This window comes from Oryzias latipes, chromosome 9 (assembly GCF_002234675.1).
Source record: "Oryzias latipes chromosome 9, ASM223467v1".
Taxonomy (NCBI): Eukaryota; Metazoa; Chordata; class Actinopteri; order Beloniformes; family Adrianichthyidae; genus Oryzias; species Oryzias latipes.
The window spans coordinates 26,101,335-26,245,513 of record NC_019867.2 but is presented as its reverse complement, the minus strand read 5'-3'; the positions used below and the strand labels follow the sequence as shown (position 1 = coordinate 26,245,513).

Sequence of the window (144,179 nt, the reverse complement as noted above, 5' to 3'; positions counted from 1 at the left end):
GGAATAACGACTGCCACCTAAACAGCAATATAAGCTGAAATGATTGCACTAAATCCAACTCTCATTTGTTTGGGTAAATGTTAACACCCCAGTGGGTTGACATTTGGCTCAGGCCCAGCAACCACAACGATGGAAGGATATCGGAAGAAAAACAGCCCACAGAATAAGAAACCAAATAAAGTAGATCATTGTAGCATTAGATAAAGAGACCTACAATAGAAAAATCTGTCAAGTTTTGTATTGATGCTGATTTCGCTGCAAGCTAAACATTGATCAGTTTTGAGTGTTATGCAGCTCTTTTGGAGACTAAATGTCTTGTTAATGCAGCTTAGTGGGTTTTAAACATCTTTCTACGGAATGGCTCAAGGAACTTTGCTGTTCCATCACAGGGATGTGCTTTTAATCAGCCACTTGGCACTAGTATGAGACAGCTGCCCGTCTGCAGGGGCCTTTGCACTTGCTCAGAGCAGGCCTCAGGGTTTAGCAGATCCACAGTGACCTTCCCACTTCTTCAGCTGAATCCTCATAGAAATGCAATTTAAGTCAAAGGGTTTGAAAAATGTACAATTATGTTTAGAACATATAATATACACATTTATAAAATATATAATACACATATTGCTTGCATGCATAGTTACATAAGAGTCAGAAGTACAAAACTATGTTTTGCATTTGTTTGTTTTGGTTCAGTACCTTTGTCAGACATTTGTACAGTACTTAAAAGTCTACTGTTAAATTGTTGGCATTCATCCATTATTTAGTGCTGCAGTTTAGATTGTGATAATTAAAAATGAGCCCAGATGTAACTCTCCCTTTAAGCAGATGAAAGCATCATTTCTGCTCCATTCCCAGAATGTATCAAACACAGTGACTCATGAGCTTTGTGTTTGTTCTGGACTCTTTTCCTTGTGTGTGTCTGTTTTTGCATCGGCTGTGACAAATCGTGGAATAACGAGCAAATACATTGATTAGTGGAAAAAATACAAAAGCAGCTATTCTAAAGGACAGAGTATAGACCTGTTTGCAAATCTAGAAATTCTGCTTTTGAACACTCCCTAACTCTTTCTAGTTACTTTTGCAAATGTTTATAAATGTGGTTTATGATTTTTTTTCCTCTTTGTGTACAGATAATGTGCTCCCGTTAGGAGCTCAAGACTCTGCTCTGCTGTTGCTTTTTTTTTACTTGCCCATGCTTTTATCAGTGTTCTTCTTTTACTATTGCATTTATTTTATATTTTACTATCCTACTTTTACATTGTTTTTGCTTTTTACTGGTTTTTATTACTTGTAGATTTTATTGTATGGCACTTTGTTTGACTTCAGTCATTTTAAATAAACTATACCTACAGATGTAGTGGAATACATCTATTCCTTGAGCTCAAATCTTCCAAGTTGTTGTTAAATTATACATTTGTCCACTAGATGGCACAACTGCTCTGAAAACAAGAGAATTACAGGAATATAACCTTTTGAGCATAATAATTATTTGTAAACCATTTAAAACATAGATAAAGGTAAACACAGAAAAAGTTCACATAAAAAATGTTTTATTAAAATGGTTATTAGAAATTATAAAATAAAAATGATTTTGAAAGAGGTACATTTCTGAGGACTTTTGCAATTTTGTTTAATTTTTACTCATTTATAGGAGATGTTTCAGGTAGGTGTTTTTCTAAAGTGGATTTAAGTACTTACCAGTATTTAGATAGATAGATAGATAGATAGATAGATAGATAGATAGATAGATAGATAGATAGATAGATAGATAGATAGATAGATAGATAGATAGATAGATAGATAGATAGATAGATAGATAGATAGATAGATAGATAGATAGATAGATAGATAGATAGATAGATAGATAGATAGATAGATAGATAGATAGATAGATAGATAGATAGATAGATGACTTTATTAATCCTACAATGGGGAAATTTCATTTATCTGTGGCAGCAACACGACATTCAGAAATAATCTATATAATATAACATCAATAAAGGACATCACAAATTACATTTATATTAGATAATTAAAAATATTACTAAAATTATTATGAAAAATTATTATCCAAAATGAAAATATCAAAAATATGGCAAAAGGAGCACAAATATTTGTGATTCTGATTGGTGCTCAGGACTTTTCTTCTGAAACCTGGTTATTATTCCTTAAAATCAAAAAAGAAACCTCAAGACATGTTAGGAGAATAGATTTTTGACAAACTATTGTTATCGGTTAGTAGATGCATAGGAGGCTGCTCTCATTTAAGTAAGGGCTTCATAAAAAAACCTCTTATTTTTTAAATCTTCCTTAGTCATTTTATTAAAGCTCAATGTTGTGTCACTTTGCATAATATTATTTGGGTTTTCATGTACAGTAGTTGTACATAGAGTAGAACAAAAAAACGGTATTTGCAAGTCACTGATTATTCATGTGTAATGTTTATTGTACTTCAGCTGTAAGGGACAGAGTTTTAAAAAATAATCAATGAAATCATTATCAATGAAATTTATATATATATATATTTATAAAGTGATAATGATTAAAAAAAAAAAAAAACGCCCTTCTCACCCTCCGCGGGTGGTTTCTCATCCAAGCTCGGGTCCTCTACCAGAGGCCTGGGAGCTTGAGGGTCCTGCGCAGTATCTTAGCTGTTCCTAGCACTGCGCTTTTCTGGACTGAGAGGTCTGAGGTCTTTCCAGGTATCTGTTGTAGCCACTCCTCCAGCTTGGGGGTTACTGCCCCGAGTGCTCCAATTACCACAGGCACCACTGTCACCTTCACTTTCCAGGCTTTCTCCAGTTCTTCTCTGAGTCCCTGGTATTTCTCCAGTTTCTCATGTTCCTTCTTCCTGATGTTTCCATCGCTTGGCACTGCCACATCCACCACAACGGCTTTCCTCTGTTCTTTATCCACCACTACAATGTCTGGTTGGTTTGCCATTACCATCCGATCAGTCTGGATCTGGAAGTCCCACAGGATCTTTGCCCTCTCATTCTCTACCACCTTCGGAGGTGTTTCCCATTTTGACCTTGGGGTTTCCAGTTCATATTGTGCACACATGTTCCTGTATATTATTCCAGCCACTTGATTGTGGCGCTCCATGTATGCTTTACCTGCCAGCATCTTACATCCTGCAGTTATGTGCTGGATTGTTTCAGGGGCCTCTTTGCACAGCCTACACCTTGGGTCTTGTCTGGTGTGGTAGATCTGAGCCTCTATCGCTCTGGTGCTCAGGGCTTGTTCCTGAGCTGCCAGGATGAGCGCTTCAGTACTGTCCTGTAGGCCAGCCCTTTCTAGCCATTGGTAGGACTTCTTGATATCAGCCACTTCAGTTATGGTCCGGTGGTACATCCCATGCAGGGGTTTGTCCTCCCATGAGGATCTGTCCTCCAGCACTGTGTCCTCTGCTCTCCATTGCCTGAGACATTCACTGAGCACACTGTCATTTGGGGCCTTGAGCTTGATGTACTCATGCATCTTGGATGTTTCATCCTGGATAGTGGCTTCTACACTCACTAGTCCTCGGCCTCCATCCTTGCGGCTAGCATACAGTCTCAGTGTGCTGGATTTGGGATGGAACCCTCCATGCATGGTGGGGAGCTTTCGTGTTTTAACATCCGTGGTCTGTATCTCTTCCTTTGGCCATCTTATTATTCCTGCAGGGTATCTGATAACTGGCAGTGCGTAGCTGTTTATTGCCCGGGTCTTATTTTTGCCATTGAGCTGGCTTCTCAGGACTTGCCTTACTCGTTGGAGGTATTTAGCTGTTGCAGCTTTCCTTGTTGCCTGCTCCAGGTTGCCATTTGCCTGGGGAATTCCAAGGTACTTTTAACTGTCCTCGATGTCTGTTATTGTTCCATCTGGGAGTGAGACCCCTCCTGTGTGGAGTACCTTGCCTCTCTTTGTCACCATCCGGCTGCATTTCTCGAGCCCGAATGACATCCCAATGACAGTACTGTAGATCCTGGTGGTGTGGATCAGGGAGTCAATGTGACGCTCGCTCTTAGCATATAGCTTGATGTCATCCATGTAGAGGAGGTGACTGATGTTGGCCCCATTTCTGAGTCGGTATCCATAGCCAGTCTTGTTGATTATTTGGCTGAGGGGGTTCAGACCTATGCAGAACAGCAGTGGGGACAGAGCATCACCTTGGTATATCCCACATTTGATGGACACTTGTGCAAGTGGCTTCCCATTGGCTTCAAGGGTGGTTTTCCACAGCTTCATCGAGTTTCCTATGAAGGCTCTTAGAGTCCTGTTGATGTTGTACAGCTCCAAGCATTCAGTGATCCATGTGTGTGGCATTGAGTCATAGGCCTTCTTGTAATCAATCCAGGCTGTGCACAGGTTGGTGTGTCGTGACTTGCAGTCTTGGGCGACTGTTCTGTCGACCAGGAGTTGGTGTTTGGCTCCTCTGGAGTCTCTACCAATGCCCTTCTGTGTGTTACTCATGAATTGATCCATGTGCCTGTTTATCTTGGTTGCAATGATGCCTGACATGAGCTTTCATGTTGTGGACAGACAGGTTATTGGCCGGTAGTTGGATGGGATTGCACCCTTTGAGGGATCCTTCTGGATCAGGATCGTTCGCCCTTCCGTTAGCCATTCGCGGTGAGTCCCATCCCTAAGCAGCTGGTTCATTTGTGCTGCCAGGCGCTCGTGGAGTGCGGTAAGCTTCTTTAGCCAGTAGGCATGTATCATGTCAGGGCCCGGTGCTGTCCAGTTCTTCATACCTGAGACTCTTACTTGGATGTCAGCCACTGTGATGGTTACTGGATTCTGTTCAGGGAGGTTGCTATGTTCTTTTCTCAGAGAGACCAGCCACTGGGCATTGCTGTTATGTGCTGTCTCTTTTTCCCACATACGTTTCCAGTACTGTTCAGTTTCCAGCCTTGGTGGGTCTGCTCGGCTGTTTTGACCCTGCCACTGAGCGTACACTTTTGCAGGTTGAGTTGCGAAGAGCCTGTTTATTCGTCTGGCTTCATTGTCTCTTGTGTACCTCTTTAGGCGGCTGCTCAAGGCTAGGAGCCTTTGTTTGGCAGTTTCCAGTGCTACAGGTATGGACATCTGGCTGTATCTCTTAGGTACTTGCTTTCTCATTGTACCTCTTTGAGCCTCTGTCAGCTTACTCACATCCTTCCGAGTTGCCTTGATTTTGGCCTCTAACCGTTGCTTCCATGGTGGGTACTGTTTTCTTCCATGGTTGCTCTTATAGCCAAGCATCTCAAGGATCACTGCTGCTGAAGTGTAAACCAGTTCATTGGTTTCTGTGATGGTTGGGGTAGGAATTGCCCTCAATGCTTCATTCACAGTTTCCAGTAGACTTTCAGGTACGTCACTTAACCGTTGTAGCTGGTGTCGGGGTTGCCTAGTGTTCATTGTAGACATGATCTTGTCTTTCAGGTCAGTTGCTGCCTCGCTCAGTGTAATTGTGGTTGTTGTGATAGGAGTTGCCGTTTATGGATGTTAGAGCACTGGGCTACCAGTTGTTTGGCAGTTAGCCCTGATTGTGGGTTTCGAAGCATCCATTCATTCCACATTCTCTGCATGTAACCCCTCTGGGTGGGATTACTTGAGTAGTAGCATTCTAACAGAACCTTGTTCTCACATCTAGTCCATTTCCGTCTTGTTCCAGTAGCCCACTTTCCATCAGGGTGCTCTGGTTCCTCAGCACCTGACGCAGACCTTGTTTGGCCGGGCGACGTCTGAGCCGGCATGACATATGGTTCATTGTCTCTCATGTTGTGAGGTAGGCAGTAGCGTTAAGGGTCTTGCCCAAGGACCCTCACTGGGTGATGTTAATTGCCCGTCATTGTTATGGTAATTGCCCCATTTCCATTGTCATGGTAATTGCCCCATTTTTCATTGCCATTAATTGTTCATTCCGCCCTGGGAATCGAACCCGGGATTCCTGCATGACAGTCCTGCACCTTACCAACCGAGCTACCCAGCCGTGTATATATAAATATATATATATATATATATATATATATATATATATATATATATATATATATATATATATATATTTTTATATATATTATTAGTGCTTATGTTAGTGCATAAAATAATCATTTGGTCATTAACAAAAGTTTACCTCAATGCTTTGTAATGTAAACCTGGTTTCACTGACAGAGATCAAATTTTTCCTCTAAGTTTTTAATCAGGTTTGGACACACTGTAGTTCACAGGTGTCAAAGGCATATGTTAGAAATGTTTTCCAACCAACCTGCCTTTGTAGCCTCTTATTGGCAAAACACGCCTGATCCAGGTAATCATTAACAGGTAGGGGGTAATAGAAATAGTCAATTGCCCCAAGTCTCACTATTCATCTCACCATCCTTTCCTTGATGTGGACCAGTTGTCCCCTCATCTTTGGAGCAAAGCAGCCCAAAGCATGATGTTTCCACTCCCATGCTTCACAATGGGTATGTTACAGCTCAGCATTCTTCCACTTGATATGGCAAGCGGCATTTATTCCAAAGAGTTCATTTTGGTCTAATCTGACCATGCACCATTCTTCCCGTTCTCTTCTGGATCATCCAGATGGATTCTGACAATCTTTAGACAGACCTGGACATGTGAAGCGAGGGGACCTTTGAAGTACTGTGTGATCCTAATCCATAACGTCATCTTGTGTTTCTATAGTAACCTTTTGTAACCCTTGTGTTATGCTAGACACTTTGACATTGGGAGTTGGGTCATCTAGACCCACTAGACAGTGCTCTGAACCTTTTTTCTTCAATGATTTGTGATCTTCACTGGTGTCCATGGATTACATGGAATCCTCTTCACCTTTATCCACCTTTGTCATGTTAGGGAGAACACGTCAATGTAAGGGTGGGGTCATAGGTGAGCACAAGGGTTAATATGATCCCAGCTCTCTCCAGGTCATTGACTAGTCCCCTCCTAAAATTCTGGGCTGTTACCTCACTGTTCTCAAAATCATTTGATACCCACTAGGTGAAACTTGCATGGAGCTCCAGGTGGAGGGAGAGTGATCTTGCGTTTTCATGTTTTCAAATAATTGCTTCAGCAGTTGGTCTCTTCTAGTCAAGCTACTTGTTTGTTGTAGATTGGTTCATCCCAGTCTTGTTCAGATCTACAATCGTGTCCCTGGTGTCCTTTGACAGCTCCTTGGTCTTGGTCATGGCGGAGAAGTTGAATCTGACTGTTTGGGTGGAGGATAGATCGTCTAAAATAATTAACAGATGTGTGATGAAACAGAATTCTTGCTTGTTTGCAGGAGCTAAATACTTTTTACTGCACCATTATACAAATAAATTATGTAAAAATCATACAAAAACTGTTTATTATTTATTTTTGTATATTTTAACATTCTATCTCTCACAGTCAAAGCATACATATGATGGACATAGACCTTTCTCATTTTTTTTAACCGGGACAACTTGCAGAAACTGTGACTAATAAAGCTTTTGTTTCCCCACTGTGTGTGTATCTTTTTCCTTGTGCCTTTGTCGCTGTAATTCACTGAAAACATTTTCCAAATGAGGCTTTTGGGCCAAATTGTCAGACCAATATGTAACACCAGAGGGAGCTCTCCACATTGGATTTGTAATTGTTTTTCTAGACACTTCCTTGTCCCTGAATCTGTCTGCATCCTAATACCAATCAGTTTCAGTGGTATCAAACTTTCCCTGAACACCTCACTGACGTCACTTACTATTGTTGTACGGTGGATAACTGCAAAGAAAAAAAAACAGGCACAGACGGATCCAGAAATGTAACCTTTCCTCTCTGTTTTCTGACACCGAAATACATTTAGGTTTAGCAAAAATGAACTAAGACAAACTCATCTAGTGAGAAAACACAGCAGGGAAAATGACTGAAGATGTGACTGGGGCGTCAGTGCCGTGGTCTGTGCACAGATCATTTACAGTGAAAACAAATATTACTGAGGCTGGATACAAGAGCTTGGACTAAAGAAACAGTGGGATCAGGTTAGAACCAGTTTTCATTTCCACGTGAATGCAGGCAGTAATCTCATCCATCTTGTCTCAGCGCTCACTAACTGCAGGCAGCCAAAGGAACACAAAGAAGGTAAACTCCGGCTTTACCTTGCATGCGTCAGTCACTCGTAAACTCACTGTGTTTTGCTCCACGCTCTGGCGAGCGGGCTCTCAGCTGATTATCACACCTGTGACATCTTCAGCACATAGAGAGGTCAGCGACCCGAGAGCAATATGCTCCAAAAGAAACGTCCTTACATCTAAAGCTGTGTCAGCAAAGGTATTTTGATGAGTCATAGCAATCTCCGGTGGTGTGTTTTGTGTTTTCTGAACAAGTCCATGTTTCTTCTCTGGTTTGTAACCATGTGGAAAACAACAAACTCAGAAATGACTCTACCTTATGTCATTTTTAGGTATTTTCAGTAGCTTGGCACAGAAAGAAGACCTCCGCCCGCTCAGTGCAGGCTGCCCCTGTGTGCGGTGCAGCGTTTCTTTGTTGGCTGGCTGACAGCTGATGCCACAAAGCTTTACTGCAGGTGACCAGCTGCCTGGGAAACACAGTCATGTGATCTTCCCAGCTCCCTTAGATTTGACCAACAGTGTTAATCTGGACAGCTTTAAGACCAGTTTCAGTCCAGCACATTCATGCATACGGGCAGACATAGTTGGGAGGAGTTTGATGCAAGTTTATATTTATGAAAAACACAAGCTGTATGGTCGTCAAATTGACACTATAGCTTACGAGATACACACAGTTTTCTGAATTGATTTAGCTGTAAATGACTATCAAATACAAAATTATTTATTTTTGGCTGGAAGCTGTTAACCCTTTAGGCCTCATGTCTGTCCATATTGGTCCAGACAGCTAGTGAAGAGATAGTGGCACAAAATTCTAAGTAAATTGACAAACCAGCAATTCATTTTAAAGAGAAATATAAAGCAAATGGTTTTAAAGATAACTGTGAAAAGTGTAATTCCTTTGCTTTTGTCTACAATTAGTCACAACTTATTTGTAAAATGTGTCACATTGCAATTTCATTTTTACTTTTTCATTTGTGCAAACAGAACAGAATAAGCTGTTGACTTTCTCTTGAATTTTACAATTTTTTTTTTATTATTTTATTTTATTTTTTTAACACTGGTGCTTTCGTTCCAGTGTTTACATTCTTTTGACTACCGTAACTCTTCACCGTTTAAGTAAATCCAGCGGATTCTGAAGCGGAGAAAATTAACCTTATACTTACACTTTATAATAGCAAAGTGTTTAGGCGATTAATGTAAGCCAGCTGAGTCTGTCGTGGAGAAAAGTGGCTGTGCACCGTTATGGAACACTTTATGTTAGTGATATTTTGCACAGCCGAAATAAAAATAAAAAGCTGCTTTTCTCCACGTCAGAATCAGCTGATTCATGTTTACGAGAGTTACGATATGTCAAAGAGTGTGTGTTATTTAGGTGCTGCTGGCAACATCTCTGGTGTTAAAGGGATAAAATAGCTAAAGCTTAACACGTTTGACATCTTTTCAGAGGAATTTTCAAAAAGCAACACCGAAAAGAAGTTAAATTTCCATCATCTCCAGTGCCTCATTTTGGTGAATGAAGGCTAAAGTCAGGCGCCTGTTTTGAATGTGGATGACCTTTGCCCCCCTGAAGCAGCCAAGAAACCGTCACACTGCGGTGATCGCACTTGTTTTAGTCAGACATATTTTGAAAAAAGCAGTCAATGTTTACCTGCTTCTTCACCGCCTTCAGCTGGATCGAACAGGTCTAAAACCTGCAAAGTTTATTGGACGTGAACCTACAGGAGATGGTCAAAACACCAACGTTTATCAATGATTAGGTATAATTTATGAATGACTAGCAGCGGATTATTTAAAGCCACTGAGGCCCTGAACCAGAACAGTTAGATAACTTTATCTTCCAGCCAGGCATACTCCAAACACCTGGCTTTACAGTTTTGCTAAAAAACCCTTCATCATCCCTGCACTGAGCCGACATGGGAACCAATTATTAGGAAGCATCCTCATGGAGTCACTGCACAACTTCTTACTTCTTACTTTTTTTTTCCAAAGTGAAATTGATGGTAGACCACGATAGATGCAGTTTCTGCAGACACCTAAGACTAGAAGAAGGGGCAAAAACACTGTTAAACTTTTGGAAGGGTTAAAGTCATTCACTTCAAAGGGGGTAAACCAGTTTGAATGCTTTTAACTTTTTCTAGTCATAATGGAACCAACACTTGGAATCTTGCTTCCTTTTTGGATTGGTCTAAAGTAATGCAAGCTCTGTGAATCTGACATAAATGTTCATGATGTAACCTATAAGATGAACAGTTAACATCCACCAATTGTTGAATATTTGTTTTGTAAAGTACCAAAAATATTATTGCTGCTTTGTCATTTTTTTAAGTATTTTTTTGTCCTAACTGAGAACAAAATCCATCCGTCTTCCAAAGTCACTTCATTCCTTTTGGGGTCACAAGGCTGCTGGAGCCAACCAACCCACTGTTGGGCAAAAGTGTGATATGCCCCGAAAAGATCGCTAGTCTGTTGCAGGGCCACACAGGCACCCATATTCACATTCACACCCAATTCAGCAATGAAGCATGTTTTTATTTTTGGACTGTGGGAGGTATCCAGAATTCTCTGAAAAGGCCCCTAAGGAAAATATGCAAACTCCATACAGAAAGGTCCCAGCCAGGATCTCAACCGGGGTCTTCTCACTGTGAGGAAAGCTCTAACCACTGCGCCACCGTGCTACACGCATGCCAAATCATAAAAGGCAACAGTTGGAGAAGGACTATGGCATCCGGAACCACTGACCATGAAAGGCATCCAAAAACGTCTAATTCCTAAACCTTAGAGGATCCAGACCCTTTTACATTTATTTTAATTCTTAGGCCACTGCTAGTTACTTACAAACTAATAAATATAAGATTAACAGAATTTGTCAGACCTTAAAGGCCTTAAACAAAGATTACTGAGAGAGCAGACTCCATCAAAAAGGGTATAAGCCAAATATAGCACAGCAGACTTGTTAAATCCCTCTCAAACACATAAAGGTCTGTAAGTCATACATAACACTTGAACAAAGAGTAATTATCCACTGGCCAAACAATTGAACGTTTTGACAATTTGATGAACTGACCGCAGCACCTGTTTAATGCATTTTCAGGTGTTTAAGAGTGTGGACGTGAGCGGAGCTCACATCAAGCGTGTTAGTGGCAGATGAACTACATATCCGTTCACTGGGAAGCGCAAAGCCTGACGTTTGCCCGCTTTGATACAGATTCACGACAGAGCAATCAAGCCTTATCTGTTTCCTTTTTCTCCATCAAGTTCCTGTAGCCGCCAACAGATGTTGCGTACATTTGTGTATTTAGAGATGTGAACTATTGTTGTTGTCATTCTCTCATGGTGAAAACAAACATTTTTCTAGGCACAATTTTATGTCCCCATTACCTATTTCATGCAAAAAGATCGCCTCATCCTAGACAACAAGAGTGTTTATTTGGTAAAAGTGTGAGACACTTGGAGCACTCATCATAAACTGATCAGGTGTGCGGTTAAATGAGCAGAAGCTAATTATTGAGTGCTTCTGTCATGGTTTCATGGTGCAGCCGTGTCCTTAATCAGCCTCATCCTCTTCACCTGGACTGAGCTGCGTTTAATCCACACCTCAACGTGTACTACCCTGACAGTCAGTCATTGTCTGTCATCACATCACAGGACAACATTTAGCTCATGATCTTGCATGTTTCAGACCCAAAACCTGCTGCAGCCAAGCAAAAGCGTCAGGATTTTAAGTCATCTTATTTAACTTCTTCCTGAGTTTGCTCTTATCTTGGTTCCACATCCATGGAACCCAACAGATAAAGCAATAAAACTCAGCATGGAGGGTATGGTGCCCCCCACACACTCTGAAAAGGTGAGTTTGTGTGGCCCCATGAAGTTGTGACCAGCTGACTATATATCCTTTTTTCCCTAGTGAGATGTTGCAATAGTTAAAAAGTCCATAGCTGGTGTATTACATATTGTTTTAAATGAGGCCTGCACAGTCTAAACTTTGACTTGTTTGATTTTTTATCTCTTTTTTTAAATCTGCAAACAAATTAAAAAATCTGAGTTTTTCATGTCCGTGCTGTTACGGCCCTGGGCTCCATGGGTGAGTTTCTGAGGTCTTTTCCCCTTTTACTCCTCCTCCTGCACAGGTGAGGGCACTTGGAAATCAACGGAGATGAAAGATCTGCAGCTCTGGAGAGGGACTCTTTCTCCTGGGCTTCCTGCCAGGTCCAGATTCGTTGCTGCAGCGCTGTGGTTTTTCCGCTCTGCAGCATTTGGTCGTCTGTTTGGGCTTCAGTTTGTTCTGCTTCAATTGCAAACATACATGTAAATTCCCAGACACTCATGCAACAGCATAGCTTCATGCTTTCTATTTTGGTTGTTGAATATTCCCATATATATTAAAACTACTAAAGTACTAAAACTGGCTTCCCCTCCCCTCTTATTTGTTACAATGCAGAGCCGAGCGTAAAAATGCCAGGTCATCATCTTCCTCAGATTAATGTAGTTCACGGTCTAAGTATTCAGAACTGACCTAAAGCATAAAACCCCTATTTCTTAAATTTTTTGCTTTTTTTTTTCATTCTGGGATGACATTTTGAGGAAGATCTAAATTGTACTAAGCAACAATAGAGCAGGACATTCTGTTAAACCATAGCAAGATAAAGAAGTAAGATGAGTGATAAACAGAGGATGCAGCTCAGCTGACTGTAATAACAAGCAGTAAGTAAAATTTCAAATGTTTTTTGATTAAAAGGATTGATGCATTTGTTCTTACTTTTCGTGATTAAAACACTTTACAGGACTTTGTCAAATTGAACTGGCATTGATTCTGCAGGTTGCATGTGAGTGTGTGTGGCCCTGCAACAGACTGGCAACCTGTTCAGGGTGTATTCCACCTTTGCCCAACAGTAGCTCCAGCAGCCCCATAACATCTAAAGGGAATCAGAGGTTTCTGAAGATGATGGATGCATGGATGCATGCATGGATGGATGGATGGATGGATGAATGGATGGAGGTGGCTTTGGTCAGGTTCATAGTAATGTAGTCTTTTAAGATGTTTTCCAACAATTGTTTATTTGGATGAAAAGCCACTGATTTGACATCTTTTAGATTTCAGATTAAAGAACTTGAACTGTTTGAAAACCAAGTTGACATGCAACTTTTTTCTGACATTTGAGATGAATCTATAGAAGAATAAACTGTATTTTTCTTCCTGATTACTTTGTGGGACATCCTAAAGTTTTTATTTCTTTTGTGTATATTAAAATACTTTCTTACTGTAAGACTGGATTGTTTATAAACAGCATTCATCCTCATGAAACACTATGATTTTTGTATTTTGGTCAGCTGCACAAATTCAAACACATGTTAAAGGCACACGTTTCGGGCTTCATTTTTTAATGCATTATTCCCAACATGCACTGTTATGATCTTCAGTTTAAGTAAATGCAGACCTATATGTTGGAATGTGATAATTTAAACAAGAAGAATTCAGTGAAAGAAAAATGAAAACACTTTTTAATAAATTGAATCCTTGAGTTAATAACTGTCTGCCTGCTGTGAGTGGAGTTGCTGTAGAAAAGCTGCATTCCATTATCAGTCATTTACAGTCAAAAGTTCAAAAACTGTCTTTTATGGTCGCTTTGCTGCACTCACTGCTGTTACGTTTCCATTCTCTCACATTAACTGAGTACTTTGATCTGCAGTTTCTTGTAAGTGCAGTAAGAGCACTCAAGGATTCTTCAGAAAACCGCCACACTTCACCAAAAAAAGAAAGAAGTGTCCCTGCACTGCAACATCATCTGTTTGTTTCATTATTCTTTACTTTATTTGTACTTCCCATCTACAGCTGGAAACCTAGTTAAAATGTTTCCCTACCTTTTCCCAGTATTTGCTCAAGTTATGAGGTTGGTATTGTTCTTCTCTCTCAACTCAGATAAGGTGATGCTACTGGAATATCAGATGTTTGTGACAAGATGTAGATGATTTACACAATATCTTACAACTAAAACAGCCAATGTTCTCTATCTAAGGTTGATAATAAACACCAACCAGTGCTATGATATAACATGTCCCTTAAACTCTGGCCAAAGGGGAATCCCGTCAACAAGTACATGTTTATATGCTGATACAGGATTTTTTTAGTCCAGCAAAGTGCAAACATCAGTGCATAAACAATACCATGCAAACTAATGTAAAATCCCCAAAACGGGCAGTCAAATGCACAGATAAAACAACGATATGGTATATAAATAGAAGGTAAGGACTGCTATTGTTTCTAGGCCCGCACTTCCTCTTTTGGTGGACAGCAGATTTTCTGCACCTGTAGGGCAAGGGGCGGGAAAAAGAGGGTGGAGGTGTTGGAGGGCGAGCAGAGGGGATGGCAGACTGGACAGGACAAAGGGAGTGCGATGTAGAACAATGGTAAGTCCTTGTGGTGGAACTGAAACGAGACAGCGTGTCTGCAGAGCCGCCGGCCACCCAGCCCTATAAGGAGCCTCCAGCGCCATACAGGAAGGGGCTTTCTCCAACAGCCTAAATCACACACAGAGATAATTACACAATATACAATCACACAGCGATACAGAGTAACAATAGAGGCCCCCATCCTGATCAAGGCCTGGACATGACTCTGCTGTAACTCCAGGGAGTCATCTCAAAGAAGCTCAAAGAATAGACAGTCCTGTGGAGGGAGACAGTTACAGAGACAGAGGTTAAAAAAGGTCAGAACATTTCAAGGAAGGGTCAATCCCTCTGTTCGCTCGATGTCTGCTTACACAGCATCAATTTCACAGGAAGCATGGCTTGAAACCAGATAAGGGCGGTTAATGTCATGTATCTCATGTTCCAATGTTAACCACAGCAAAACCAAGTTTTGAACTAGAACAACCCCTTTTGTTAAAATGTTAAATTGTGTTCTTTCCTTCAGTTTATGTGGGGATTTTTTCCTTTAAAAGATATTTTTAATGAATTTGTTAACTTTGAAAGAGTCTCTTAAATTACAGGTATTTTTCTGTAAACTATGTGGATATCCGGGTCCATTCTTAGATATAAAACTCAACTTCTGTTATACTGGGGCATTTTCTCATTGTATGTCAGGGGATTACCATCACCCAGGTAAAGTATAGGGATGCCAAAGTTCTCGATTTCAAATTGAATTTTATGTTACACCATTGAACTGAATCATGGGGAAAGTGTCTCGTTGCATCCCTACTGCATACCATTATGTTTCCATTGAAGCTGTCAAACATTCATGTTGCACTGAACTTGAGAAGAATCTATCATTTCTTTTATTACATTACACTAGGCTTAGTCCAAGTCAACTGAAGGGTTTTGCTTTACTGTTACTTCCTTATTAGAAAATAAAAGAAGATTCTTCGGAATCTTTTGTTTTTGTGTTGTTTTGTAACCCATAAATCATAAATGGGATTGAACAAAACCATGCTCCAAAAACTCGAGATTTAAACGGAACAGTGGAAAGCATGAATTGCTGCATCGCTAGTAAAGCATCATTAATTTTAAACGCACTGCTGATTGTTTGCTTAAATGCAATGCTCCAAATGCAATTGTGTTGACACTCAAATCACTATGCTACAGTGAAAGTAGCTATTTATGTTCTAAGCAAAGCAGTCATTGTCATTAACATGTCAAATGATGTCGTCTCATATCCAAAACAACTGTACAATTTCAATTCAATTCAATTCAATTTTATTTGTATAGCCCAAAATCACAACAACAGTCGTCTCGATGGGCTTCGAAGTAAAACATGAACTCAAAAGGATCACGAATACAAAGAGTTCAATAGAAAAATACTAAAATGAACTAACAAACTGACTAAGCTATACTGGCATCCCTGCCCTTAGACCCCCCTTCGCGGTAAGGAAAAACTCCCAAAAAAACCGGATTCCGGAAAAAACGAAGAAACCTCAGGGGTGCCCACATGAAGGAGGGATCCTCCCCCAGGACGGACAGGCGATTTACCAGAAATCTTAGAGAAGAATTAACTTATCTAAATCTACAACTACATATATAAAAGTCCAGCAGACGAGCTTCATCCAGCCGTGGTTGTGGGGACAGTCAAAGGCGCGAGTCGAGCCGGAGACAGGATCCACAGCCAGGTGTAGGAGCAGGAGCAGAGGCGAGGTACTCAGTCAGGTACAGAGCAGAGACGAGCCAGAGATGAGCCAGAGGCAGGATCCACAGCCAGGTGTAGGAGCAGGAGCAAAGGCGAGGTAAACGGTCAGGAACTGGAGCACGGATGAGCCAACTGGAGTCTGGAAGCACTCCCACTCCCCAGGAGGGGAGAGGAAAAGAGGGACAATACATGAATCGCACTGCACCAGACAGAGGCATGGAGAACTAAATGATAAATTATGATCAAGAATAGAGGAGAGGAAGGGTAGAAGTAAAAACAGGAAAGAGGACAGAACCCCAGAACTAAATGATAAATTATGATCAAGGATAGAGGAGAGGAAGGGTAGAAGTAAAAACAGGAAAGAGGACAGAACCCCAGTGCACCATAGTTACCCCAGCTTCAACTTCTAGCAGCCTTTTAAAAGAAATAGTTATTATTAAGTTTAATTTAAACAAATTAACATTAAGTTAAATAATCTCTGAATACTAACTAGTCTGACAATAAGCCTGTCCAAAGAGGAATGTTTTAAGTCTAGCTTTGAATGTAGAAACTGAGTCGGCCTCTCTTACATGAGCTGGGAGTTTATTCCATAAGACAGGGGCTTGGTGGCTAAACGCTCTACCTCCAACCGTACTTTTACTAATTCTAGGAACCACAAGCAGTCCCGCATTTTGCGAGCGAAGTGTTCTCATTGGATGGTAAGGGACTATGAGGTCCTTAATATAGGACGGGGCCATTCCATGTAAGGCCTTATAGGTTAACAGGAGGATCTTGAACTTGATTCTGGAATCAACTGGGAGCCAATGGAGCGAAAATAACACAGGAGTGATGTGATCTCTTCTGCTAGTTCCAGCTAACAATCTAGCTGCTGCGTTCTGAACAAGCTGGAGACTTCTTAAGGAGCTCTTAGGACACGCTGCTAACAAGGAGTTACAGTAATCCAGCCTCGACGTAACAAATGCATGGATGAGTTTTTCAGCATCACTCTTAGAAAGTATATTTCTGATCTTAGCAATATTCCGCAGGTGAAAAAAGGCAGTTCTGCACGCCTGAGATATGTGAGCCTTAAATGATAAATCCTGGTCAAGTAAAACCCCAAGGTTTCTAACTGTGGAATTGGGGGCTATACTTATGCCATCCAGGGAGACTATCTGAGCAGACAGAGCATCTCTGAGGTTTTTAGGACCAAGTATAATGACCTCAGTTTTTTCTGGGTTCAAGAGGAGGTAATTAATTGTCATCCAGGTCTTGATGTCTCTGATGCAGGCGTTCAGTTTCTCTATCTGATCATTCTGGTCAGGCTTCATGGATAAATACAACTGCGTATCGTCGGCATAACAATGAAAATTAATGCTGTGTTTCCTGATTATGTTTCCTAGGGGTAGCATATAAAGCGTAAACAGGATCGGTCCCAAGACTGAGCCCTGTGGGACTCCATAGTTGACTCGAGTGCACTGAGAGGAATGGCCATTTACATTAACGAACTGATACCTATCAGACAGATAGGATTTAAACCACTGGAGAGCAGATCCTCTGATCCCTATGTCCTGCTCTAGTCTATGGAGTAAAATGCTGTGGTCGATAGTGTCAAAGGCTGCACTGAGGTCCAATAGGACAAGAATAGAAAGTAGACCCTTTTCTGAGGCCAATAACAAGTCATTAGAGACTCTAACTAGTGCAGTTTCCGTACTGTGGTGAGGTCTAAACCCCGACTGAAAGTCTTCAAAGTGGCTGTTGTCCTGTAGGTGGCAGTAAAGCTGCTTAACTACAACAAGACAATTTTTACCATAAGGCGGACTGAAATCAGACTGTTTAGGGATAATAGGGCAATAAACAAACTGTACTATAGCATAATCTATAAGCACAGACTGGAAGCTATAGGTAACCCTTGTGCTATCCTAGGCACTTTAACGTTGGGAGTTGGGTCATCTAGACCCACTAGACAGTGCTCTGAACCTTTTTTCTTCAATGATTTGTGATCTTCACTGGTGTCCATGGATAAAAAGACATCTTTCCACCTTTATCCACCTTTGTCATGGTAGGGAGAACCCGTCAATGTAAGGGTGGGGTCATCTAAGATAGCACAAGGGTTTTAACAAAAAGTGTGCTGACGTTTATGGTTGAAAAATTCAACAGTCTGAAAAGTTGTAACCCCTTTAGACTCCTTTACGAAAGAGAATGTCTTTATTCACAAAGTCAAATCTGAATAGACGAAAAGATAAATCATAGACAGATTTAGACAAGTACTTAGTACATAATGACCATTGAAAAACGAACCGTGACCAAAGCAAGTCCAGAAATACATGTGAGGTCCCCAGGATCCCTGTTTGGTCAGTAACAACACAGTGCAGTGACACATGCTCATCTGAGGTTATTTGAAGACCTGCTGACATCCAGATGATGTTTTTTTTTATCGTGACATTGGATAAAAAAAAATCTTTTTATGAGAACAAAAAGAACCACTAAAAATCACAGATCCGTGGACTACTTTGGTCCAACTTTTATTGTGACACATTTTTGGCATTAATCTGTTAAATTAGTCGATTCAAAAGTCAAATAAAAGTCAAATATAATGTAGGAATTTGGAGAATGTGAATGAAACTAAACTGACATCAAGGGAACAAAGGAAAATGAAGGAATGACAATTTTCCAGGGGAAAGAATTTAACCTGGCAACACGTCACATGGAAACTTTTCTTTAATTGAGAACAACAACATGTCTGCCTTCAATGGTCATAGTTTCTGCGGTCACCCATGTCATCCATCCTGTGTTTGTCAAATCAACAAGCTGCTTCAGTGACAGGAAAAGTGGCTGTCACTAGTCCGGCTGTAGCCCCGTGGCACGATGTAGACTTGGATGTTTGGTTTGGGATGTGGATGAAGCGTCACGGTGTCTGCACCGTGCCATTCATGAGGCAGAGGTCACATTTGACGCACACCACTGATGCAATGTGTGCAGTGCTGCTAATGTGAGTCCACAATAAACAAAATACACGCACACTGCAGTTGTTGTGGAGAAAAACAGTGAAAAAAGTCCATGATTTGTAAGTTAAGAATGTGTTTGTCTCAATTGTTTTTCATGGCTAGCTGCTTGGCATGGGATCGCCACACGCGCGGCCTGACTAGGAAGAGGAATGAGTCACACGAGCTGGTACTTCAAGGAAAACTCTTTCCTTTCCTGCATTCTTCTTTGCTCTCATTTGACTGTCTTCGTTGATGGATCTTGCATCACTTTGACCTTTTGACTTTTGCCTATCATCACCAGCCAATCCACCAGCTGCTTGGCATTGTTGGCAAACAGTACAGAAAAGCGGACAGAACTCTACTTGAAAACAGGAAGTGTCTGCAGACTCAGCTTTGTCTAACTGAGTAAGGAGCATGAACCTCGAATATGAAAAATACATGAGTTTTTGACAGGACTGGTTGAACTAACACATAGCGCATTCATTTGAAAAAAGAATTAAATGAAATACATTTTGGCCATTTTTTTTGTAACAGAAATGTTTACTTTCTAGTAGAAAATTCTAGTAAAGTAATGCCACAATTCCTAGACAACCTCCTGCATACATTGCTGAAGGTCTTTAAACCAAAAACTTTTAGAAATTTCAGAAACCCTGATAAAACCAGAGGAGACCATGCCATTCAAGCTGTCACTCCTTGTCTTTGGAACGCCCTCCCTTTGTCATTAAGACAGATTGACTCCATTGAGTGTTTTAAAAAAGGTCAAGATGTTTTTTTTATTCAAAAGAGCTTTATTTGTCTTTCATTGTGTTATACTTTGTTTTTACTTTGTTTGTCTGTGAAATGTCTATGATGTGTGGTTGTAATTTTATATGTTTGTGAAGTACTTTGTCATTTTTATCTGAGAAAGGTGAAATAGAAATAAACATTTACTTACTTCCTTTTACTTTACTTACTTACGTTTTTTGCTAAAAAAAAAAAAAGTTTAAAGAACAGATTATTCGGTAGATATTGCTAATGTGTAGATAGTAATATGTCGTCTTGTTCCAAAACCACTTTTTAGAAAATGTCTGACTCTTTTACAAAAGAAAATCCCCAACTTACTTTCTATTTAAACTCATCTATTTTATATTGAAATATTCATGCGGTGATGTAACAATCTTCACCTGCATTATAAAGAAAACAGTTAAGTATATTTAAAATAATTTTCCTGTGCATACAACACTGGATCTGTTGTATTTAATGCTAAACGGTTCTATAATTTTTCTACCCAAATGTGGTCAAATTTCAAACTTTCATAAAGATTTTTTTCATGTCAAATACAGTTTGATCCTTTAATTCTGTTTCAAGGATCCCACACTAAACACTGCGATGACTGTCTATAAACATTTTTATGAAAAGTTAAACAAACAGAAATACTGTAAGCGTGTTTCCAACGAAATTCCAGTAAGCCCTGAGCAGCAGAGGGATTGTTTAAAAAACTTCCAAAAATACCAGATGTAAATTCAAATTGGATTGGGGCCGGTAAAATAGGAGACAGTCTTTGGCAGAGACCTAATCCTGGATGCTTTGCTCAGAGGACATCAGAAAGGCTGAATGATAAATACACGTTAAATATAGTCAAGAGTCATTTTGTTCAAGTCATAAAGAAATATGAATAAGAATTTACATCCACTTTGATTTCCTAGGTTTAAAATATGAGGACATAAACTATCATGTGGTGCTTCAGATGGTTTAGAGCTAAATACTGCAACACAAATGATTTAATATTCCACAATATTTACAAGTAAAACAAAGCCAATAAACAAGGCAATGGTAATAAACACAGTGCATTTTAATGCACGGTTAAATCTGCAGTTACATTTAGCATTACAACACAGTTTCTTCATGTTGCAAAACTGTTTTGCAGGATGTACTTACTATACTTACCTGGACAAGTCAACACATCCACAGTAAACAGCTGCTGTTATCTTGTTTTTATTTTTATGCTTCATGCTCATGTAAATCTATTCAACTTTGCCGTTTACAAAAATCCCTGCAGATTTTATAAAAGGGAAATAGTTTAGGCAGATAGAGAAATACCTGAAAAGGAAACTTTTAGACATGGAGAAATGCTGGGGGAGCACAAAATCATTGATTTTAGATATACGCTTTTAATAAGTAAAATAAAATATTGTGTGAAGATATTTATCATTGTGATTAAAATGCCTGGTAACATTCTAAATGATCCTTTTTGGGGCCTAAATAAATAGAATATGTTTGGGTTTGAAGGGTTTTTTTGACAGAGTTTGGAACATTGGTAACCTTTTTGGCCTTTTTATTCAATGTGCAGCTGAACTCTGCCTTAACTTCCTTTAGTCAAGGTGTTTTTTCAAGCAAATGGTTTCTCTTTTGGCCTTTAAAGACCCACTGAGAAAAATCATGTCTTTGGTGCTTTAACATGTACTTGTGGCATTTTTTGATGACAGAGGACATTTATGTAAAGAAATGTTTGCCTAAAATTGCATTTCTGTGTATTTCTTTATTGAAATTGTGGTGAATCAGGAGTAAATGAAGAAAATATGGCTGGAAAAAGCTTGTAGGTGTGACCTAGAACCTATAATGGGAGGTTACATGCTCCATTTTGATGCACCCACTTGAAGACAAATAGATAGAAACGGTTTTGTTTTCCTTTTCTGGAATCTGACACAAAACTGTACGCCTGGATAGCTCCAATATTTGCTCGCCATTTTTGTTGGGTTGGGTTTGTGAGGTGCAGTAAGCTAGCGGAAGAGTGTGTAAACAGATTGATAATGGATGTTAATCAGCAGAAGAAGGAATACCAACCTTGGTCATTCGACAGATTGTGGACCCTTTTTTTATTTTATGTTACAGCATTACCTTATAATAATAAAAAAAAAAAAAAATCAATTAAATTGATTTATTTCTAATTATATTACTTCACTTTCCCCAAAAAATTGATTCATAATTTTTCCTAATGAAACATAATTTGCACATATTTTTAACTTTTGATACTTGATCAATTTTTGCTATGAAGATTTTTGAAACAGTGCTTTGTCTATTTTACTGATATAGTATTATTTTTATTATTATTTTAAGTAACATAATCTGCATATATTTTACATAACTGATCTGCATTTGCTATGTTGATTTCTAAAATAGTTATTTTTCAAGCTATATTTAATTTTTATGTTTAATTATCCTAAGTTTGATACGTCATTGTATGAATACATAACTCATGATTGTAATGTTTTTGTGTATTATTCTTATTTGATTGCTTGAAATAAACCATTTCAAATCAAATTTTTAAAAAATGACGGGAAGTGGGGGTGGGCTTACTCTACACCAACAGTCCCCACAACTGAGAGGTGAATTTCTGTTGACCCTCTGCCACTTCTGCTACACAGGTTTTTTGATTTAGGCTAAAAATGGCATAATTCTAATTATTAGCCCACTGGGAACACTTTGATAATAGATCAAAAGAGAATTGGAGAGGGACTTTGAATATTGTGTTGTGCACAACTCATTGACTTTAAAGGGTGTAGCTCTTGTTGCACCCATCATCTCTGGATTTGGTTTGAACCCAGGGCGTCATTTTTTCATGGTTTATCTTTTTTTTCACTTCAATCTTAGTTATCCAAAACTTTTTCAACTTATTTTGTTTTCGCTTTGCCTTTTGAAAATAACCTCTAAATCAAGTACAAATTCTTAAATTTTGTATTGATTCATTTATTACAAACAAGCGTATATTCTAACTGCAGTGTTCAGATTTTGTGATGCATGCCTGGGGTTCAATAATCAGTGCATGCTCTGGTTGTGAATTAAATGTGTTGACATTTTCTCACCTGTTGTGAATGAGATTACTCAGTTGCCATTAAGTACTTTGGTTTTAATATGTATTTCCATTTTAGAAAACAGGATTGCCTCAACTTGCTTTGGCTGCTCCTAAACGTCCTAATTTCTAGAGGCGTGTAGCTTGTTTTTCAAATGCCACTTCTGTGTTTTAGCCTAACATTCTCTCGTACGTTGTTGGAAAGTATTATTATTCTTGTAAAGGTCACATTTACTTGTTACCGAAATCATCTCTGTGTGTGTTCTGCGTTCCGTTTTGATCTGCTATGGCTCCAGTTTACTACAGTTGCATCAGATTACTATGCAGCTTACATCAAGAGTTGATGACTTACTTCTCGGTCAGATCTGCTTACTGAGTGCTGACTAATCCTAAACTTGTGCGTGGCTTATTTCAGTTCCTTCTCACAGACGGTTAAAACCAGTCTGCTCTGGATCTTAGTCAACTGGCATTCCCTGCCTGTAATAACCAATCTATCTTTTTACATTCACTTTAGTCTCTTACTTTTAAATCCTGTCTGTTCCAAGACATCCACCATTGTGCAGCCTGAGGGGACTAACCACATGTTGACTTGAGTGGTTAAACAATAAAAAAAACAGAAGTTATAGGTTGTTTTTGCTCATCGGAATGGATATTTTGGCTATTTGTTCCTCACATTTTGGTTTTTATTCATCCTTTTTTTCAGATAATTGAATAGAGGAGATCACATTTTATCAAAATGTTTTTACAAAAATAAATAACAGAAGTTACACACTTATCCTGTCTTAGATTCGTCTAATTTTCAAGTCATATTTGTAACATACTGTAAGTTTTCTCTGCCTCTGCTCTGCCTTTTCATTGGGACTTCTGTCATCTGTTGGTCGTCTGCCACAGTGTCTGATGACATCAAAGCATTCGCCACTTCCAAGGCTAATTGAAAGGCAGGAAGAAGGTGGGACAGTACAGACTTGTGTTCAGTGCTCCACACGGCTGCCAAAAAGACAAAGATGACCTGGACTACTGCCATGAATATTTACATTTCTTTTCCCAAACAAATGGACAGCCCTGGAGACAAAAAGAAAACCTATAAAAGGGGTGACTGGCGAGATGAACACAAGCCGAACATACAGGGCAGCTGCATGATAAAGGGTCAAACCAGACGGACCTCACAGCCTGATAAACTGGAAACTTAGACCACAGAAAATGAAGATTATTCAAGATTAGAATCAAGTTTTGTATAAAGAAAAGTCTCCCTTTAGTTTTCATGCAATACTTCAGATAACAGAAATCACTTCTAACTAAAATCAACTTCAAGTTGATATTTCTGAGAACTACACATGGTTCTTTGTGTTTTCACACATGAAACTGTACTGACCTGATCTTCTAAAGCTCACATGGTAATACTAGATACCTCACTTATTGTAGCTGACTATTAAAGTGGCACATTGTTGACTTTCTAGGAAATAACCGGAAAAATGCAGTTTTACAAAGAACGTCGGGCTCACACTGTAAAAAGACAAAACAAATAGCTGTCAGCTTAAAAGCAGTTGCCTTAATCTGAGGAGATGGCAGACACTTTAACAGCTATTTTAAAATCAGTTATAAATGCAGCAGTTGTACAAATTTAAAAGTACTTGAAGTCCCCTTCTGATAAAAATCAAGTTTTTTGAGTTTTTGAAAAGTACATGTGGCATTTTTCTTATGATCAGAAAAAATGCAATTGTAGTAAAAAATCTTCTCGTTTTTGCATTTTGGAGTATTTCTCCTTTGAAATCGCTGGCCGTCTCTGCCGCGCAAATCACGTTTTCATGTGAACGCACTTTAACCCTAACCCATAATCATAAACTTAAACCTTTTTCTGGGTCCGTGCACCAAGAAAAAAATTCAGCATTGGTCGCACGTATTCTGGAAATTACATGCAAATAGTCATTTTCTCTATGGCATTTCATTTTATTTGCTGTGCAAGTGAACTCAACAATTTGCATCCTGTAACAATCTTAAATTATAACGTAACTGAAAGCATTTTTCCTGGGTTGATCAAAGTATTTCTTGTGTAGTTTTATTGTAGGGCAGGCTCTGGTAAACACATTTTTTTTGTCATTCTCCACATTTTTCACAAAGTGTTGATTTAAAACACCACTGGGAACGTTTTTCTAAAAGAAACAATTTGTCTTTTTGGAACTTTAACTCCAATATAATTTTTCAGATGGGGTGAAATAACGGGGGGCAGGGGGGGGGGGGGTGGTGAAGAGCTTGACACAAGGGGAGGGGGGATGACACCGACTGACAGTCTCTATTCTCAAATGTTTATCTTTAGCAATAAAAAAAATGTGAAAAGTGACTTTTTTTTTTGTTCCAAATTGACACTTTTTGAACAATGTGCGGAATGACGAAACAAATGTCTGTATCAGATCCTGCTGTTTAATAAAATGACACATGGAAAAGAACTTTGATCAGACTATGAAAAATACTTTGAATTCTTGAATTACATTACAATTTAGGCTACATTGCAGCAGCAGGCAGCACTGGCTATGGCTCAGAACTGATTTAATGCTAGCCCATGCAGATTGTTGAATTCACTTGCACAGAAAGTGACTATTTGAAAGTAATTTTGAAATACATGTGACCAGTACTGAAATTTTTTTCTTGGCCACACGGACCCAGAGGAAGGGGTAAGTTTAAGATTACGGGTTAGGGTTAAGCTGCATTCACACTGAACATGATTTGCACGCATTAGAGGCAGCCAGTCTTCATGTTAGGTCAATGGAACAGATGCTATTTGATGTCAGTCCAGGCTATTATTGGGCGAAGGTGGGTAAACCCTGGACGGTTATCGCAGACCAGATAGAATGGGAGCAATCCTGATCAATATGCCGGCTCTCGGGCTGGGAGGTGAGCTGGCGGCCCGATAGAAACCTGCTGCGGGATGGGGAGCCATCCTGCTCGGGGCTCCTGAACATTATGATATTTTTCCTATTTTCATCGAGGCAATCATAAAAAGGTTCCCTGATTTTATTCTTGTTTTTATTTTTTATCACCAAGCCTTCAAACTCAGTCATAGAGAGAAAAAAATGCGGAGAACACATTTGGAATTTTAATTTTAATTTTAAAGAAGTGAGGCCAACAACAACAACAAAAATCCATGTGTGGAATGCAGCAATGTGCTATCTTCTTTTCTCTTCTCCTGAGCTGATGTGCACGCTGGAAAGGGCAGATCAGGCAGCTTGCACATGCACTCCTGGGTCGTTGTGACATCACAACAGCTCATTACACTTACAGAGCGTCTTTGCAGTAGTTTGATTGACAGCGATTTAAAAGGAAAAATACTCAGAAAAGCAAATATGAAATCAATTTTTAATACATTTGTACTATTTCATAATAAAAAGGCCACACGCACATGTTAAAACTTAAAAAAATGTGATTTTTAAATATAGTAATAGCACCTCAGCTAAAAGAACTTAATATTAGTAACAACAATAAGACTGTTTGAATTTTTAATCCTTTCATTTGTATTGGCTTACTCAACTAAATGTTGTAGCTCTGCCGCTGTCTCTTGGTAAGCCGCTTCATTAAATTTGTGACAATTCCTTCAAACTACTGATTCAAATGGCTTTCATTAAAATGGTTGTGTTTTATTTTAATAACAGAGAATATGCACTTTATGACTTCTATATATGAAAGCTGTTTTCGTTGCTCAGCAGAAGGAAAACAAAGAGACGTTGGGCGTGTACGCAAAGAGAGTAATTTGTCTCTTGTACGCAAACACCAGCACTCCCCTTACCACACTCACCTGGGGAGTTGCACACCTTGAGGCAGTTGATGCCAGTGCTTTCTGTGTTGCACAGCATAGGCTGATGATGTCATGCAAAGCAACCCTGTAAACTGGTTTGAGCCGGCAGAGGGACTATCAAAGCGAGGAGATTAGGCAACAATCCAACTGCGTGTGTGTGGGTATCTGCACTTTAGTCTGCTTGTACGCGTTACCACAAGAAAAATACCTCAACTATATTTCCAACAGGGTGGTAATCTAGCATTAGGCTGAATATAATGAAGGGGTTGCTTGTACTTTGATGAAGGTGAAGAATCAAACAGTAAGAAAGTAAAGCCTCCACATGTCTAAGCCCTGTAATGCTACTTAAACAGGCTCTTATCAGCAGGGCAGGGATGATTATTAAATGCTTTAACACCAACACACCACAGAAAGACACCCCACACCCTGCCCTCCCAGGCCGGGCTAGAGCCAAACTGGTTCATACCGGTCTCTGGTGAGCCATACTGTTGACGGGGAAGCCCAATGATGATTAACCACATCCTCTCCCGTGAGTCACTCGATTCCTCATGAAAGTGCTCGCCTTGTTTAGGTCACAATGAAGTAAAGACCTGGAAAATATGGGTCTTCCTGATAATTATTTTATAGGAATAGTCTTTGTGTGCATGACTCAACTAAACATAGACTGTTCAACAGCTCAAAATGACAAAAGCACTGGATTGTGTTTCCATGGCAACTATGTTAGGATGGGAAATCCCTGTGTTATAAATCTCGCAGCTGGACAGCTGATCATTTATAAGCTATGACATAAAAAACGTGGACAAAGGGTTTAACTTCAGACCTTATGCTGTAAGTTATAGTCATCCTCACATCTTAACTTCATTATTGCATATAAGTCCTTTTATGATCAACTAAATCACAGCTGACTGTTGAAACAACGGCGCGTGCAAAGAAAAAGACAGGAGGTCAACTGTAGTACACAAGGTAATAATTTATTAAAAATAACAAAATAAATCATAGGAACGTTTGCACCAGTGCAACACTTTGAAGACAGTAGCGGCCCCTGGCGAGCCTTCTGTTCATACAAGGTGTGTTTGCAGGACAGACATTAACATAGGCAAGTACTTCGGCACCGTAAAGTCTCGTGTTGCAGATGCACAGCAGCATCAGACAGCAGAAATGCGCACCTGCGCGCGCACGGCGCTGCTTCACAGTCACGCATCCATCGGAATGCATTGGTCAGTTCAAGTCCATGGGATTCCCTTCATGTTCCCAGACACTTCAGCCTCCTCTCGGCTCCCTCTGCCTCCGTCTGCGAGGCCGTAGCAGCGGCTTGTTGCCTCCCTGGGCGGCCGGCTGCGCGCTCTCCTCCTCGGAGTCTGCATGACGCCACTTCGCCATGGCGACAGGTGAGTCGCACCTGCGGCGGTGACCCAGTCACATACTAGGTAATGTTTTCACATTCGGCTCACATGTAGTGAGCCGACAGACACACAGGCGGTGATGCATTGCAGTCAGCGCAGTTTAAGCAGCTGCCGGACCATGCCCGCTATCTGGAGGAACTTGTCCTTCTTCCTCTGCTTCAGAGCCATCAGAGCGCGAGCCGTCTCCTCCGGGTCCTGCGTGTAGGAGAAGATGCTCCTCACTCGCTCCTCCGCCTTCATGTCGCCGGTTTTCTGGAAGAGTCTCATCAGCGCGTCCTGGTTGACATTCTCGAAAATGTTGGCCACGGCCTTTTTGCGGTGCGCCGTGTCGAACTTGTTGCCGTGGACAGACGGGCTAACCCGGCGGCTCTCAGATGACAAGTAGGAAGACATCTCGATTCTTTCTTTGAGTTCGCGGGGCGTCCACGCTTTCCCTCCAACTTGGCGGGGATGAGATGCCCAGTGCGTACAGCTTGGCTTGTGAGGCAAATGCGCTGTACGCAGTGGAGCCTGCGGGTATTTATAGAGGCTGTGTGGGTTGAGCTCTGCCTGCATGCCGTGACATCAGCTGTTAGACGCACCGCCCCTCCGGCGCACGCTGTTGGGAAGAACGGTCATTTACGCACAGCTCCAAATCCTGAAACTTCTGGACAAAATGTTTCGGATCAGGGATCTTCTTTCAGTCAACATCTCACCTTTCCAGCATTTTGGAGCTAGAACAAAGTCGGTTTCATTAACTAACTATGCTTTAAGACGAGTATAGCATCCAAGTTCTAGTCTCAGGTTCCAAATGAAATAAAACTTAAACAAAGAAAATGTTTAAAAAAAGTCCAAATTTGAATACATTTTTAATGCTAAATAGCTAATATATGTTGTTACAACATGATTTAAATGTTGATAAAATAATATGTTTTAATAAATATGCATGACACATCACTAAAATAATTGCATTTTGTTTATCTTGTTATAAACCTTTTACAAAAAATTCCCTTCTTTACATGCCAAAAAGTACATATAAAATAACTGTAAAAATATCTAACATAGACTTTTAAAAACCCACTCTAATTTTTAAAAAAGTGGTGTTTTTACATGTTAGTGGCATTTTTTATTTGTATTTTTGGATGATGGAAGTCAAGAAAATTAAGCTTAAAATTGCATTAATGAGAATTTCTTTGTTCAAATCACTGGGAATCAGGAGCAGCCGAAAAATGCTGTTGGAATTGTGATGTGTACTCTACAAGGTCAAGCTTCCCTGCTCTGCTCCATTCTGATGTATCTGCTTGTAGCCAAATAGATCCGTGCACGTCTTTGTTTTCCTTGTCTGACTTGGAATCTGGCTCTAAACTGGACGGCTGGATATAGCTCCAATATTGCTCGTCATTTTTGGGAGAGTAGTGTTGGGTTGGGAATGTGAGCAGGAAAACGTGTAAACAGATGGACGATGGGAAGGGGGGACGGGTTACTCCGTGCCAACAGTCCCATTTACAGCTCAGAGGTGAATTATGATGAACTCCTGTTGCTCCTCAGAAACTATGAAATTGACAAGGATTTTTTTACTTTTGCTAAAAACAGAATATTCCTATTTAAAAGACCACTGAGAACACTGAAAATAGATGAATAGATCATTAATGTGGGACTTTAAATGTAATATAACTTTAATAAGTGACCGGGATAGGCTCCGGCAACCCCGTGACCCCGAAAGGGACAAAACAGAAGAAAATGAGTGAATAACTTTAACAAAGAAAAAAATGTAATAGCACACATTCAATACATTTTCAATGCAGAAAAGCTAATGTATTTTGTTCCAACAGCATTTTTATGTAATTAGAATAAATTATTTGCGTGAAACGACACTAAGATCATTGCATTTTGTCATCTTGTTCAAAACCTTTTACCAAAATGTAGACTTTCCATTAAGGAGTCATTTCTGAGGGAAATACCGGATATGTAGTTCGTGACACCTCAACTCCATCGCATCAGCTGTGTTTTGCTCCCTTTTGCCAGCAGAACGATGGGTGGAACTTTTCCAAACATCATCGAAGCAAATAAAATGTTCTCCGACAGGGAGGTGCATTCACTGTTTGGGGGCTAAGTTCCTGCTGCAGCATTCTGCGCTGTCAAAGAAACTGTACATGAAATAGTCCAAAGTCCTGGGCAAACAATTGCTCTCTTCACAGTGTTACTTTAAAAGGGCCACTCTGTGGCTTTTGCCATTCCCAAAACGGCAACAGAAGATTAGATCTCCCACTTCCAGTTAGCAGGGAGCTAAAAATATTTGGCTTATATTTTGGACTTTGAAAGCTCCTTGAGTTTTGTTTACAACCCAAAGTGACCCGCAGAGCATTGCAGCTGGCTGACCTGCGCTGATAAGGCGGCCCCCCCACCCCACTGCAGACACTCCTTATAAACAACAGAATGTCTTAGCCTGGCTGGTGCAGATCAAATGCCTTCTCTTCACCTAAAAGTGTGACATCTTCAAGTGCCACCGGTAGGGTTTTTTGAGTATTTTTTGTTTCTGTAGAAGACCTTCTATGGAAACAAAAGACAGCGGCTTCCTCTTTTCTGCAGAATGAACTCTTCGTGTGGTATGCCCGGCATCTGGCCATGACTTTTGTTTGCTGAGTCGAACAATAAAGTGGGTCTAAAGGAAACAATGCCAAAAGCCCTCAATGACAGTTTTGTTTGACAGATTCGCCTGAACAATGTGTCGCCGCAGGATACTTGTCTTTTTCTCCGGCTGGTAGAGTTGTTTTTTTGTTTTTTTTCCCAACTGGAGACGGAAATTGTTTCCGTGCCTCTGTCGTAACAAAAAAAATAGAACACAAAAAAAAAGGAAAGAAAAAACATTTGCATGGCATACTTATGAGAGAAATATTATCTTCACAGCTTTAAAGATAAGCCTTGAAGAGGCTCCTTTTTACTGAACTTAGAGGTCTGTTTCGCTTTTCCCAATGGATAGTTTTCCGTCAGTTATTTAAATATTTTTGAACTCAGATAAGATGCTTCATGCTAGGATTTGCAGCACATCAGAAGTCGAAGTCGTCTCATTTAGGAATCGGGGTCATGATCCTGCCTTATCTTTCCAAGTGTTTCCCTCCCTGTTATCTTTGCTTAGAGTGAGACTGTACTGAAGGCAATAAACTGTCAGAGGACTGTACAGACCCATTGAACCGCTCTGAGAATTATTTGTCAACCTGGCATGAGATCTGTTAAGCAACTAGAAAGTCCAGGACGTTGTCTTTGATTAACTGCTTCTTCTTCTTATTATTATTATTCCACATTTGATTAGCCATTCTATTTTTGTCATCTTTGAAGTTCTTCGAGCTGACTTATTGTGTTTTGACAGTTTGGGACACCACAACAACAATTACACAACACAGTAAGGAGCTGACATGAATAAATTTTTTGTTTTGTTTTGCTTTTTAATTTTGGGCCTGACAATAAGTACTTCAAAGTGCTTTCCGCTCAAATATGATATTACCATGTGAAGCTGACATGCATTCCTGAACACGCATTTAGCCCATGGTGTTTACATTGGGAATGTAGGAGAAGCTTCTTCTTCTTTTTTTATTCCTTTTTATACTGTAAACGGCACATGTCCACCGTCTACAGTTGGAGGAGGCTTGGTGAGAAATGTTGAATGTAAATGTTTTGAACGTGCAAGCCGGAAAGGCGAATATACGCGCGTTTACATAGAATTGGAGGTGGTCGCTTGAACGTGCATTGCTGAGGGTGATGTGAACATGGCTTAATACACTGACAGACAACTCACAAATTACTCGAATTCACAAGAAAATAGGAATCACAAATGACTTCTATTTTTTTGTGAATTATTCTGGAATGGAAGTCACACAGAGCTCTGTAAAAGCATCATAGTGGCTGGTAAGTTCTGGCTATTCTTCATATCAACTAACTAATTAAGGAAACTTGAGTTCTATAGGTAATTTACATGTTGCGACAATATGGCTGCCAAGTCTAAAAGGCCTCATGTTCCGTAACTGAGGCCGGTCTAAACATTTAAAGTTCCCTGCTAGAATTGATGCAGTGTGGCTGTTTCTTCAGGATCTACAGCTTTCTAGCAGATATTTTTTCAATAAAAATCATGGTCTGATCCCATAATTGAGATTGAGATTTCCATTGGAGGAACAAGGATTAAATTTCAATTTTACTGTTTATCCAACTCGAACGGGAGGTCCAAAATAATTAATTTTCCTCTCATAGCATCCATCACAACTGCTCATTGAGCGGGTTAAGTCTTCAACTGAATGTCTGTAACACAATAGTTATGTAATCCCAATTCCCCCTGCTTACTTTTGGTTTGGTTCAACCCCATAACTGCTGTTTTGGAGACACAGCTTAAGCACCAAATGTGCATTTTTGCTTATTATTATAATTACTGTCTCCAGAGTAAAGGTGTTTGGTTATTAAAAGTTTGACTGATGAAAGACGCAGTCGCTCAGAGTCTGAGCTTTCACTGATATCTCAATTATAAGACTTATCAAAGCTCATTTGCAATATCAAGTTTTTCTTGCATCATTTTATGATCCATTGAACTGATTTCTTCAGTTTTGTCAGAATTTAGACGTTTTGTCATGTTTTAACCTCTGAAGGCTAAGAGGCTTCAGATGAGAACGAAATACAGGGTAATAAATTCCACTCAACTGTAAGCGTCCTTCCAAAGTATTCATTCAATTTTACCCTGCTCCTTTGGTGCATTCCAGATTGGTATTCAAAACTTTTTCCACACTCCAGGAAAATAACATGGTACAGAACTTTATGAGCAATGCTACTCTTTCAAACTGTAATTGGTATAAAAACACAACAGATCTTTTGTACACACTGCACTCTGTATCTCAGAGAATCTCAAAGGCTGCGGGTGTTGCTTTTACCTAATGCAGAATGCCTCACTTCCTGTTTGTTATTCTCTGAGTGTCATTTATCCCAAATGTTTCAGATGATTTCAACACTGAAGACATAAAGTGAGGACAACCTGTTTTTTTGAAGAGATGGAACAGCAGTTTAGCCATTTATTTTCACTTGTGGATTCTGTGCTTTTGAAGAAGATGCTCATTTGGTATTTTCCACACCATACGGTGCACTGGACTATAAGGCGCACCATCAATGAATGGTCTAATGTCAAAATGATGTCATAAATACGGCGCAACGAGCTTTAAGGCGCAGTAAGTGAGACAAAAGAGTCAGAAATAAGTCAGTCAGTCAGACTTTATTAATTGTGTTCACAGTAATTCTAGAACTAATTTGTAACAGGCTACACTTTAGCCACGTTAGTGAGTTCACAAGACCTGTAACTCACAATCTTGTTCCCAACATGTCAAAAAAAAAATAATAAGCTGACACTGTGGCACGTTAACATATTCACAATAACACCCAACCTTGTTTGCAAAATGTAAAAAAACAGACTGATTCCGCTAAAACAAACATTTCTGTGACTTCATTAACCAACTCCCAACGTTGTTAGTGACACGTAAAAAAAAAACCTGTCTGACACAGCTACCTGTTACCCACATTACACCATTTTGACAGTGCGCCGTGTCACTTCAGCATCAGTAACACAACCAGAATTGTTCCATATATAAGGTGCTCTGGAAGTACACATATATTCTAAAGATCTGCAAATCTGACAAAATTTGGAACAAGACGCTATTCAAACCTCAAAAATTAATAAGTGGAATAAATAACTGATGACCTCTGAGATCTCTGTGGCAGCAACATGTCGGCATATTAATAAAACGAACTGAAACCCCTCGGGGTAGAGGAACAGTTGAGGCCCATAAATGACTGACAGCAGATTTTACTGGAATCACTCCCGGCCAGCAAACACCCCACATGTCTGTTTGGTAACTGGCTGCTTATGTAACACCAGCACAGGAAGGAGAGGTCACCTGGGGAGGCTGGGAGTCTTCTTGGGGCTGGTGTTTTTGTCTGTCTGTCACAGAGACAGTAGACACATCCCCCTATTGTGCTTCTGCAGAGGTACAAAAGGATACAGAAAGAGTTTACCTCAGTTAATGTTAAATACAAGCACATTTGTATATATCAAGTACCCTTTGCAAGGAAATGGAATTGAAATTTGTTTTAGATGCAAAACAAGTAGAAAATAAATGATATCTGTAAATGTTAAAATAATGCCGCAATTCTCACTGTAGCATTTCCCTATTGCATTTCTATCAAAAAGAGCAGAAAACACAGAGATTAGAACAAGTAACAGTTTCGTTTGAATTGTAAGCACCAGAGTCAATAGGGTAAGCCTATGTGCGCAATGCTGAGTTCACGCTTCCTTTTTTGCCGTCTCTTTCATCCACTCTCAAGCCCTCCCTCTAGAGAGACGCTGTGTGGTGTGGAGATTAAATGACTGTGTATTGAGCCCACACAGGCACCCAAGCAATGCAAGCCACCATCTCACCGATCCGGTTCAATCCAGCCACAGCTGTTTCGCGGTCCACTGCGCCACAGAGGCCTCAGGCCCAATCGGATGCCTCTTCTGTCCACACGATGCTCTCCAGTGAAGGGCACGAGCTGTGCCTGCACAGTTGGGCTCCACTGCATTAGGTGGATCATATTAAGGTCGATGGTTTACTGGATGGTTGCTGGGTACATCTTTAGACTGAACAACTGGTAAAACTTTTGGTGCCACTATTTGTTCCTTATAAATGTGTCCACTTATAGCCCATGTTTTCAGAATAATCTCAAATAAACACCACCACACACACAAAACATGTATTTTATTTTATTTCTGTGCATCAAGCAATACCTTAGATACTGTTGTCATAGTGATGCAGTAGAACAACAGTGTGTGGGTGAATGATGAGAAAGATCATGTTTGGCTTTGGCCTGTAACCATAACAATTTACTCCAAAATAAAGAAGTGACTAAGTGCGTTTGACAAACTGTCAAGTCCTGGTAGAGGCCGTAAATGTTTCTGAGGGTCCTGGGTGACTGTCACGCCACTCCTCTGTGTATTCTGAAACGTGAAACTAAAACAAAAAGATGACTCAATCCCAAAAAAAAACCTCCAGAGACACTTTTCTAAACGTTACAGGGCCAAACTGAGCACAAGACTGATTTCTGGGGACATCCCAATCCCCTGGTTGCTCCGTCTTCTCTTCACCTCTGTGGTCCCTAAATGGACGGATGTGAGATGGTCAGATGTTGTGACCGTGTATTTTTGAGCACAGGAGAGAACCACATTAATTTGCTGGGGCTTGATCTTAAGCCAGGTAAAAGGAAAGTGCTGTGACTTTGTTTGACAGCAGGGCCATTGTTCATGCTGCCAGGAGTGCAAGGTCATATCAAAGAGAGCGGGGGAGTAGCACGCAAGCCGTACCGGCGCTGACCTGAACAAGTCATCTTTGACAGGAGAATAAATCCCAGAGAACTGGTTCTTTGAAGGAATGGTCGTGAGTGTTTTTGTTGGTGCGTATGTGGAGTTCAGGCGTTTGATGAGGCTATCATCAAAGTGGAAGAGTTTCTGTTACAAACACCAGTTCTTCATGTGGATTTGAGTTTAAACAGAACACGCCATCTTACTAAAAACCTCAAACAGATAAAAAAGAACCTGCTGACCTTGACTGGATTTTGTTTTAAAATGAAAACTCCTCACACACTCTTATTGCTGTTGGTTAGACTTACCATTTCAGTGGCCTAGTGGGAGAGTGTTCACCCTGAGAGTGGAATGTTGTGTGCTGAAATCCAGACTGAGTCATACCGAAGACTCCTAAAACGGGTCCCAAAGCCTACCTGCTTGACATTTAGCATTAACGGGTTGAATTGGGGGGGGTTAAACCACCAAATGGTTTGTGAGCACTGCTGTATCTGCACCCCCAGGGGATGCGTCACATCAGAGAACAAATTTCACATTTAGGTGCGTGACAGCTAATGGGACTTTAAATTTAAGGTAAAAGAAATATATATATATATATATATATATATATATATATATATATATATATATATATATATATATATATATATATTGACAAAATATCTAGGATGCACAAGTGTGACAGTTGCAGCCGTTGCACACTTAAAGGGGGTACTGGGGGAATAGCTTTTTCTGGTCATGTACTTCTATCTGCTGTGTCTTTTGTAAACACAGTGTCAGTATTGCATGTATTTATTCTCCTTTTAACTGTAAACACAGATTAGTCAGGCCAGCAGCTTCACACAGCTGCACTGATTATGTGACAAAAACAGACATTTGGACCAAGTGGACTTAAATAAATAGTACTACTGCAATAAATTGCAGTACTCATTTTTACCAGCATTGGACAAAAATCAAGGCCGTGTCACGCAGCCATTATGAGCATTTTCAGCGTATCGCACAAAAAAATTGGTAATCCATGAATATACCCGAAAAAGTTGAAGTCTGTACTTGAATTTTCCATAAATGTATATAAAAATGAATCACATCAAAACCATGGAAGAAGTACGAATAAATCCCGCAAAGAACACCTAAATTGACATAGAACATGAACCTTGCCCGATTATTGGGCTATTTATATGCAATTTATTAGTGATTTGTGCATCAATTGCGTAAATTGAACGTGATATGTGCGCTGTTTACGCGATAGAAAAGGTCTGTTAAACATTCATGAAACGATCGTGGAATTTTGAATACGAGTCTCGCAAAAATCATGCGCAATTGCATAAGATTTATGTTCTAATTGCATATAAACTACATAAAATACGTCTAAACTGCGCAATTCTCAAACGGCCAAAATTTTTGAACATCTCAAAACAAACTTCACATAAAAACACGTCGGTTGAACCCTTGCCAGACATCTGTGCACATCAACAAATGCCAAACACAAGAAACAATTATGAAATACATAGATCACGTGTAGATCACAAAAGACAGAGAATTTGTATGTGAAAAATGCTCAAAATGCACGTGTTTGCTGTGTGACATGGTTTTTAGACTGAAGTAATGAGGGGTGAAAGCTTGGAGGGTTTCTTTACAGATAATTTCCACAAAGTTAACCAAAGATAGCTCCAAGAAAAAGAAAACACTCAATATCGAATATATCAGTGTTGATGGTAAATAAAGGGAAGGAACTTATTTATCTGATGTTCAAGTGTTACAGGAACTTTAATGAGCTCCCACAGATTTAAAACTGCTTAATGGGGAGGCTGGATGTGGAATCGAGAGGCACGTCGATGTTCACCATCAGGCTGGTTTAAACCAGTAAGACAAATCAGTGTTTTTGTAGATTTAGTTTAACTCTGCAGGGTCTCTATCCATGCCCAGAGCAGATTATTAGGAGGGCTGGCAAGGCAGCAAACATCAACGGGAAAACACAGAATTAATTCCTTTTTTAAGCTCAAGCATTTAAATCTCACAGGGGATGCATCATGGACTAAATATCAGATTCGTCAACGTGCTGAGTAGATACATAAAAAAGGAGTCAAGACAAGAGATGGAAAAAAATTGTCAAGAGTCAGTGTAGCTTTATAGCTTTAGAAAGCCACATGACATGAATGACTTTAAAAGGTTCTGTTTGTCTTTTTTACTGAAGTACTTCTGCAGAAGAGACAGCAGGGCAGGCCTCACTGCTCCAGTTAGGCAGCAGCAGCACGTGGCTTGGATAAATAACTGGCCATGTGTCCAGCTAATGCACACTCTACTCAGCTGTCAAGGTCTCTGCTCTAAACCTCACCACTGTAGAGCAAAAGCTTCATACAGTCTCGGTACTTAATCTGGGGTTCTTGTACAGATTTTTCCACAGAACAAGTCTAAGAGCATTTGAGGGCAAAACCTCAGTGCAGTTTCAGACCTTGGAAGAGATCATCCACAGCGTGGAATGTTTGGATGGAATGATTTGCAGAAGAGCAAACTGTCACAAATATGGATGGATGTGTTTCTCTGGGTGTTTGTGTGTGCGTAAGTGTATTCCTATGTGTGTATTTTGTGTGTGTGTTTGTGAGTAAATAAAAGAATAGGTGGGTATGTGTGTGCGTGTGTTTGTATTTGTGTATTTTGTGTCTGCTTGTATTTGTGTGTTTCTGCATGTGTTTGCAAGTTGGTGTGTGTGTTTCTGGATGTGTCTGTATTTGAGTGTGTGTGTTGGGGTGACTGTGTGTGTGCAAGAGTGTTCTTATATGTGTGTATTTTGAGTATATGTATGTTTATGTGTGGATGTGAATATGTTTGTATGTGTGTATTTGCATGTGAACATGTTTGTATGTGCATGTGATTATGTGTTTATTCAAGTGCGTGTCTGTGTTAAAGTGTTTGTATGCTTATGTGTGTTTATGTGCTCCTGTATTTGTGTCTTTTATGTGTTTTTGTTAATGGATGCTTTTTATGTGTATGCGTTTTTTTGTGTGTGTGTTTGTGTGTGTGTGTGTGTGCGTGTGTGTGTGTGTGGGTGTGTGTTGGTGTGTGTGTGTGTGCTAAAATGTTTGTATGCTTCTGTGTGTTTATGTGTTCCTGTATTTGTGTTTTTGTATTTGGATGCTTTTGTGTGTATGTGTGTGTGGATGGTTGTGTGTTTATGTGCTTGCATGTGTTTGTTTATAATTGTGTGTGTGCAAAGAAACCTCCTTTGTTGGTTTCAGGGTTTATTTCTGCTCCTCGGTGTTGGACACCATGTTAGATGGGTAACAGTTGCATAAGGAAGGATGTTTGTTGAAGAACCAGCAGCACTTGCAGCTTTTCTAATTTAAAACTTTTTTTTTTTGCTATCTTTCAGTTCCTAATATGTAATGAGATTATGTAGCTGGATTACAGCAGAAGATGATCACGACATCGTCACACACAGAAAGTTTGAAACTGAGGCTTTCCATCTGTAACACATGACGCATTATAGCACATTCAGTAAATTCTCTGCTTACTCACACAGGAAATGCTATTTATGGGTGCCTGTTTAAAAAAAGATCTAATTGGAGTAAATTAAATGTATTCTGGGAAGTTCGTGAAACTGTGTAGTAAGATATTATTAAAATAACAAATTGTGTTTTTTATTTCTACTTAAAGTTAAAATGTGAACTGATGCTCATAAAGCATATTTTTCCACATCAGGATAACACAAATGTAATGCTCCATGACGTTGCTTTGATCATTGTGTTTTAAACTATGCCATGCTGTCTTGGTGCAGTGGGCTATGCTCTTCTGTGTTTGTTTATTGGTTTCAGTTCAAACACCAGTTCTTGAAAACTGATCCATTAAAGGCTCTTCCACCGAACACCAGGTCGGATTCTTGTAAACTAAAAAAAACAGCAAATCTGAATTTTGGTATGTGTAACTGTGACCGATGAAATATTGATGTTGACCTGAAGGCAAACTGAAAGCTGCTGATTAGTGATCATTAAACCAGCAGTGTGGAAGAGAATACAGTGTCCCTGCCTGCAGACAGATGTCGAAAATCAATAAAGTCAGATTTTTCCACTGATGGACCATACAGCAGCAGCAAAACCCCACAAGGCCTGAATCTGCTGCTTTGGCAGACTGATGACTAACAGAAACAGCGTCTGCTGCTTACTAGGTCAGTTCAGGGACACCATCATAACAAACCATTGCTTTGTTTTGTATTTGTATTTCAAAGAGCAACATTTTGTCGTCAGACATCAGCTGTGGTCGGCTTTATCTTGCTAGAGTTTTGTTTATGTAATTAATTGTTTTTTTTACCAGTGTTTTATTTTTGAGCTCAAGTTCAACCTTCCTGTACTGGTTTTAAAAAGAGTATGTCGCCCTCTACTGGTAAAGAGGAAAACATGCAAACCTTTTGATTTTCAAAATATTTCTACCATTATTTAACAAGAAGCATCTGCATAAACTTAACTGAAGTCAAGCACGAAACAAAACAATAAAAACACAACAGAAGGAAACCTAAATGCATCACTGGAATGAGAATGAAACATTAAAGCATTAACATTATTTCAGTTTTACAATTTTTTAACAAATTGTCTCATTTTGTGTTACAGGACATGGCCTCATCCTAACAGGTGGAAAACAAAAAAACTAACCCTATAATTTACCAGTTTTCCAGTTATTTCTAGACAAGTTTATCAGTCAGAGTCATCTGCTGCATAAACATAATCCTTGTCAATTTTAAGTTATTTAGATCACCTAAAACGTCTGTTGGATCTACATGTTTTACATCTTCTTCCAACTTTGAAGAACTGTAGAATGACTTCAGTTTACTGTTACTCTACAAAATGTAATAAACGCATATAAAAAGTTTAACCAAAATTTAGGAATAATGCATTAATGTTCATAATCTACCTTATTCTTTCTCTAGACATTTGTTATGACTCACAGTTTCCATAAACCTCAAATAAGTGCATATCTTTCCCAAAATTTTACATGTTTTTCTTCATGTGCTCAGCACTCTCTGCCTGACTTGACTGCAGCTTTTAACCCTTGTGCTATCTTGGATGACCCCACCCTTATATTGACGTGTTCTCCCTACCATGACAAAGGTGGATAAAGGTGGAATGATTTCATGTAATCCATGGACACCAGTGAAGAACACAAATCATTGAAGAAAAAAGGTTCAGAGCACTGTCTAGTGGGTCTAGATGACCCAACTCCCAATGTCAAAGTGCCTAGGATAGCACAAGGGTTAAAGGAAATCCACAAAGAAGGGTTTCTTGTTGCCATGAGGAGCTTAAAATGTTTTTTTCTTTAAAAAATTCTGCGGGTATTTGCATTTCCTCTTTTCATTGTTAATCCTTTGTATCACTGGAAAACTGGCTTAACTCTCTGTGACGCTTTTTGACTGCGGGAAGAATGACACATTTTCTGAACTACTTCGGTAATGCTCATTTTTATTTGATTTTTTTTCCCCGTGTTGAATTCTGTTTGGTGGACTGTGGAACATCACAGTTTTTCTTTTTCTGAACTGTGTGTCAGAAGTGCAGCTTCAGAATCTGTTGAACGAACCAGAAGAATAATCTGCCGGATGAGCCACACCCAAAGCAATGACCTTAACATCCCATTTCATGGACTTCTTTCATAGATACAAAAATAATAACAAATTTCAATAAAAGAAGTTTTATAGTGTAAATGGCGTGTAATTATATGGCACTTTTTGACATCTGAAGGCCCAAGGCGCTTTATAGTCACAGTCCCATTCACCCACACACACACACTGAAGGAGTTTAAAAAAAGAAAAATACAAACCCAAAGAGGCCAATGTTTAGTAGTTTATAGCTGAGTTTTTTTCTGAGATGTGTGGAGCTCGAAGGTTTTAGTTGTATTTGGTGGATTTAGAGGTTCCGCCATTCATTTTCAATGGAGCTACAAAACAGCTTTGGTTGAATAATTTCAAAGACTGAAGAGTTACAAGTGGAAACATTTGAGCACCAACCTGAAAGAGCTGGGCTTTTTTCTGTGAATGCATTGAATTCCTATAGGGGTTCTGTTCTGTTTTGTTTTTCCTTTCATGAAGAATACCACAAAACTTTTACATCATCAATATAACATAAGTGCACACGTCTTCATGACCGGAAAGGAGCAGTGAGAAAAATGAAATCCTCATTTTATTTTTGCCCATATATCACATCTTAAAGGGGGGGGGGGGAAGAAACAAGTCCATCCTACTAACCGCCAGCACACACTACACTAACTATGCAGAACATTTTCTTGAACTTTCCTCTTTAGAAATGTTTTCTCAAATAAACATGTATTTGAACAACTTAAATTGTTACAAACAAAGTATTAGGAAAAATAAAATAAAATAAACAGGAACTTCTTGTGTGAATATTTCAAAGTACTTATTATATATAAATCTTAAAATACTTCCACTAATCAGCTTTATGTTGTTTGTTGAAAGAGGACGAAAGCTCTCATTGAGGTCATGCAGTCATCGTTTAAAATGCCAGTCCAACATCCTGGTGTAAAAATAGATATTATGAAACTGAACAGGAACAAAGATGAAACTAATAACTTTAACAATAAAACTGGTTTTATTTATTTCTAAAAATTGACATTACTTCATTATTTCATTTTCATTGACATAAAAATGTAATGCCGCAATCTAACAGTGATTATTATGGCTACATTTCAGTAACTCTATCCCCTGTAATAAGTCATGCACCGTTAAGAAAAGTCAAAAAATTCTGAGGTATTCTTTAAAATTCTAAGTATGTTTTTCACTAAAGGGTTTCATCAAAGCAAATGTTTCACTGTTGAGAATGATGTCACTCTGTTTTCTGCGAACCAAACCAAAGCTAAACTGGTAAAATGGACTTTTTCACAGATCCTTTACTGTTTAGTTCAAATACCACAACTTCCCTTTGCTGGTAAAATGAAGAGCATCACATTAGTCGGTTGCAACGAAATCTAACGAAACACTATCCATATATGGAGAGGGAAAGCTCTTGGCAGCTTGCCTAATAAGCAACCATCCTCTGTATAGTCTGGTTCCTGAAAAGAGATTAATATATTTTTAAAATTCACCTTTTTGGGACTCCTTTTGGCATTTTACTTGGTTTATTAAGCCCATTTTCAACATTTTCTTGAACTTCTTCAGTGTCAGTCGTTTTAAGTGGAGCCATGTCACAGCAGCTTCACAGACCTCAACATTCGAGTCTCATTCATGGATTTACTGTTGAGTTATTGGTAAGAAGAACAAAAAGATGAACCTGTGGGCTTTGCAGACAAAAGTGCTCTCCTTGCTGTTTCTCTTCAGTCTCACATTCACTCTAAAAAACATTTCAAGGGTGCAGTAAATATGGGTATGAATTCATAATTAAATTGGTGAATATCCTTGTGAAGTCTATTTGAGTTCAATGCAACACATAATGTAAGTAATAATCCAATAAGAGCATTTGTATAAAATGAACATGTGAGTAAGATGTATTCCAAATAAATAAATGTTCAAGTAACGAAATAAATCATTTAAAATGTTTTCATTTTAAATATAATTTTCATCAACTTCTTTGAGAATGAACTACGAACTTAAATTAGTTTAAATAATTGCAACTATTATAGAATTTACCACCAAAACTTAAATAATTTAACCTAAACAGGCAGGAGTGACGTCTAATGGCTGTGAGACCGGTCGGACAGAGACGGATTGACCGACAGTAGGATGGGCAGGTCCTCAACACAATTGTCAACAATTGGAAAAACATTTAATTGAATTGGAGTAAAATGACATATATATATATAGAGAGAGAGAGAGAGAGAGAGAGAGAGAGAGAGAGAGATGGAGGAAGGGAGGGATGGATAGATGGATAGATATATATATAAATGTGTGTGTGTATGTATGTATATATATGTATATATATATATATATATATATGTATATATCATAATGTAATTGGAAATAAGATCAGAAACTCTTGTGTTTACTTTGTCCGTTCTTTTTCTCCAAGCAGAAACTCTTTATTTTGTTGATGCAGCCGTATTACTTTTTTAATGGGCGTATAATCTTCATAGGCCGTCATTAAAATCTCCGACTCCATCTCACTGAAGTATGGCGCTATCTCTTTTTTTCCCCCACACGTTTCCATGGTGACTCTGGAAATCGGCAATCCATTGAGAAAGTCTTTATGTACTTGCCGTGCACGTTCATTAACCCTGGGTTACCAAGTCGAGTGTACTTTACGCTAACTCATATCCTTTCTTTCTTTCTTTTGGAACCGACATACCCAGAGTAAGCAAGTTCAGGCGGACTTCAGCCAGAGTTCAGGGTTAAAATCAGGGTAGTTTTAACGTGCCTACTGGAATACCCCCCAGAAAAACCCAGAGCTAAATTGGTAATTATTTGAGTTTTGGCATGTCATTGAATTAAAGTCGGTTTCTATTCCATGGTGCCAATTAACAGCTGTTAAGGTACACCACGTCAAAGCACTTAGATCCCAGAACCATAGACCATACTGTTGCATCCATGCCTTTACTAAACCCACTTCTCCTGTTCAGGGTCAAGGGATTTGCTGGAGCCCACCCCAGCTAACACAGCTGATTAAACAGGGGTACATCACATGGCCACAAGGACAGACATGCAACCGTGCGCACTTGCATACACACGTGTATAACCCTGACTGCATGAACCAGGAAACTTTTTGCTGTGGGGCAACGGTGCTAGCCACCAAACCGCCATGCTGCACCTTACTCATCATATTCATAGATTTTATTCACAGAAAATTCACAGAAAATCTTTTCACAAGAACTAAGTTTGAATTGAACAATGAGTCACAGTGAGCAGCCCTCTGTGGTTGGGCTGAGACAGAGAAATTATGAAACGGAGATTAGAACACAAGTCGCATACCTATTACCATTGACTTGCACAAAACCTGTGTGTGAGGGTGTTTGTATATATATATGTATATATGTATACACATGGTGTACACTATGTATATATAGTGTACACCATGATTAATGGTAAACTTAAATTATCAGTAGTACCGGTAAGTGTAATATTTGTAAAAATGAGGACGTGTTGTTTTAAAGATTTGTATGCATCTGTCAACTTGTTTTGCTTTATTTTGACACATTCTAGTTACAATTATAGTCAGCAAACACGTATGTAGCTTGGTCATTTAAAGTTGTGTAAAATGTTCTTTTTTTCTTACATTCTTTTTTTTTTTTTTTATACACTGTATTTTATCCCACAAAGGGAAATTCTTTTTCCGCATTTGACCCATCCCCTTGGGGAGCGGTGAGCTGCAGCCGAAACCGCGCTCGGGAGGCAGTAGCGTTAAGGGTCTTGCCTAAGGACCCTCACTGAGTGATGTGAACTGCTCGCCATTGATATGGTAATTGCCCCCAGTACCATTGCTCATTCCCCTCCGGGAATCGAACCCTGGTTTCCTGCATGGTAGCTTCCCACCTTACCAACCGAGCTACCCAGCCGCTCATTCTGCTTTTTATACTGTCTAAAGAACTTAGATGAGCCTCGCATCGATGTAAGAGAAGAACTGACAGCCGAGATGATGGCTCTGTATCGTGTTATTAATGAAAATGGACTGGTAGAAGATGTCAGGATCGGTTTTGAAGGCATCATCGTCCTCAGATAGCTTGGGGATATCAGCAAAGCATGCTGCTACCGGCTCAGGCTGACTAATGCACTGGACCTTAAGAGACTTAGGTACACTTTCAAAGTATTTCAAAAGGTGCTGGTCAAAGTGGATTCTGCAATCTTATCAACAAAGGGCCAAAGACTGAAGAACATCGTAATGACATAGTTATCAGTAAGGAACATGAGCTCAGGCGACTCTTTTACACCAAACTGAGCTAGCTGTGCCTTCATTAATGGACATTTTTTCTGCAACAAAATATGAATCTGTGGGTCAAACCATCTCATGTATTTTAGTTTGGTTGTTGTTTAATTGCACATTGACATTTTCCTTTGAGGTGGGTTTTTTGGTTATTTATTTTGAATATTCATGTATGGCCTGAGGCATACAATTTCTTTGTTAAAGTAAAAATAAACCACTGAGGGGGTGAAAAAAAGTGGTCACAGTTGTCATAGTATTGTTCTGATTTTGGTAATTTTATTGATGTATATTTTGGGGAACTATGCATTTGAAACTGTTTTAAATGTTATCCGAGTTATGTTAATTTTATGTCATTTTTCTAATGCAATTTTACGCTATATATGTACATTTTTACTCTGTTTTACTCATTTTATTTTAAGTCTCTAGGTGGCTGGCCATGGTCAGAACGGGACAGAGGATGGAACTTAGCCTAGGCTACAATCCTGCATATTTACAGTGTCTCATTACCTTTAGAGTATTCTACACTGTTTGTTGTATGCATTGTCCCTTAAATAAATAAATGCAAATACAAAAAGTTTTGTTGTTTCCCAATGTCTTGTCTTGTTGGTTAATTGTCCTGAATATCCTCCAGTAACATTGAGCACATGAAAAATTAGGCTTTAAATAACTAAGTCCATGAAACAAATTGTCTTGGCAGTCAATAGCTGTCAGGATCGCTGTTGACAAAATATGCAGGACGCAGGAAAATCCAAAATAAAAGGTTCCCTCTATTAGGAAACAACTGGAAACCGAAGGTAAGATGGCTCTTAACTCTAATATTCACACAAAACAATCTGGAAACAAATGCCAGGGATATGCAGACGTTGATGGAGAAATCAAGACAACTGAATGATGACAACAGAAAGTAACAAAATAAAAGCAGAACTAAATATTTCTACACATATTTTCAATGTAGTATTTCTATGTAGTATTTGAGGCAGCATAAACAATTAATGTAATGTCTTAGCTCTGCAGCTGCAAAATGAAAACAAACAAGAAAGAATCTATGTGTCTTAACAAAAAATTTAGTTTAAGTTAAAAAAAAAAAATAAAAGTTGTTTTATATTTAATGACACAAAGTCCTGATATCCTCAAAAGAAGCCATTCAAATACAAAAATATCAGCTCATAGTTGATAAAATATTTAAATTTCTGGTAAAAAAGAAAAAACATTGAAGCACACCCAAACTCATATTTTCACTTCAAGGTAAAACTTTGTATGATAGTTTATTCTTTCTGTTGATTATAAAACATAAAGGAGTACCTCTTCATAGTGATCATGAGTTTTACAGAGTTGAAGTTTATTAAGTAACAGCCATGTTAAGAATGCATTGAGTAACTTCAACAAAATTTCAATACAAAGTAATTATCCGCAAGACTAAATAAGAAAATGCTACGACAAACTGGACTACATTTTCATTAAACGAACTTAAACACATTATGGGGAAATAATTAACTAAATATGAACAGCTAAGTTCTGAAAACTTAACCCTGGTTTGATCATGAGCAGACAGATCAGAAAGTCAAAATTCTAAACATGATAACGCAATGGATTAAAACTGAACTGAATAAACAAAAACAAAATACAAGACCCCTGTAGTAACTTTTAAGAAATGATACTCCTTGTGCTCTGTGACATACTTCTAACTTTAAGTTGTGTACATTTGTTATATAGAAGCTTTTTTTAGCTTTATTGGTGCTATTACTTTCTCTGTAGAATCAATTTATCCAAATATGAATAATTGCCTTGTTAAAATTGTAATAACAAAGATTTTGGTTTATTTCTTTCCCCTTAATATACAGAAAATGCCAGTTATTTTCTTTTCTTCTGCCTGGTTGTGGCACATAAGCTGAGAGGGCAAAAAAAAAAAAGAGTACATCAGTTAGTTATTTTTTTGTTGCAGTCACTGCCTCCCTTTAAATATTAAAATGGTCAGTTTTATTTATAATTGCCAGCATTGCTTTTAAATTTGCTCTTACTTTGTTACAGTTATGATCAAATGTGTCCACTTTTGTTAATCCTAGGCACTTTAACGTTGGGAGTTGGGTCATCTAGACCCACTAGACAGTGCGCTGAACCTTTTTTCTTCAATGATTTGTGATCTTCATTGGTGTCCATGAATCCATGGACATCAATGAAGATCACAAATCATCTAACTTTCTTTCTAACTTTATCCATCTTTGTCATGGTATGGAGAACATGTGAATGCCAAGGTGGGGTCATCTAAGATAGCACAAGGGTTAATATAACCAAGAATCCAGATTATATTGTAGATGACTGTTTCTTTAATTCTTCGTTTCATTACTTTGGAAAAAGTGTGGAGAACACAGAGAACTGGAAATAAAATGCTTCAGTCCACATGCAACATTACTTAATTCATAATTTCCCCTTAATGTTTTTTAAGACCCCATGACACACATTAGTCACCTGTACAGATAGTTTTAATGCCTTGATCACAGATGCTGTGAAAAATCTTTCTAATGCAATCCAGGAAAATTTGTTTGCAGGAAGTTATAAATGAGCTCATCTGGTTACAGTTTAGTAAGACAAAACAAAGAACTGACTGTGGCCGCGGTGCTGCTTGTTGAAATGCCTGACAGTAGGAATGGCGTGTGGCTTTTCTTTTGAACTACAGTAAGTATATAAGTGTTAGCTGGTTGTTTGTGAGCTCCACTGCAAATTAAATCACAGCCTGGTAACCACAACACAGGGCACAAGTAAGGGTTAATGGCTGACGAAGTATGCATTATCGCTTTTTAACGCACTTCGCGGAAGCAACCGGTTGCTTCTGCGAAGTGCGTTAACCCTTGTGCTATCTTAGATGACCCCACCCTTTTTTTCCAATTTGGATCGCTTTTCTCACAAAAAGAAAACTATTTGTTACATGGTGCGGCGCAGCACTGCTACAGTCAAGATTCGGCAAAATATATATGCAGATCTTTCCGATGGGTTGAATAAAGCATCAGTTCAGAGAGAAAGTTCACCTCTTACCGCTTGTTTTTGTCCAAATGATGAAGCAAAAGGTTGCTTTACAGAAGCCGCCGCAGTGACGCTAAACATTTAAGTTAGCTGACCGGAACTTCTTTTTTCACCGTGCGGTTATCCTGTGGTATATCACTTTTTAATGCACAGCCAGCAGCCAATCAGAATCGAGTATTCACCCGGACCATGGTATAATAAATTATTAACACCAGTGTTACCCATTTGCTTAAAATCTATTGTAATCCATCACAACCTTTGTTAGAATAGCAGTTTAAAAAAAAGAACAGCTGTACTTCTCATCTACTTTATTATTTTGGAAAAATGACAGGTGATGACAGATCTGTCAACAATACAACGATGCATTTGTAATCAAATGCATGTTTAGACACTTTGCGAATATTGCCCGGAAAATCGGTCATACATGAATTCACGTGGAAAAAGTGAGAAAAGATGTGGTCTTTAGGTGAAATTTTCACAGATGCAGTGGCGGTTCTACACTAACTTACTCCCTGGGCGAGTAACCCCACCAGCGCCCCCCCCCCCCCCCCGCACACATACAAAATTTGACAACATCCTGTTGTGTTCCCTATCTTCTTTTTAGCCATTTTACACAAAAAATGCATGAATTTTCTAGACTCGTATTACAGGGGGGTTAAAACTCAGTCACACAGGGGGCCTAAGTTAAAACATGCTTAAGGTTTTGGGCCAAAAAAGATAAACATTTACTGATCACACTAAAGCTAAACTTTTAAACCTTTTAAACTGAACTTTTTCAACATAAATATGAATAAAAACAGGAACACAAGTTAACTTAAACCCTAAATAACTTGTAATATTTTGCTCTCCATAGAAATATATTCTGTCAAAATTATACAAATATGAACATGCTGCAGAACAAAACAAAGAAAGCCTGGAAATATTAATAAGAAATTACAAATCAAATATTTCCGTATTTTTTGCTCTTTAATCATTTTTTAAAGCTTTTTTTTTTTAGAGCTGGACTACTGCTTCATTTTTAGCAATAATTTCTTAATGTGTGACGTCCTGTGTGTCTTTGTGAAACATATCAGAGGGATTAGATCTAAAAAAAAACTTATAGTGATTAATATTTTTATGTCTTATAAAACATTAAAGACTAAATCATTGGAACTCATCAGTGGGATTACTCCAAAAATATTTGGCATTTCCCTAAATTTGTGCAACACCAACAGCAGAAATCCTCCAAAAAAAACTCAATCCATAAAAAATGGTCTGCACCCAGCACCCCTGTTACGGTTTCTGTTTCTTTGCCCTTTGTGGTTTGTGTCCTTTTTGTTCTGGCATGTTTTGAGTTTAACTTCCTGTTTTATTTTGTAGGGTTTCCTGTTTCGTTTTTGTTGTGAGTTTTACTTTGGTTCCCCATCCTTCCTGATTGTGTTCACCTGTGTCTCGGTTGTCTGTATGTATTTAAGTCTTTTCATTCCCTTCCTCCTGGGTTGGTCCATAGAATGTTAGTCTGCTTCCCCGGTTTGGGGGGTTTAGTGTTTCGAGTTTCTAGCCTGCCGTCTGCAGTGGTTTTGGTTTTGTTTTTTGAGTTTTGTTTATTAAAGCCCCCGTTCCCCTGCAACCTCCTGCCTCCTCTCGCTCTCTGCGCCTGGGTGCTTCCTCCCTTCTCCCCCCGTAACAACCCCTCCCCTTCCCTCTGACACACGCGGCTCAGTCTCTATGACGGGAGGCGCAGCTGCGGCCCAGAGTTGATTGTCAGATAGAAAATTCTCCGAATCACCTGTTAGTGTGATTCAGCCAGCCACCGGCGAGTTGCGCCCCCCTCTCGAGTTTTTTGACTTATGTTCCAAAGACTACCGCAAAGAGGCATCTTGCAGCAGAGGGCGGTGGTCACGTGCGCGTCGGGTCTGCTGTGTCGGAGCAAGTAATTGTGGGAAATAATCCCCATTGCCTGCTTTTGTCGGAATTGGGTTGAGTACGGGGGTTTCTTCTGCCTAATTCCTTTTCATGTGCCTGTTTTACGTTGTTTCACTCTGAGTTATTTCATCTTTTTTCTTTTTTTTTTTCTTTTTTTTTTTTTCTTTTGCACCATAAGTGTGAAGGGGAAACAGGATGAAGACATTCTTAAGAGTCTGATGCGTCAGGGAAAAAGTGGCAAGTGTCGGCAGCTGAAGCAATTTCAAATTGAAAGCGCAAAGCTTACTCTTTGAATATAGTAGCACATTATTTATAACGCATCGGACACGGCAAATGCCGCCCCCTATGAAGTGCCGCCCTGGGCGACCGCCCACATCGCCCATATCAAAAACCGCCACTGCACAGATGTATGACAAATAAATCACCATGCAAAGAACATGTAAATCGATGTAGAAAATGAACCATACGTAATTATTATGCTGTCCATATGCCATTCATTAGTGCGTCAATTACGTAATTTTCACATGATATAGGCAATCTGAAAGTCATACATCGGTGGTACATGCGTGAAAAGTCTGTTAGAGGCCACAAATTTGCGCATGCATCTAGAAAAATCGCGCACAATTGCATAAGATTTCTGAATTACGTATATCATGCATGAATCGTGAAAATGAGCAAACTTTACATAGTGGCTGTTAAACATGGCCTTTAGCAAGAAGATGGATGAGAGAGAGAGAGATGGATGAGGTCTGATTACAGGGAGCTGGGGAAGAAAAAGAACTAAAGACTAATTCATAGGATATTTAGAGCTAGTCAAACAGCAGCTTATGATCTACTCTTTTTATGGATTGTTTTTCATGAAAGGATTTGAAATTATTTAGGTCTTTGAATGACTGTATTTGGAATCATTTGATAAAAGTAATCAGTGCAAAATGTGTCTAAACTGTACATTTTCCTGGATTGGTCAATCTATGGAAAAAGAAAACATGTGGAATCCTCTTTTGTGCTTGCAGAAGAAGCACATCTGACTGAAAAGATTTTCCTAATGAGGGCATGTGCATCCAAGCAGGCTGAACCGGTGCTTCAACACACAAAATCGAACCAGTTTCTCAGCCAGTTTTGTATTACTGCTTTTGAGCTGCAACTAATTATCCAACCCAACAATGCCACAAAGTTGTCAGAAGATTGTTTACAGAGGCACTGCCTTTGAGATATAGGATGAAGCCTATGGTTAGAAAAGTGAGCGTTCAGTTCAGTGTTTGTGGATTTTTCTGACATTGAACCAGAGAAATCTAACCGTCCATCAGTAAATTCAGACATCTTTTTTCTGTGCAAACAAGCTACATCCAGTTTGCAATTATAATTATTAACTTGTCATGTTTAACAGCTGAGCACACAGATAGAAGCTTAAAACCTCTTATGTTGGACATATTTTACCACTACAACATCCTTTGGTACACAAGGTGTTGTGTAAATGGGAGAAACTTATATAAAAATCGTATAAAAATCGAAAATCGTATTTTCCGGACTATAAGTCGCTCCGGAGTATAAGTCGCACCAGTCCAAAAATGCATTGTAAAGTAGAAAAAAACACAGATAAGTCGCACTGGACTATAAGTCGCATTTTGACGGGAAATTTATTTGACAAAATCTGAGACCAAGAACTAATAAGTTGCACAAACTCATATGACACAATCATAGCAGACTGTTTATCTCATAACTTCACACTAATTCTTTCTCATACTTATTTATTTATTCCTTTCATGAAGCATCATTAGCCAACTAATACTCTGTTTTCATCCTGTATTTGTAGAAACAGTTGTTATTTTTATTGCATTTCTGAATCTATGAAATCATGGAAAATAGAATATTATGTTCTTAGCCTTCAAGATCTTACTGTAAAAAAAAGTTTGCTGATTCTCTGAGTCACTTAACATACTCTTAACACTTAACATACCTCATACATCAAATTGACCCAGGAACATCATCTCTGTTCCTCACAAATGAACATAACAGGAGGGTTAACAATGTATTTATTTCAATTTATTTCTAATATAAGTCGCTGCGGAGTATAAGTCGCACCCCTTGCCAAACTATGAAAAAAAGGCGACTTATAGTCCGAAAAATACGGTAGTCATTTTCTACCTTCTCCAAAGGCCCAAAGCACTTTACAGTCACAGTCCCATTCACCCATTCACACACTGGTGGCGGCTCCGCTGTCGAACACTGGCGCCAACCAGAGGCAAGGTGGTGTTTAGTGTCTTGCCCAAGAACACTTCGGGCAAGGTGGAATCGAACTTTCAATCTTACGATTGGAGGTCGACCGCCCTACCACTGCACCATGGTATGTTTGTGTATCGGTATTTGTATAAATCCCTTTTATAATTTAGCCTAAACTTTATTTATATGGATTGCATTTGTGCAGTGGTTAGAGCCCTTGCCTCACAGCAAGAAGGCCCCTGGTTCAAGTCCCAGCTGGGGGACCTGAAACAGAACATCATTGTGTGTGTGGAGTTTGTATGTTCTCCCCGTGCATGGGTGGGTCTTCTTCGGGGACTCCGGATTCCTCCCACCGTCCAAAAACATGCTTCATAGGTTAATTGGTATAATCTAAATGTTCCCTGGGTGTGATAGAGTGTGTGCATGTGTGTGTGATTGTGGCCCTGTGACAGACTGGATGTCCCCTGCCTTTTCTCGCAAATGGCTGGGATAGGTTCCGGCAGCCCCGGAACCCCGAAAGGGGAAAAAACGGATTAGATGAGGCATTTGTATCCTTTTTTTTGTTGGACTGGACGGAAATGAAGAATGTAGGAGACAGGGGGTGAGGGCAGAAGAAAGGTGGAAAAGGGGAGTTAAGGAAATCTGGAGGATGATTACAGAGGTGGACGCGGAGGGTACAATCATTAAGCAACAAGATGCTTGAGGATTATCATCGTTACTGTCTGGTGTAAATGTTAGTCAAAAGGGGCGGGGCCTGTCCACACACATCCTCAAATCCTAGCGAGATACCTGTTGGCTCCAAAAACCTACGTTTCACACACATATGCATATAAACAAACACATGTAAAGCATTTTATTCTGTCACACAGACTATTTGTTCAAGGGGAGCGGACACCTGTGGAGCCCAGCCGTCCCCACACGAAGACCCCATTGAAGCGGTAGTGGTAGCCAGCCCCCCACGACACCGGCACAGTATAGCAGATAGAGGGAATCCGCCTGCCAGGCAATCCAGCCAGACACCTGGACCAGGGCCAGCAGGACCGCCGCAGGGGCCCACAACCCCAAAGAGCAGGGAGGTATAGAAGTCCAGCCCGGGACCCCACCCCTGGAGACCCTCCCCCAGCCCCAGACGAGCAGCCCACCACCACCACCACCAGGAAGTTCCCCTCAGTTGCAATTATTGAAATAATTCAATGGGTTTTCTGTTGAAATTCTGCTGGTGGAGTGTTGCAACAGTTTCGCCGCTTTAGCAAACGCAAAGCTGAGAAATAACTGGTGCAAGAATCCTTTTTGCAAACAGACAAGAAGTCTTGCTGCCCTCACGATGCCACAGCCTATAACCCCACGTCCTGAAATGTCCGGGCTGACACATTGGAGCTATTGTCTTCGGACACTTTGTGTTTGCATGTATTCAGTGGGTGCAACAGAGAGGACTGCAGCGGAAGCAGCACTTTTATTGCTCACCAATGCGCCTATATTTGGCCGAGGCTTACAAACCTTACGATTCGATGACGATGTTATGAGTGAGGTAATTACCGCATTGAGCAAATGCTATTACTTAGTCACCCAATGTGTACAGTGTGTCAGTCATTTGATGCATGTGCTCATGATAAATAAGAGGAAAACTTTTTTTCTGTTAAATGACTTGAGGATTCTGCCAAATGCTTGTGTCAAAATGACAGCTGACAAACCTCTGATAAAAGTATAAGAGTGTGTCTTTCACAACAACACCCAGCTGCATTCTTCCTGGATTCTTTTAGAGAAGCTGGAGCATGTTCAAACAGGCTTGGGCGTGTTGTTGATGAGGAAGTGGCTGCGATAGGTCCAAAAGGACGGTGGAAGGTGTGGTCTCACACGAAAAGCAACACTACATTGAAGTTGACACTATAAATCTTCAGGGCACTCACCTGCTCTGTTAGAGTGACTGACTTGCACTTGGAAATGAAACGGACTCTCCTATTGTGGATCCTACTTCTAAATGCCTCGCTGAAGGCCTCAGGTGAGTCACTGGATACCATTACCTCCATTCATCTAGGTAGCTAATTAATAACTAAAGCCTATCTCTCCTGTCCTATTTATTCAAACCATATAGTTGTTGTTTTTTTGCAGGATTAGGTGCTCCTATCAGTTATATTGGAATATAATTCATTCATTGTATATATTAAAAAGGTTAAAAGGGTCTTTTAAACAGTTTCGGGCTAGATCCACAGTTTTTGTGTAACTTAAGAATAGAATAAACTTTCTTGAGGCAACAGCTTTGTGCTGTTTTTCTGGTGGTGTAAGATTCTGCTGGAGATTGACACCTTTTGTTGTGCCACAAAGACACCTTACATAGGCCAAAAGCATGTCAAAAGGCAAATTAAATGAGACAGCTACTTATGGGTGACACACATTGGACGGTAGACTTTGGATCCCAGCAAAGGCACCATCCTCTCAGGTGCTACTGTGTGCCGAGCTAACAGAAAACAATGGAGCAACGGCGAGGAGGAAGAAAATGACGTGTGTTTCAGAAGACCTGATTTCCTTTCATTAAAGTGTCTGTCATTACGAAAAAATGAGAAAATTGTCTTCTTTTTAAGAGTAGAAATGATATAAATGTTGAGAGCAAAATGATGAGAGCATTGTCTGTGAAAAACGCTTACAGTTGGTTTGTGGTTGTTTGGGTTGTGAAGCAACAAACTGTTAAAAGGAAAACTATCAGGAAGAAGGACATTTATTTCTATTCCAGCAGTGCATACCAAGTTTAGTACGTTCAGAGCAAAGCTCTGGATTTGATCAATTTCATTCACATTTCCATAATCTCAAAGCCTTCTGTAGGTCAGTGACAGGCTCCTGTTGATAACTGAAAACGTCCCATGTTGCTCGGCCTTTTTGTTGCGCCGGTAATGTTAGTTTTTGGATTGTGAGGGGCTGTAAACTAGTGGTAGAAAGTGCAAAACAAGTTATGATGTGGAATGAATGGAGGTTCACTCAATTCCACCCACAAATTTTTTTGAAGAATTCCTGTTGCTCTGCAGAAACTAGGTCCTAGAAAACTACACATTTTTTTATTTGGCTAAAGAAGGCATAATCATAGTTAAAAACCACTGGGAATTGCTTAAAAATAGATCCTAAGATGACCATAGAGAGACTTCAGTAAGATCTGGTCATGTGCCTGTGAACAGTAACAAACGAAAATCCCGTAATTACAGAAGGTTGATTGCCCAAGAATCTGAACACGTCACAAAAACCAAAGTGCCCACGGGCGTTTCAGCAGTTTCTTTCAGCAGCTCTTCTTTGATCTCCTGAACTTTAATCAGATTATCCTGCAGAGACGGTCATTTCTTAGAGCTTGTTTTTGTTTTTCCATATCCGATATTTGGCCTTGAAACCTACAACCTTCATTTCACACTAAGATTTTTAGCTTTTTAGGCGGGAATGTAGCCTTTACATCTTCTTTTGTACGCCTTTTAAAAAGTTTTACATAAGAGCACAGGCTGCAACAGAGCACAGGTCTGAATCTAGCTTTGAAATCACTTTTGCAATTGAAAATCTCCAGATAACAATAACCAATTTAAATTCCACACATTTTCAGCTCCTAAGTAAGTTATCTTCTTTTCAGTTCATGTTTGCCTCTCTTTTTCAAAAATGTAATAAATTGTAGCTTTGTGTTTTTAAAGAAAAGGAGCACTTTTGTTTCCAAATGTTATCCTCATGATAGAGGACACATATACAGCAAATAGGCTTAAAATTGCATTTCTGAGTATTATTATTCAAATTACTGCCAATCAGGAGCAGATAAACAATTCCATTGCTCTTTTGTATGGCAAGTGTGCAGCATTAAGCTAGCTTCATAAAAAATGTCCTATTTCCATCCTTAATGTGGTCTAAATTTTAATCAGCGTTTCATTTTGAAAAACATTTTCTTCAGAACATTTTTTCTGGGTGTGTGAAGTGAAAGAAACAAATCTATGTTGCATTTATATCTGAAAATGTGTCATTCAGGTCTGCTGGAAAATCTTGCGTCGATTTCCTAAAGTAGCATTTTAAGCGGGAAGAAACTTCCCCAAGCAGCTTTTTTCTGCTGGTGAAGTAGGTGTGAAAGACAGCTGACTGACGCACACATTTTTAAAGAAGCACACTTTCTGCCTAACATGTGCTGTCATGATGTAAGGAAACTGACTCCAAGCCATTATTAAAAAAAAGAAAAAAGGGTGTCCTACATTCATCAATAGAGGTGCGAAGACTTGTTTTCTTGTGATATTGCAGTCAAAACATGGGACAAGAGTTTCAGCAAGCAATGTAGAATGTAGAAGCAGAATGTGTTTCCACACAAGAAAAGTATATAGAGAGAGAGAGAGAGAGAGAGAGAGAGAGAGAGAGAGAGAAAGAAAGAAAGAAAGAGAGAGAGAGAGAGAGAGAGAGAGAGAAATCAGCTTTAAATTGTATTTTTGAGTTTTTGTTTGTTCAACTTGTAAATCAGGAGCAGATGAAAAAATGCCTTGTAAGTGTGACATACAAGTTACTACGGACTACTACACCGTCTGTAAAACTAGTAAACTTAACTTTTAAAGTCTCAAGAAAAAAAGATGAATCCGTTTGTTCCGCCTCTTTGACTCAATGAGAGATAAGATCAACTTTATTGATATCGCAGTGAGGAAATTCCATTGTTACAGCAGCTCTGGGGATCAAACATTGGCTGCAAAGAAAGGAAAAAATTGAAATGTGCAAAAAATTCAAGGGGAAGGAATATGTTAATAAACTAAAATAATGCAACTTTTAAAAATCTCTTATTATGTACAGATAAAAAAGCCAACTAGAAAAGCAGTGGTGCGTCATTTACCTCTGTTAAGTTGTATAGTCAAAAAGTGGATCAGGATCAGAGGAATACAAACTGAACTCATGCTCTTTGTGGTGGGGGCTTTTTTAAGAGCTGGCAAAGTGAGATACCACTGCTTTGTCTTTGTTTAGGGTTGACATTCACCTACAGGCTATCATCCAAAGGTTGTCTAGAGCTGTATTGTACCTTTAAGTTTATGTTAATGCTGGCTTGACAAGCTTGATGCATCGAATGTAAACAGTGGAGGTTTAAATGCGTGTGTCAACTTCAAGTTAATAGATATTAAACTCTAAAAAACAAACATTAAATAACAAAAAAAAGGTTATGACTGACAGAAAAGAGAAGACAGGCAAATGGAATGTACTATAACGGTATTCTTTTTCGGGTTGCCCTCACTTCTTCCTGAAGCACAATTCTACAGTTTTGCTGTAGTTTAAAACATTCTAAAAATAACAAATTGTTACTTTTGCAAGATTTGTTTTGCTCAAAATGTGCTTAAGTACCTCCTTTAATTTAAATCTGTCAGATTCAAATGACCAGTTTTTTTATCTCACCACATTTTAATTTATTCTCTTTCATGAAATGTTTGTGGGGTTTTTTAACAATGTAGCTCTGTGAGCATTTCTATGTACGTGTTTAATCTTTTTTTGTCTCTCAGTCAGTGTTCAGCACTTTGGGTCTCTATGGAAAATTTAAATGCTTTATAAATAAGGTTTAATATTAATATTATTAATCCTGGTAATCTCCCACCAAAATTTGCCGTTTCGTACTATTTCTGCAAACCTCATGGTGGAATGCGTACTTGGCCTAAATTGTGACTTTTATTTTGAAATCTTTAACCAAACTTTTTTTATGCTCTTCTTTAGTTAATAGAGGGTTTTTTTTCTCCCTAAAATAATACAAAACAACAAACTAGAAAGAGTGCATTGTGTCGGAAGGAGCCTCAAGCCGCACACTATTTAGAGAAAGACTAACTTTCAATGACATTTTTCTCCAATGTGTTTCCTCTTGTTAACAGACAGCCACAGTGTTCAGGTGCAACAGGAGAAGGAAAAGGACTATGAGGTGGTTCGGCCTGTCAGACTGCACACATTAAGAAAAAGAGATGCTGAGGTGCGTTGTTCCAATTGAAACGTATGAAAAACAGTATGGATTACGTCCCACTGATAGAGATGCAGGCATATTGGTGTGTTTGCATGCTCTTGCATGTTCTGGCTCCAAGGCCAAAGATTGGGAAATATAAATGAGGAACTCATCCTCACCCTCAAACGAATTATTTCTGTTTTATTTTTGTGTTGTTTTTTATGAATGTATTTATTCGATTCTGCTTTTCTCTACAGCATTCCAGACCCCCCGTGATTAGATATGCAATGACTGTGGGAGGAAAAGACATTGAAATGCATCTAGAGAAAAATAAGTATGTTTCACAGTTTTTTTTCTGGTTTACAATCTGGCAAGTTAAGCAACTATCGTGTCACAAACTGTCTCAAAACCACAAAACATATCCTGCCTGCTTTTATGTATTTGATCAAATATGTTTAGTTTGTATCATGAATGCACTTTAGGTGTGAAAACCAATCCTAAATTGACTGTTTGTGAGGTTCTGAGGGTTTTAGCTGTGAGAAGAATGCTGACACACGGCCAATTTTTGAATGTAATTTCCCCAGTAAACTTCTCACCAAAGAATACAGCGAAACGTACTATCAAGAAGACGGAACTCAAGTCACCACAATCCCCCATGACATTGTAAGTGTTTGCTGGCAAGTTTCACTTCCACACAGATTGTCGCTATGATTTACAGATCTAGTTTATTTGAATCACATAAAACTAAACATTAGTGAAACTTGAAACAATTCAAAAATGGGCTTTTACTCTTATTTTGGCGAAAAGTAAGGATTTTTGTGTTGTCATCAGGATCACTGCTACTACCAAGGAAAGATCGTCAACGACAGTGAATCATCTGTCAGCATTAGCACTTGTGATGGACTCAGGTGAGGCCTCCGCTGTCAGAGCTGGACTGATGACTTCCACAGGAAAACACACCAGTTATGTCGTTTCAAAAATATTCCTCCAGCTCAGTGTATTTCATGCAAAATGTACCGTAAATACTTTTTATTTTATCCTTTTAAAGATTTTTATGAAAAACTATGATGGAATGACCATAGCAGTCATTTTGACTGTCCTGACATCATTTGTGTATAATTTAAATTGTGCTGAAAAGACCTAAGAGTATTTGGGAGAATAGGTAAAACAGAACACTCAATGAGAATTTGTGTTCCACTGACAACAAACATTATTGTCTAGTAGTTTTATTTTTTGAAATATTCACATTATCAGGCCTTTTCCAATTCATGACAATAGACTCCAAAGCTTTGATTGTAATTTGTTGTAAATCGTTGCTTTAGGGGTTATTTAAGAACATCTGCCCAAAAGTACGTGATCGAGCCCTTGTCTGGCAGTGATGAGGGAGACCATACACTGAAAACCTTCAGTGAAGAAACGGCTCCACCTCCAGTGTGTGGAGTTACCAACAACAGTTGGAGCGAGGACTTCGAACCCCCAACAAGCCGAATTCAATCCAGATTCGGGGCAAGTATTTGCTTCAAAGAAAACAGGCAATTTGACGACAAAGGGAACAAATAATAAAATAAACGTCTTCTCACTTTTTGTACACTTCAGGGTAGATCTATCGTCCAACAACAGAAGTACATCGAGCTCTTCCTTGTTGCTGATAATCGAGAGGCAAGTTGGTTTTCTTTGGTTTACTTGGTTTTCAGAGAAGAACTTGATAAAAGTATACAAATATAAAAAAAAGACATGAGCATGAAAGGGTAGAGCAGTGGTTAGCACTCTCACCTCTCAGCGAGAAGGCCCAGGTTTAAATCCTGGCTGGGTTTCTTTGTTTCCATGTTCTGCTCATACATGTTTGGGTTTGGGCACTCTAGCTTCCTCCCACATTCCAAAAACATGCTTCATAGCTTGACTGATGATTCTAAATAGTTCGTAGGTGTGATTGTGTGCCTGCAGCAGACTGGTGGGTGTACCTCACCTTTGTCCAACAGTAGCCAAGACAAGCTCCAGCAACCCAGTGACCCTGAAAGGGATTCAGCTGCTTTAGAAGATGGATGGATGGATGGATGGATGGATGGATGTTAGGGTACAGTCTAGTGTCCTGCCCAAAGTTAGTCTCTCGGATACTGACATTTTTATTTGGGGGTCGATAAGTAAAACTTTACAACATAAGTTACCATTAAGGTAACCAATATTTTGAATTTTAAGTGTTTTTTAATGCTTGAAATGTCCTGTAAGATCACAATCAGCTGGATTTCAATTTGAATGATGCTGTTACAGTACCTGAAGATGAACAAAGACATGCAAAAGCTGAGGCAGAGGGTGTTTGAAATCGTCAACTTTGTCAATCTGGTGAGTCATCTCTTTTGACTTTTATGGAAGTTTCCAATGCTCGAAACATTTTCATAAACCAACCACAACTTTGAATCGTGTCTATTGTTACAGTCTGGATGATGTCTGTCTGAGAATTCTTCCTCTTTGGTTTACGGGCAGGTCTACAAACCCCTGAAGACCTTCATCGCTCTGGTGGGTTTGGAAGTTTGGTCGAATGGAGATCTAATCGCCATTACCAACCCGGCAGGACAAAATCTGGATGCTTTCACAAAGTGGAGGAACTCCGAGCTGAAAAAAAGGAAAAATCATGACAATGCACATCTCATCAGGTGTGACCAGCCTCTGCAGAGAATCCACCCTGTGTTCCATCGTTAAATATGACAAAATATTTCTTGTAAGATGTTTGCAGTGAGTTTAATTCAGGATATTGCAAATTCTTCCTTGATCTGAGCTCAGGGTGTACTAAACGTGACTCTTGTCATCACACCACATTGCGTAACCTTCAGACTTTTCAAGAGTCTGGCCGCATGATAAAACTGGTGTCACAGAATTTCCTTTTTTAAGTCAACTTCTCTAAATTTAGGCAAGTATCATGCATAGACATTGAAATACCAGAGAAAGGAACAAAAATGTCTTCACACTTTTCCGTAAACAAACAGAAAACATGAAATCGTTACACTATTTGTGTGTTTGTGGACTGAAATATTGTTGTTGTTTCAGTGGCATCGACTTTGAAGGATCAACTGTGGGTCTCGCTTTTGTTGGAACTTTGTGCTCAGATCACTCAGTTGGGGTGATACAGGTAAGGTGGTCACAGCTGTATTGATTCTGCAATCTTTAAATTCATAACACATAGCTTTTTAACTTCTGTTTTTTTTTATTAATATCCTTTAGACGAACTTAGCCATTTTTTCTACCATTAATAGTTAAATTCTCATGCACTGATAGTTTTTTTAGTGTTTCAAACAAGCCCTTGCATTTTTGATTATTCAGATAAAGGTGATGTTTGGTCAGTGCAGAGACGTTCTTCATTGTATTTTATTTTAAAGAAACTATTTTGATGGCAGAGAAGCATTGGACATGTTATGTTATGCAAACCAGTAAAATGTGATAGGAGCCCAACTATTGAGCGAAAAAATGCAACTGGTCCCACTCTACAATTGCAGTATACAACTTTATTTTTAAAAATGTACAAAAATATGATCAAAACATTGACATTTCCATCAGCAAATGACTTTTTTGTAATGAATTGGATAAAAAAAAAATCATAGTTAAATCATTTTTCTTGTTTTTTTTGGGTAGCATTTTGAAATTTCATTTGTGAATTGGAGCTTTTTACATAAATGTAAACAAATAAAAAAAAATATTGCCGTCTACGATGCAGTCATGCACGGATCATAAAGTGCTATTGGTTTATCTAAAAAGCTTCAGCATGGTTCTTGTCAGATAATTTTTGCTAATGACATCAGAAAATCTTTGTTCACATAGCTCATGTCTTTTCATAAAGGATCACAACAATAACGCCATTGCAGTGGGGGCCACGCTGGCTCATGAAATGGGCCACAACCTAGGAATGAACCACGACGATTCCAGTGCCTGTGCTTGTGCTGGAGACAGCTGCATAATGGCTGCTGCCCTCAGGTAAACATGGAAACCATGTGAAGCTAAAGTACCCAAAAAGTATTCGAGATAAGAAAAACAGGAGCTGCCCTGACGTTGATTTTACTAACAAAAGCAGGTTGTTACTTATCAGATGTTTCTTATCAGGCCTTTTTCCATCTCTGCTTTAGGCGAAAGACTGTCAAAGCTCACAGGGTTGACTCTGATTGCTTTTCACGACAGGGAGATACTTGTAATATTATAACAAAACATGATATGATAACTGAATTAGGCCTTTATTAGTCTGAATTCTAAGATGTTCTTCTGTAAAAATATTCTGACAGTGTTTTTGTATTGTGGTTGCAAATAGGTTCAGGATGGCAAAAAACTGGGAAGACTGGCATTGGTTATCATGAATTCTCATGAATTTTTTTTCAATAATAATTTAAACAATAAGAAAAATAAACCAGCAAAAGAAACATTTTCTGTGGTTGTGGTGTTGTATTGAGCACAGAATGAGTTTTTAAACATAAAAACACAAAGAACCTAACTAAAATTTGATTTTAAATATATTATTTCCCAAATTCTAAAAGGAAAAATTGCCATCAATACCAAAGCTATGTCTCTGCTTGACAATAAAATGAATAAATGACAATTGTGACAGTTAATTTTCCTGTTATTATGGCAAAAGTTTGCAAAGTCATGATTTAAAAGCAAAAATCCAGCAGAGCATTTGATATTTAAAACAACGAAATTATGGATATTCCCAACACATTTTTTTGTTATTAAATATGTTTCTGCCTTTCTTTTTTTGTCCAGCTGGAATGTACCTCGCTCTTTCAGCAGCTGCAGCAGCAGCACCTATGAGCGCTACCTGACAGACCGCAGCCCCAGCTGCCTGCTCGACAAACCCGACTATAAGAGCTTGGAGACACCACCAGTCTGTGGAAACGGTTTCAAAGAGGAAGGGGAACAGTGTGACTGCGGCACGCTGAATGTAAGAGAATTTGTTCTGTTGCTTTAGGGGCATGTAGGTATCATATATAACACATGAAAAGATAGAATCTAGCAAGAATATGACAATACCTTTAGGGACTCTTATTTTGAAACAGTAAATCAGAAGATTGCTATTCCCAAAATAAATTTGAAAAAATAATTAAGGTATAATTGTCATGTGTGGGGGGTGGCTCGAGAGCCAGTTGGACCCAGAAGCAGAGGCGGAGGCACGAGGATCAGGGACTAGTGGGTTTAATACAAGAAAACAAACAAAAAGCGCTGCAGAGCAGGTTCACAGAACAAAAACAAAAACTTACTTGGCGAGGCATGAAACGTGGACGAGGCAAGAGACAGGACCATGGACTAGACAGGACATGAACAACATAACAGAGGTAATGAACCAGCACAGGAGGAAGGCAAAGACAAGACTTAAATTCAGACAGGGCAGACAAGACACAGGTGGACACGATCAGGGCTGATGGGGACCAAAGGAAGTAAAACTCAAGAAACAAGACAAGACAGGACCTTTCAAAATAAAACAGGAAACAGAAAACAAGACAGAACAAGAACTAAGACGAAAAACAAGACAACAAACTCAAAACCATGACAATAATATCTCTATCTTGTTTTCTTCTGCTTAGTTGTTTTATTTTAATACATTAAAATGAAAACTAGACAGTAAAAGTGATTAAATGTTGCATAACTTTGGGTAAAAACATTCAATAAGTCAATTAAGCAAGTACAACATCATACATGAGAAATAGTTACACAAAAAAGTAATAAAAGCACATGTGCTAACCCAGATTAACTCAGATTTTCCTGTATTTCTTTTCTCACTCCATTCTCACATATAGCAGGTCTTGTCAATTTATTTTGAAACCCATTCTTGTCAGGTTTGAAGCATTGTATACAAAGCTTCATCAATATTAGCAAAGTAGATTTTAATCCTGCGGGAAATTTGCTTTTGTTGTTGAAATAAATCATGTATGAAAAAGGACATTCTCAGTAAAGTAATATATAAACAAATTCAGATTTCCTCATAGGAGGTAAAAACATTGAGAACAATTTTTGTAGAATATTTTGGAAAAAGATTCATTCAATATATTGTATCCATGTCAAAGGACTTTAGACATCATGGGGAGGGGTGGAAATGAATATGAGGCATTTTTCCGACATGCTCACAATTTGAGGCTGTTAATTTGGTAATGTAGTTTAGAATTTAGTTTAACCCAATTTCCCAAGCTAGGATCAATAAAGTATCTTTATCTTATCTAGAATGGTGAAGATGCTTTCTTTTTTCCTTTGTATTTGCAGTCACAAAACTGGAAAACACAAAACTTACTTTGACATTTCTAGAATTGTTGACAGTTTTGGATTGCACAAACATTATGATGAACTACTTTTAAGCAACAATTGGCTTTCGTTGCAGAAAACATTCCGGTCTGCATCAAGTCTGATCCTGCTCTGTTATCCCCTCCAGTCAAATGTTGCACAGACAGAAACTCTGTGGCTCTGGGTGATATTGCTGGGTTATATCCCTCCTTCTCTCATTCCTAGAAAATTTTTGGCTGTGCAGGTGAAAATACTCTCTGGCATGTGGCGGTTAGTTGTTGCTGATTGAAGCTCATAACAACTAGATGCAACCTGTTGAAGTTCAGCTCCTGCAGCCCACCATTTGCAGATTGAAATGGAAACAGACAGATGAAAACAACACATATGAAAGAGCGGAACAAATAAATGTGTTACAAAAGTGTGAGTACTGTGGGCTAAACCCAACACTGTCTTCCCAGGAGTGTACAAACCCATGCTGCAACGCCACCACCTGCAAACTGACAGAGGGGTCACAATGTGCTGAAGGACAGTGCTGTGAGAACTGTAAGGTGAGTCAGTAACACTCTACAACAAGCGGCCCTTTATTAACAGTAGGTCATGCATGACTTATAATTACGTAACCGTTAAATTAAGTGTTTTCAATCAGGTGTATGCATTACTTTGGATTACTTAGTGCATTACTTACGCATAAGTTAGCAGTTTATTGTAAAGTGCTTCTGGTGAGTCAAAATAAATCACATCGATGATGATCCACTGCTTTGCAAGTCTGCCTTTTCTCTGAAATGCAAAACTTCGGCTAAATGTTTCTATGCCCTCTAGTGGATACTTAAGAAATTACAGTTTTTTAAATTTTATTTCTGAATGGCTGACCCGTAGCACACTGTTGGAGAAAAGAAAGTCATAGTTAAAGTGGCTAATAATTAAGTTATGAGATACTCTAATAAAAAGGAAAGAACAAGAAAACAGAAAGAAAATACAAGTTGTTTTTATTTTTAAAGACCTTTTTTTACTTTGCACTTTTACTCTGCATTATTTGTGATATTAAGCTATACAAAAGGTTCAAAATAGCCAACACAAGTATTGTTTGTATTGTGTTGTTTGTGCCTGTTAAGCTCTGCTTGAGTTACATGCTTGCATTATTCTAATTTGTGGCATTTTCTGTGCTGCAGATCCTGCCCACCACCAGAGAATGCCGTAGGCAGCAGGACGACTGCGACCTGGCAGAGTACTGTGACGGGAAAAGCAACACCTGTCCGGAGGACGTCTTTGCTGTGAATGGGCTCCCATGTGACAGAGGCCTGGGGTACTGCTACAACGGGCAGTGCCCACAGAGACCTAACCAGTGTGTGAAGATGTTTGGAGGAAGTATGTGCTCTGTTTTTACTGTTCTGATAACATTTAAAAATTCATGAATCAGCCTAAGAGACCTTCACCTGTGCTTAGGTGCCACTGATGCCTCACGTTCCTGTTACCACTTCAATACCAAAGGACAATACTATGGCTTCTGCAAACGCCCCTCAAACCAGGTGTACATCCCCTGCCAGCAACAGTGAGTCTAAGCAGAACAACACAGTCACTCTGCAGTCCGATCAAACATGTTTCAGCTGAAATACCAGGAACTAAACACTCTGATTCACGTGCAGAGATATTTTGTGTGGAAAGCTCTACTGTGAAGGGGGCAATGATAACCCAAACTATGGCCGCATGTTCACAATCAACAACTGCAAGGGATCTTTTTCTGATGATTACACCAAAGATTATGGACAAGTGGACACAGGCACTAAATGTGGCGATGGAATGGTAAACTCTTCTCTTTTAAAACTTTCCCAACCTGACAAATCTTTAAACACCTGAATCCTCTAAACAAAGTCATATTTGTGTTTTGTGTCTATTTAAGGTTTGCGGTCAGAATGAGTGCATGGAGCTTGAAAAGGCTTACCGAAACACAAACTGCTCTGCAAAATGTGCAGGACATGGAGTAAGTACAAGCGGAGTCACGGCCATTTTCATTTTCAAGCAATCTGAACTTCTTAAAGATTTATTGAAAAATTATGAAACAAGAAAAACCAGGATTCTGTTCTTCAGAGTTGATCTTTACAGTGTTTCACTGCACAAAAGCTAAGCAGTGAAACGGAAGTTTGTTGAATCATTTATCAGATCAACCTTTCAAAGTCCGGATTTACTTAATAATTCTGCAATAACACAATCGAGAGACGTAAGAAAATAAAGCTGCAAAAGTTCAAATTGTTCAAACTGTTCATTCTGATCTTTTAAACCACTAATTATTTCAGTACCATTAGATGCCCCAGTAATACCAAAACCCATTCAAACAAATGTGTTTTCTGTAGGTCTGCAATCACAGAAGCGAGTGTCAGTGCGAGCCGGGATGGTTACCGCCATACTGCAACATACAGGATGGAGAGTTCCGTGCGCTTTCAACTGGTTAGATCCACTAGCAGATGCTTTTAGGCAGAATCCTGAATTGATTCTGCCGCATCCTGTTGCATTGCTTCTCCTCAAACTGCTCTGTGTTCCATTTCTGCAGGAGCAACGGTTGCTATTGCACTGCCGATTATTCTAGTGATCTTAGGGGTCGTTCTTGGTGTAGCAGGGTTCATGTGGAAAAAGCGGCAAGGCCCCGTACTACCAAGGTGTGCAAAGGTTTCTTATTAAATGTTGTGGTGTTGTTATTTTGCAGATCTGAGGCATGTCTTTTTTTTCTAACAGCACACATGTTCAGAAGAAGAAGGGACCTGTGAACAACGCTCCTCCATATGTAAGCAAGCGGCCACCCAGCGGTCAGCCTATGCCTGTCAGAGAGGTGAGGGGGTTGTGATAAATGTGCAAAATGTGAACAGATGAACACATTTCTAACCTTTGGATGAAATTTCAGGCTCCAAGGATAAAGCCTAAAGTTGCACCACCACCACCAGTAGGGAAGAAACCTGCCCCCCAGAGTCAAAGTTATCTAGCAGCACGACAGGTAAAGTTTTCAGATTTTGGCTGACACATTGTTGGCCAACTCTGAATAATAAAGTGATCTTACAAAAGCAATAAGCCTCCTAGAAAACTGTGCACAGGCAATTTTATTTGAACTTTCCCACACTTTAATGTTGCTGCAAAAAGTTTAAAGTATAGTCCTAAAACTAGGGGAAAAAACAAGAGCTACATCTTAAGGTCAGAAAAATCTGCCTAAAAGTCTACACAAGTTTTCTTTTGGTTTAAAGGAGCTGTATGGACGAAATAAGCCAAATCCAGGCTGGAAAAAGGGAGTTCTTTTACTAGGAAGTGAAACTTGATAGTCTTTGTACACAAAGGCATATTTAGTGAACGGCTAAAACCAGTTAAGCACAAACATCTGACTGCCAGCTCTTAAACACGGCGGTAGAAAAATGATAGTCTGTACATCTGCTTGAGAAGAGTTATCTGAAGACTCAAATATTTCTTTAGAGGCATGTGGGAGAAATCAGCCCGACAGCTTAGTTTGACTAACGAAAATAAAAAGTTAGATAACAATTTTTTCAAAGGACTGTGTGACTAGCGTATCTCCATTAACAGAAGTCTGTTTTTTTAGTTAATTTGTTTCTTTTGTTGTATCGATCTGTTACGTTTGTAATTTATGTTCAGTGTTCATTGTGGGGGAAAAAAACAACAAAAATGAAATAAAACTTTTCAAACAAGAATTCCCTTTTTAATAATTGTAAATTACTTCCCATTAATGTGTAGAGAATAACTGAAAAACGTCTTACCTTAAGTCCTTAAGATCTATGAGTCCACTTCCTTTTAATACATGCCATCACAGTTATATTAATTTCCTCGTTCTTTTGTTTTCAAGTTTCCTTTCCAAAAATGTAAAATAAATTAGTTTTTTTCAGTCCTAAAGTCTCACTCCGATCAAGCATTCTCAGTGGTCTTTCCACCCTTGTGCTATCCTATGACCCCACCCTCACATTGACGTGTTCTCCCTACCATGACAAAGGTGGATAAAGGTGGAAAGATTTCATGTAATCCATGGACACCAGTGAAGATCACAAATCATTGGAGAAAAAAGTTCAGCGCTATGTCTTGGGGGGTCTAGATGACCCAACTCTCAATGTTAAAGTGCCAAGGATGGCACAGAGGTTAATTATGCCGTAAACACAGAACACAGTTTCTGCAGAGCAGCAGTAGAAAGTCAGGCGGGACTGGTGGTGCAGAGTAAGCCAACCCACTTCCCATCATCCATCTGTTTACACGCTCTACCGCTAGCTTAAAGCCCCTCACAACCCCACCTTACTGGTGCAACAAAACTGGGGAGCAATGCTGGCCGTACATATCTCCAACTTCACAGCTACAAGCTTTTTCCAACAACATTTTTTGCCATCTGCTCCTAATTCACCACAATTTGACTAAAGAAATACTCAGAAACGCCACTTTAAGCCTCAATTTTTTAAAGATGTATATATACATACATATATGTCCTTCATCATGAGAAAATGCCACAAGAACATGTTAAAAACACCAAAACATATTTTTTTTCGGAGCGGGTCTTAATAAAAAAACTAATGATTATAAATAAAGACTTCATTATGTGCATACAGCGAATGATAATTCTAAATAAAGTGTTTTTTTAATTTAAATATTCCGAAGTACTGTAAATCAAATAAAACTAAAGTTATTCATGGATCTGTCTTTCCTCTTTTTTTTTTTTCCAGGCTCTGAGACCAGTTCCTCATCCAAAGGTCTGATGTATAGATGTAGCAGCTGTTATACCAGGGGGGGGCATTTTTCACCGTCCATCTAATTCACGGGGCAGAGCCTCTTTTTACCCCAGCAAGCAAAAACTGGACTGTTACGATTGTGCCACAGAATCAGAACTTCATCACACTTTTTTTTTTTGTTTTTCTTTCCTCTTCCTCCTCCCGTTTTACCTGAAATGTCAGCCATACGTAGGTTTCTGTCAGAATGTTGGAACAGGAGCAGTCCGCGCAAAACGGTTCTAATCTTCAAACGCTTGGCTCGCTCAGTGAGCGAAGACGCTCAGATCGTCTTGGATTTGACAGTGAAATATTTCTAGCTGTCTATAGGGGTCATGAGTTTGAATGTTGTGGGACAGCAAATGTGTCTGAAAAGGTTTGTTTTTATCACATGTCAGGTTTTAGGGGAAAATACTGTGAAACCAATTTTTTGTATTTTTTAAATGTTTATAAAATATCTGTATTTGCAAAGCTGTACAATACAAATTGTGTACATTTGCAGCATTTTAGAATTGCAGCCTTTTAGAAATAAATGTCTTTAATAGTTTTCTTGAAATAGTGAGTAAATTATGTTGAAAATGTCTGCTGCTGATTTTTATGTCATAATCAAAGCTTAAGACTGAAACACGTGGTAAACTTGTAAGTTAATATATTTCAGTGTATCTTGTAAATGCATATTTGTACATTAAACATACTTTAACAGTTTTTTCATGTATTTATCATAATTATGGTATACAAATATTTATAAATTACAGAATTACTTATTATAAAGCAGTGTTGTGTACTCTTTTACAGCTGTTTGCCTTCTTGAAAACAGCATAAAGAGGTTCTTTATATAAGACTGATAACCTCTAAAAGTAGAGTTTGATCAATCATGAGCAAATATGAATGAAGCAAGGATCCATCCATTATTTATGTCCTTTTTTTGGTCCAATTATCGTTACTGAGGCTTATCAGGCAGGTCCATCCCGGCCAGGTTGCCAGTTTCTCTTAACCCTTGTGCTATCCAATGACCCCACCCTTACATTGATCTGTTATTCCTACCATGACAAAGGTGGATGAAGGTGGAAAGATTTCATGTAATCCATGGACACCAGTGAGGATCAGAAATCATTGAAGAAAAAATCAAATCAAATCAAATCAAACTTTATTTATAAAATAGCGCTTCTCATGCACTTTGTGCAGCTCGAAGCGCTTTAACACTAAAAACAGTAAACACACAACATTACAATAAAAACCCCAACCCACCCTTCACCCTTCCCACTCCCCTCCATTAAACCACATGACCCATGGCTCCCACGTACAATGAAATATGACTATGTAACTGTAAAAGAATAAATAAATAAATAAATAAATAAATAAACAAACAAACAAACAAGTATGGCTTGGCTCTGCTGTGAGGAAACAGTATCTGGGAATCCTTTCATACCAGGAGCCAGCCCGGCCACCGGAACATCGCCACAGTGCCCACCCAGACCGGGACAACACCGGGGTCCCCCTCACAGCCAAAAGCTGTAAAATTAGACCCCAGCCGCCCCAGCAAGGGCAACAACTGCAGCAACAACCGCTGACCAAGCCGGCATCCCTGGAGGAAAAGACCCCCTCAAGAAACACTGGGGCTAAAATCATAAGATGCTAAAATTAAAAACATAAAATTGAAAATAAGATGCGTAAAATTAAAATAAATACATAAAATAGCCTATACTAAAACTAATAGAATAAATTAGCAGTTAAAATCAACTAAAAGCTAAATTAAAAAGGTGGGTCTTGAGCCTCTTCTTAAAAACCTCTACAGTCTCTGCGGCCCTGAGGCTCTCCGGAAGGCCGTTCCACAGGCGAGGACCATAATGGCAGAACGAAGCCTCACCATAAGTTTTGGTCCTCACCTTGGGAACAACTAAGAGGCCAGCACCGGAGGACCTCAGGGTCCGCGAGGGCTCATATTTTAAAAGAATATCATTTAAATAAGAAGGCCCAAGACCATAAAAACATTTATAAACCATTAAAAGAATCTTAAAATCAATCCTGAAACGCACAGGGAGCCAATGCAGCGATTTTAAAACCGGTGTAATGTGTTCTCGCCCTCTGGTCCTCGTCAGAACTCGTGCCGCTGAGTTCTGTAGAAGTTGTAAGTTTGAAAGAGACTTTTTGGGTAAACCAGAGAGCAGGGCATTACAATAATCTAAACGACTGAAAATAAAAGCATGCATTAGTACCTCTGTGCTGGCAAGAGAGAGGAACGGGCGGACTCTGGCAATGTTTTTGAGATGATAAAATCCTGTCTTAACGACATTTTTAATGTGTGGGATAAAATTTAGCTCAGAGTCAAAAAGTACGCCCAGGTTTCTCACACATTGAGAAGGTTTAAAATTATGAAGATGTGGTAAAATCATCTCTCTCTTGTCTTCAGAACCGATGATTAAAACTTCAGTTTTGTCCTGGTTGAGCTGTAAGAAATTTTCTGCCATCCACAACTTTATATCTAAAATGCAGTTTAAAAGAGTGCTGACAGGTTCAAGGTCATCAGGAGACACGGCGATGTAAAGCTGTGTATCATCAGCATAGCTGTGAAAGTCAACGCCGTGTCTCCTGATGACCTCCCCAAGAGGCAACATATACAAATTAAAAAGTATTGGCCCTAAAATCGACCCTTGGGGAACCCCACAACTTATTTTGTGGATTCTTGAAGAGCACGTATCCATACTTACATAAAAGTGTCGATCTGTCAGGTAAGAGTAAAACCACTTAAGAACATTTCCAGAGAGGCCCACTAGACTCCTAAGTCTGTCTAATAAAATCTGGTGATCTACTGTATCAAAAGCGGCACTAAGATCCAGCAGCACCAGAACAGAAAGTTTCTGTGAGTCGTAGTTTAATCTTAGATCATTAACGATCTTTAAAAGAGCCGTCTCTGTGCTGTGGCTTTTCCTAAAACCAGACTGATATTTTTCTAAAATTTTTTGGGCATTTAAAAACTCATGCAGTTGAGTAGCGACACTTTTTTCTATTATTTTACTTAAAAATGGTAAGTTGGATACGGGTCTATAGTTATCCAGATTTTTTGGATCTAATTGACTCTTCTTCAGAAGGGGCCTCACCACCGCCATCTTACAGGCAGAGGGGAAGACCCCCGTCTGAAGAGAGCAGTTTACTATATTTAAAAGCTCTGACTCAAAGAATCCATAAAATGTTTTAAAAAGTGAAGTGGGAATGGGATCTAAAAGGCAGGTTGTAGTGTTTACTTGGGATACAACTCGACCAAGCATCTCTGCATCAACCAGGACAAAACTCCCCAGTGTTTCTTCTGGTAAAAACAATGCTGGTGGTCTGTTAAGATCCGTGTACTGCATAGATGACATGTTTGATCTTATAGCATTGATTTTACCCATGAAGTGGTCTGCAAAGTCCTCACATGCAGCATTAGATGATGGCATGGAGGACTTGTTGAAGTCTTTGTTTATTAAAATATCAATTGTTTTAAAAAGAAATTTGGGGTTGTTTTTATTTTCTGAAATGATTTTTGAAAAATAGGAGGTTCTGGCCCGTTTGACTGAGTTATTGTAGATTTTGAGTTGTTCTTTAAAAATGTCTTTATGAATGATTAAATTTGTCTTCCGGTATTTCCTCTCTGCTCTCCTGCAGTTCTGCTTCAGACCCTTAATGTCGTCAGTCTTCCATGGCATTTTAGGAGTGGCTCTTAATGTTTTTGTTTTGAGTGGAGCCACTGCATCTATGGAAGACTGAAGTCTGTTATTAAAATGATCAACAATAAAATCACAGGGTGCAGGTAAAATCTGAGCAGGAGTTTGCTTAAAAACATCAATAAAACTTGCAGCCACTTCAGGAGTTAAATACCGTTTCCTCACAGTTCTCACTGAGGCTTCCTGCTGGATTTCACTGGTGACAGTAAAAAACACACAATAATGGTCTGATATGGCCAAGTCAACAACAGAGGACACCCCAGTGGACAGACCATAGGTAATGACAAGGTCCAGGGTGTGTCCTCTGTTGTGAGTTGGCTGTGTGACATGCTGCTGAAAATCCATGCTGTTTAGAAGATTTAAAAACTCACAGGCATAGATATCATCATGATTGTCAACATGCAAATTAAAATCACCAGTAATTAAAATCCTATTGTACCTAATATGAAGAGATGATAAAAGTAAAAAGGTTCAGAGCACTGTCTAGTGGGGTCTAGATGACCCAACTCCCAATGTTAAAGTGCCTAGGATAGCACAAGGGTTACAGCCACATGCAGTCAACTCACAGTCAGGAACAAGTTTGAATTCTCAATAAACTTATCAAACGTGTTTCTGAAATAGAAAAAGGAATCCCAGGAAGACACTGAACTGACCAAGAGAAAGTTTGATTCCCATTATAAGGGGGACAATCTCTATGTCTTATAGTCACCCTATTTGTTCGTCTTATTCTACTTTATTCTGTAATATGAAGTTAGATTCTCCGTTTAGACTGGAGTTTAAAGAGAAACAGAATTTCAATTCCTATGTATGTGAAAACATTATAGAGATCGACAATAAAGTTTACTTTGTCTTTTGACAACACAAACCATCCCAGCACTGCTCTGCTATCAGAACTTCAATTTCAGAAACACTCCGGGAGGAACTGGTGTTTTCCTTTCAAAAGGAAATTTGTTCCTGAGTGAGAACCAAACGACCAGGTACTTACCTGAACAACTCTTGTGTTAAAAAAAACTGTGTTATACAGTACTTCATACTGCAAAAGCTGATATGATCACCACTTCGTTTGCACGAAGAGGTTGGAAAACTAAGTTGGAGCAAAATACATATGATAATGGTAGGTAAATTTCAACAACATTAAGAAAATCATTAAGAAAACAAGAAATCCACTTCAAAGAATTTCTATAAATGTATTTGTGTTTCACCGAGGAAAATAAGTAGTTGTAGAAATACTTAATACTTTGTGACAAAACGCTTATAAGCAGCAGATGTCAGATGTTTCTTATAGTTGATGGGCAGGTTTCTGCACATATCAGGAGGATGTTTACTCCAGTCTTCTTTAAAATGACTTCTAAATCATTCAGATTTGGTAGCTGTTGCTTAGCAACTCTGAGATTCAGCTCTCTCCATAAAAGTGTTCTAGAGGATTGAGGTTCAAAGATTGGCTGGATCACTCTATGACCTTGATATGCTTCTTCAGCCTTTCCTGGCTATATTTCTAAGATCATGATCCTGTTGGCCCTTCTGCTATCCTAGGCACTTTAACATTGGGAGTTGGGTCATCTAGACCCACCAGACAGTGCGCTGAACCTTTTTTCTTCGATGATTTGTCATCTTCACTGGTGTCCATGGATTACATGAAATCCTCTCCACCTTTATCCACCTTTGTCATGGTAGGGAGAACACGTCAATGGTCATCTTGACTCCACAAGATAGCACAAGGGTTTAAAAATCCATCCAGCACCCATTTTGAGCCTCCTGGTGGAGAGAAGGAGGTTCTTACTCTGGATTTGATGATACAGGGTTCTGTCCATCCTCCCATTCATGAAGTAGCCCTGTGCAGAAAAACACCCACAAGGCATAATGTTTCCACCTCCATGCTTAACAGTGGGGATGGTGGTCTTGGAGTCATAGACGGCATTTCTTCCTCCAAACATAATGAGTTACGTTGGTGCCAAAAAGCTCCATGTTGGTCTCATCTGAGCACAGCACCTTCTCCCGATCTCTCTTTATACCCACACTTCAGGGGGGCCTGATCGTGTGACGGAGGGCCATGTTGCCAGCACTGCAGGATTTTCCAGCCACTTTGAGATCATCAACTAACTCCTGCCGTGTTGTTTTAGGCCAATTTCTCTCTGTACACATGATTATGGAAACCCCACCAGGTCAGAACTGGTTTGGAGCCCCAGACCTATAGATTATGAAACATGACCCTATTGATTGTCATGTTGCACCAACAGTTGGCATCTTAGCCCCAAGCTTGTTGCGAATGATTTTGTAGTCCATTCAGGTCTGAAATCCACTGAATGCTCTTTAGTCTTTTCCTGGTGGACATTTTGGAGTCTGACTGACCGATTCTGTGGACAAGTGTCTTTTCTACAGGTGATTAGTTCAAACAGGTGTCTTTAAATCAGGTGACAGCTTGATTAGCCCTTGTGCTATCCTAGGCACTTTTACATTGGGAGTTGGGTCATCTAGACCCACTAGGCAGTGCGCTGAACCTTCTTTCTTCAATGATTTATGATCTTCACTGGTGTCCATGGATTACATGAAATCTTTCCACCTTTATCCACCTTTGTCATGGTAGGGAGAACACGTCGATGTAAGGGTGGGGTCATAGGATAGCACAAGGGTTAAGCGTCATTTCCAGAATTATCTTCCTGTGATCTGATGTTCACAAGACAAGCACAGGAAAACACTGCATTTAGGTTTATTCTATTTCAAGTGATACATCTATGTTAAAGATCGTATGGCCTCACATGACAAATACAGAACAGCGTTTTACCCTTTATTACAGCTATTGTAAGATCTCAAAAGATGAACAATTGTCTGTATTCTTTTTTTCTTTTTTACATTCTGCGAGATATGTGTAAGAGCTGACAGGAAGTCAGTGTGCTGTACGGTTCATCCAATAAAGCCTTACAGTTTCAAACAAATTCCAACATCACAGTTATGACTGTAAACCCAAACATTCAATATTTAAAGAGCTCAACCAGAAATCTATTCAACAAAACAATAAAAACATTTTCGGGATTTGAAGAACCTTAAGATTACTGAAGCTGAATGTTTTTGACCAAAAGTCTCCGGGCGCCCCTCTATGTTTACCGTCCACACCGAGACACACGTAGAAATGTTCCACCTATAGGTTGGATGGGGGAAACCAGCTTTTGTTTCTTCAAACATTTCTCAAAGAAAATTGAGCAATTTAACAAGTGAATATAAAGTCAAACAGGCTTGTATCTCCCTTCTTTTGCAGACATAAAAACTTAGTTGGTCTTGTCAGAGCACCGACCAAGTTGTAGGATTTAGCAGAAGCAAGCCTTAAAGGGTTGGAAGTGAAAAAAGAATAAATGTGTTGGAACAGGACAGACCGTTGACAGAACAGCATCTGCTCATCATGGTCTCTGTCTTTTAAAGTCCAGCATCCTTCTGTGATCAGGAGTTCAAGAGTCAGAAAAGCGTGAGTTGAGTGCAGCACAGGAAGGCCTTAGCCGACAGCTGCTAGAGCGGAAGCGGGTCCCTTTAAAAGCATCGTCTCTGCTGATCGGCGTGACTCAGTCCATTGTGTCTGGGTTCAGCAACACCAACGTGACATCGTTTCAGTCCTTTCACTTGTTATCAGAGTCAAAAGTTCTGCATGTGGTACGAATCAACGGAGATAAAAGAAGGCCCTGAAAGCGCACACCATCTTTGTAGTGTTTCAAAATATTACGTTTTTGAACAATAATGAACATCAGACAGTCTGGCCAGCAGCTCCCTGCTTTGAGAGACAATCAGTAAATATATCAAGCTTTTAAAAAATGCTTTACTTTTAACCTCTGTGGGTTTTTTGTGCCTTAAAATCCCCAATATCATCCTCAAAATGAAAACATTTTGCTTAGCCTGTCCTGGAACAGAAGAGGAAGCGCCTCCAGCTGGGATGAACCGTACACACCAGAAATGACAATATCATACTCCATATATGTGCATTAATCCCTTCTTATGAATCCTTTGCTTCTTTTGGTTTCGAGCTTGGAGAACATCCTAGCTGCCGTCAGGTGAGCACAGGTTGTACTCAGAAGAGGTCAGAAAGCAACACTAACTGGGATTGCACACAAAGTCTTAAGCCTTCACTTAAAATGTATCAGCCACACATACAAAATACAGTCTGTTGTTTCTACTGGAAGAGAACAAAATACTTCAATGTTTTTCTGCATCATGTGGTTGTGCTAACAAACATAAAATACCTCAGCCTTTCTTAAAATTGCAGTTTTAAATATAAAAGGTTCAGTTGTAATAATGATCATAAATGTATTAAACGTTACGTTCCTCACAATCTTCAATTTCCCTGTTTTAATATAAATTATGAAAACACTGCACTGCACTAGATCCTTAAAGGCCTTAGCAAAAAAATAAATAAAAATAAATTCAGAAGGATACTGTTCAGCCGTACAACATACAGCATTTGTACTTTTCCTTAAATCACTTTAAGGAAGATTTAAAAATAAACTTAAAGTGACTAAATCCCCTTAATACCAAGAGCTACTGCACTTTTTCTGCATCAAGTTTTAAAATCTTTAAAATAAAACTTCAGTATACATTTTTATGCTTTGACAAATCTTCAATCATTGATTTATAGCTATTAAACATTCTATCTATTGTACACAACGGTTAATAAATAAGACTGGATGTTCCACAGACTGTTTCATCATTCAGTAAGTCGTAGTTTCTTCTTTTGAACAGCTGGGACGAAGCATCCCCGTTCTGGGGCACCTTCTATTTCATTTATCTGCCAGAGTAGCTGCTGCTCCGCCCGATTGTGAGCTAACAGAAGACGGACAGATAGTTTCAGCAGAGGAAACGGATGGGCGTGGGGGAGACGGAACGGGCGCGGTGAGGGGCTGAGTCCGGTGAGGGAGGTGCGCCCTGTGTCTATCCGTCAGTGCCGTTCTTGCTGGGGGCGTTTGTGTTGATTGCTGTGCCATCGGGCTGCTGGCCATCTTTGCGTGGTGGCATCCTCTCGTTTATCCTGTCCAGACCCCGTGCCTCCTCGAAGTTGCGAATCTTCCTCGTGGGAGAGAAGCCTTGAATAGCTACAAGAAAGAGAATAAATAAAACAAAGAAAAAATAAACCAAAAACCCTTAAATGAGACTTAAATCCCACTGAATGATCCCTTTAAACCCTAAAAGTCAATTTTTCAAATTAATTTCCATTGACTAAACATCAAACATAGTTACTGACTAGCATAGAACAGCAGACACTAAAACACGGCACATGCACAGCTAAACATTAAACCCTTGTGGGACAAATTCAGCAATGAAACACCTCAGTTTGTAGACTTACGGTAACGTCCCGAATCGCCCAAGGAAACCAGACAGAAAAAAGTGCAAATGAAAAACAGACTTGTAAGAACTGCTGAGACACACTTTACACACATTAAAGGCAAAAATCTGGACTCTATTCTGACAAAGCAAGTATTGGGACCTAAGACACATTTTATTGCCATCCACTGATCATGTTGTCACTAAACAGGGTTGCAGCTGTGAGGAAAGACATGCAGACTTTTTTTTTTTTAAAGATTTTTAACAGCGAAACTTTATCAGAAACAAAGAGTGGAGGTTCCATTCTAAAACAATTTGGGTTCATGAAACAATAATGATGTTTGAAATTTAAGTCATCTGATTATGTTATTAAATGGGTTTGTGAAAAAAACTAAAACTCAAATGCTACAATCTTATGTCTATGCAAAAGCAGATGGATTTCTTTGGAAAAACTGCAACAACAACAACTAACCTGTGATTCACAACAGTATAAAGCTTTACTTAAGAGGAAGTTGGAGTGTGACCACAATGACTCCAATAACCCCTAAAGGCCAGTTGATGCAACAATGGATCAAACTACTCCGGCTCTAAATCACTTTAATTTAGCTTCTACTTGAAAGCAAAAAAGAAGGGATTTTTTATTTCAAAGTTAGAAATAATTACAAGTGTCAAGGGGTTAGAAATGTTCATAAAGGTTTGTTGTTAAAAAGAAATCTGCCTTGTGTACAGTGGAACTCAGTGTTAAAGCAACAAGTACACTAATTTTTATAATGCTAAGTTCACACCAGCCTCTGTAACACGTTCAAGCAACAACTACCAATGAAAGGTCTATGTAAACACGGGTAAACGTATGTTTCGGGCTTCCCCGTTCAAAACTTATCATTATCACACGTCCCTACTCAAGTATTTATGACTGTTTTCAGGCTACATGTACAAAACGTGTGGCCATTGAATTGGTATTAAAAGTTAAACCAGGTCAATCGGTGACCAATGGCGTCCTTTTAATTCACGGAAGTGCGAACCAGTTTAAAATTGATCATGCAGGAAAAATTATTTGACACAATGTCTTTCATATCTTGGAATAGAGCTGCGAAGGAAAAAGCCTGGATTCACGAGATTTATAGTGTTTTGTCATCTCGCACCGCCTGTAGGTGGCAGACATGAGCTAGTATTGGGTAGCGACAGTCTAAGTGTGAACACCATGGCACGAAGGTGCATAAAGCGCATTCTTGAATGCATATGCCCTGCAGTGAATGTAGCTTAAGAGTGCAAGTACTTATTTTGTAGTACATCAGAATATGGTGTACAGATAAAGCAGATGTTAGTATTGCCAAGTACCGGTAAGTAGAATAAATTACAAAAATGAACATTCTTCTGTTGTGTTATGCTAGCTGGATATTATGCAGCTTTAATAAGTAAGAGTCCCTGCATCTTTAACCTGTAATACAGTAGAAAAGAAACTAATTGAGTCTCTGAAGGGACATAAAAGCACATATATTGTTTTGGAATTATTAAATAAAGCTTAGGAATTATTTTAAAAATAAAGGCAATAGGATGTTGTTGTTGTTTACATTTTATATAACATACTAATTGTGTTAAGTAAACAGTTTCCAAATTGTGGGTTGCAGTTTTATTATTTCATCTTAAGATTAGGAGAGTACGTCCTGAGATAAACAAAGACGTTACCTAAGGTGAGTCAAAACTCAGTGATAGAATGTTATAATGATCTCTAGCTCAGCTGAAAACCTCCTGCTGTTATAGTCCACTGATCAGAAGATTTGCATTTTTTATGATGCGATTGTTGTATTTCTTAGGAGTCATCTACTTTACTGTTTGGCATGTGTGTACATTTATTCCTGAAAGGCTCAGCAGTAATTTTGTTTTAGGATCTTTCTTGTTACAGAGGATTAAACAGTTTTTAGTACATCAGTCCACCTGAACCACTGACCATCACCGTCAACCAAAAGGGGGCAGACTGTGTAGCAACAGCCAAACTGTGTAACAGGATTAGCTCCTGAAAATATCCCATCCAGAGATGTCCCTGATCTTCTCTTAACCGGGTCTTAGCAGACGGGCCAATGTGACCACAACCGAGGTTTTCGTGTTAACATGAGACAGTGAAAATACTCTACCTAACCTCTAAACCCCTAACTCCACTTTTGCAGCAGTAACTTTTTTTTTTCTGTTACTACGCACCCCAAGTTAAAAATACTTGAAATACGGTTAAGTTCACATTTTATCAAGTCTCCTCATACTTTTTGAGACTAAGTTTTTGTTGTGACTCCTCTGATCCTGCCAATGAAAAGGAAACAGACACAACAGACACTGACAGTGTGTGCAACAGCAACAAAAAGACTGCTAGAAAAATAAAGGAATCTAAAGAGACTGGATAATCAGCACTTGCACAACAATGGGGTAGTAAAAACTAAATACTCTAAAGAGTAATGATGTGTTTACAAGGTTGGTACCACACACAAAACACAAACAGGAATGTTAGACCTCACGGTCAGTGCGTACCTTTTGCTTTAGCCGCCTCAATTGTGGCTTTGTTAATAAGTCGAGGAAAGAGGGGGGAAAATGGAGTTATCAAATGCAAAACCAGAGACAGTTAATCAACAGTGAAATCAAACTGTAACCTTTAAATGATAAGAATAAAAAACAGATGGGAGATCACAGGGCGGCCGTCTCATGAAGGTTGAGCTGATGGCAGCTGTAAAGTGTCATAAACACAGGTTGGGTGTAGGGGTTGGGGGGAAGACGCCTTTCAGAGATTTGAGATAATGTTGGTGTTAAAAGGTCAATAGGATTTACATGAGGAGAGCTGAGAGGGGCAGATTTGTCTGAGCACTGAGGCCTGAAACTTGACCGCCATGTGCAACAATAACCCACTTTAACCCCATATAAGCATTTCAACCATATTTGATACACATGTATCACACATGGCTTTTCCGGCTCATCTAAAAATGGCTGCTTCTATGAAATTTAAGACACTTTTGGCGGGAAACGTTCAGCTAATTTTCAAACTTTAAGGAGATAATATCTAATCTTTTGATTTTCTTTACATCTTAAACTAACATTGTTGAAAGCTAAACACACCAAATTGCCCAATGTATCATAATTGATACGATCAATAGCTGTGTTTTCATTGCACTTATGCGCAAAAATACTTAAATTTTCTGTCAATTCTTTGATTTAGTGGATTCTACTGGGTTAAAGTCTGACCTCTTCACAAGAACAAGGTTCCAGCCAACATGGAGCTAGAAGATCTTCTTCACAAGTGTGCATCAGATTTAATCTTAAATAATATCTGTCATCTGTGATCTACCTCACAGGATAAACAATTCTTTCTTCTGGCCTTTGCACATCTATCTTATACTCTGGAGTGGAAAGTTACATGACGGCATAAAAGTTATTTTCTTTGTTTGGTTTGAAATGATGATTTCCAGAGGATTGAGATCTATGTCAAGAGTAAAAAACTAAATCAAAACCAAAGTTAATGTTTTTTATGTCTTTAGTAATGCCTTTATTAAACAAAGATGTTTTATGCAAATTTTACTGGTTTGCTTAATGAAAGATAAAAAAAGCTAAAAAAATTTATGGAAATCTTGCAATAAAACAATTAAGACGTTTATCAAAAACTGATGAGAGAGAAAAAAACAGTTTCAGCAAAAGTTCATATAAACTGATGATTCCAGAGGGGTGTTTCAGACCACGATGGCATTACTCACTGATCCCTCTTTTCAATGACTACCTCAGGTTCATTTAGCCAAAGTTTATAGTCTTTGAGGCGTGAACTCATGCTGTGGTACTTTCACGTGAGAAACTGAACATTTTCATACTCTGCTGTTTTCCGCAGGTAAATGTTCCAAGTTGTGATGCTCACACCAGAAAAAAGGAGGAACTAAAAAAGTGAGCAAATCTTATTTAAGCATCAGTTTAGGTGAAGTTCTGTACGCTGCAGCTGTGCTTTAAAGAAAAAAATCGAGTACAGATGAAATAAAAAAACGCAATCCCTTCCCATCCTTTATTTGAACTTCCACCTGAAAACTGTGGCAAGTGGAGCCGACATTGGCAATGGCATTCTCTGAAAGGTCACAACATGTGGTTTCTCCTTCGATTGCTCTGAAGCGTTTGTAAGCCTCCAGTGTGGCAAAGCGTGGCTCCCAGCAGGCCTTCTAGCGGGTGAGGCCAGGCGCTGGCCTTTACATCAAAGTGTCAGTAGCCACTTCCAGGTGACAGTCTGACCTCCCCGCCGTCCCGAAAACTTCCTGCTCCAATGAAGGGGGGGGGGGGGGGGGGGGGGGGGGGGGGACTCAAAGTGGAGCGGGAGCTTCCTGTGGTGGGCATGTGGTTATTGAAGTTAAACCTTTCAAAAAACATGGGGGCGTTAGTCTTTGCTCAACTATAAATATTAAAAGTGAAAAAGGAATCCGATGGATTTCAGTATCACTCCTTTTTGCAAAAAACAAGTTTTAGGCTATAGTGTTATTCACATTTCAATATTCGCGGTTTCATGTATTGGCAAATTTTTTTCAGTCCAGTGACTACTCTGGTTTATCACAAAAGCTCTGATAACTTAGGACGCTTGTATAAGACTTTTGCATCCCAGGGAGGAGCTGCAGGAATTTCTGAGGAAGGGGGGGTGGCCTCCAAGAGCTGATTCTACCGGTTCCAAATTGCTTAAATCAAAGTTTGTCCCCCTGAACGGAGAAATGGCATCAGTTGACTCAGAAGCGGCAGGAAAATTTCCTGATAAGCTGAAGAAGATCCCTGTGGAGAATAATTATCATCTGGATGAATGAGTGACTGGTGGGTGAAACCGGCCTCTTCTGGAAGAAGCGACACTCAAATCACGCTGCTGCCAGACTGGCACCCTGTGCCCGACACTGGAATGGCGCTGCAGGACCTCTCGCACTTAACTGATGAAGGAGGAAGCACGGGCTCCTGGTTTTAAGGCCCTCACAACCCCAAGCTAACGTTACCGGTGCAACAAAAATGGCGAGCAATAGTAATGCTATCCAGTCGTACAGTTATGAGCCAGACGCCGGCTCGGGACGAGGAAGAACAAAAACCTACGTGGATCTAGTTGTCTACAAGTGGATGAATCAGAATGGAGCAGAGCAGGAGGCTGCTTGTGGCCCGCCCAGCGTATTTTCTACATCATAAATCAATTCTCTTTCAAACAGCATTTTTTTCATCTGCTCCTGATTTACAACAATTTAAATAAAGAAATACTATTTCAGAAATGCTGATTTAAGCATTTAATTTAATTTTCTTTATAGATGTCCTCATCAGAAAAACGCTACAAAAAAATGTTAAACACCAAAAACACCATTTTCCCCAGAGTGGCTCCTTATTACGTAAAATAGAATTAGCTTTACTAACAATAACAATAATAATAATTGATACTTTATTTATCCAACAATGGGGAAATTCTTCTCCGCATTTTGACCCATCCCCTGGGGGGAGCGGGGAGCTGTGGACTAGCCGCGCTCGGGGGCAACAGCTGGCTGGGGAGAGCGGGGATCGATCCACCAACCCTTCGGTTGTTGGATGACCTGCTCTACCACCTGAGCTAAACTGCTAAACCAAAATTCCTACGATTCTGTTGATGTTCCATCAGTTCTGAGCTGGCTCAGCAAGCTAAGCACTTTTATTTAGACTTGTGTTTTTAGAGTACCGGGTTGATGACAGAATCTAGAAATAATTAACAGAAACATTGTCTCTTTAGTGGCCTGAACAAGTATATGTGTGAGTCATACACCTCCATTCTCAAATGCTTTAAAGTGCACACCAAAGAGTAATGTATATGCAAAAGGTTTGTAGTTTTCTTTACTTTTTCATGGTCTTGAAGCCAGCTCTCTAATGCCTCATTTCCTCTGTTTCATCCCCTCATTTCAATCACACCATTAATTTTAGGATAAAATGTTGACTTATCTGCAAGAATTCGGAATCTTTTCACACCTACGAGTGTTTCTCCCACTTCTAAAACATTTTGTTTTCACAAATAATACTGGCTTGATCACAAAAACAGAGAAGCTGTCCCTTTGTGTTTCAGTTGTTAAACAGCAACATGTGAGGAGGAAAGACAGAGGCGGTTTAAGACACTCACCATTCTCCAAAGTCTGCTTTCCCCCTGACAAAACTCCCACTGGAAGAGTTCCCGTTGGGGTCAGGCCTTTCAGTGTCAACACACTTTCACTTTCCTCCCTGATCAGCAGTAAATACACACACAGAAAACGGATTACATTCAACAAAGAGGAGCGCAGACACTTGATGATTTAAGGTCAGGAGTCTGAAATCCTTCAATACTGAATGACAGACTTCCAGTTCCAAGTACTTCCAAACTACTACTCCCTGCTTCTCTAAGTAGATCAGTGAGTACAGATCATGTATTTATGCATTCGTTTGACGCAGTTGGAGTTTTCAACTGAAATATCTTTGCATGACTGGTGGTGGACAGATAATAATTATGAATTATCATAACCGCTTGAATTTTATGACATCTAAAACATTTGATAACAAAATAGTGTTAACAAACCCTTCAGATTAAATGCACAACAATCATAGAGTGACTAAAAGAGAACTTTTCCAGTTAGAGTGTCATCATGACTAAAACATATCAGGGTCAGACCTAAGGACAGAGAAGACCCGGGCCATCTTCCCAACAGCACGAATCTTGTTTCGGATGACCTCCTTCCGCATTGCTGACGTGCCTCCTGCAAAACGACATGGGTCAGGTTAAGACAGGTCATTTTTTCCCCCAAATAGACAACTGGCGTCTTATGTCATGGAAAAGGAAAACTTGAAAATGTTTTGAAAGTAACACACAGTAAAGCAAGAGGATGATGGGTTGAAGAAACTTCAGATCCAAGTCGTAACCCTGAGAATGTCTGAATCAACTAATCCTATTCTGCTAGACAAACCTTTTGTAGATGTGAGGAGCACAACAAAAAGAGGAGGCAACATCAGCTTCCTCTACTTTTTCAAATGACAATTCAATTTGTAACTTTGCTGTGCAAGATGATTGAATTTCAAGTTAAATCTAAAGCATCAAGTCATCTTTTGCTTTTAACTGCACCTTCAATCAACTTCAAATGATCTTTTTTACATAAAGTTGAGTGTAGATTGTTGGTTGTAGTTTTAAACTGAATGTTTGCTGGTTTCCTGGTAGTCCAAACTTCTTACCCCATTGGCATATTATCTTTAAAAAGCCAAAAAAATAATCTGCCAATGGAGTAAAAAAATTGCTCTTACCAAGAATTTTTATTTACTCGTCACCAAGACGAGTTTTCTCAAACTAAGATTATTTTACTATTAATAAAAATTCCTTGGCAAGGTTATTTTTCTTGCAAGACAGAAGATAAGACATGTTTTTCTTGAAACAAGGGTCTTTTTACTTTCTGAAGACTCAGATTTTGCGGTGTACAATCAAAAACAACCAGCATTTTTAGTTTTATATAAGATTTCCTTTTTATGTTACATAAAATCTAAGCTAACATCAGATCAGGTTTTAAAATCACCTTCATAAAGGTCGTCTCCTTCTGACATGAGCTCGTCATCAGAGCAAATATTCAGGACATTCACCAGCATTTCCGTCACTGTGCAAGGAAGAATTTAAAAAAAGCTTAATTTCAGCAACATTTGTAGGTCAATAGAAGGACAACGTCATTTTTACGTTTCAAATGCAAATGAGCCACAAACACACCTTTTTCTCCAACAAAAGGCAAAGACCACGTGAACACATCCATAAAGTTGGGTAACCAGTAAGGGTGAGGGGAGCAGTTGAACTGCCGGATGTTCATCACGTTGTTTTCATATTTTAATACGGCAGCTAGGAATAAGAAAACAGAAACTCAAAAAGAGACCATTATCGATACAACAAAAACAAAAGTACGCTGGGACAAATATGAAAATAAACTACAAACCTTTATTGTTGTAGACATCTAGATAATTGGGAGCTGAAAAGATTGTGATTAGTGACGGAAAGCCAGTGGTCTGACTCTTTCTATACATCCGATACCTGTTCAATCACAAAACAAAGTCTACTGAGCATTTAGAAGACTGTGACGAGCTTAAAAAACACATTTTAGATCAAACTTACCCTGCATCTTGTGCTTCATGAGCTCTTATTACTGATAGCAAGTTATTATTTACCAAAAAGTCACAGACTGCAGCATAACTGCAAGTAAAAGGAGAAAAACGTTTGTAAGACATCAAATTTGTAAACGAATCAAGAAAGAATGTCAATTTATTTTCAATTTAAACTTTAACAGTGATTAGTATGAAGCATAAATGATGGTGTCAGAAAGGTTAAAAAGTATGCTGTTTCATTAAAATCCTTTTTTCTTTTAAACTAACATTTACAATAAAGACCTGCGACTTTCTTCTAGTACCTGAAAAAGTAAGAGCAACCTCTGACAGAGTTATGGTTGAAGTGTTCAGAAGTCTTTTCACTGCCGTAGTCCTCGCCAGGGTCAGCCCAGATTAGGTCACACATTGGCCCAAATGCAGGCGGCTCCTTAAACCTGTCTAACTGAAAGACACAAAACAGAAGCAAGCTTAGACCACAATTATAAATCTACTTTTTTTAGTCAAAACGGCAGATGACTTACTTTCCTTATGTCGTCTAGGCAGTTGATTTCAGGTGAGAGTCCTCCATGTACGCATAAGAACTGTTGGTTAAGCAGAGCAGCAAGGGGCAGGCAGTCAAAGGCTTCCATACAGGCATCATACACCCGCTCAGAGTATTTAATTTTACCTGCATCAAAAGAGTGAGAAACAAAGAAAACAAGGATTAGTAAAGTTTTAATGCCAACATAAGGACTCCAATGTGTTTTTAGGCAGAGCTTGGAGTTCTCCATGAAATGAATGGCAGATCAGAATGGATGTAAATGAAAGTCATTATCAGATCATTTATTTTGGGTTGTGATTTAGTCATTACACAACATAACCGTGTGAAGTTTTTGATAGCAAAAGCTACAAATCAAAACCAAAAAAAGACTTAACTGGCAGGGAAATCTAAGGCTTAGAAAGGAATATTTCTCAGCTTTTGCCTTGAAGAGCAAAAAAGCCAAAACATGTTTCAAGAGTAATATAATAATTTGAAGCTTTGGACTTTTTATATCATTTAGTTAAAAAAAAAGTCCGGTAATACCACAGACATTTTCAAAAAAATTGGCTTCACTTGCATTTTTGACTTGGAACAGTACATGTTTAGGTTACATCTCTACATGGCTAATAGTTTTATAAATGTATCTTCAGAATCAACCACTAATATCTTAGAGTAAATGTAGTGACCTTCCTCTTTAATGTCTCTGGTCTGGTAGCACTCTGATTGAGGGCGTTGAAGCTAACGACAGAAGTCAGCTGAGCTGTCTGGTCCACTGACAACAATCTCTCTGAACGTGTGCTGAACAAAGGAAAACGTTGTAGACTGTAGGAGAATACACACTAGTGCTCCTCTGAGGATCAACAGTGTTGCTGTTGTGGAAGAAAGGGGAGGAGCACCAAGTTCCTGGCTGTGCAAATCACATTAGTCCTCCCCTAAACAAAAAGAACATCACTGAAACAAGACATCCCCCCCAACATTTCTGCTTTCTTTAGGAGCTGAGAGCCAGAGCACCATCTGCCATCGTGGTCACCTTCTACTAAATCCTGATCATGGAAGTTCTTTAATCGCACAGAGCAAAGTGAGAGCAGCCGAGAGGATCCTATTTATGCACTTCTCTTTCCTACCTCCAGACGTTATCATACTCAGTTTGCCTGTATAGGCCTATATAATGCAGGTGATCTACCCCCCATTCTTTAGCATCTGTCCTCTGCTGCTGTCTGGTAAGAAACTGCAGTCTTTGGGCCAAGACCAGCAGGCTCAGAGACAGCTCACTCCCCCAGGCTGTCAGGCATCTGAACTCCTTTTCAAGTCTATTTCCTCTATTTCCATGCAAAAACTCCCATCACCCAACTGTTGACTAGAAATGATCTTCACTGCTAAAAACACACTTCTAAAGCATCTAGATTAAAAGTTGGATACAAGTTTAGATCATCAACTCTGCTGCAAGCTGTTGGCTTGACAAGGTAGGTTTTTTACAAAACCTGTCCAGGGTTTAATCTAACCAAATAGTATATAACCAGTGTTATGTAGGCTGTGCTTTGAGAAAAACTTTCAAATATGATCACAATCCTCAGACAAAAGAGCCAGAGGGATCTCTGCAATTTATCCCAAATCCCCTGAAGAGCTGATACAAGGTATGCAGAAAAAACTGTATAAGTGCATCTGTAAATCCAACTCGATCAGGTTCTACGCAGAAAAACTCACAGGTGGTGCAGTGTACAAGTGTGTCAAGTGAAAGCAGCTAGCAAGCCTGCTTTGTCTGATTGTCAATGCGTCTTTGTTTCTGAGTTTGCACACCAGCACCTCTACACCTGCTTCGCCAACGCAGAGACTTTTGAACGGATTCATAAACACTCCATCACACGCTGCAACCTGTGTGTGTGTGTGTGTGTGTGTGTGTGTGTGTGTGTGTGTGTAACTGTCTGAAAAGCATCAGCAGTGTGACTGATGCTCTACTGCCTCTAGCACAGGGGTCGGGAACCTTTTTGACCAAGAGAGCCATAAACGCCACATATTTTTAAATGTAATTTTGAAAGAGCCATACAATAATGTAGCGTCCCTTTCCCACACTGAGGCACGGAGACTTAACCTCTTTTAAGGTTCTTTGTTCTGGTTACTGCAGACCCCTAACAAACGCCGTACAATTAATTCAGCAACTCCTTATTCTCGCCCGCCGAGACGAGACGAGAGCGCTTCTCTCAACTTTTTATTCCCCTGCTCCAGCCCTCCCATTTCCCTTATTCGGCCCATAGCTGAACCCCATTGGTCCAAACTCCCTAACAACAGGCTGAGCGACAGAACAAAGGGCCAATCAGATCACTGCTTGATCGATGCGTTCCATGAACTCCAGAACTTTTAACGAGGCCCAACAGCCAAGTTAAACTCAGTCCGCGACAATATTTTTAAAACTAAAAATACAAATGAATGTGTGCATTTGATGTAATTTTAACACTTTTAAAGTACAATAAGTCATCGTTATGCTGTTGCTAATAAATGATTCGTGGTAGTTTTGCTGATGGTCTTGTCCGGTTGATACGTGGTGAGTTTCTGCTTCATGCAGGCGTTGAGACTTTAAACGTGATCTTAGGTCTGAATGTTCTGTAGATGTGAGACAGACTGATCACATGCAGACCTGGAGCCAAACACACACTCACGCTGCAGTGAGTGACGGGCAGCGGGGTTTACGTTTTTGCCATCCCTGCGCGATTCACCTGCTGCCCCCCCCCCCCCCCCCCCCCCCCTTCTCCCTCACACATCCCGTCCCCGCAACTGCGCGCTCTTTCTCAGAGACGGGAGCGCGCCGTTTTAGGCACGGCAATTCACAGGTTTCCGGGTGGTACAAACTCTGTGAAATAATAGATAATAGTAAACTGATAGTTTTCTCTCCAAGCACCGCTACTACTGCGCGCATCTGGCTTCGCCCAGCGCCCGAGAAGGACTGGTCTAATGAAAAAAAAAGTATAATTAAAGATTTGTCTGCGAGCCACATGTGACCATCAAAAGAGCCATATATGGCTCGCGAGCCATAGGTTCCCGACCCCTGCTCTAGCATTTCAACTCGAACAGCAAAGAGGCAGTTAGAAGGAGACTTTCCTGGTGATGAGCTGCCACATTTTCTGACAGGACTTCTTGAATGCCCCACATTCTAGGAGGTTGTCCTACTTGTAGAAATCTAGAGTTCTTCATGTAAGGTATCACTCCACAGTGATAGTTAAATATTTTCCTATTGTGCATTTTAATTCTACATTTGTCCCAGAGACATTTAATAAAGAGAGGAGAACTAGTGAATGTGGCTATGTGTGTATTACAAATTAGCAATTCTAACTGGCAGATGATGCCTGCGAGGCAAAAAAAAAAAACAATGAACCAAGGTGAAAGGAGAGCAGAATCACATTAGAGTCCTTGGACTTCATATGGCTGTGAAGGACTACACTTACATTCCTGCTTGAAGGTGAAGTACTCTGTGAGATGTCGGCACTCGTGGTTCCCACGCAGAAGGAACAGAGTCGTGGGGTGGTTAATCTTGAGAGACCACAGATAGAGAACGCACTGGAAAACAAAACAGCAAAGGAAAGAAAGACATCAGATATGCACCCTTATAACTAACAGCAGATCTTATACAATAGAAAGACAAATATTGTTGAAAGCACAGAGCAGAAATCCATCTTCCAAACCCACTATGTTCCTAGGGTTACGAAGTTGCTGGAGCCTATCCAGCTGCTGAAGGGCAAAGGCAGACTAAGCCTTGAACTGTTTGCCAGTCCATCACAGGGCAACACAAAGACCAAATAAGCACACACACTCACTTTCACAACTAATGGACAATTTAGAATCACTAGTTAACCAATAAAGCCTGAACTTATGAACCCACACATGCACAAGGAGAACATGTCAACTCCACAGCCGGGATTTGAACCAGGGCAAATCATCATTGTGAGGTGAGTGTGCCAACGACTACATCAATGTGCAGTCTCACCCCTGAACGATATACCCCAAAACTGCAAAGGTCATAACCAATTGCAGACTTAAGAAACACGGCTTTTAAAGCTTTTTAAGAATCAAATTTAAAAGGATTTATGCTAGAGTAACAAGCAAACATATGTTTAACATTAAGGAGTAGTTACATTTATTTTTCAATACTTTTAGTTGCATGCAGACGTTATATCAGGCCCATGGAGGACAGCCGCTATGCTGATGTGGCCCTTGGTGAAAATGAGTTTGAAACCCCTGCTTTAGATCCATTTCAAGGCCATTTAAAGGCTGGATCTGTCCTTTGCATTCTGGGGTAAAACTTTTACACATTTTCTTTTACTCTCATCTTAGTCTCATGTGAAAACTTTGTGTTCTTTGTTTCTGATGGATTGTGAACATGACATTTGTGTTTAACCCAAGTAACCTTGACATTTACTCACAATTTACCCATCATTGTCCTTTTACTCTATGTAATGCTAACATTAAGCATCAGGTATGAAAGCCCGCTGTGGAAAGAGGCTGACAGAGATTGGCTGATCAGTCTAACTTTTTATCTTTATAAACTATTGAAAAGTTTCATTAAATTTTTAACGTCCAGGTGTCTTAATTCCAATGCATGAACATAAAATTATTCATTTTTTAATCAATATATTTGAGTGATTGTAAATTGAATTATGTGAGTTAACCACAAATACAATTTTGGCACTATAAACCATTATCGAACCAACTTGTTTGACATTCAAAATAATTTTTTTTTCCTCAAACCACAAAAAAAAACTCTAACAAAAGCCCAATCAAGACAAATTTCCTGTCTGCCGCTCACAAGATAGTGATGAACAGCAAATGCTTGCCATGAGCCCATTACTGACTGGCAGCAACAATAATCTGCTAAGAAATTGCTGGAAAAAGATGCCACGGTAACATAACCCAGCAGGTGTGCTTTCACATAGCTGATTGTGAGAACAAAAAGGAAGAGGAGAGCTAGAACGGACCTGTCCCCATCATTTATGACACTAAGAAGAATACTGAAGAGTAAAGTTTAAGTGAATGTGTTGGGGGAACTTGATCTTATCTGTGCGGAGGTGGAGAAAGGGCTGTGTCTTGTGGTGGCTGGAAGCTGACATGGGTTTTAATGAGAGCCCTCAGCTCCCTTGTAACCAGTGACTGTGTTGGAGTCTGAGTGGGGGAGGTGGACAAATGAAACGGCACAAAGGCAGGCATGAATGCTGGCTACTTTCACCTCAAAACTCAAACATGCATTCATGCACACTCTTCAGTTTAGGAGCAGGGACAAGGCTGAGAGACAGTGTGCACAGAAATACACTTCTAGATCAAAGAGAATTTCCTGCAAAGGTATAGGAGGGGGGAAAAAAGAAAAGAGTGCGCTCATGTGTACTGACTTCAGACTTGAGGCCAGCAATGGTAATGCACTCCTTAAGAGGCAAGAATCTTTATGTTACCTTGGTAACCACATCCTGATATCCTTTCTCCTATATCTGTCTTGTTATTGTGCTACTGGAGGGAGGAAACCAGCCTTTCAAATGAAGACACATTTAAGGCAAAGTTTTACAAATGAAATAAACCAGAGGCTTTTAAGTCTTGAATTTGTCTTTTAGAGAAACAGCGATAAGAAATGTTTAAAAAATGCTTTAGTTTTTCACATTTTTATGTAATCTTTTTGTTCAACCCATGAAATAAAAGCTGAAAGTCTGCACTTCAATGGCATCTGAGTTGTTTTATTTAAAATACACTGTGGTAATGTACAGAGACAAAATTAGAAAGAATGTGTCTCTATCCAAATATTTATGGTCCTGACTGTATTTCATACGGTCTACCAAAAAGGTCTAATCCAAATATCTTTTCTTACATTCTGTCTCTTACAGTTGAAGTATATCAAGGATGACCATTACAGACCTTTTTAAGAGGGACAATTTGCAGAATTTGTAACTGGAAATTACTGTACATACAGGGGTGGATAAAATTGATGGTACCCCTCAGTTAAAGAAAGAAAGTCCACAGTGCTCACTGAAATGACTTGAAACGTTCAAAAGTAACAATAAATTAAAATGTATTGAAAATGTATTAATCAAAATCAGCCTTTACTTTTGAGTTGTTGATTAACAGAATTATTTAAAAAAACAAACTAATGAAATAAGGCTGAACAAAAATGAGTGTACCTCCATAAAAGACTGATAACTAAATGCCCAGGGGGTCATGATGAACTCAGGTATGTCCTTTAATTGACATCACAGCTGTTTTCAAACCCATGATCAGTCAGTCTGCCTATTTAAAGGGAGAAAAATAGTCATGTTGCCGTTTGGTGAAAAAGTGTGAACCACACTGAACATGGACAACAGAAAGCGAAGGAGAGAATTGTCCCAGGACATTAGAAACAAAATTATAGACAAACATCGTAAAGGCAATAAAACCATCTCTAAGCAGCTTGAAGTTCCTTTGACGGCAGTGGCACATATTATTCAGAAGTTTAAGACCCACGGGACAGTAGCCAACCTCCCTGGATGTGGCCGGAAGAGGAAAATTGATGACAAATTGAGGAGACGGATAGTTGGAACTGTATCCAAAGAGCCAAGAACAACCTCCAAAGAGATTAAAGGTTAACTCATAGATCAAGGTACATCAATGTCAGATCGCAACATTCGTCATTGTTTGAGCCAGAGTCATGGGAGACGACCAAGGAGGACACCACTGTTGAAAGGAAATCATAAAAAAGCCAGACTGGAATATGCAAAAATGCATGTTGACAAGCCACAAAACTTCTGGGAAAATGTCCTTTGGATAAAGGAGAGAAAACTGGAGCTTTTTGGTAAGGCACATCAGCTCTATGTTGGTAGACTCAAAAATGAAGCATCCAACCAAAAGAACACTGTCCCTACTGTGAAACATGGAGGAGGCTCAGTTCTGTTTTGGGGCTGCTTTGCTGCATCTGGCACAGGGTGTCTTGAAGTTGTGCAAGGTCAAATGAAATCTCAAGAATATCAAGGCATTCTGGGTAGAAATGTGCTGCCTAGTGTCAGAAGGCTTGGTCTAAGTCGCAGGTCATTGGTCTTCCAACAGGACAACGATCCAAAACACACAGCCAAAAATCACCAAGAATGGCTGAGAGAAAAGCGTTGGACTATTCTGAAGTGGCCTTCTATGAGCCCAGATCTGAATCCCATTGAACATCTGTGGAAGGAGCTGAAACATGCAATTTTGGAGAAGACACCCATCAAACCTGAGACAACTGGAGCAGTATGCTCATGAGGAGTGGGCCATAATACCTGTGAACAGGTGCAAAAGGCTCATTGACAAATACAGAAACCGTTTAATAGCAGTGATTGCCTCAAAAGGTTGTGCAACAAAATATTAAGTAAAGAGTACCATCATTTTTTTCCAGCCCTATTTCTTTTTTTTTTACATAATTCTGTTAATCAACAACTCAAAAGTAATGGCTGATTTTGATTATTTAATTTTCAATAGATTTTAATTTATTGTTACTTTTGAACGTTTTAAGTCATTTCAGTGAGCATTGTGGACTTTCTTTCTTTAACTGAGGGGTTCCAACAGTTTTGTCCACCACTGTATTTCGCTATGCACGATGCGTCTTGCAGTTTCCTTGAGACACATTCAAGGGGACTCATGAGTGTATTGTATAATATTTGTAAGGATAATGGAAGTTACACTAACTTATAGCGTACAGGAGATGCTGTCGTACAGTGCCCTTAAGCTAGACTCTGGTCAATAGTAAGGTGTGTGTACTGGTTCCTTACTGGCCAAGTACAAATGCTGCACACGTAGGGTGTGCACGTGTCACGTAAGTGCCCGTAGGTCTCCGTTTCTGTTGTGAAGCAGTAGGGGTGAACTGCCATTTTGTTTATGACCGTTTTCTCCTGTTTGGTTAGGTTCAGGGAAATAGGTTTAATTTGATTTCCTTGTTGTTTGATTGGAAGTCAAATAAAGCATTTGGCATTTGAGTTAGTGGTGTTTTCTTTTCTTATTTTTGCCTTGACAGTGACTCAGACCGACTTAGACCAATCACTCAGGGCTCCAGATTGCGACCATTTGGTCGCATTTTGCGACCAAAATTTGAGAGAGTGCGACTGAATTTTACATCCAGTCGCACATGTGCTACCAGTAAATTTGCCTCCCCCACCCTCCGTATTTTTTATACATTAAACGTAGAAGGGGCACGTCAATGATCGATGAAATGAGCAATGAAATCATCAATGAGACGCGAGCGCACGCCTGAGGCGGCCAATGCGTGTGAGAAGAATAGGGAAAGTCACTGCAATTGGCTAAAATATGTGGAGGGGGCGGGGCCTAGAGATAACCGAGTGCGCGTAAACATCTGTGGGAAGGAAACGGAGACAAATATCATCACAACCTGATATGTGCGTCTGAGCAGTGACGTGCAGTCAGGAGAGGCAGGTGAGGCACAGCCTCACCTGTCATTATGGGAAGAAAAGAGAAAAAATAAACTCAATTATTATATTTAATCAGTAATTTGTGCTTTGCAGTCATTTTCCATTTAAATGTACCATTTTTGGGTGTTTTTTCTTTTCAAAATCGCTGAATTTCCGCATTTGCCGTTCAGATACTAAGAAGTGACGTGCGATGAGGCACCAGCCCGCTGAGCCTCACCTTGGATTGCGCAATACCTATGCAGTCAGACGGTACTGCTGTCTCTCTGTATGTCTGTTCAATCACTTGTACTATATGAGCTGAGTTTACATATTTTGGCAGATGTATATGATGTACAGTGTTTGTTTTTATAAATAACTGTATGTGAGGGACGTGTTTCTTGTGCTGAGCGCTAAACGCCGGCAAAAAAGCCGCTGGGTGAGGCCAGACATTCTCGTGCCTAATGTTAGGGGGCGCCGGTGAGCCCTGAGATTATGACGCTAAAAAACAATAGAAGAAGTGATAGCAAGCGGCAAGTCATTTTCTTCAGAAGGAGCTGCGTACAGACTTTATTTACAAGTAAAGGTAAGATGATAATAACGTTTGTGCTTTTTTCTATGCTGCAGTTTGTGTATGAAAAAAAAACACGGTGAAATGATATTTTAAACAAAACACGTTAACTGTTGTCAATTAAATAGTGAATAAGTTACTTAGTATGGTTCATATGTTTGTAAATCTGACTGATGACGTCAGTGCCTCACCAGCCATTAACCTCACCGCACGTCACTGCGTCTGAGCTATGGGCAAGCGAATTATTGATTCGTTCTTTCGACCTGCGGCTAGTGTACCAGTGCCAGAGTCTACAGCAGGGGTCTCGAACTCGCGAAGCAAACCACTGTTCTCGTGCGCGGCTGTTACGGCAGCACACCGCTCCCGCGGGAGTCGGGGCAGCTGAGGAGAATAAATGTCCCACACCTACATACCTGACAGCTAACGGAGCTGTAACATTAAAAATGTGTGAGCGACAACACGATTTAGTCTTAGACACATTTAAAACACATGGGGAAAATGCAACGATAGACGTGTTTAAGATGAACCAGCGCCCTGGGGGTGGGGGTGGGGCATGAAGGCGAAGCTGCAGCGAGACTGAAGGAGAACAGGAAGTTGTAGTCCTTAACATTCAATTTAGTTTTAATATGCCTCTCCCCCTAAGTATGATCTGTGATATTACATCTTTTATAATTATTTTAATGTTTTGTAATGGATGTAGCCTTTTTTAATCAGTTGGTATTTTAAATTATTTTAATTGATCAGTGAACTACAAAAACCCATCAGGACACATGTCCCATAATACATTGTTTTGTAGTCTGTAGGGCAGCTTTCAGTCAGTTCAGTACTAAATTTCCAGCTGTGTTCGCTCAGGTTGGGGTCTTGCGCCCCTTTCTCGTGATATTTTTGTTTTGATTGACAGGTGATGTTAGAGCAAAAACAAAAATATGTCTCACACCAGGTGATCTGTGCAGTGTTGCGTCCATCTGGGTGATCTCAAATTATTGTGCATCTTGGGTGCACCTATTTGGTGTCGCCAACATGTATTTACATCCCCTAATATTTACATACATTTAAGTATTGTTTGAAACTGTGAAATGACCGAAAGGTTACTACGGTAATCACTTCGTTACTAAAAACTTTTTTTTATTCTAAATGTATGGTATTTTGTTTACTATTTGTACTGTCATTTGTACTGCGATGCTGCTGTCAGTTTACCTTGTTTTTGCGTCTTCAAAAGTGCAGAATAAAATGGGACACTGAATTTGGAACAGGGCATTGTAATTTCTGCATCTATTATTAAAGTATTTATTCGTAATACAGTGGAAATTAGTAGATCTGGTTAGCATGTTGATTTACGGTATGCCAATTTGCTCCTAGTGAAAAAAGTTAGTCTGGAGCCCTGTCACTGCTTACTGACAATGTCTGGCTCCAGCATGGCAGCGTCCATACAGTAAAAAAATGGTGACTGAATTGACTTAATTTGTTTTGGAACCGGACATAAGCCATTTCTAGTACTAATCAGGCAGTGAGTTCTGAAGTAACCTTGGTTCTCTAAATATGAGCTAATAATTCATATCCTTTAAAATCTAATTCCCACAGAAAACTGTATCTCACATACATTTGACATCTCTTGTGCTCTACAATCAACAAGATTACCTTATGAAATCACAAGGCAAAATGAAAATCGATCATTCTTTAACCTTTTATGCAACCTAAGTGTTGCAAAAGTAATGTTTTTATCATGTAGCTTTTCCCAAAACAATGGTAATCAAATTCCCTCCGCAACTGCTTGAATGTAAAACCCACTCCACTCATCCGAGCAAAGATGATCGTAGGAGAAATGGAGTCGCCTTTGTGCAGCTACAATGCAGCTGTCTGTCTATTCAAGTCGCTTGCCTTATTTTTAACTGTTCTAAAAAGGCATGTAAGATCGGTGCCCTTTAGACACATCACAAATAGAATTTCCCTGCAAAACCCATTTGGTCCACAAGTCCAACAGTTGCATTCAAGGTTTCCCACAAAAATCTACTGCAAAGCATGATGCAAACCCATCAGATTAACAGCCTGACATTTAAAGGGAAAACGATCACAAACCTACATCGTACACTTAGATGAAGTTGATTTTTAACAAAGGTTAATCTTAAAAGATATGGGGTTTCAAGCTATTAAACAAACTCATCAATTTTCTGACAGATCTTTTCTTCCCTTCCAAAGCTCTCACTGCTTCTAGCATCTTACAGTGACATTAACACAATCCGAAAAATGGCATCAAATTTCACTGAGGTGTAAAATGAAACCTCTCGAGTGGAGTGTGCTCAATTAGAAGTAGAGTGAAGAAGGAGGAGAAGAACATTTCACAAGCACAAGTGTAAGTAGAAGATAGTAGCAAATGTGCAGTAATAAATAAAAAACACAATGTCAAGTTCCTGTTTTCAGATAACTGAAAAAGTAAAGATGATGACATCCTTAAACAACAATCAGACCCAACTTATAGTCGCTCTGCAGCTCACCACATTTCAAATAGGCATTTGTGAACAGCTTGACCGTTACTGTATCTTGAGTGTTTTCACTGTCAACATAAGGTAAAATGTGAACTGCCACCTTCACAACGAAAGCAAAGCAGTTTTCATTCCAGCCCCCGACTTACCTCAATACTGAAGTATCCTCGATCTACGTAGTCGCCAAGAAAAAGATACCGTGTGTTGCTGGGCGATCCCCCAACTTCAAACAACTTCATAAGGTCATAGAATTGTCCATGGACATCACCACATACTAAAAAAAAAAGAACATCACACTGTACTGATCATGTGAGAACCACTCATCAGTTTTTCTTGCTGGATGGGTTGCATGTTGAGCTTGACTCACTCAAAACAAACCTACTTAATAAGCAAATTACATTAGCCCAGCATAGTTAAATAAGCACAAGCCTTTTACTACTTTACAGGAGACTTTTTTACATTTGGAGTGAACCACATCCCTGAACAATTACAGATTTAGTCACAAAAAATTCATTTTTTCCATTTTAAAATGATAAAAATTGGGCTTAACTATGTCTAAACTGGAACAATTAGGTAATAACAATCTAATGTTACTTTTTCAGAGCCCTGCAATAACTGTGATATGAATTTTGAAAACATAAATTAAACTGACAAGTTACAGGTGCATGCTATAGCTCAGGGGTGCTCACACTTTTTTGGCGTGTGAGCTACTTTTGTTACTTTAAGTTAAAGAAGTATTGTCCAATACAAAAAAGGTAAATTCTTTTTCATTATTACCATTGTTTACTCAGGAGGTGCGATGGCTCATGATTTTTTTTTTCTTGCCTTTTTTTCCTTTTTGGTTAACGCTACTTTTAAACAATACAAGGAATTACAGTTTATGCTTCATCCAAGCCATTATTTTTCATGCATAAAGACTTAATAAGCTCATATTTTTTTTATATGCAAGCTTTTTCATTCATGCTTTGCAGAGTTTCTTTCTAAAAAAAAAAAAAAAATGTGACAGAAGCCAAAAGTGTTGGAAAATCTACACTCATTCTTAAATAATGCCCAGTTACCGAGCTAGCAACAGTGATAAAAACAAAAGCACAGTTTCCAACGAACAAGAACAACCAGACAGAAACAGTGCTTGGGAAAAGATAAGAAGTTTTTTTTATTTTATTTTTTTACTTATTCCTTGTTTGTTGAAGCAGTAAGCATAAATGTGTTTACAAATGTATATAAAACCTACCTGTAACAGGTGCTTCCACTTCTAGCATGCACTTCTCCTGCCGAAGAATGTTGGCCCCATCATTGACTATTTTCAGAGCTACGTCCTCCTCCACCCTCCCTTCTTTGACCAGATGATTGCGAAGCACCTCAGAATTGGGCTTACCATCTTCAAATAATTCTTTTATTGTGAGCTTATGTTGTGGGGGGTATGGCACGGCTGTTGGTGAGAAAACAGAAAGAAACACAACAAAAGGACGTTTATTATCGCTGTTTTTACATATCAATCAGACTTAAGAACACAGCTCTAGGGATACTAATGTGTCATTAGTTAACTATAACCGCTTAAATCGTTGACAGATGAAAACTATGTATTGTATGAATCATTTTGAAAGTATCAACCTCAATTCCTGGACATAAAAGAAAGCTGGTAAACGCTGTCTATTACCTCACACACCATTTTAATGCGTTGAAATTACAAGATGTGATTTCAGTGAATGTGCCATAAGGAAGACACTGACACAGGAGTAGAAATACATCCACCTACACAATCATGACAGATGAGAGACGCGAACAACAACCAGCCAGAGGCACCACACCTCACTTAACCTCCCTCCTCTCCCTTAGTGTGCTGCTCCACACCACCTACACAATCCTTTTACCGCCATCGCAAAAGGTCAGCGCTTTCAAGGCTGACACCTGAGAGTTTCACGATCAAAACACAGTAAAGAGCAGAACAAGAAAAACTGGACAGTTTATCACAGAAAATCTTTCACAGGAATAAATACTTCTTCAAAGACACTGACTTCCCTGTCCTGACATTGATTAAATAATATTTGCAGGTCATATTTTGCCTTTATCGTTGATGCAGGGTCCAAAGGGTTTTCATACACTCTAACTCGGATAAAAGTTAGAGTTACATTGCAGTTTCTGTCGATTAGAAGGACACTATTTCATCAGCAGCCTCGTGATTTTAAAAAGTCCATGAGCAGATAGCTGCAGATTAATCTTAACTTGCTCAAATGAACAGCAGGTGTGATTCCAGTTCTGTCACTCCCAGCATGGAAAACAGACAAAAGGGATTACAGATGGTATCCCTAATGACAGGCCACACAGAAAATGCATTACTAATTACCTATTGCATTAGATAAATTATGTAGAGTGAAATTTAGGGCAGAAACACACAGATGCACAATGTGACAGGTTCGTTTTTAGAGGCTTAGAAATGAGAAAATGTACAGGCCATCCGTGTTTAGAAATCCTGATATGTTTTGTGTGTATTTTAATGAACACATCCGATACATTTGTCATAAAAAGTGAAACTTTTAAAAGAATTTAACTTCTTTCAATACAAGTAGTAGCAGTGTAACAAAAAAATGATTTCAACTTGTTTTACAACCACGTTGAACAAATGAACATGACATATTTTTAGTGTTTTATGTGAGTGCATTTTCTGATTAGTTTTCTGTCATTTGACTGCAGCGGTCCTTTAACTTTATCTTAGACGCTTGACCATAAAAACGTCTTGTTTTTTTTTACAGTCTTCAGCGTTTGTTTTAACTAAGTAGCTGCAACATTTTCTCAAAACATAGCTAGAAAAGACGTCGAGTGTCTGAGTGAAAGCAAAGGTTGCAGGTAAATGGAGGTAAGCTACAACAGAAACAGCTCTAGTCTGGCTAGCCTTTCCTGAGGACAAGCTGTCATGCGTTGACCACTGTGGTATAAATAAACAGTAAGTGCTTCCAGGCCTACGAGGCACAGCCACAAACTGAGCTGTAAGCTGAGGTACGAGCCTTAAGAACAGATTAGGTAAAGCCTCTATTAGCGAAGGCCTTCCAGATTCGGAGGCTGTTTACTTAAAAGCCCTGTCACACAGAGGGAAGAGACCTGTATGAACAAAGAAAAGGATGTATGAAAAGACGAGGACAGAATGGGACAACATCCACTGCTTTGGGGTAACCAGACGGTGAAACATTTCAGGCAATCACTGTTTTGACCAAATTTATAAGCATTTTCAAGAAGTTCAGAAGTAAATACCTACAATGGAATAAAAAAATGATGGTCCAAAAGAATCGTTATTTTCAATTAGAATTATTGTTTTATTATTGTCAAAAAAGTAAATCAAAGTTAAAGAAAGTATGAATACAATGAGCATTTGATATCTTATAAATCACATAAGTTATTCTATAATTAAAAAAAGATGATAATAGTTTTGTTTTTGACAGCAAAATGTTTAAAAAAAACAAAAAAAAAACAAGAAAGAAACAATAATAGAAGGCTGCTATCATTGTGAGAGCTGCTTCTTATTAGACTGCCTGACCTAATTAACATCAATGTTTGATGAACTCTTCAAACCACAGCCACAGTGACCCACTGCTGCACTGCATCATCACCCACAGTCTGGCAGGACAACAAACAGCGCAAGAAACAAAGACATGACTATCTAGCACCCCGCCTGCCCGGGGTAATCTGTTATTCTACAGTGATATGAGCCTGCGTCTACAATATGTTCACTATTGTTTCTAAATCAGCACAAAAGAGGAGGCTTGAATTACAAAGATGCGGCTGGGTGGAGATGAATGGAAGGGGACTGGGGCTGTATGAATCATGAAGACCACTTCAGATTGCTCGAATCATCAATGAATGCCCACCCCCAAAAAAAGCTAAATAGCCAGGATGGGAGCTTATTCAACATCTCTGTCAGTCAGCAGGAGTGGGGGTGAATGCTTTACCCTCTTTTCTCTCTTTGATTTCATTTAGATTTTAACCCGTTGGACGTTAAAAACCCACTTCTATGATCGTCTTTTTGGCTGATTTCAACATGATCTCGTGGTATTTTTCTCATGATGACGGACAGATATGAAGAAAATCAAGCTTAGAATTATATTTCTGGGTATCTCTTTATTCAAATCAGTGGCAATCACAAGCAGACAAAATGAATGCCATGGAAAAAACTTTGTAAATGTGACGTAGAAGCTACCATGGCAAACTCCGATGTTGCTCGCCATTTTTGTTGCACCGCTAATGTCTGGTTGTGAGGGGCTGTAAACTCGCGCAAGAGCATGTAAACAGATGGATGATGGGAAGGGGGTGTGCTTACTCCATGCCAACAGTCCTGCTCACAACTCAGAAGTGAATTTCTGATGAACTTCTGCCGCTCTGCAGAAACTATGTCCTAGAAAATGACAGGGTTTTTGGATTTTGCCTAAAAATGGCATTATCATTATTGAAAGAACACTTGGAAATCCTTTAAAAAATCTCAAAAGATGTTTGGAGTGGGTCTTTAAATGAATAGGTTTTGCATCAAGCAAACTTTAGCAGCCAAATGTACTTCGACGCAGCCATGTGGCATGACATTTCTGTCAGTCAACTGTTTATTTACACAAGGCCAAGAGAGAAAACACCTCAAGCAAGTGATGGTGCAAAGCAGAATGTGATAGTGCTGACCACAGCTACTCGTGTAACTGTTAACCAGTGTTTTACAAACGACTAATGTTTGACTATTTAAAGGCAAAAGCAGTGGACAGGTGGGGTCCCATCATATATTAAAAGCTTTTAGCAAAGCAGTCTGCCCTTGTACAGTTCCCATTCTCTTTCTCCACACTGTGTCTGGTCATGCTGGGAGCATCACTGGGGAGATTCTTTCCACAATTAACTCACTCTCCCCCCTACTCGCTTACACTCCAGCATTCCAGCCCTCTGGCAGGACTCTATCCTGGTGCCCTTGGAGAGAAACATGGAAGTGCTTGCTGCTGCTGTAGTGGCTTTAGGTAACCAGATGGGAGGTTTCTGGCTGCAGGAAAGGGGACTGTGTTTCCCCCCTCGGGAGTTTCCCACAAACTAGGCTCTGATTGACCCACAGCAACAACTGGGAAACTCAAATGGCAATTTCAATGCCAAAAAATCTGTTTCCCAGCTGCCATAACCACATGTTTGGTGATCTAAAGCCAGCAGTCCCTGTTGTCAACAACATATTTGTAAGCAAACTAGCTATCTTTAACAGAAAAACGGCATACACCTGCAAAAAACATCAGTAGCCTTAGATAAAGTTATAAAATGATGTTCCAATTACATTAAGGATTCATGGGTATGTATCAACATGAATTACATGATAAATAGTATGAGGAAATGAGCCTTCACACTGCTATAATCATGTTATAATATATATGCCAGGCGGCAAAAGACAACTGGTCTCTTTTTTTTGTTTTTGCTTCCAAAATCTACAGGTGGCTAATATACGATCAGCACACCGCTGCAGAAAGTTCAAAGCCGTGTTTAGAAAATGAGAAATGTTGACTCACTTTTTATCGGTCGTTCTGTGGTGGACTGCTTCTCCTTGTCTTTGTTGTCTTTATCTTTTCCAGACATCGTTGTTTAGTTCAAACTCAGATCTTGTTTGATTTTCAGTCCAGTTCGTTCACAACTGAACTGGCGGACACCTCCGTCTGGTCTTTGACTGAGTTAAGGTCAGATGCACTCCTTTTTGTGTTTGTCCTTTTCTTTTCTTTCTTTTTTCTTTTCTTTTTTTTTTTATTCAGACGCAAGAAGCTAGCAAAGGAGATCCAGTTCTTGAAATTTGACAAGCTAGCTTTATGGCAACAGTTATGCTAACAATAACATTTAAAACTGAAATACTAAAATTTAAACAAAGTATTAAATTAAAAAATAATAATAAAAACGAAAACTAAAAAGTGCTACTGTGAAAAAATATCAAGTATAGCAAACAATACTACTTGGATATTACCCGGAGGTAGGCTGCCATCCACCGCTAATCCGATTTAGTTACTCTATTTCAGCTAATTAGCAAGCTAACATCTTCACGAATTGGCAATTCGCGGACCATGAATAAACCGCAACAATAGACTGGAGGCTCATTTTAAATGTAGCACTCGTTAATTGCAGAGGCAAAAAAGAAGAACACATCCACATATATGTCTAAATATATATATAAATATATATATATATATTTATTTTTTTTTTGCAAAAAAAAATCAAAGAAAAGGTAAGTAACCGCAGCTGCTAGATTCCTCTTTCGTGCACGTGCACGTAAACGGTGCAAGTCCTTCCGAGAAGCACGAAGCGTCTTGACAGTTTGTCGTCCTCCTCGGATTAAACTCTAATCTGACAGCGGGTGAGGACTGAGGGAGCAGCCAGCGGCGGATTTCCTACAACATGGTGGAAGCGATGTGACGTGACTATGGAAACGTGTCACGTGGTGCAAGAGGTGTGTTTAATAACAAACTCACCGGTGAGGTTACGACCCAACGATCGGGCTCAAACGCCGAAAATGAACGACGTAGATCGGGTTCACCAAAGCAGGACAACTGGTCGTGGATCCCACGTAAAATATTGTCACGTGCTGTGGAATAAATTCTGAATAAAGAATCTGAGACTGTCTTTGAAACCACAGAGTGAACGATTCATTACTGACCCGCTAGATGGCGCCCACGCCTCATATCCCGAAACCGTGAGAAAAGCACGGATGACAAGTCAATTATATTTAGTAACTTCAACATACCTCAACCTTTGTTGATATAGAATTTTGTTCTGCAAAACCAAAAGTTGTAAGCGGGCTAAAAAAATAACATTCAGCATTAATGCACAAAGAGGAACTTTTATTTTACCTGTGATATTAGGTGCAGAAGAAAACCTGACAGGTTTAGTAAAAAAATGTTAAAAACTACAGGCGTGATTAATCGACTTAATCAATTTATATTCCTACGATCCAACCAGATTGAAGTAGCAAGTTGTTAATCAAATCGTCCTGTACCATTATAAAATCCTCTCAAAATGAAATAAATCGTTTAAAATAATACTGGCAAGTACCATTTGCATTGAGACATGGTAGGTTTATTTTACTAAAATGTAAAAGCGACCACATGCCATCCCAGCGGACAACAATTTTATGAAGCTAAAATGTGAATGGATTTCCCATCAATCCTTGTTTAATTGTTTGTACACATTTAATTTACACTTGATTATCTTGCAAGAAATACAAGGAATGTGGAAAACTTCACCTGCACTGTTTGGTACCAGGTATTAATCTGAGTCACTCTGGTTGAATTGGAACCAAAATCGTATCAAAAACCACAAATTATGACACCGCAAATCGTTAAAATGATTTGTTACACCCCTAATTAAAGTACAGAGGATTTATACTTGTCCAGTGATCCATGAAAAACAACCTGGTATGTTGTAGTCTAGGCCAGACGGTTCCTTTAAAGTCATCTTTTTAAATTCCACTGGAAGCCATAAAGTGAAAAGGTGCGCTTAAATAATGTACTCTGATGAAAAATCATACAAAAAATTAGATTTATTGAACTCGAAAATAGCATGAAATTCCACTTAAACATTCATCATAAGTAAATACCTACAACTTTACAATGATATTATCACCAACCACATATAAAACCATGGATGCAGAGGAAGAGCTCAAACAAAAAGCAGCTCATTTGCTAAAATAAGACGGATTTAAAAGGATTCTTGAATTTGAACAACGTATAAAGGCCATGCAGAGAGGAGATTTTTCACTTCGCTGTTAGAAACGTTGGTTCACAGAAATGCTTCAGTTTGTTTGTCTTGTAGTTTTGACTGATTTGAGTCTTTGCCGTTCCTTCAGGTAAAATATCAAATATATGTCCACCTTTATTTCTAGAGCCCTGTTATTCTTTACAATAAAATAAAAAATAAAATACATATTTAATTACTTTTCAATAGATCCTCTTAAGACGAGAAATGTGTAATCATCAGGTATGTAGCCAGAGGAGTTCTCAAATCTTTGTTCTACCACTATTGAGAGGATGTCAGGCCCAAACCCTGACAGAATTATTTTTTTTTTTTAATCCATGAGCTGAACCTAAAATTAGTAGCACGCAAGTAAATTAAAAAGACAGATTTCCAGGAGTTGATACAGTTGGGTCTCATCTACAGCTGATCAACAGAGAAATATGGAGTCATCAGCAAACTGTGATCAATGTCACTTCAAGTGTAGGCACTCGTGGCTCTTCAATAGTGCACAGCAACAGCAGTCAAGAGAGAGAAAAATGGAAAGGAAAACGAATGAAGGAGTTCTACAAAAAAACAAAACAAAAAAAAAGTTACCGGAAAATGTTCCCTTCCAAAGCCAAACAGCAGACTTGAAGACTTCTGGCTTACGATTTACAGAGGAGTGTTCTGACATCACAAACAGATATGCAGGGTTAGACAATAATCTTACTAAACCTCATATTTACACGAAAGACCTAAAACGCAAACAGATGTGGGAAGTCTTTGGTGTTCAGTGCGACAAAACTGAACAAAACTATACAAAATGAGTGACATCCGAAACTTTGTTGGCATCATTTTCCTAGAACTTCCAAAGGATGGTGCTGGACATCATACACAGGAGTGCTGCATCACACGGAGGACATCACACATCTGGAGTGGGTTGTATGGCTATACATGAATCCTTCATATCAGGTAAGGCTTTACAGGCCTGCTCTTTGTTGCAGCGGTTCAGCTGTTGATCCTCTCAGCTCATGTGCCCTGAGATGGACCAGTCCCCAACTTAAGTCTATAAACACATCCACACAAGGAACAAGGGACACCAACCAAAGCCCTTCTCCTTGCTAATCATGCTAATCATTCTATCCTGGCTATAATAAACACGCTGCTAGTACTGCCCAATAGATGAATATGATGATGATGATGAAATTCAAATATCTATATGTACCTTGTGAATTTTGATTTTTTTTTTAAAAAAAAGGGGAAAAATCTATAGAGTCAAAGCGTCAATGCAGTTTTCCCTGAAAATATTCTGGGAAAAGATGTTTTTGACTAAACTGCACAGTAAGAAGGGTCTTACCTTGCTTGCATATATATTTCATCTGTAGATTGGTGTGCTGCAGAATACTATTTTAAATCCTTTTCTTTGAGACTTTTACTTTTAAAAGCTGAAAGAATAGATTTGAGGGTCTGACTCTCTAGCTGTTAAATGACCCACGTTATGACTGACAGCAATTGGAGAAAGACGAGGCCCTTATGCTCTCGATTTCTCTTTGACGGGAGCGTTGACCTAAGACAGAACTGAGCAACGACTCCATGGAGATTACTATAGATCTGCTTCAGCCGAGTGTGGCCCGACCAGCTGGTGGAGGCCTGCTTTCTTGTGTTGTGATTGGTCGTAAAACAAGAAAACAGATAAATTAGGAAAAACTGCTCTCAGAGCAGTTGCAGTTGTGAAAAGTCTCTGAAAAAAAACTGTCCTCCAAATGGCTAATTTGTTTTCTTTACTGCATAATGAAGCCAGGTTGCGGCGCCATGCCTGGTGCGGACCTCTGTGGCAGAGCAGGGGGGTATTGAGAGACGTAGTGGTTGGGGTATCCGGTGGGGATGTTGGGGAAAGGCTGGCCGGTCCGGGGAGGGATTGGTGGGTACGGTGAATAGAAGGCAGGAGACTGAGGGGCAACAGATGGAGCTGGGCTTAATATAGGGGCTGGCAGGGAGGGTGGAGGCGGTGGTTTCCTCCGTGGCTGGGCCACGGGAGAAGGAGTGCTGCTGTCGTTTTCGGTGAGGAGGGCGGGCTCCTGGGACACATCCTGAGATCGGGAGGACGAGATGGACATCTGAGGGAGCCCATGGCCCTTCTCCACCATCTCCTGCAGCTTCTCAATCTTCACGCGTCTTAAGTGGGCCAGCTTCCTCTTGCTCTGGTAGGAATCAATGAAAGAATCCAGGGTGATCTCGCCATCCATGAAGGAGTCGGCCATGTTCTGTTGAAAGAGACAGAAAGATATGGGACCGTTTTAACACGACTGGTTCTTTCAGGCAGATCAGCAATGAAAACAGGAAAAAAGCAGAACACAAAAACAAACTAAGCTGGTTACTTATTAAATGTTAAAGATTATTTTATTCATTTCTCCTCAAAACACTACATTTATATTACAAATGATTCATATATTTGTAAGCAAAAACCATAAAAATATAATTTTGTGATGCACTTACAAGCCATGTATTATTGAGATCATTTAAAATTTAGAGTCACTATTTACAGATACCAAATTATGAACAGAAGTGGGAACAAGAATGAATAAGTTAATAAGTATGTTTCATTGGGTATTAACTTGCAGACAAACAGTTGAACTTTTCAAAGAGTTTAAGTTGTGCATCACTGGTCACAACACTCAGGTGTCAGAAAAATACACTTTTGAAGGATCCTTAGAGCAAGTTTCTACAGGAAGTGTTTAAGTGACGCATTACAGATGCAGGGCTACTAATAAAAGTGAAGGTGTCAGTGAGTATTTGCAAGTAGTGTTTTCAAATCTTTTGTTGAGTTAGAACACTTAAAACTCAGATGTCAGAGAGGAAAACCTGGAGGTCGGTAATAAACAACTACCAATTCAACAACACTGAGGTACTTAAACATTTTGTTAATCACAAATTAAATGCCGACTGCACAAATGAATGTCAACAGTTGAATTTTTATCTGTGAGCCGACAGCTGCAATAGTGGGCAGTAAAGTAATCAATGAGAGAGCAGCCTTCAGCTGCTGCTAATGATAAGCAGCCATGTTAATGTGGAACCCAGACATTAAAAACAAGGTCAGTCCTGACTGAAACATTTATAAATGAGGGTGTTGTCCCAGGTACGTTTCCCCTGCCAGAATTTGTTTCCCCATGTAACAGCAGGACTTCTGGCATCGTTGCTTTGTTTCGTAGCACTTATAGTTTGCCCCAAAAAGCGGAAGAAGAAGGTGGACGTTTGTGACGTACTTTAGTCTGGGGCTTGTGGGAGTTTACTGTCAAATTTGGAATTTTTTCCCACATCATTTACGTCAAAACCAATAACAAGGGGGACGGATGCTGTCATGACGCTGATCCAGGCAGCCAGAATCTGTACCTCCCAATAATTTGCAGTAAAAGCAACAACATGAGGATAAAGTCAGTTTCAGAAATCATGTTTCTTATTCTAAATTAGTCAAACAAAAGTCGTTGTTTTTCTTTCTTTCTTTCTTTCTTTCTTTCTTTCTTTCTTTCACAAAAAGCTGTAATTTTACAAAAATATGTGGAGAACAATGCAAATAAGAAAATAAACTCCCAAGTTAACAAGTAAACATCCACCTTCTTTTTATGCTTCTTTTAGGCAAGATCTGAGTACTGCGAAACAAATCAACGATGCCAGAGACAGGGAACACATATCTTGGCACAAAAAGGGTAAAACAACATGGAGGTAAAATCTTTGAGACAAAAAAGCTTGTTTAAGTTCCAATTTTAAACTTCTAAACAGCAGCTGCAAAGAACTGGACAGAAATAATGACAGGTTTTCTGTTCTTGGTTGGTTTGGGATTATTTTCTTCTTCAACAGAGCCCCCCCCCCCAGTTGCATTTTATTTTATAGATTAATATTATGATAATGCATCTTTGTTACAGTTTGAATAAAATCAAAGACTGTGTTAAATCATATCAACACTTCATGTACAACAACATCCACATAATGTTCCTTTTGGGACGAATACACATGAGCATACATATTTACCGTCCAAATGCTTAAAAACAAAAACAAACGTTAAAGTTTCTGTTCTTCTGCAAAATATTGCTAATTGCTTCTAAATGTTTCCCACACGTTTAAACTGAGTGGTTTTGAATATATTTGTTGTCGTTTATTTTTCTTTATTTTACTCATTTACTGTTTTACACACCAATTTTGCAATTTCCGTCCCTTTTTTAAATAACGCAAACAGAAATCATGATGACACTCTTTTTAATTTATTGATACATTTACCAAATTTTAAAAAGTACAATATTTAATTGTTGTTTTTTTGGAATTACATTTATTGTAGCTACACATAACACAAATTGTAGCTAAAATTACAGCTAATTCTGCTAGATCTATTTCTCATTCAGCCTCCTAGTGCTGGCAGTTTTTAAATTTCAACAGTAAATTCTTTTGACGCAGACATAGATATGAATATTTGTAATATTTGGATGAGTACTTGTTGCATTTGATGATAACCCATAGCTGTCTTTAGTAGGTTGGTCAATCTCTCATCATCTGTCTTTAGAGTACGACTCCAATCCTCTTTTGAGCTGTTTTCAAAGCCTTCTCAGTGGTCTTGTAAATATGATTATGTCTTTTTTACCCAAAATAAAATAAAAACGGTCATTTTCTAGGACATAGTTTCTGCAGATCGGCAGTAGTTCACTAGAAATTCACCTTTGAGTTGTGGACAGATCTGTTGACGTGGAGCAACCCCACCCCCCAAATGTCACGTATAACTGAGAGCCATTTACACGCTCTCCTGCTAGCTTACAGCCCTTCACACCCGCCCAGCATATTTTCTACGTCACAACTACAATCTTTTTCAAATAGCATTTTTTTCACCTGCTCCTGGTTCACAGCTACTGTATACAAATAACATAATAATCAGAATGCAATTTTTACGCTTTCTTTATAGATGTCCTCCATCATGAAAAGAATGTCACAAGAACATGTTGAAAAAAATAACCAAAACACAATGGTATCAAAGTGGGTCTTTACACTTTTTTAAATTAACGTCATGTTTGCAATCGCAGGTGCTGGCTATCTGACATGATTTTACATTCAGCGCTTGGAGCAGATCTTCAGCTAGAAGTTTGCATTCTTCTTTTAAGCAGCATTTAAATCTTGTTAAACTGTACAGTTAAAAAAAAAAAAGTCATCAAAACCAGTCGTGTGAACTATGGATAAAAAGAGCAAAATGTCAAAGCTCCCATTTTTGAGAATGAATTCCTCCCACTCAAAAAAGTGACAAAGAAAGCTGTGTTCATTGATGTCTATAATGACGTCTACTATACATAAAAGAAAAAGATAAATGGACTTTCTTTAAAAATTCTCATGCAAAATCTGAACACCAACTGCCTTTTTCTCTTAAGCAAAATATAGCAGAACTAGTAATCCTCTAAAAGCTTAGAAATAGTTAACCAGGCATTACACCAGTTAACCACTAGGGGGCCTTGATTTGTTCTTTGTTGTGTGAGCAACCTTTATGCATGACTAGAAAGATATTTAGCTAATGTTTTACAGCGTGCTGCAGGTGGCTGATTACTAATTTAAATGGTGTTGACAGAATTAAGGAAACAAATAACAACTGAAAGACACTTTTCTGCTGTAAAATACAGACCTGTATTTCCAAAAACGAATTAAAAAAAAGTATACATCCTAGTTTGACTGTACTCTGCTGTACATTTAATAACTGCTGGAAACAAACAGGTCAGGTCAAGAACTGTGTTGCCCAACAGATATTTGACTTTGGAACAATGCAGCCTTTGCCCAAGCAGACGCCAACAAGTGGAACAGCAGATACATGATTCATCAGCTGCATGTGTGAGGTCAACTGTGTGGAGCTACAAAATACTCACTTCTGTCTCCTCTTCTATTTTTGCGCCCTCAGTCTGCAGCAGAGCCAGCAAAGTGTCCAGGGAGGTGTTTCCTGACTTGTGGTCTGTGAAGGAACAAGAAAAGACGAAAAACAAATGTAACTGAGACGGTATACAAACTAAATCTATTCATACTTTTCCCGTTTACTTTCTAAAAAAAATCAGTTGAAACTTTTAATGAGAACAGCCATTAATTTTAACAAAATCTTTGAGCTTTTGCATGTCGAAAAGAACCCAATGAATACACTTTATGCAGGACTCAAGGGGATATTTTGGTAAACATTCCAAGTGTAAATCTGCAACTGACCACAACTTTCCCAGAAATCCCATTTCTCTGATTTTTTTTTCTCTTGGTAACAAGAGGAGAAGTTTAACAGTTGTTTCCTGAAACTATTCAAACAGCTATAATGCCTGTTCTGGTGGGAACTAGCAACAGCTCAGCCGAGTCACCTGAAACCAGCTGGATCCGTCTGAGGAGGAGCAGTTTGCTTTCCGTTCTGAGAAAGGACTGAAAGTCAACACCGATGGGATTAGGGCTGCACAAACAGAGGGACACTCTGACACAGAGACCAAAGACCCAGCACAACTTCATGATCTCCACTGTAAACTTACCAACTGTGTACCAAACCCTAACAGAGTGCAGCAGATCCATTTCACAGAAGAGACTCCGGTCTAACCTGATCTGCTATTCTAGGCTTTTTGACATGCCAACCACGTGAACACAGAGGGTGGCAGGTTCATTTCTGAACCAGGTAAAAGAACTGTCCAGACCAGTATTGGGCTTTTTTTTTCTCCATTCAACATTTACATGTTTGCTTTTGAACATCTTTAGCTCTTTCAAACTATATTTACAATATATTTGTGAACAGTGACAGCTGGAAACCCGTAACAGCCGTACGGGTGCATGTGACTAACACTTAAGGATTTTCATCAAAACAATAATGGAGAATACAGGTTCCTCTCTATGAAGGCAGCCATTGCAATTCAGCAAAACGGCTTTGGTATTTTGAAAAAACGATCCATATAAAGGCATCACTGAATTATAGGCATTTAAAAAACCCTCAACAGGATACTGTCATCTCTGAGTTGTGTGGAAGAAATAAAATGTGAACAGTATACAAGTGTTGACACGGGTATAGTCTCTTTACTAGGGCTGGGTTGATAAAATTGATCAATCAATCTGAATCAATCTAAGCTTATAAATCAATAATCGACCCATGAAAGAGGTCGATCTTTTCTGCCTTTCCTTTTCAGGTGACCTAATGCAAAACAACAGAAAGGCAAAGTCTGTTAGCTTAATGCTAACACATAATGGACAACGCTGAGCTTCTTTTGTCAGCATATTTTTTCCCCCAATTATATTACACAATAATTCCACAATAAACTTGAAACTGTACAAAATTCCAAATAATAATTTTTAAAGCAAAGCAAGCATAGAGATCAAAACGTTTTTATGTTTTATAACAAAGATCAATAGTGCATCTATGAAAGAAAAATTTATAAATCCAAAATTTAAAATAAGGAAAAGATCAAAATAATGTTAAAAAATCTATTTAAAAAAAAACAGCAAACCTCCCTGAAACTACCAGTGTTGCAATGATTTACAGTATTCCCTCGCTTTATTAGGGTTCATTGTTCGTGGTGTCGCCATTTGGCAATTTTCTTTCAGTACAACTTTGCATGCTTTTTTTTTCTAAACAGCACACTGTGTTCTGCGTCCTGATTGGCTGTTGATCTTGTCAATCAACTTCTTCGGTGCCATGTCTCCTGTACAGAGACGCGGCACGTGCAGCTTTTCAGAGATCTGAAATCTTCACTCGCCACCAGATCGTTTTCATTCTAATACTGAACTTCTTTTTCTATGACGGTTTGAACTTTGAGAGTTTGGACAAGAGAAAAAAGTGTGAAAATGTTCATGTCTATCCGGTTCTTTTTCTAACCTCTTAAGGCCTGGCATTTACATGTATAGACTTCACATTTTGGGTTGTATTACTACAGTAGTTAACTGGGGCCCTGTCAAAGAGAAATAAAAAAGGATCAGTTCTTAAGGGGTTAAATCCCTTCTTCCACAGCAGCGTCTCAGTCGTCTTTCTGTCTGTCGGTAGCAGGAGCCCGCCATTCTCATTAAAAAGAAACAAAAACCCTCTATTTTCTCTGTTAAAATGCTTTTGTAAGTCACTGCTTGTGTTAACCCAATAGAGACACTTGCTGTAAGTTTAAAAAAAAAACGTTTTTAAAGAGTTATTGATCACAGAAGTCCAAATCTGTGAAAAACTCACAAGATAAGTTTAACTCAGTGCTTCTCAATTATTTTTTGCAAGGCACCCCATTGGAGAAAGAAAATGTTGGACAGTAAAAATGATTTTTTTTCTAAATGATCGATTGTTTATTCATGATCTCTTAAAGTGCAGCTGTTTTACTGCATTACCTGCTGTCTTTATGTCAAATACTGACACAAACTAAACGACAGGCAGACACAAAGAATACATTTATACATTAGTAGACATTAATAGTCATTAATGAAGAATGACAATATTATAATGAGTTTTTGAAATATCGTAATCAAAAAGCACGTGATGATCCTGGTGTTGCGCAATAGAGGCTGTGCTCCGTGCGCCGTTCCACCTCGCAGCCTGAGCCCACTACCTTTTCCTGCTCAAAGACAGGAGCGTGCAGCTGCAGAGACTGCAATTCACAGTTTCAGGCTGTTCCAAACACTGTGATATAACACATGAACCAATAGTGGCGCTGATTTCCAAGCACTGAGCCGCCACCGTCCCCCGTTAAATTTGCATCCTGGGAAATTGCCGTATTGCCTGTGTCTAAATCCACTACTACTGCGTGCCCCCCCTGGCATCGCATCGGGGCGCGCCCCATTGTTTGAGAAGCACTGGTTTAACTGAACTGTTTTGGTGCACCTCCTGCTCAAACTACCGCTGCAATAAAATGTGGTGAGCCGTTCATGAAAAGCCAACTTCTAGTAGAGTATTTGTCTGGAATGATAAGCTTAAAATTTAAAAGCACTGATCGTAATAAGAATAAATTAAATGTCCGTTCCCTGATCGGGCTACAACATTCGATTTCGATCGATTCATCCACCACATGATCGGGCCTGATTTCCAATCACGTGATTGGATCGGGACAATCCTGGACAAAAAGAAAATCAATACATTCAGTTATTTAAATTGATATAAAGAGCTTTGGTGACTTGTTAGCATGTTGTTTATGCTATTGTTATCTTAATATATGCTCATATGTTGCACTGATATCCTAGATTTCTTCTTATAGTATTTCTTCTGTAGTAAAGTGTGCATATTTTCAGTCTATTATTGTTATCTCTTCTGTTATCATTTGCCTTTCAAGATGAAATGTACTTTCTTTATCCCATATTTTTCTTAAATAAATATGTCCCAAAAGTGCAACTTATACTCCATTGTGACTTAAATGTTACTTTTTCTTCATCATTACGCATTTGTTGGCTGCTTCAACATCCTCCAGAGCAACGTCTAGTCTGACAAAATACAGTAAATCAGTTCTAAACAGTTGTGGGTCAGTGCTCTAAGCTGCAAGGATTGTAACAAAAAGCGTGCGTTTCTCTGCATATGTAATAATACTCTGATGGCTTCACACCTACATGTTAGAAACAATCAAATGCTAAACCGTCTAGCACAGTACGACTAGCTTGTTAATCCAACTTGTCAATGTTTACATTTTTCTTGAGTTTGTAATAAAATGTATAAATTGTCCAGCATTTCCTTGTCACTCATTTGACTGACACTGGTGTAATGTGAACCTTTCAGCCTCATAGTTTACTCTTCACCTCTATGCAAACTCCGGCCCTCCATCCACACAAAGCCGCAGCTCTTTGGGTGAGCCAAGAAAACACTAAGTACAGTCCTTGCTAGAGATTATGAGACACCTATTTTAGTTTTACAAGTGCACTCTGTACTATTAAGTGCTGTTTTCCCACAATTCAGAGTTTAGCAGTCTCATCATCCTCCTGTCACACACTGATAGTTACACACAACCTGTTTGGCAGAAGGCTGGTTCAGTGTGACTAAGTGCCCTAAGAGAAAAGGAACAATGTAAGAGATAGAAACTGTCATTTTATTGTTGTGGACAGAAAGAGTTTTTTTTGCAGATCCATGCACTTATTAAATGAGCTATTTCTACAACTGCATGTTAACCACAAAACTAGATATTGTACACAAAAGCTTTCATCTAGGTCAAACAGCTACTTTTCTCTGGCTATGAACATAACTGTCCCTCCCAGCTGCTCAACAGCAAATCCAAAACTAGGACAGCTACTACATAAAAATGGGGGGGCAGGCGAGGGAAACACTGGGTAACCTACATTGCCTGAAAAACATTGCTTGGCGTCAAACAAAAACATGCCGAGTTGATGAACTTGAAGAGGGTGTTTAAATTCTGATTCATGTTGTTTGCCATAGCTTTACTATAAGCAATAGAGATAGCAAGCAGCATTTGTCCCCGCAAAGGTCCTCTTGCCTTCCAATAAAGGAGATGCAAAGCTCAAACCTCTGTGAGCACAACAAAATACAGAGCAGCTGGCGTGTCTTGGTTGGTGAAGCTCTGCCGCAAGAAGGTCACAAGTACTGCCACTCGGCCTTCTTCTTGTTGTGAATGGGATGAGAACACGGAAACACAGGAAGCTAGATCCTGAGGCTGATTCAGCTTTTGAAACTGGTTAAACAGGTCTTTGTACCATCGAGTGACATCAAGAGAGAGAGCCAGAATCCCTTCTTCCTTCCATCTTCTGGTGTTTATGACTGGTGTCTTGACAAATGATTCGTTTCAAACGTCAATCACTCAGTAAAAATACATCTTAAACTACATGTTTCCAGATTATTGAGTTGAAACCTTTAACTTCTAACGTGAAAACAATTTAGAACGAAATGCTTTAAAGAATATTAAAATAGCAAATTTTATAGTACAAAGCAGGTGAATCTGGACAGGTTTATGTTTGTACTAGGCCTGCACAATAAATGGCCTTTATGGATTTGACCAATCAGATGGGGGCCTTTTATGTTCACCTCTTATGTAGACTAGGGTCATTTGGAGTGCAATTTAAGTTATGTTGACGCTTATTTAAACTAAACTGTTGCAGTGAAATGGAAATGTTTTTAGTTGTTTTGATTATGTATCGCAAGTTATTTCGTCATCGCAATATTGATCACTGATATTGCAAATCGCGGATTTTCCTCATATCGTGCAGCCCTAGTTTGTACCATAGATACTTTTATGTGATCTCATACATTTATATCCATCCATCTTCTACTGCTTCTAAGGAGCTAGGTCAAGGGGCAGCAGACTAAGACGTCCAGACCTCCCTCTCCACAGAAACCGGGGAAACCTTGAGGCGCTCAAAAGCCGTCCAAGAAACATAGTTCCCCCAGCAATTGAATGTCTTTCCTGAGGTCTACTGCCAAAGCAACATGCTAGAAATACAGTCCAGACCAAAAGTTTGGACACACCTTCCCATTCATTTGAATGAGATGTGTCCAAACTTTTGGTCTGTACTGTACCTCCCAAACAAAGTATCCAAGAGACGTCCAAGAAACCTTCCACAGAAGAATAAAAGCATCAGCTTATTTGGATCGTCTTCAATCGTTTCTGCACTAATAACTTCACCTTACACCTACAGAAAACCTCCAATTATGTAATAAAATAGGGAATCAAATATTATGAAAAAGTTTGATGATTTGAGATGGATGACGTCACACTCTTCAGATCACTATAACATTTAATCAAATATTTTCAAACACCTGAAAAGGTTTAATGAACAATCGAGACGTTTTTCAATCTGTATTCATGGGGAAATCGGGAGATTTGACAATTATCCAGACTATAACTGAACATAAAAAAGTACTAGAACATAATAAAGTAATTGCAATAAAAGCTAAAAATAACATATTTAAAAGGAAAAAAACAGAAACGACTGCTGCTGCTGCTTAGTGGCTTTTATGTTGGTAATTTAAGCCCCAGAATTTATGTTCCAGAGTCTGACGGAAGAAACAAAAGATAAAGAATTTAGTATGATCAAATTATTTAGGGATCATCGTATCTCTGTGATTGATTGGCCAACAAACGTACCTGTCCTGAACCATAGATCATCAAGAAAATCAAAATATTTCAAAACCAACAACACAGCACAGCTGAAATCTGCGCTCAGAACAAACGTGGCTTCCAGAACACCACAGCAATTCCACAGACTGAACACCTCTATACCACACTGCATGTTTGTAGAAGAAATGCAAAAGAGATCCCAAAAAAGTAAAGCTTTCCGAGTTAATATATGAAAAAAAGTGTTTTAATTACTCATAGTTTGTAAAGAAAAAGAAAATTCACAGAGATAACGAAATAAAGACTTTTGAGCTGTTAATTATCAAAGCTGAAAGAAAAAGAAACACTGTTTTATGAAGTTCCCATTTTTTAAATACATTTATAGGAAATATATAGTGTTTAAATAATCACAAACCATGGTGAAGACAATCATTCTTTAGTTTCTGGAAAACAGTAGACGTGGATGTTCTGCCATATTAAAACATAGCATTGCTCAAACAAAGACATCAAACTGCCTGTTTGTCCTGTGATCAGTGTGCTGCTGTACCTAGAGTGGACTTGCGGAGCTGAAAGGACTCAAATCTCTCCTGCAGACACCTGTAGTGCTTGGTCAGGTCCTCCTTCTTGTGTTCCAGGCTGGGCTGCAGAGCTAGATTTTGCTCAGCCAGGGTCCGATTGTTGACCAGGGTCTTCTCCTTGTTCTGCTGGACCTCCTGCATCTTCAAAAAGGAAAGCAAACCATGTCAGTCAGCCACAACACAATCCTCATCGGGTGAAGCAGCATTAAAGACGGTAAAAATTCAGAGGAAAAGCACAGCTGTAGTTTCCCATGAGTCTTTTCCCCAGTATATTGATATTATATATACCGTTTTCACAATATTTAGCCTCAGTTTCACATGACCTGTCTACTGCACATAACTGGGGGGGTGGTGCAAATCTTTCTGAAGTCTTCACAAACAAAAGTTTGACAAACGCTAAAATGAAAAAACGCTACTGCTGTAAAAATGTTGCAATAAAGACTAAAACAAGACCCCTGCAGAACATTATGCCCAGTAAACTGCAGATTTGCAGTTTTGAACATATTTTCTTGGGGTTCCAGTTTTATGAAAATCTCCATTATGCTAAACTGACATTTTTCCAAACATGAAATGTGGGAAAAGTGAGAAGAACAGCAGTGTGAACAGTACAAGGGTACTAAATAAAGAATAACTGTCCTGTTTATTATCCAATGAGTCATCTCCCACTCCAGGCCAAGTCTGCAGAATGCTGAGAATATATTGCAAGTACAACTTACACAACTGTTTTGGAAAAATCTGGCTTTGCAGTAAAACTTGTATAAAAGCAGAAAGAAGTAATGTATTGCATTTTTACAAAAACTGAAATTTGAACTTCACCTGCAAAATAAGGCCATTCTCTTTCTGATCACAGTTTCACTAGAGAAACAGAACTTTAGTTTATCATCACTAACTGCATCTGTACTGACAGACGGAGCATAGACTTATATGTATGGAAGATGAACCTCATTGCTGCCTTCTTTCCATAAATACTCAAATAATCCCAAGAAATACAGGTTAAGCGTTTTTCAGGGAAAACCACAAATGCTTAAAAAAAAAAAAAAAATGCAACAAGCTACATACCAGGCACCATAACAAATAAAAAGAAAGCTTTACTGATTTGTAGATGCATTTCTATTAGCCTGCACAATAAATCGCAAATTTATTCTTATCACAATATCAGGCTGGGCAATATGCATATTGCAAAAGTTGGCAAGATTGCAATAAATGGTTACCTTAAATGTGCTAAAACAATCTTATGGCAGCTTGAAGTATTTACTGAATTAAATAAATCCCTTTATGCATTTGACCAATCAGATGGAATCCTTTCATGTTAGATGTTCACCTCCTATGTACTACACTAGGGTCATTTGGAGTATAATTTCAATTATGTTGACTCTTATTTAAATAAACTGCTGCAGTGAAATGGAAATGAGGTTTTTGGATGTTTTGCTATTTTCTCATGTATCGCAAATTATATCGTCATCGCAATATCACGAGTTTTCCTGATATCGTGCAGCCCTAATTTCTATACTCAACTCCTCGCTACATTTCCTTTACTCAGTGTAGATTCATTATCTAGCCGTATACAGTACAAAACCACATTAATATAGATACATTCTGTTTTGCTTTAGGCCCCATAAAAACTGCCCCATTATACTTCAAAATACATTTTTTTCAGTCGCTTTAGTACAATTCTCAGATCAGAATTGAAGTTTGCAAATACTTGTGTGCATTTCTCAAAACAATTTGTACAAACAGCAAAAGACGATGGATTTCTTGCAAAAGCCTGTAACTTCTTTAAAATCTTTAGTTAATCTCTCAAAACTAAGTCTTTATGTCATTGAACATGTCAGTGCCATCAGAATGTCAAGTCCTTGTGCCATTGTCTACGAACAAGACAGTCAAATGATTTAGTCATGTTGTCAATATAAGTGTGTACTTTAGAGGGAGTTTCTGATGTAAACTATGGCTAAAGTTTTGATGACAATTATTGTAAAATGTAAGTTACACCTTTTTTGTTTGATTGCAAGAGACTGGACAAGATTCCCATTTACACTTTTATTGTTCATATTGTAATTTGTTGACACTCCATGTCATACCAACATAGAAAAAACCCACTGCAAACAGTAACACAAAGGGAAGAAAAAGATAGGACAACATTCTGTACAACAGTCCAGGCAGTGCAGTAGGAATTGATGTGGTCTTCCTACACCTCTTGTCGTTCCTGTATGTTAGGCCACAAATTCTCATCCACATCACAGCGAATATCCTCTCTTGCAATGCAGTGAAATATGTTTGTCACATTATGACAACTTGGTCAACCATTTTGCAGTTTATGACTTATACGATGAACTAATGACTATGTGTTTTGAGGAGTAAGACTATTGCACAGTGAACTATATAATACATTTTGATCAACATGACATAAACAATTGATAATGTAGCAAAGAGCAGATAATTGTACATAATCATTTGCATGGATGTACCAAAGCAATTGCAACTTGTTCAAAGAAGTGAGAAACTGCTTATATGATGTGCAGAAGTGACAGCATGATGTGAAGGTTGAACAAATAAATATTTTGGGAATTTCATTCTGATCCAAGAATTGTACTAAAGCCACTGAGAAAAACTGTAAATAAGACATTCTTTCTACATGACAGGCATTATATATTGTCTAACTATAAGATTCTACGGTGATGTTGACAACCCAAGTCCACCACATCCCACATTCACAGTGCAGTCTTTCAGTAGAAATCAATACAAACATGTCTCCCATTTCAAACTTTATTTATTTAAAAAAAAAGAGCTTTTCATACCTTACGCAGCTTAAAAAATGTACAAGAGGCTTAGTTTGAATGCTAATCCAAAGATGAGCATAAATTAGGGGCAACATGTGATTAAGCACTAGGAGACAAGAGTGGCTTTCCTGTCCAGAGTGTACCCAACCGTAGCCAGGTGGGACAGGCTCCAGCAGCCAAGTGATTCAGCTGGACCAGAAAATGGATGGGCGGAGGAATTATTTCTGACTTTTATCAAAGCTGCCATTTCAATACATCTTTGGTTTCTAAACATATCCTTAAAGGCCACATACAGATTGAATTTCCTTTTTTTCTCTTCCTTTTTGTAATTTTGCAAATGAAATAAATACCATTTCTGCAAAATGGTAGGAGCGATTCCATCACCAAATCCTGACCTTCTGACCCGTCAATCCTGATTCTTGGTTTTTCACAGAGATCTCTGCAGTCCAATTGACTGTAAAGTTAGGAAATACTGTTTGAAGCGCTCTGGCAGATCTTGAAGAAACTGCTCAGTCCTCGGAACATAGATATAGAGAGGACACAACTGGCCTCTGAAACCGAGCAATCACAGCTGTGGAATACGCTGTGAAATTGAAAGTGACAAAGCCAAGAGGAACAGTAACCATTCTATCATACACTTTCTGTCCAAAAGGATGCAGGTACTTCTGTTCTGAAGCTGAAAAAACATCAGTTGACAGCAGATCCGATTTTAGCTGAGAGCATGGCAACAAGAATAGAGAAACAGTTCTTAATGCTGTCTTTTGATCTCAAATGACAAATGTTTTCATATCAGAAGTCATCATGTGTTATCAACATACTTTTGAAGAAATGCTATGTCAGACAGTAGTAACCAAGCTTGTTTTATTTACCAAATATGGACGAAGGCAAACATGCAAATAAAAGCCGGAAATCCATATGCAGATTCCTGAAAAATAGCAATAATGTATTTTTTGAATCAAAAGGCTCACCAATATGGTCATATCACATATATTACTACACTACCCAGAATCCCTTGAGGGGCCAAGAGACAAGCAATTGAGACACTCAACATTGCTCAGTTGTTACACAAAATAGAAAGCAATACTCTCCTTTTAACGTCATGATGCTGAGACATAGCGTTAATCCCTACCAGGTCCTCATCAAAGAACAAGTGACATTTAAAAAGCCATTAAAAGCGACAGTATACAAAGAAACAGGGTGTACTGCATGTAAACAGATTTAGCAAGTATGTATTTGCATTATTCAAAACAACAATGTGCTGCAGTCCGGGGCTTTTCAAAACGAAACCATTTCAGAGCAGTGATATGCAATTGTCCGAGATCTTCGTGGGCTGCGGCAGTAAACTCAATTCTTCATATAAATCTCAATATTGACTGTTTCCAGTCAGCAACTTGGAAAATTCCATGACTGGCTTCGGCCAATATACCTGACGGACTGTTTTGTCCCTCCTATAATCTTATGACGAACATGATACAGCAGATAGCGAGTGAGTCACTGCATTAAACGCCTCCCTCCTCCTCTCATAACCAATAGGTCGAGGGAATACGAAAGCATGGAGACAGCCGGTGTGGGACTTAAACAGAAGAAACTCACAAGATAAAAGCCCTGCACCGTGTTCTTCTCACTTTTACAAGCTCCAGCATAACCCAGTCACTCACATTCACACATAAAGTAACTTTACAATGGCGTTTCTATGTGAACAACATAGTCATTTTGAGTGATTTGGAAAACAAGTCTCTGCTGCTGCAGAAATGAACTGAAACGTGGCCACTTCAGTCATTGTTCCTGCTCCACGACAACAGATAAGACCAATTTGTTTGATGAAGAAAGTAATTGGTGAAGTTTTCCCAAAGGGCTTTGCAGCAACAAGAACAAGGCGTGTGATGGGGAAGCTGTACTAACTGTAGGGACCAGCTCAGGCTGTTGGAGCAGCACATTATGACAGCAAAAGACCAAACTGGACAAGGAAATGGGCAGCAGCAACATGTGAAGTCAAATTACATATTAAAAAAAAAAACTCGTCTGTAGCTTTCCTTTGCAATCCTTTTAATAGACTGAGGCTTTTCAGTGACTAATCATTGCTTATTATACAGAGGAAAAACATCAAATGAGTCAAACGACCTGTATTCAAGGGCAATTTGGCTAACTTTTCAAAAGAGTTCAAGACTAGCTGGCTTGTCAGTTAACGAGGTAATTCAGTAACTTCAATATTCACTTTTAATCCCCAAAGAAAGAACGTGTGTTTAATTTGTCTAGTTATGTAAACGTGTGAGTTAGCATGAATGATGGGAAAGGGTCCTTCCGTCTTGTTACGTCACTGTGTACCTGTGCTAGGAGGAGTAACCAGTCTATGTTTGGGGAATTCAGTTGTTTGCCGATGTTGAAGCTAAGCTAACAGCCAAGACAATATTCTGTGGCCGTGAAAGAGTGCGGTTTTCCGTACACACGGCCAAATAGTTACAAGTTTCTATTCTGAAGGGCCGTCTAGGAGGAACGATCCTCAGCAAACTGAAAATCCTCAGCTAAACTTGCTCAAATGCCTCCCAGTATCTGTTATTATTAGCGTAATTATAATACTCTAATTCTGTTTTCTTCGTTTGTCGTCGATTTTAACCTAACTTGGATTTCAGGTAATCTGAAAATAAGGAAACAAACAAAGCAAAGTCTTAAGATAAGGGGAAAACAACAACAAAGCGACCGAAGGAAGGAGAAAAAAAGAGTAACTAGCTAACATTGACTATGGAATAGCCAGTGACTTTGCTTACCTCGTCCATCTCCTGTACCATTTTCGTTAATTTTTCGTCGTCTTCAAGTATTTCGTTGAGCTGAGTCATCGTGTAACCACTGAACTTGTTGTAAAAACTGGACATTTTTGCGGTTATTTTGTGCTCGCGCTCGCCTATGTTCCCTCTGTTCGCCTCCCAGGTTGTGACAGCTGACTGCGCTTCCCTTACAGGAAGTAGAGGACACTGGGCCCTGCGATGCCTTCAAGTACTCCCAATAAAAGTTGGATTTATTAAAGATGATCCCTTTTTAGTAGCTCACACTGTTGGGATGTGAAGTTTGAAATTTAAATAATACAACAATTGGGCCCTAGTTTGCACCATGAAAATAGCTCATATACATCTAATAGTTTAAAAATGATGGTAAATTATTTGTCAATACAATGTAAAAAGTTAGATTTAAATACCTTATAACTTAAGATGTCTGGTAAGATTTTTTTTCTTTAACTATTTGAAGTGTCTGATGTATTGGTGGAGGTTTGTTTATGTAAATAATACATTTCTTGGGAATATTGCATATACCTCAAAAGCATTAAAACAACATGTATATAGAATATAGATATAGCTTTTTCACATTATTATTATGAAAACAACATAAAAGCATAAGAAATCATGAGCAAAAAAATTAGAATCCCTCTCTGATAATCTTTTAAACTATTTATAAAGTCTTCCCAGTAGTATTTGAATTATGATAATGCCATTTTCATCCACAAAAACTTTTTTTTGTCGTTTTCTAGGACATAGTTTCTGCAGAGCGGAATTGTGGTGGGCCATTGGCACAGAGCAACCCCGCCCCCTTCCCCTTCCTCGATGAGAGCTCTCGGATTGCTCGCTCTTCTGCTAGCTTACAGCCTATCACACCCCCAACTTGACATTAGCGGTGCATTTTTGAGTTAAAAATGAAAGCGGACATCTATATTTCTTCTTAGAACTTGGAGTTTTCCATTATCTCTCTACGCCTCACAAACACCTCACCTTGAGCAGGTGTGTGTGGGGGGGGGGGGGGGGGGATTGCTGAGCATATTTTTCAACAGCATTTTTTTTTAGTCTGCTCCTGATTCACATTTTTAAATAAAGAAATACTCAGAAATGCAATTTTGAACTTAATTTATAATATACATCCTTTGTCATCAGATAAAGCCACAAGTACATGTTAAAAAAACCACAATACAATTTTCATCAGATTGGGACTTTACATAAATAATAAAGACCTTAAAAAAAAACCTAAATAGATTTATATGTTTATTTTAACAGAGTATGTACTGTTTTCCTTTAATAAACACATTTATTCCAGCAGAGGTCCTATCTTTGTTTTCTTTTTGGTACAGCTCCTCTATTCATTTAGCTTTAGTGTCACAAACATGATAAGAGTCCACATCAAACATGCAGGAATGACTGGACTGTTACAGGTTCTTCATGATTAGTTATTTCCCATTTTCCAATGGCAAAGGAGTGAAACCCCTGAGACCCTTTAGCCCAAACTCTACCCACAGTATTTTCCTTTTCAGTAGCGAGGGGTGCACTCCGCCCCGCTAGAAGTGCTGCTGCTACTGCTCTGTCTTCTGCGAGTCCTTCCTCCACCACCTTTCCAGGAATTTCCAGGTGAATTTAAGACTCCTGCTCCAGTCTCCATGCCCAACACTTGCCTCTGCACCATTTTAGAATAGAGCCTGCTAGTAGCCATCAGATGACTGTGGGTTCCCTGTTCAACCACATGGCCCCCGTCAATCACGATGATGTTGTCTGCTTTCTCCACTGTGCTGAGCCGGTGGGCAATGACTAGGACTGTATGATCCTGCATGATGTTGTTCAGAGCCTGCTGAACCTGCAGTCAATTCACACAGTACATCCCTCTGAATGTAGTTAAAACAGCATTTACAGCAAATGTCTCATTAGCAGAATGAGTTTGTTCTATAGACAGCAACTTGCCATGTGTTCACTCTCTGCATCCAGAGCACTGGTTGCCTCATCCAGGAGGAGAACTGTAGGGTTGCGGATGAGAGCTCGTGCAATGGCCACCCTTTGCTTCTGTCCTCCAGACAACTGTGTGCCTTTTTCACCAACACCTCATTGAAGAAAAAATCAAAAAGGAAAGAGGATATGTGAAACTTTTTGGTTCACTTAGCCAATTTACTACTTAAACAGAAAGGAATTTTATTATTTAAACTAGCCACAAGAGAAACAACTATCCAATACAACCCATTATCAATTATCTATTCCCTCTCGACTAATCCTCTCAAGTCAGGTTTGTAAAATAGGAAATTCATTATTATTTATAAACATTTAAAAAAGTAGTATATTGGAATTTGAAATTGGCAATCATATGCATATAGCTAAAAACACACATGATCTGAATGTATGTATGTTTAAGCACACAAAAAAGCCTGCAAGCATCCAGCAAATAACATAAGTGATAAACTGTCTTCCTATTGCGCATCAGGTGGCAGTACAATTTCTCATATCTTTTATTCCTTCAGTCCGAGTTGTAAATATGGTAGATTTGATTTTCTGAGACATTCGACTTGTCATCGATTAAGCGCAGCCCCGGTTGCTGGAAAAGTGTGGTTTCGATTTAAAAATACACGTGTAATACTTCCTGTCGGCCACCTCACTAATACTGAACAACTGTCAAACGGCCTTAGACATGTGCAGACATGTAGACCACATCAGAAGCAATTCCCATGAACACATTTGGTATTTACTAGTATCATAGCCTTTGGGGAGGGCGGTAATAAAATCATGAGCATTAGCCTTGATGGCTGCTTGCACCACAGCCTCCATGGGAACTCCAGTCAGTCCATAAGTGATGTTCTCCTTTACTGTCCGTGCAAACAGCACAGGCTCTTGACTCACAAGAGCCACCTGTAGACAAGAGAAACAGACGTTTTATACAAAAACTTCAATCTGTTATTGAAGTTTAAATAGCTATTGAACATCTGCCTTATATTCTGTTTTGTGAGAGAGCTCCACAGCTGTTGTGCAATACAAAATTGTTGTGAAGGGCGGTGTACTCTTTCAGAAAAGCAACTTGTATAGAGTATTTAATTATTAGTCAATCTTATTCCTTAAGGAACAAGGCAGTGTTTAGACCTTAAGAGCTTTGAAAAACTGAGGATTCGTCATATCACATCATATCATATCATATGTTCCCAAAAGGTTTTGATAACAATACATATCTGGTATCTGCTAACAAGAGGGTTTTATTTGATATAAAAAAAAAAAAAAATAAAAAAAAAACTAGCTTCCAGGTATTTCATTCCTGGCTTTCCTTTTAAAGAAGCAATCTATCAAAACATGGACATGTTTTTTTTTCTTTGAAGGGTGTGAGGGCAAATACAGTTCACTGTGTCTTCTACATCCACAGAGTTCAATGAATTCTTGCTAAATTACTATTGAAATAGTTGTCAAACCAAACTGGGGCTCTTGGGGAGAAAACTTTGACATAAACTAACCTAAACATCTATCAGTTTGAACATAGTCCAAATAAGCTCTGGTCACCTTTACCGTGCCATAAATGAAAGGGTCATCTCACCTTGGAGTGCAGATAGGTGTGCTGGAAGGTGTTTACCGGCTTCCCATCCAGTAGCACTTGGCCTTGCTGTGGGAGATAGAAGTTTTCCAGCAGACTCACACAGGAGCTTTTTCCACTGCCTGAAGGCCCCACCAGGGCAGTGACTTCACCGGGCTGCAGAGCAAATGACACTCCCTGGGGGGAAAAAAGACAATAAAAACAGCATCATGAAATACTCATTAGAATCAAAAAGGAGAAATTTTTCATTGCAGAGTTAATATACCGATTTGAGACCGACTTAGTTTGGGTTGTTTTTCTTTCATAGTGCCCTTTTACCTGGTTACCTCTAAATATATGATCTAACTGACCCCAAGCTGCACCACCTGGGCCAAAGCTGACCACCTCTGGAAAGATTTTGCTTGAAAGCTTTCACTTGAGAAGCCAAAGGAGATTTATCACCACAGTGGAGGAGAAGAACAAACCTGCAGAATATCAGTCTCAGGTCGTGTTGGATAAGCAAAGGTGATGTCTTTAAACTCAACCAGACCCGTGCATGTGTCTGGAGCTTCTGTGCCGTCTGCTGGGTGTTTGGGTTTCCTGTCTAAATACTCGAAAACCTTCTCAGCAGCTCCGACTCCCTGCATGAGGCCGGTGTACACTGATGCAATTTCCTGCCGAAAAAGCAAGTTGACTTTAATGCTCCAGCAGCCTAATACTTCTATAGAAAACAGCTGATGAAAGAATAGACATGATACCCCAAGACATTCTCCTAGTTCCAACATGTATATAAAAAAAGAAATCAAAGTCCCACTGCTGATCTGACCAGCGATCACAAGGTGGCCTCCATAGTACAGGATGGCAACCTCCAGGGCCAGCTCTGAGATCTGACAAATAGACAAAAACCCAAACATTAAGATCAGAACAGGGTTTAGGGAAAATGTTCTATTTGAAAGTACCTACACAGCTGGACCACATGTAGCAAGCATAGGCCAGGGCTTGTTTTTTGTTGATCTGGAACATGGCTGAGAGCTTGCTACAGTAAGAATCTGACTCTCCAGTCTCGTTTGCGAAGCTGCGCACCGTCCTCATGGCTGACATGGTTTCTTCTGCAATTTTATTGGCCTCTGCGAGGGTTGTTTGTACCTCCTTGCTCAGTTTCTGGACAATATAAAAAAATATATGCTTAAAAATGAAATAAAGAATTTCTCAATCCTTTTGACGTGTGCTGACATCACAAGCGAGATCTCGCCAAAAATGAGCGGAATGATTTTTTGTTTCTTACAGTTTTTCTCAGTCGCTTTAGTACAATTCTTAGATCAGAATGAAATTCCCAAAACTATTTGTTCAATCTTCAAATCATGATGTCACTTCTGCACATCATATAAGCAGTTTCTCACTTCTTTGAACAAGTTGCAATTGCTTTGGTACATCCATGCAAATGATTATGTACAATTATCTGCTCTTTGCTACATTATCAATCGTTTATGTCATGTTGATCAAAATGTATTATATAGTTCACTGTGCAATAGTCTTACTCCTCAAAACACCTAGTCATTAGTTCATCGTATAAGTCATTAACTGCAAAATGGTTGACCAAGTTGTCATAATATTACAAACCTATTTCGCTGCATTGCAAGAAAGGATATTCGCTGTGATGTGGATTAGAATTTGTGGCCTAACATACAGGAACGACAAGAGGTGTAGGAAGACCACACCAATTCCTACTGCACTGCCTGGACTGTTGTACAGAATGTTGTCCTATCTTTTTTTTTCCCTTTGTGTTACTGTTTGCAGTGGGTTTTTTCTATGTTGGTATGACATGGTCTGTCAACAAATTACAATATGAACAATAAAAGTGTAAATGGGAATCTTGTCCAGTCTCTTGCAATCAAACAAAAAAGGTGTAACTTACATTTTACAATAATTGTCATCAAAACTTTAGCCATAGTTTACATCAGAAACTCCCTCTAAAGTACACAGTTATATTGACAACATGACTAAGTAATTTGACTGTCTTGTTCGTAGACAATGGCACAAGGACTTGACATTCTGATGGCACTGACATGTTCAATGACATAAAGACTTAGTTTTGAGAGATGAACTAAAGATTTTGAGCAAGTTACAGGCTTTTGCAAGAAATCCATCGTCTTTTGCTGTTTGTACAAATTGTTTTGAGAAATGCACACAAGTATTTGCAAACTTCAATTCTGATCTGAGAATTGTACTAAAGCGACTGAGAAAAACTGTAACATCTCCTAAATAAATAACCCAAAAAAGAGAACTATCTTGCCTTGTAGTATTTGCCATAAACTTTGGAGACAAGAGCGATAAAAGGAAATCCCATGATGGCGACCATCGTAAGCTTCCAGGACATCCCGAGCATGAAGATGATGAAGCCAACGCCTTTGATGCCGCTCCGCAAGAAAATATTTATATTCTGGGAGATCAGGTCGCTCACCTGAGTGGTGTCAGCTGACAGGCGGGAAATAATGTCCCCTGCAGAGTCATTTCAATAAAACCGTTTCAACGGAGGGGGTGGAGATCTAGGCATGGGAATTATATTAGGTGCCCCCACATTACCTGTGTGGTTTTCATCAAAAAAGGCTATTTCTTGCCTCATCAAGGTTCTGAAAAGATGACTCCTAAGACGAAGGTTTAGTCTGGCCATAATCAGGGTGAACACTCCCCCTCGTATCCCAATGGCAAGTGAACTAGGAAAATAGAAAAGAAGTGGATGACAGTGCTGCTCGGATGGCTGTAGTTAAGACCTTTAACACATAGTGTGGAGGAAATACGTATTCGATCCCTTTGATATTGCAAGTTTGCCCTCTTAGAAAGAACTTGATAGTCTGGCACATGTCCTAATGGTAGGTTCATTTTAACGGCATTAAGTCTTTCCAACATGACGGTTCAGATATTTATTTCCTTAAATAAATGATTTCTTGACTTTTCTATCTCTCATTGTTCAAATGAACTATACCATTGGGATGACAGACTGCCCCATTTTTTTTAAGTGGGCAAACTTACAAAATCAGCAAGGGATCAAATACTTATTCCCTCCAAGTATTCATAGAAATACTTAAAACAGGGTATATTCTCTTGTGATATTAAGGTTTTACAAATAGACACACAGTTGTGGTCCTTACAAAAGGGTAACATCTGAGCCAAAGGACAGCCATGACAAAAACCAACACAAAGATTTCTCTCTAATTTGAAGGAGAATTTTGTGGGAACAAATGATAAAGTGGCATATCAGATTCTACAGGCTCCAGTTATAATGTTTAATGGTGAGGTAAGTCGCTAAATAAAGAAGGATTGGAGGGCAAAAGCAGCATCACAGGGGGAAAACTACACAACTGCTGGAAAACATTTCTTTAGAGAGAAGATAGCTTTCATTCAGACATGAAAATATGAAAACAGAGGATCTCCACAAAAATCTTAAACAATCTGTCAAACGTGGAAGAGGAGAGTTGATGATTTAGGATGTTTAACAGCCATCCATAAACACCTTCCAGTCACTGAACTCCTCTTTGTCCTCTTTGTTTGTCAGATGGGAAAGTTCACCTGAACTCTGGTACAAACCAAACAAATCATTAAAAACTATGAGCTCTAGCAGCCAAATGACTCTCTTGGCAAACAAACACATAATGATTTAGTTGCAGTTATAAATAAGCTTCTATTGATAGGAATTAATCTCTCATTCGGTGATATATTTCGTATATTTCTTAAGGTTACAAGACCAGGTTTTCAGAGAATTGGCCCACTTCTCACAATTTTCGGATCCTGCTAAGACGTTGGTTTGTTTGTATTCTTGAAATTGCCATTTCAGTCCCCCTCAGCTGAGATTTGACCATGAAATGACCTCATATTCCATAGATACTTACCTGACTAAGGCCAGAGCTGCCAGTGTGATCACGGGTTTAGCGAAGTAGCCCATGCTCTGGTGGACTACAATGCCGTCTATGGCTTTACCATAAAAGAAAGGAATAAAGGCCTCACCTAAAAGACAAGAAGCAAATCACAAAACAGCAGATTTGAGTGCGAACTCAATCTTTTTTTTAAATAAATTTATGTTAAAATGTATATTCAGATAATAATAAATTTGTTAATAAAAATAATTACGGTAGAACAGGGGTGGGATTATATAAGTTTGCTTCCTTCCACTCCCTTTCAAGCAATCTTTGTTTTAATGTCTAATTATCCTAAGTTTGATACGTCTTTGTATGAATGTATGAATGCTGATTGTGTTGTTTTGTGCATTATTCTTGCTTTGATTGCTTGAAATAAACCATTTCAAATCACATCAAAATCAAAGAACATTTTAAAAATACATTTCTGCATATTTATTTATTCAAATTGTGGTGAATCAGGAGCAGACAAAAAAAAATGCAGTTTTAAAAGATTATATTTGTGACGTAAAAAATACACTGGGCAGGCCACAAGCTTCCTGCTCCGCTCCATTCTGATGTATCCACTTGTAGACTAAAAGGTGCATGTATGTCTTTGTTTTCCTCGCCTGAGCTGGAATCTGCTTCAAAATTGTAAGGCTGGACAGCTCACCATTTTAGTAGCACCACTAAAGTTAGGTTGGGGGTATGAGGGGGCTGTAAGCTAGCTGTAGACCACGTAAACAGATGTGTGATAGGAATGGGGCGGGCTTACTCCGCGCCAACAGTCCAACTAGGATGTGAATTTCTATTGAACTCCTGCCACTGAACATAAACTTTGTCCTAGAAAACATAACAGCTTTTTGAAAAATTAATTTAGTCTAAAAAAAAAACTGCATAATCCTAATTAAAAGACCACCGGCAACACTTTTACAAGGGATCAAAACATGATTGGAGTGGGCCTTTTATTTGGACATTCAAGTATGAAAATATATCAGTATTTAGCAGTCAAATGTAAATCTGTAATGGGTGAGGTAAGTAAGTAATTCCTCGTTAAGACGTTGCATTACTAAAGAATATTACTTGTTGACTAAAATTGAGAAATAACAGAGTTAGAATTTATTTGAAAAAAAGCTAACTTCATGAGAAAAGTCACATATTTTGCATTAAAAATGTAATTGTTAAGCTGGATATAATTCATGTGTTTTTGTTGTGCTTCAATCTTTCATATTCTTGCAGTTTTCCCCTTAATAAATCCAGAACTTATGCTAATTATTAAACTGTAATTGTGCACTTGCCACAAAGCTCAAGTGTATTTTGTTGTTCATTTACAGAGCAGAGCAGTAAACTAGCAGGTGGAAGGTGCGGATGCAGTAATCTTTGCCCTTGGACATCTTTCTGTTTTTATAAGTTGTGCAGAATTAAATAAGTTACTGATTTGCACTAGAAAGAAGAAAACCTGTTTTCTATTGTGTGTTAAAAATGGCGGCAGAAACTAAACTCCATGAGGTTCTAAAGCAATTTATGGCAAATATCCCTTGCTAAACACAAATATTGCTTATTCAAGTTTAGTTTGTAAGACTTAAGGTAATTAACCTGAAGTAAAGAAAATTGAATATAAAACAAGAAAAAAGCTTTTTCTCATAAGCAGTTTTAGCAGACGTTGAGTGTTTTACAGTCAGGAGCTTTTTATGACTCATTGTTACTTTGACTAAAAGGCCAGGCCAATATAAGTCTTTTTTGAATAAAAACTGCTTTTAAAATAATTTTATAACAAGAGTTCAAAAACGTGTTTTTGTTCACGTATGATATCTAACATGTCATATTGCCACAAAGATTTTCTAAAGATTCTATAATAAGTTGGTGCATTTGCTCCTGGTTTCTTCCTCTTGCTTTTGTTGTTTTAAGATACTCACACAATGCAGAAATGAGGAGGAAGAATACGGCTACAGAAAGTAGTCCTGCATCTTTTTTACAGTAGCTGAGCAAGCGTCCCAGTGTAGCTCCAGAACCGCTCTTTGTGCCTTTCCCCTTTTTCTGACCCTCCTCCTCCTTCTCATCCTCTTCACCAGCTGTCTCCATCAACTTCTCAGTGTCCTCAGAGCCTCCTCCTCCTCCACTACGGCTGCTGCTTTGGATGCTGTGACTGCCCACCAAGCTGGATTTCTTCCCTAGCTGCCTCCAGAGCAGCATGACACACAAAGACGAGGCACATGTCCAACCGATCAAACTCAAGAACCACGGCTGATGGCTCAGAGGCTCCATCTCTGTCAGCATCAACATCTTGGCCAGGGCGTAAGTGATGACAACCATGCAGAGGAAGAGAATGAAAGTGGTGAGCTTGGCGACTCTCAATGGGCCTTCTTCCTTGTTCCATGAAACCCCTATGGAGGCCCCCAGCAGGAGGGAGGCTCGGAGCAGCACGGTGCCCCAGAGGTCCAAGACGGACCGGAGGATATTGAAGTGTAGAGCATCATCTAGAAAAAGGGAAGGCTGGGATCCATGTGTGTACAGGACAGTGGTGATGATGCTGTCAACCAGAATGTACAGCACGCTGCAGCACACAACAACTTTGGTACCCATGGTGATGACCACAGCTGCAAGAATCACAGAAAACAGCGTTTTCAAAACACATTTGAAACCTACAGAACCCTGGACATGGCATTCAAAATAAAAATGATAATGATAATAATACGATTCGTGCGTAAATTTCAATGTCTTTGTGTAACATGTAATCACAAACCCCTGGCTTGTTCTTTTCCTATTATTGCATTGCACTGTATTGTATTGGATTGTTGAGATTAATAAAGTTCCTGTTAAAAAAGAAAAACGACGGGGCATCCTGTTTACTATTACTTACTTACTTAGTGACTAAAATAATAAATAAATAAATAATCGTCCTATACGAGAAGGTGAACCCAAAGACGAGCAAAAAAAAAAAAAAAACACTTTAATTTTTGTCACACTTATTTTTAAAAGATTCTACTTCCGGTCCGCTGCGGCTCCCAACTACTCACCTCAGTCATTCGTGATACAACTGCAATCAAACCAGGACATACGGTCGGCGGTTGTCTACTCACTCCGAAAAATCACTTCAGGAAACTTACATCATGCTAACTTCATCTAAAAAAAATAGCTCTTAGCAGGCGGGGATTAATGTAGAAGCCAAATAATAAGAGATACTTCCATCTTGTTTTAAAGAATCCTTACATGCGTATTGTAAAGCGCACTACTGTCGTGTCTGTTTCTAAAAGATTACATTGTAAAAATATAACTCGTGCGTAAAGCGATGGGCCGAGATTTTTTTTTTTTTTTTTTTTTTTTAAACAAACTTTATTGTACATTTTTCAATTTACAGACATTCACAGTCACTTACTTGCTCAATAAACAATTGTTAATATCACACACATATAAGACTGAAAAAACGAAAAATAGTAATATTTTTAACAATGTGTGTGCCTTTTTTTTTTTTTTTTTTTTTTTTTTTTTTTAGATGCTCATATACAAACCAAATTAGGGTGAACAAACGTTATAAATGCACATATAGAAATAAAAAGAAACAAAAATGAAATAATAGGCAAAGGCAAGGCCAAAACAATTCAAAATAATAATACTTTTGATATATTTTGATAAATGACTGTAGTTTTCTTGTTTTTGTTAGGAATGCATTTAAGACACTTATAATAATCAGAAAAATAATTCAAAAAAATACTAAATAAAGGGCATGTATTTTTCCATTTACACAAATGAATGAAATGTTTGCATAAAATAATAACAACATTAATGACATCAGAAATTCCCGGGTCCAGATTTTCCATATAGAAAAGAACATCATATAAGGAAAAAAAGGGAATATTTAAAATTTTGAGTGACAACCAATTGTGTATATCAGACCAAAATATTTTAACCTGGTTGCAACTGTAAAACAGATGTTCTAATGTTTCAGTTTCAGATGAACAGAATATGCATGGTTCCGATTCAAATTTGAATCTTTTATGTAAAAAATCTCCAACAGTGTAAATTTTAGATATTATTTTAAAATGCGTTTCTTTCATTTTAGGAGGAAGTGGGTACTTTGTGTATAAAGAAAAAGATTTGTTCATTTGGGTGGTTTCTAAATCGCATCTATTGTTTATACTAAAGTTGCAGAAAATTAATTGTTTAAAGGTTAGAGTTATTAATTTATTGTTGCATTTTTTATCTTTTAGGGGAATATTATTAATTTTCAGCTCCGAAAGTTGTGGTTTGATTTCATTGTATTGTAGTATGTTTTGAATGAGATTAAGTAGAGGTATGGGAATTGCTTTACAGACTTTGTTATAACAGTTACTAGAATCCTTAATCTTGTATTTGGTTACAAACTCATAGTATGATAACAGCCTTCCATCAGTATGCATCAAGTCATGGACAAAATACACACCATTATCATACCATTCAGACATAAACAAGGATTTCTTGTTTACAGTTATAAATCTGTTGTTCCATAAAACAGTGTTGTGAGGGGAGAAGTTATGGTTGAAAAGCATCTTCCCAAATTCTAAGGCTTGTTTGTAAAAGTTTGATAGTTTTATTGGTACTTTTGAAATATTATAATCACACTTCAGCAAAAACTCCAGTCCCCCGACCTTACCGAAGAGTTTGTTTGGGATATGATACCACATAGAATGAGGCTGGGAAATACAGCCTTTTAACCATTTCGTTCTAAACGCTACAATCTGTGATTCAACATCTAAAGCTTTTAAACCGCCATTTTTATAATCTCTGACCAATTGTGATTTTCGTATATAGTGAGTCTTATTTTTCCAAATAAATTTAAAGAGAATAGAATTAGACAACTTGATGTTCTTTGGGGATGTATATAATGAGTGACAGGGATACACAAGTCTTGAAAAACCTTCCGCTTTGGATAATAGAATGCGGCCAAATATTGATAGGCCACGTCCCAACCATTGATTTAAAGTTTTCTGTATTGTTTTTAGTCTGGGAGTGATATTTACACTTTCTCTATCATTACTATTTTTTGTTATTATTAGACCAAGATATTTCACTTCACTTTTTACAGGTATGTTTTCAATAATACTTTGATTGCAGGTATGTATAGGTAAGATTTCACATTTTTTGAGATTTAGGGTAAGGCCAGATGCTCTTGAAAACAAAAGTATTTTATTGATAACAACAGGTACGATATTTTTATTCTTTAAAAATAAAGCTGTGTCATCAGCAAATTGACTAATTTTAAATTCCCTGTCGAAAATGTTAATACCCTCAAAATCTGGAGAATATTTAAGAAAGATGGCTAGTAATTCCGCTGAAATTATGAACAACAGCGGGCTAATTGGACATCCTTGGCGAACACCTCTATTAACAGGAAAACTGTTTGAGAAACCTCGGTTGAGTGCAATGTTGCTACTTATGTCTTTGTAAAACATTTTAATTATGTTACAAAATTTTGATTCAAAGCCAAAGGTTTTCAAGGCATTAAACAAAAAGGCGTGTTCTAATGAGTCGAAGGCCTTAAAAAAATCCAAAAAAAGGATAAGACTATCCTGAGGAATAATTTGATTGTAATCTAATATATCTAAGATTAAGCGAGTGTGGTGGTGAATATGTCTCCCCTTAATAAATGCTGATTGTGATTCGTCTATGATCTGAGATATTCCTGATTTCAGTCTGTTAGCATAGATATGTGCTAGTATTTTATAGTCACAACAAAGAAGTGTGATTGGTCTCCAATTATCAATTAATAACACATCTTTGCCTGGTTTGGGTAAAAGGGAAATAACGCCTCTTTTCATTGTAGGTGATAACATCTGTTCGTCGATGCATTCATTGAATGCCTCAAACAACATTTCTCTGATGTCAGTCCAAAAGTGTTTGTAGAACTCAGCTGTAATTCCATCAGGTCCCGGTGATTTACCACTGGCCATCTGGGAAACAGCTTTATCAAGCTCATCTATAGTAAGTTCAGATTCCATGAGATCTCTAAATGTCTTGTCTATTTTAGGGACTTTATCATAGATTAACCTTTCAAATAAAAGTGTGTTTTGATTTGAATATTGAGTAGTGTAAAGATTTTTATAGAAGTTGGTGATATAGTCCTTAATATTGTTTTGATCGTCTACTAGAGAGTTTTCTATCTGTAACTTAGTGATTGTTTTTTTCCTTTGTCTACTTTTTTCCAAGTTAAAAAAGTAAGTTGAATTTTTTTCTCCATCTTCCATCCACTTTGCCTTTGAACGAATAAATGCTCCTTTGGCTTTTTCGGTATAGAGTTCATCTAATTTAGATTGCAATTTGTTAATTTCAATGACATTTTCCTCACTCAGTTGAGTTAAATTACACAAAGTGTTTAATTTTGAAATTATTTCAGTCTGTTCTTGTCTTTTTTTTCTAGCCAAAATTTTTCCTTCTACAATTGCAATTTTTCTAATATTAAATTTCAACCACTCCCATCTATTAATAGGAGACAGGTATTGTATTTCTTTTATTTCAGGAATAAGTGATTTGATTTTTTTACAAAAGTTTTTGTTATTTAAAAGGCTATTATTGAATTTCCAGTGGGATGTTCCATTTTTTGGTTGATTTTTTTCAGGGGAAAGAGCCAAAGTGATAGCACAGTGGTCAGTGAGAGGAGAGTGGGAGATATTACAATTCAAGGTTGAAGATGTTAGATTACTTGTTACTAACCAGTAATCAATCCTTGAGCGTTGAGAGTGTTGAGAGTTATTCCAGGTGTATTGAAGCTTATTTGGATTTTGTCTACGCCAAATGTCGATAAGGTCGAGAGAGTTAGAAAATTCAGAAATAATTTTATTGAAATGAGGAGAGTTGTGTTGAGTTGGATGTCTGTCTTGGTTTTCATCTGGTACTACGTTAAAATCACCTGCAACAATAATCTTGTCAGTTGCATACATCTGTTTCCAGTTGATTATCTTGTGATTTATGTTTGTGAGGAATTTCTGATTTTTTGTCCTATTATTGAAACCATAAATGTTAACAAGAATATATTTAGTGTCGTCCACCTCAATGTTAACCATTAGCCAATGACCTTCTGTGTCACTTTTATGATCAACAATTTTACCATCAAAATTATGTAAGAAAATTGCCACTCCTGCTGAACGAGGACTTCCATGAGATAAATAAATGTTTCCACTGCCCCACTGAGATTTCCAAAAATCAAAATCTTCTTCACTACTGTGTGTCTCTTGAAAGAAAAAACAGTTCACGTTAACTTGTGCCTTACAGTAAAGAAAAATTGCCTTGCGCTTTGTTACATTCTTAAAACCACGAACATTTAAAGATAACAAAGAAAGAACCATAAAGAATAGCTGGAAAGCAATTAACTCCATAAAGGGCTATAATGCAATTTCACATTTTTCTAATCGGTTTTCTCAAAGCTGTAATAACATTCAACACAATAACATACCAGCTTTGGATTTATTTTCTCTTTTCTTCTTCAGGAAGATGTCTTTGTCCATTCAGTCTAGATGAAGGAGTGTTGGTTTCAAGCAGTGACCTGATGACCATCGATGACCGCGTAGCCGTCCTTTAAAAAGGCCTTGAGTCCTCTCTTCCTCGCCTCCTCCACTCTCGGCCAAAGACGCTGACGAGTCTCCCTGTCTTCTTTGCAAAAGTCTTCTTTGAAGCGAACATTTAGATCTTTGCAGATTTTTGCATTTTTTGACATTCTCCAGACTTGTTCTCGAACAACTCTCATTCCAAACTGGATGATAATTTGTCTTGGTTGGTTATTTTTTCCTTTCTGTCCCAGCCGATGCACTGTGTCCACTGAGTGTCGTAGTTCCTCAACGTTGACCGACATCACTTTGGAAAGGATCTTGAGAGTTTCATCTCGTGTGATTTCCCCTTCTTTCTCAGGAAGGCCAATAAGTCGCAGAGACCATCTTCTTTTATATCTTGCATGTTCCAGACACATTTCACGGAGAGAAGCATTTTCTTTTTGCAGAGACACCATCTGCAGTTTGAGGCGGTTCACATCTTCCACAACATTTTTAACAGCAGCTGTATTTGCATCAACAGATTCTTTAACTTGTTTAACTGCATCTGTGATCTCTTGCAGTTGAAACTCATATCCTTTCAGATATTCACTTTGAGTGTCAAACTTGGTTGTCAGGGTTTGAATCGCGTTAAAGAGGACACTGTTGGATATTTCCTCCTTGCGTTCTTGTGGAGCATTCTTTTTAATCTTTTTAGGGTTTGGGCTTTTTACCGGTGTGTGGTGTCTGTTGACTCTCGTTTGATCTTGTGAGATGTCTTCCTGTTCCTCCATCCATTCAACTTCTCCCTCGCTGCACGTCTGTCCTGAAGCCACTAGATGGTACTCATGGTCTTTGCTAGTGTTAGCCATTTCTTCACGTCGAAGTTTGAAAAATATAACGAAAACAGTGGTAAACAAACCTCTTTCAAGCTGAATCGGTTTGAGAGTTCTTTGCTGGTATTTTCTTTAGCTTTGGTTGAACTTGTCATATAGAAAGAGTTATTATTTCAGGTAAAGCGTCGGAGCCCCGAAAAAAGTAACCGCTTATTCCGCCATCTTGGTAACACCCCCCGCGATGGGCCGAGATACTTTAAAGACCTGTCAAGTAGGCACCGGTATCAAAGATCGTCTAACGCGGAAATCAGGAGCAAACGGGTCACGCGGTACACATTTGTGTTTTCCGGTTTCTGATTATTTGTAGTATGTTTCACCAAAAAAAAATCTAGGGTACCTTGGTTATGCACAGGGAGACTGCAATATAATTTTACTCCGGGGACAACCAACAGCAAGTAGCATGTTGTACAAAACTACTACAAAATGAATACGTGTGACGCCTCTTCGCATGTGGGAGGGCAAGGCGGAAATAAGACCAATGAGCTATTTTGCTAGAGGAGACATCACGTGATTGCTCATAGGGAGGAGAGCACCGCCATCTTGGTGAGGTCAAGTCACTGTATGGATGTGAACACATTTTTTTGCAAAATGCCAGTTCATTGCCGGGTTTCAATTGCCAAAATCGGACAAATTGGTCCATGAAGGAGGAAAGCATAACATTTTACAGATAGGTATTATATAGTTTTTTCTTTTAAGGCTGCAGGGGCTGCATAATAGTACACCTATTGACATGCATGATGATGCTGTTGGGCTGTTTTCAACTTGCTGCTTGTTGATGTACGTATAATTTGCTGTCGACATAAATGTAAACTTTATTTTGTTAAACCTATATACAGCATACTAGGACTAGGCTCTTATAGTAATATAGATTTATACATTTTTGACTGAGTGACTGAACTTTTCTTGCAGGTTTCCAATGGATTCAAACTTAAGGAAAAAGTAAGCCTTAGCTATCACAAGAACTGACCCAGATGGATCACTGTGGTACAGACTAGCAATACAGTCTGGCTATGTTCAAAACATTTTGTGGAAACAGATTTTGATAAGATTGGCCAGACTGTTCACTTGAAACCCGACACCATAGCATCTGTGTTATACCAAATTGATCACTCACATGAATCAGTGGGGTAAATCTATTGTTTTTTGTTTTTTTTAGGGTAAATCTATTGTTAACTTTTGGACTTATTATTGACTTATTATGTATTTATTATTATTATTTATTGACTTATTTGATTTTTTTAAATTGACTTATTATGTATTTATTTTTATTATTGACTTACTATTGATTATTAATAATATTATTATGATTTAATTATTTACTTATTATTGACTTATTGTTGGGCTTTTCTAAATAATTTAAATTACATGTTAAAGTGGTCTATAACTTCTAAATGTTTAGAAATTATTTTCTAAAATTCTTTGTAATAATTTTTTAATTTGTAAGAAGTCACGCAACTATGCAATTTTTGTGGGTGGTCACTCACACAAGCTCGGGTCTTCTACCAGAGGCCTGGGAGCTTGAGGGTCCTGCGCAGTATCTTAGCTGTTCCTAGCACTGCGCTTTTCTGGACTGAGAGGTCTGAGGTCTTTCCAGGTATCTGTTGTAGCCACTCCTCTAGCTTGGGGGTTACTGCCCCGAGTGCTCCAATTACCACAGGCACCACTGTCACCTTCACTTTCCATGCTTTCTCCAGTTCTTCTCTGAGTCCCTGGTATTTCTCCAGTTTCTCACGTTCCTTCTTCCTGATGTTCCCATCGCTTGGCACTGCCACATCCACCACAACGGCTTTCCTCTGTTCTTTATCCACCACTACAATGCCTGGTTGGTTCGCCATTACCATCCTATCAGTCTGGATCTGGAAGTCCCACAGAATCTTTGCCCTTTCATTCTCTACGACCTTCGGGGGTGTTTTCCATTTTGATCTTGGGGTTTCCAGTCCATATTCTGCACACATATTCCTCTATATTATTCCAGCCACTTGATTGAGGCGCTCCACGTCTTACATGCAGGTGGTTCATTGTCTCTCATGTTGTGAGGTAGGCAGTTGCGTTAAGGACCCTCCCTGGGTAATGTTAATTGCTCATTATTGTTATGGTAATTGCTCCATTAATTGTTCATTCCACCCCTGGGAATTGAACTCTGGTTTCCTGCATGACAGTCCTGCACCTTACCAACTGAGCTACAAAATTAAAAATTATTTCCCATTTCAAACATTGAAATCCCAAGATTTTATTATTGGACTCTCATTAAATTAGAAAATATGTGAACTTCTCCCAATTAAATATTGTGATTCGGATTCGCTCTTTAATATTCCTGTAAATACATTAGTCACATATCTTGGTGTAATAATATCCAAAACTGAAAATGATAGAGGAAATATTAACTTTCTTCCAATTATTGATCAAATCAAAAATAGGTTTAAACTCTGGCTCTTACGTGATCTTTCCACGAAAGGTCGGATTCTCCTCTCTGAGGCTGAAGGGCTCTCCAGAGTCATTTATGCCGCTCAGTCTCTTTATGTCAGCAACTTCATAAGCAAAACCGTTGATAAACTGCTATGTGACTTTGTCTGGAAAAACAAACTCATTATATCAGCAAGTTTGTTTTAATGAATGGTTATACCAGTGGTGTCTAAACTTCCTGGATTTCAGTACCTTAAACATGACTTTTATCTTAGTGATTTTTATGTTACTTATTTTTCTCCCTTGTCCGTGAGAAGGGATGTAACGCTCAGTGTTGGTGAAGAAAACACCAACACTGAGCGTCCCAGTTCCTCTTTACAGCTTCATCCTCTATCGACCTCCATCAAACTCCATCATCCTTCACACCCCTGAAGCTGCTCAAGTTCAAACTGACCCAAAGGAAAGCAGCAGTAAAGACAGATTTTCCGCCCTAAAAAAACAGATGATAAAAAAGCTTTTTCTGTTTTCAGCTTCAGATCAATGTTGGAAACTGAGATTATGAGAGTAAAGCAGGTGTCGGGACAAACCATGAGATTTTCCTCCACAGGATGCTGAGTTTGGTGGGAAACTTCAATCTGAACTTTGACCACAAACATGTCTTATTTCCAGATGCTTCATACGTGAAGTAAAGATCTTTGGTTTTCAACAGTTTTCTGACTAAGAAACTCCTAAAACTTTGTGTTTCTCACTAAGCTTTCCTTCCAGGTCAGCAAACACTGATTTTCTCTCATTCAGGATTTGCTCTGATCTTGCATCTCACACTCTCTCTCCACAGCTCTACATGCTAAAACACGAAAACCAAATGGGTCAGTAATTTGATTAAGTCATAAAAAAATGGTTTCTGTTTCCTGGCAGGAGATGCTGACACTGTGCAGACATCATGGAGGCAGAGGGGCTTTGCACCAGGAGTTTACAGGATGAGGAAAGAAGATGCTGTGATGTTTGGAACTAATTCAATGGACCAGAGAGCAAACAAAAAAACGGTAACAGATGGGCTGCCTCATACTAGATCATCTGCAGCTTCAACAAAGACAAAAATGAGACAACTTTTACAAAAACCAACAATTTCTTTCTGACACGTTTTAGGCTAATTTCTTTTTAAAGACTGTCATTTTCTAGGACTTAGTTGCTGCAGAGCGGCAGGAGTTCATTCGAAATTCACCTCTGAGTTGTGGCCAGGACCATAGGTGTGGAGCAAGTCCGCCCCCTTCCCATCATCCATCTGTTTATGTGCTGTTATGTGAAAGTACCAGTAGAAGAGAGAAGATCCCTTTGCTCCACCCATTCTTATAGAAAACTGTTTGATGATGTCAAGTCTAGAAAATCATGTGGTCCTGTTAGATTCTTCTAAATTATAAAAAAGGTTATGGTTACAGGGTTGAGTGCATGTTGTGGGAAACAAGTCCCATAAATAATAACAAATGTATTTCGCAAAAAAGTTGTTCCCCAGTCACAAGAGACACCAACAAAACAAAGAATACAAAAACAGCATTGTCGCCCCCACATTTAATGTTAAATGTGTACTCCTAAAACACCTAATAATAATAATAATAATAATAATTGATACTTTATTTATCCCACAATGGGGAAATTCTTCTCCACATTTGACCCATCCCCTGGGGGAGCGGTGAGCTGCAGCTTAACCACGCTCGGGAGGCAGTAGCGTTAAGGGTCTTGCCTAAGGGCCCTCACTGGGTGATG

General features: G+C 38.9%; 6 protein-coding genes and 1 long non-coding RNA gene across 10 annotated transcripts in view; 3 read left to right on the top strand and 4 right to left on the bottom strand.

Moving 5' to 3' along the window:
• Positions 1-9,165: 9,165 nt before the first annotated feature.
• Positions 9,166-13,315, top strand: LOC105354790. The gene is made up of 2 exons (XR_909349.3): positions 9,166-11,895; positions 12,179-13,315. It is a non-coding gene; the product is annotated as an uncharacterized LOC105354790 (long non-coding RNA).
• Positions 13,316-27,696: 14,381 nt separating this feature from the next.
• On the bottom strand, positions 27,697-28,658 carry tcim (transcriptional and immune response regulator). The gene has a single exon (XM_004072777.4). The coding sequence runs from the start codon at positions 28,540-28,542 to the stop codon at positions 28,240-28,242; it is 303 nt and encodes a 100-aa protein (XP_004072825.3). The 5' UTR covers positions 28,543-28,658; the 3' UTR covers positions 27,697-28,239.
• Positions 28,659-54,348: 25,690 nt separating this feature from the next.
• Positions 54,349-70,071, top strand: LOC101172501 (zinc metalloproteinase-disintegrin-like brevilysin H2a). The gene is made up of 22 exons (XM_004072890.3): positions 54,349-54,478; positions 58,317-58,411; positions 58,639-58,715; positions 58,966-59,044; positions 59,213-59,289; positions 59,704-59,887; positions 59,978-60,040; positions 60,650-60,721; positions 60,863-61,032; positions 61,424-61,505; positions 62,211-62,344; positions 63,122-63,299; positions 65,089-65,178; positions 65,800-65,995; positions 66,074-66,179; positions 66,274-66,430; positions 66,528-66,608; positions 66,979-67,072; positions 67,176-67,281; positions 67,358-67,451; positions 67,524-67,613; positions 69,325-70,071. Exons 1-22 carry the CDS (start codon positions 54,421-54,423, stop codon positions 69,355-69,357), a joined length of 2,316 nt encoding a protein of 771 aa, XP_004072938.2. The 5' UTR covers positions 54,349-54,420; the 3' UTR covers positions 69,358-70,071.
• A 5,687-nt stretch (positions 70,072-75,758) lies between these two features.
• On the bottom strand, positions 75,759-104,815 carry LOC101172250 (serine/threonine-protein phosphatase 2B catalytic subunit gamma isoform). 3 transcript variants are annotated; one of them, XM_011479569.3, is made up of 14 exons: positions 103,913-104,815; positions 99,634-99,831; positions 98,552-98,676; positions 90,417-90,528; positions 86,981-87,126; positions 86,762-86,901; positions 86,470-86,547; positions 86,294-86,388; positions 86,074-86,199; positions 85,889-85,966; positions 85,000-85,084; positions 84,478-84,575; positions 80,883-80,909; positions 75,759-78,136 (listed from the first exon to the last, which is right to left on the bottom strand). In XM_011479569.3, the coding sequence occupies exons 1-14, from the start codon at positions 103,977-103,979 to the stop codon at positions 77,976-77,978; spliced, it is 1,536 nt and encodes a 511-aa protein (XP_011477871.2). In that variant the 5' UTR covers positions 103,980-104,815; the 3' UTR covers positions 75,759-77,975. The 3 variants fall into 3 exon arrangements, with proteins under 3 accessions (XP_011477871.2, XP_011477872.2, XP_011477873.2); XM_011479570.3 differs by having other exon boundaries at positions 75,759-78,127; positions 103,913-104,814; XM_011479571.3 differs by lacking the exon at positions 80,883-80,909 and having other exon boundaries at positions 103,913-104,813.
• A 1,086-nt stretch (positions 104,816-105,901) lies between these two features.
• On the bottom strand, positions 105,902-124,405 carry vps37b (VPS37B, ESCRT-I subunit). Its single transcript, XM_004072776.4, has 4 exons — positions 124,208-124,405; positions 118,635-118,806; positions 111,986-112,068; positions 105,902-108,361 (listed from the first exon to the last, which is right to left on the bottom strand). The coding sequence occupies exons 1-4, from the start codon at positions 124,310-124,312 to the stop codon at positions 107,879-107,881; spliced, it is 843 nt and encodes a 280-aa protein (XP_004072824.1). The 5' UTR covers positions 124,313-124,405; the 3' UTR covers positions 105,902-107,878.
• Positions 124,406-125,315: 910 nt separating this feature from the next.
• abcb9 (ATP binding cassette subfamily B member 9) lies at positions 125,316-134,923 on the bottom strand. Its single transcript, XM_023958736.1, has 12 exons — positions 134,641-134,923; positions 133,540-134,220; positions 131,621-131,735; positions 130,317-130,447; positions 130,027-130,232; positions 128,697-128,894; positions 128,492-128,620; positions 128,219-128,407; positions 127,758-127,931; positions 126,928-127,087; positions 126,155-126,291; positions 125,316-126,050 (listed from the first exon to the last, which is right to left on the bottom strand). Exons 2-12 carry the CDS (start codon positions 134,204-134,206, stop codon positions 125,730-125,732), a joined length of 2,427 nt encoding a protein of 808 aa, XP_023814504.1. The 5' UTR covers positions 134,207-134,220; positions 134,641-134,923; the 3' UTR covers positions 125,316-125,729.
• Positions 134,924-142,196: 7,273 nt separating this feature from the next.
• Positions 142,197-144,179, top strand: part of LOC105357264 (serine/threonine-protein kinase pim-1-like) — a 7,479-nt gene continuing 5,496 nt past the window's right edge. For both annotated transcript variants that reach the window (XR_002873889.1, XR_002873888.1), the window contains exon 1: positions 142,197-143,461. The gene's annotated coding sequence lies outside the window, so the exon portion shown is untranslated. The remainder of the gene's footprint in view (positions 143,462-144,179) is intronic.

Bases quoted from the DNA above. Each gene is read 5' to 3' on its own strand.
- tcim (XM_004072777.4), bottom strand. From the start codon at position 28,542: ATGTCTTCCTACTTGTCATCTGAGAGCCGCCGGGTTAGCCCGTCTGTC.
- LOC101172501 (XM_004072890.3), top strand. From the start codon at position 54,421: ATGAAACGGACTCTCCTATTGTGGATCCTACTTCTAAATGCCTCGCTG. The intron at 59,290-59,703 runs GTGAGGCCTCCG...TCGTTGCTTTAG, and splicing joins AGCACTTGTGATGGACTCAG to GGGTTATTTAAGAACATCTG. The intron at 60,722-60,862 runs GTGAGTCATCTC...GTTTACGGGCAG, and splicing joins TCGTCAACTTTGTCAATCTG to GTCTACAAACCCCTGAAGAC.
- vps37b (XM_004072776.4), bottom strand. From the start codon at position 124,312: ATGTCCAGTTTTTACAACAAGTTCAGTGGTTACACGATGACTCAGCTC. The intron at 112,069-118,634 runs GTACAGCAGCAC...GTTCCTTCACAG, and splicing joins GCTCCGCAAGTCCACTCTAG to ACCACAAGTCAGGAAACACC. The intron at 108,362-111,985 runs GTGAGTATTTTG...CTCTTTCAACAG, and splicing joins AAATAGAAGAGGAGACAGAA to AACATGGCCGACTCCTTCAT.
- abcb9 (XM_023958736.1), bottom strand. From the start codon at position 134,206: ATGGGTACCAAAGTTGTTGTGTGCTGCAGCGTGCTGTACATTCTGGTT. The intron at 130,233-130,316 runs GTAATGTGGGGG...ATGACTCTGCAG, and splicing joins TTTTGATGAAAACCACACAG to GGGACATTATTTCCCGCCTG. The intron at 126,051-126,154 runs GCAAGTTGCTGT...AATTGACTGCAG, and splicing joins ATGCAGAGAGTGAACACATG to GTTCAGCAGGCTCTGAACAA.
- LOC101172250 (XM_011479569.3), bottom strand. From the start codon at position 103,979: ATGTCTGGAAAAGATAAAGACAACAAAGACAAGGAGAAGCAGTCCACC. The intron at 84,576-84,999 runs GTCTGACCCTGA...ACTGCTGATCAG, and splicing joins CGGGTCTTCTCTGTCCTTAG to GGAGGAAAGTGAAAGTGTGT. The intron at 80,910-84,477 runs GTGAGTGTCTTA...TTATTAACAAAG, and splicing joins AAAGCAGACTTTGGAGAATG to CCACAATTGAGGCGGCTAAA.